Below are 139874 nucleotides of genomic sequence, written 5' to 3'. Positions count from 1 at the left end.
GAAGATTTTTTTAGCCATGTTTACCATAGACTGACCTGGCACTGACACCCTGGCATTGGCATTGTGAGACACTATATGAGGTGTGGAACCAGGCAGAAAGGGGTAAATGGCAATGCATTGGTCATCGGGCAAATGTTGGAAATGACAGTATGATGGGCACCACACGCCAGTGCTGCTGTCGGTTTAATATCCACCTCAGAGCCTCAGATGAGACCTCGGACCACAGACTCCAGTCTGATAGTGCCAATGTGGTGCCTTTACAAGTTTGGTCCGAGTTAAAGATTTTGAGCTCCCAACCCCTCTGGGTGGCACTGCACTCCACCTAAATGTCACCTCACAGGCTGACCATCAGCTGCGATAAGCCATGTGAAGTGTTAGCTGCCTGACACTGCCTGCGCTTATAGCGCCTTGTAGTAACAGAGCCAAGGGCAGTCGTGTAGTGACCGGGCTGCCACGGTGGCCGAAGTGTAGGGTACCCACCATCTCGGTGAGACTCTCGTTTGGTGATGTGGAGGGGCTGCCCGACTTAAAGCGCCATCAACCAAAGCTGTCGTTTTACCCTGAGGTGGTTTTTGGGGTGTTTTGGGGGTCACGCTGGGCTCGAGATCAAGTTCAAGTCAGGAGGCACCCACCTGGAAATGGAACCCGAGTCCAAGCCCAACGTAACTAAATCTCAAGCGGCAGCTTCCCTAATCCTGTGCCACCGTGTCCAGTGGGCAGGCATGGTGGGCAGGCAGCCAGTAGACCAGTGCCCACCTTGCATCACTCTGGTGTGTGTGTAGCAGAGTCTTCGTGGCGTCTTTTAATCAGCTAATTGCAACAATTCTAATTATTGAACTGATGAGCGCCAGTGGAGTGTAAATGATTCAAAGCGCGAAAGTAAAAATGCCAAGTGAACTGGCACCCGCCCGCCTAAGCACAAGGAGTCACTGCAGAAAGAGATGCCACCAGGTGGCAACAGCTCACATGAATGACCTCTGGCTTCTGAGTGTACTCAGTCTGTTAGGTGGCAAGCCTGGCACAGCTGGCATATGCCCTTAGAGATGGACAAGGAAACCAAAAGGGACCTGCAGGATCATTAAAATAAAAGTGGCATTGGGTGGGCTGGCATGTCCCATTTGGACTGGATTGATGATTGGCCAAAGACCCCAGGAATACTGCCCACACCACCCTGAGCCTAGGATGGCCCTGTGTGCACTGACTGGCACAGCATGCCAGGTCACTCTCAAGCCTCTTTGGTCCTTCACCTCACTTAGTCCAACTGTGCCAGGGGCCCATGCCACGTCTGACTGACCTCCCGCTCGTACCGTGTGGACCCCCAGGAGACCTGGCTCTTTGTGCCGCTGCTGTCGACTGATGCCTACTCACCCAGAGACTGGCAGCTGTTTCTATATTTAAAACATTTTCTTTAACTGATTTAGCGGCACTTTTCTTTCTTTTTTTTCCAGGCTGCCTATCACATCACCATCTGGAGGACGCCGAGGCGTCTCACTTGACAGTTTTGCTTCTGTGCTTCTCACACAAAGTTAGAGGCTCGTTAAGTCGCTCATCATTGCCAACGTGAAGCCCCCGCCACATGACAGGGGCCCAGACCCCCAGGAGCCCACCACGGTGGGCTGGGTGTCACACCTGCCGGACGTCTCCATAATAAGGTGGGACATCGATGGACGCTGGCCTGCTGCGAGTCGGAGCAACACGAGTGACGGTAGGCTGGTGGTGAGGCGGCCTGCCTGGCATGTGCCACCAGTGCAGTTGGGCCTCCATTATGATGAATGTCACAGCAGGGTGTGCTCAGAAGAAGTGGACCTGCCCAAAATCTCCGCCATGATGCTTAGGTAGGCTGGACATGCAGGTAGACCCATCTCTGCATATTGTGGGCTTGCAGTTAAACTTCAAGTGGGCATCAGAGAGGGTCACATGGTCATTTGTAGAGGTGGTCCCAATGTGATCCAACAGATGGTGGCACAACTCACAGGCAGGTAGCCTTTCTCCTGGGGCTCAGGCGGACCCCAGTGGATGCGGACTTGCAGAAGGCCTCTTGAGAGTGTGCAGACAAAGACGTTGTACCCCTTGGCACCATCTTAATCAGCCTGGCATCCCGCAGCCAGGAGCGGGGTCCAGTCAAAGCACGCAGTGGGCGTGTCCCTGAATCCACAGGCCCGTGCACGCCCAGCTTGGCGCGTCATCGTGATGTCCGCGCTGACCCGAGGCGGTGACGCGCCTGTCTGTCCCTCTCCATCTGCCCCCCGACGTGCTGGCCGCCACCGGGACTTTATGAAACGGCCTGTCTAGCACATACGCAGCTCTGCCACGGGACCCCCGGGGGCTATCATGTGGCAGTGCCTGTAGGCCATGCGCGCGCAGCAGCCCCTCGAGGACAGGTGACCTTTGGCGCAGCTGCTTCCTAAAAATGGGCCCAGAATTTAGAGTACCAGTGGGAAGGCAGCAGACATCTCGGAAATGTCGGAAGGTCTGCGAAAGGTTTACTGATCCTCGGCCGGGGGGGGTCTACGCTCGAGACCGCCCCAGGAAGCTGCGGGATCCACTGGCCTCTACTCCTCGACTCCGGGGGAGATCGGCGTGGCCGGCTGTGCCAACTGTGCCCAGGGGTCCGGGTTCACTTGCTAACAATGGCAGACTGATATGCGAAGGCGCGGCACATGCAGCAGATGTCCCCCCCCACCACTACCACCACCCCAACACATCTGGACGGACCGTCGCGCCCGCAGCACAAATGACGAACATCTGCTTGGACTCAGCGGCTCTGTGCGCCTTCGCTTCTAAATTTAGCGCCGCTCTTCTCCGTCTTAATGTGGCAGAGGAGGAGCTGAGGCGGCACTGCAGCTGCACCCGGTAACGCGATGTGACCTCGGAAAGGGAGGACCCCCCTCACCCGCCACCGTCTCGGGGCAGGAGTCGCTGAGGTGCCGCCCCCGATTGGCCGCACGTGTGCCCACTGCTTTGTGAGGGCAGCGTCCTGATCCGTTTATTAGGCTTACCGCACCTTAGTCAATACCTGCCATAAAAGGGAGAGGAGCGTGGAGGGCATCAAGTGGCACACACGTCAGAGTCTTCTGTTACTCTGAACATGCCAAGGCAGCGCCAATACCCGGCAACAAGAAGTCAAAGTGTAGCACTTCTGAAAATAGCCCGCCATTCCAGCACATCTTAATCAGCCCGGAGCTTCTGAGACTCCCGCCTGTGCCCCTCAGGATTCAGCTCATGAAGAGCGGCCACCCGGGCCAACCCAACACCTGAAGAAGGAAAAAGACACGATGTGCTGGGGCACAGCCAAGATTTGGACCGAAGAGACCCCCGTATGCCCTCTGCCGACTGTGCCATGGATTCCTTCCGGTGGACCTTCTGCCATGCCTGTGAGTGTCTGTGCCACGCTTCCTTGGACCCTTGTGACGAAGTGAGACGCGGCCCCCTCCCTACTTCTTCCCTCTCGTCTCTTGCTCCTCGTGCCCCCCCCCCCCCCCCCCCCCCGACTGTGTGATTGTACTGAAGGGCGCTATACAATGGCTGCAGCCAGGCGTCGATGTCACGCAGGACGGCTGGCACGCCGTTCGTTAATCTTGATGCGACGTGGCGGCTGGGGACTCCTCGGCTGAGCGCCGCTCTCACTTGCTGTTATCGTCACTTCATTCCCACTGAAGCACACGGACACTTAAAGCTCAGGAATTCCCAGATCGCTTCAGCTCGCATTATTCTTTTTTAGAAATCCGTCTTCACAAAAGTGACATTTTTTGGGCACGCTGATTTTATTAATAACATGCGTCCATTGCTTTCTTTCGCTTTTCTTCTTCTCCAGAAGATAAGACGTTCACTCCTGCAGAACGATGGCAGCTTTACTTCTAATAAGTGACACGATGCGTGACACACTTCTGCTCGAGCACTTCTGGAATGTTGCAGAAGCAGCGGGCACTTCAAGGGGCTACTGGGGCACATGTTTAGGGGGGGCAGAGTGGTAGAGGGCATTCAGGAAGAGGTGAAGGTGGCACTCCGGGGCAGAAATGCCAACCTGTAGTTAAATGGAAAAGATGTCTGCACTTTACATCACCTACCATAGCCGCATAAAGCAAACTGAAGAGAGAGAGTGCCATACCAGGTGCCAGTGCTGTGGGCGCTTCTCTGCCCATTCTCACTCCCTCCACCTCCAGTGTCATTTCTAGGGTCAGACACACTCTAGTGTCCCCTCGTCACACCTCCTACAGACCCCCAGAGCAGCAAAAATGAAGACACAACTGTTGAAGTAGTGAATGAAATGCCCGCTTCCCTTCACATGGCATGGGCACTAAGGTGGCACACATACATTATGCAGACATGCACATACACACACACACTGTGCCAAGGCCAAGGACCTCACCACACCCATCATGAGGCTCACTGCCATGTGTTCAGATCCATTGCATGACAGTGGCACAACACCAATTTGACCCCTGAGCCTGTGGTTCTGCAGCTGGCAGGAGCATGGCATGGACAGCCAGGGGGAGGGGTTCCAATTCCACTCGCACACCGAGTCGGGTTCTGCTGGGCATAGGATACTCTTGTCAACACTTCCTCCTGTTCACTTCAGTGTGCCAACAACACTCTAATGCCAAGATGACATGACTCAAAACGCCGGTGGGCACAGGATGCACCCATTAGTTACTTGATGAATCATAGCGGTGCCCCCTAGTGAGTGGCAGAACTTCAAGGTCTCTGAGATAGAGGGAGGAGCATTTCACTGAAATATTTGCCTTCCAGTGTCCAGCTGCTCCTGCCCGCTGCTGAAGGCTGGCAGGACCTCAGTGCCACACCCTGGAACAACAAGGAAGCAAGAAGCACAACAGCAGCCGCTGGTGGACGTGGGACGTTATATTTGTGTGTTATGGATACAAACCCCCCCTTCCAACCTGTGTCAAAACCAAGTGCATCAGGGGGCATCCCTCGTGGGAACGAGGGGGTGGGGGCAGGAAGTGCTGTCCATCTGGGGGCGCCCCTGCCTGGGCAGCGCCTGTGCCAGCAACTTCACACACCGCCTCAACTGCTACAAAGTCCTTTGCTGGGGTCTGCGCCAGTCCACTTCTTCTGGCAACCCGTGGGTAAGGGAGGAGGGTGAGAGACAGATGAAAAATGAGAGATCCTCTGCCCCCCACCCAGCTGCCCGCTCACCCCTCAGTCTGCATAAATGATGAACCCTGAGAAGGTGCTGTACTTGTTGTTGTTCCCGCCATGCGCCTTCCCACCGTCCAGTTTGATGAAGACCTCGTCACCAGCGTCCAGATGAAGGATGACGCTGTTACTGGCGTAGTCATAGTTCTGATCGGCGTCCTGGGCGATGGCACTGGCACGCACCTGTGAAGACACAAGCCGGGTACATGCCATGAGCTTCACATGAAGACAGGGGGCAGGGTACAAACTGCATGAACCCCGAGGCGGGCACCATCACACCCTTGTGCCCCCCTGAAGACCACCACACATACATGTTAGAATATAAGGTCATAACAGGTAAGTCACCGGTAAAGGTGCCAATGTGTGACCTGCGGCTGGCATCATCTATAAGAGCCACTGGTCTGCTTGAAAGGCGCTATATCAAATAAACCTGCAGCTTCAGAAAGGAGGGGCACACGTTTGATTAGGCTACCCACCTAAACACGGGTCCTGCCAGGCTTCTCAAGCAATATCCTCGACATTCCACTACTTTTGATGATGCCCATTTTGATACCACCACCACTTCACCACCTTAATGGCTCCCTAATGTCCGAGTTCTAAGCCTCCTCCATCCATCCACCCATCTCCTCGTCCTGGTGACAGACCCCGACTTCCTGCTGGCCAGTGGTGACTTTGAGGTGCCTACCGAGCCCACCACCAGGTGGTGCTTCATCCACTCACGCCAATTGGCCAAATAGCCGAACTGCAGCCCCTGTCACGAGTCGTGAGTAGTCGACTGGAGCCCCCCAGGTGACATATATGTGTGACTCTCCAAACGCGGGGGGGGTGCAGCCGGGATTTAGCGGTAACACCGAGCTGCGTTTTGGTGTCACTGACGGTTTTTAAAGTGACCTCTGACCTCTGATGTTCGGACCGCCACATGACGCAACACGACACCGCTTGACCTCCCCCAGTTGAGGGTCCCAACTTGAAAGCCGGGCAATGCGCCCACCCTGATGGGTCTTCACTTTGTCATGAAGGCGAAGCCCCCGATTTTATCAAGTGCAGGTCTGGAGGTCCTGAAGATGGCAAGAATGTCAAAGCGAGTGAATCAAGCTGAGGGTCACTTTAGGGGTCCGGCCTGCGTTGTGAACCTTGAACTGCTTTGACCCCAAGCCATGGACGCTCCTTCCTGGATGCCCGTTGGAATGGCAGACTTCTGTAAGCACAAGAAACGTTTATAATTACACCGTTGGGGGGCGGCAGGACCCTCGAAGGCCATTCAGGAGGCGGCATTTCTCATGGGCTGCAAGTTCAGAAGGAAAAAGGCGCTATATGAAATCAAGTCGGGGAGATGCAGTACAGCTGCTGCCACCTCTGCCACCTTCAAGAACCCCACGTGCGGTCAGGAGGGGCGCCGGTCACTCAAGTTACCAGAAGTCAAATCCACAAGGGTCCTACGTGCGAGCTGGCATGTTAAAAAGGGACACGAGTGACAAGACGTGGCTGCATGGGAGACGTCACCCTGCATCGTCGGTGGATCGTCTTCGGGTTTAGCGGCTCGTCGGGGGTCGGTTGCCCACCCTAACATGGCCGCCCGTTCACTTCCTTTGCTCTTCACACTCGGATTTGGATTTTAGTGTCACAGTCGCGGTGCTGGCAGACGAACCCCGCCATTGAAGTCACACTGGACTGACTTCGGTTTGTACAAATCAGATGAGATTAAAACGCCAAAGCATCCACAAGGCCACCCAGAGGGACTCGGCGAGCCCGTAAGCGACACGAGCTGGCGGGGGGCGTCCCATGGGCTCAAACGCATCAAGCAGCCGTGTATAGCGCCTTTCACTGTACGGGGGTCCGCGCTGAGTACAACTGACAACTGGAAAAATGGAAGAAAGTGACAAAGGGGGGCAACAGTGTGGCTTGTGGGGTCCTGAAACTGCTGCCCCCGGCGTTCAGTGGTGCCTGTTACGTTATTCTGTTTCAGTTCAATCAAACAGCCATGTGTGCCCATTATATACCCACATTTGAACCTCACACCATGTCAGTGTGCCCCCCCGACCGGCTCCTCCAGGGCGTACGGCCGCGGCGACAGACCCGGAATATTAAATTGTAACAAAGGACCAGCAGACTGAGGCGTGAATTCATCTGCAGATCGCCGTCCCGGAGAGTCGACTCGTGCGTTCTGCGCGAACGCGACCCCCGCTGCCTGCCGTCTCAATGCGTTTTTATCTCTTTGTGTAATCAAACAACGTGAGACCACCGCAGAAATGCACACAAAGTCACAACGCCAAGGACAGTCGGGCCACCGCAGTGCGCACGGGTTGCCACCACCGACCGCTACCTGCCTGCCTGCCCGCTTTATGTCACGCGGCCGCCTCGGTTTATGCCTCCCGCACACGTCCCGCTATCAGTTTAAGGAAATGCAAATAACTGAAGGAGACGGTGACAGTTAGTGACTTGAAGAAAGGAACAAGGACAGAAACGTCATGGAGAGGGTTAGCGGTGTGGACCTGCAAAATGGAGGGCCGCTGCAGAAGATGGCATGAGGTCGAGCGGCGTCGCCCCACTTGTGGACCCTTCAGCGGTGGAACTCCACTTCGAAAATGTCACCCGTCGGACTGACCCTCGGGCTAAATGAATGCATGCACTCGGCTCAGGGGGTCCCCGTGGGGTCCTGCATGTCCTGCATGACCAGCTGAACCAGTGATCTGTCTGAGGTGGCCATGGAAAAAAAAAAAAAAAGAAAGTGTACCCAGCTTGCCATGTTTGCTGGTGACAGTGAAGGGTGACTTTAAAACGTCTTCTGCCTCACGTTGTCCATTTTGTAAACCAGCAACTTCTGAAGATTCAAGAGCACCGGAGTCCATTCTGGCCCAAGTGAAGAATCAAGAAAGGAGTGGGTGCCAACCCACCGCTTGGCACACTTGTGCCCACACCCACTCGTCAATTCAATCCGACATGGCAGCCATTTATCATAAATAAATGAATGCCTGCAAACACACAGGGGGGCCCGATTGTGTTGTGGGGTGTGTAGAGCTGCATCAGCGATGGGTGGAATATAGCGCCTTTCAGAACAAGCTGCCCACTAGACGTTGTGAAGTTTGAGACGTGGAGCTGAGGGCGAATCCAGACAGCAGCCATAAAAGTGAGGTGCTCTCATGTGGTCCTGGGGACCCCTCTGTCTTTATTGCCCAGTTTGATTCTTGTCTGATTTAGAAGAGACAAACAGCGTCTTCTGTGAGGTGGGCCTTACGCTTGTGTCCCATTGTTCACTTTCACGCCTGTATCCACCATTTGAGACGCAGACAGGTGAAGTGTGGGATTTGAACCCACAACCTCGGAGTTTGGAGTCCACAGCCTGCCATTAATTCACACCTTCAACTTTATCCTAACAATGAATGACGCTGACATGGGGACAAATGACAGCAAATGACGGCAGAAACTTCCACACAGGGATTGCTACATTTTGTTGGAATGCAGCAGGAATGTTTGTGTGCCCCATGCAGATGACTTTGGTGTTCTCTTCGGCGTCATTGTGACTCTTATGGGTGGCCCCACTCCTGGGCCTGACACCAAGGTGACTGCCACTTTCGTCCATTCAGTGTCACTTGTGTCTGCTCCGCTCATTGTTAACCACCAGATTACAGGCTTTAATTTTAATTTCAGATTTTCCGAGTTTCTCCTCTAAAATTCCTTAAGGAGGACATCCTGGTGAACGCTGATTCCAGTTGACGTGTTTAACACACAAGCCGCTCCGCTCTGCCGCTCCTCGATTTCACTTTTGTGGTTTGCTTCCCCGCCTTACATGCAGACAGAGCTGAACGGTGGACACAGAGGTGGAAAAATACAAAGCACATTTGATGTTAGGGCTCACTGGACACGCCATTAAACCAGCATGTGACCGGGAGAAGGCAATGACGGCCACCTGTCCCCCGTGTGAAGCAGTTGACAGCCTTCAGAAAGGGCCTGGACAGCTGAGCTGTTAGCAGAACGGACGAGTGCGAAGCCCACTCTCTGAGTTTCACTCTCGGATGTCCAGCATTGTGAGGCGCCCACCCAGTTGAAGGTCACGGAGAGCTGAACTGCCTCAGGATTTGATCTTTAAACACGTCTTCCCTCGCGACCTGGCGACACGATTCCTCACCTTTTAACGTCTTTTTAAAGCGCATGCGCCGCGCTTTGCATACGCCATCCAAAGAGAAGAAGCTCCCCGTCCTCAAATGCGGGGGTCGACGGGCGTGCACCTCTTACGACGATCCTTTAAATTCTTCAGAACTGAAATGTTTGGTAAAAAGGAAGCCAAAGCCAAACTGTGAATTTCCCTTTCTGACATTTTGGTTTTAGATGTTTGATCCCAAAGTTCGTTCCGCTACTTCCCGCCTTCACGCCCGAGCCTCACGCCTGCTATCCTCAAAGTCCCGCCCCCTAGTCGTCCCGCCTTGTCAATCAAGTACATCCATCCATTCAGCACGAAGACGTCTTCCTTTCTTTCGCGATGCCGCTTGATTGACACGTGCATCCTCCAATGGATGTTGGAGTCTGGATTGCGCGCGCTGTGGGTGAGCGTTCTCCAGTGCCGGGCGGCTACGAGGTTTGGGATTTAAATGATTGGATTCTCGAAGTGTGGGCGTTGCGGTTTGCTTTCTTACTCGGGGGGTCCCTCTCGTGAAGAGTCGGGGGCCCGCACTGTCTGATAGCTCCGTGACCCCAAAATCGGAGCGCCGCCGAGACGCAACTGCAAACCGCACCACCGCCGCCCACGGGCACCCGAGCGGCCACCAGCCGGACACAGGCGGGGGAGTGTTGACATTCATTTGAGCAAAGCTGTCGCCTCGGCGGGGACGCTTTAAAAGCAAATTAGACCTGGCAGAAGGGAGGCAGAGAAGAAAACGAGAAGACGAGCTTAAGAGGAGCTTCTGGACTGGAGATGCAGGAGGAGGTGAGGAGCGTCCGGGGCGCAGAGGGAGGAACGAACGAATGAAGGGAGAAAGAAAGAAAGAAAGAAAGAAAGAAAGAAAGAAAGAAAGAAAGAAAGAAAGAAAGAAAACTCCAGTTTATACTCTTCAAAGTATAGAAATGAAGCAGCGGAGGTGACAGACACGGAGAGTTCGAAGGGCTAGGACAGCCGAGAGTACGCGGAGGTCTTCAGACCCAAGGCCGGCTCTCTGGTTTTAGTGCTTAGCAGCCGCACACTTCATTTTGTTCATTTTGTTCTTTGTGATGTTTATTGCAAACCAAAGACACGTTTTCCTTTAACACTTTCACGATGGGGTGGCACGGTGGCGCAGTGGGTAGCGCTGCTGCCTCGCAGTAAGGAGACCTGGGTTCGCTTACTGGGTCCTCCCTGTGTGGAGTTTGCATGTTCTCCCCGTGTCTGCCTTGGTTTCCTCCCACCGTCCAAAGACATGCAAGGATAGATAGATAGATGTGAAAGGCGCTATATAATAGATAGATAGATAGATGTGAAAGGCGCTATATGATAGATAGATAGATAGATAGATAGATAGATAGATAGATAGATAGATAGATAGAAATTCACATTAGTGTTAGGGTTAATTAATTAGGTGGATTGGCCACCCTAAATTGTGCTTGGTGTGTGTGAGTGTGTCCTGCGGTGCCTTGTGCCCTGTGTTGGCTGGGATTGGCTCCCGCAGACCCTCGTGACCCTGTGTTTGGATTTAGTGGGTTGGAAAATGGCTGGATGGAAGAAAGGGAAACGTGATGTCTGCGTCGTGGAAGGGTCTGAGCGGCACCCCGTTGCCTTCCATCAGTTCTCCAGCAGTGAATCGCTCTGACAACGGGGGCACATTGCGTGGACAGGAGCCCCAGGGTCAAGTGTGCCTGTTTCTGATTTTGAGGCACATCCATGAAAACAAAGAATTGAAGGGCATTCAGTTTGGATGTCCCAGTGGGCACCGTTTGCTCGCGTCCCCCCTCAGAAGGAGACTTGAGACCGAGGAGGCCAGCAGAGCACTTGAGTGGAGCTCCAGGAGCGGAGGCGCACCAGTCAAGCACACAATAAAGACCATTACACAAAGAGGACCCTGGGAAGGCCCAGCGTAGGGGGGCGGGTTGTGATCAGATGGGACACAATGTCCACCCCTGTCACATCAACAGACCCACAGTGAAGGAAGGTGCTGGGGGGCGTCAGGTTAGAACAGAATAAAGAACTGCTGTCAAAAATGACAAATCAATACTGAGAGAGCACCTGTCCAATGATCATGGGGTGGAGAGGGCAATGACCCCACTGACCAGGCCAGCGTAGGCTTCACGTGGCAGAAAGTTGAAAATGGCCTGTCAAAACCTCGCCGTGAAGCCTGCACTGCCCGGTAGCTCTGGGCGCTGCCAACACAGACCCCTTTAAAGCCCCAATCTCCTTCTGACTGAGCACCCGTGTCACTCTTTCATACACAGGGACAACCGCAACATCTGGGCAAAGGTGGAACACACCTCAGGGGTGTCAGACGCTCAGGTCCTGGCACTGGTAACCAGTTCTTAATGTCAATAGAACGTTCTTTGTTGCCTTGTATTTTAATGGGGGATGTGCAGTGAGCCCACTGGTGACCAGACCGCCTCGGTCCCGTTTGTGCCAGTGTGTGTGTGCGTCACGCAGAATCAACTTAAATAAGTGTGTTTTACATTCTGATTACATTTTCATTAAATAAATATGCAAAAACAGACAAATTACAGCACCAGTACATATGAGTGGGTGAGGAGACTCCCCCCGCGGTGCCCACTCACCACCCACCCCACGGCCCCAAGTAGAACGGCCTGAGAAGATTCAAAGTAAAAACTTGGGAAATACGGAGGTGCTGAGGCGCTCACAAGCATCGCAAGGCCAACTCTGAAGTGGAAGAAGGAGAGCAACAAGAGTGAGTTGTGCCACCTTAACAGCTGCGGGCACTTGGGGTGGTGGCCCAGCTGAGCTCTTAGAGACCCCCGAGTTGGCTGCTTTATATCTTCTAAGGCTTGGCAGCTGGTTAAAAAAAAAAATGAAGGGTCCGAATCTCGGAAATGAAGGCAAAGAAAATGGAGACGAAGGAAGTGATTTTAAATAAGTGGCTGAGATGGACAGCTGCCGCCGCTGCAGCCCACCAGGATGAGAGCCGGACACCCCTGCTGCACACGTGTTAAAGGGTCCGGCTGGAAACCCCAGGCGAAGTGTCATGTCTTTGGAACTGGTCATCTTTCAAAGGTGATTTTGAGTGTCAGTGCTTCGAGGCGTTAGTCAGGGGGTCTGAAAACCTCGAGCACATTTGAGGGTCTTTTCTGCGTATGGGCGACCTTCCCAAAGACTCACAAATATATAAACAGGTGACCGGGCCCACCCGAGGCCCACCCGGGGCCCATCCAGAACCCACAGGACAGTCGACACGTATAACGGGAAGCTCAATTACTGAGCGGCACACGCCAAGTGCGGGCGTATTGGCAAACAGCATGGGCTCAGGCGGGCAGACTGTGTTAAACTAATATGCTGAGATTCTGCGAGGAATCGACAAAACGTTTGATCGGGGGGTCCGCGCCATATTACTGCTATTGATTTTCACAAAGCTTTTGATAGGGAAACTCACAAGAGGCCTGTGCTCAAACTAGAAGAAGTGGGCGTTGAGACGGGGGCAAAACTGCAGAAAGCAGCAGGGTGAGACGCCAGGGACGCTGGGGGGTGGGCACCGTTCTTTTAAATTTGTATCAGTGGTCTAGATAATAATGCAACTCATAAGCGATGTGTGTCTGCAGGTGACACTAAACTAGGCTGATTGGCGGACCCCCAGGAGTCTGCGAAATGAATGATGAATGCTGCATGTAAAAGCAAGCCGGCCAGCCAGGTGGTGTCACATACGTGGGGCGCTTTGTCCTGCGTTTCCGCGGAGGGCCCACCGGGAACTTAGACACGTACAACAATAAAAGCTGCCTCTCTCTTCCTGACTAGAAATCCCGCAAGAAGTGCAGCAGCGGAAGGCGAGACTGTAAAGCAAATTAGCGGGACGCAGACGGTCCAAAGACGAACAAAAGGGGACACCAAAGTGGGACACCGTTTTACAAAAGTAGAGAAGCGCCCGTTAGGGACGTCCCCGAGTCGAGCAGTTGGCATTTTGTTTGACTTCAGCCATCCTGACCCTGCTCGCCCTGCCATACTGTCCCCTCACACCTGTCACCTCCCTAAGCCCTGCGTCACTTTAGGATTGTGGCAGACAATGCCAGGCCCACATTGTTGTTCGGTTTTTATTCGTCCTTGGGGATGGAATTGGAAAATCAGGGCACCCAGACTGGCAGCTCCTCCTTTGATGTAAAGGGTGTGGTGCCCAGGACGACCCCAATCTTCAGACACACACAGCAGCAGGGGGACAGGATGAGTAAAGTCTACAGCCGCCCCGGGCCAGCGGCTCAGCTGGTGCTTCCGACAGTCTGGGCAAGGGGCTGCCAGAGAAGCCTGCGAGTGCCCTGCCTTGGCTGCCATGGACACACAGTGGGCAGCAGCTGAGTGACGGAGCCAAGGGATTTGAAGAGCAGCCTGTGTGTGTGTGTGACTGGGAGGGACATCGTGCCCACTCTGATTTTTCTCTCTCTCATCCCCGTGGGCATCACGACCGGTGCCAGTCTCTCTAATTAAGTTTGAAAGGCCTTTATGATTAATATCTCCTTGCACAAACATCTTCTGGACTTGATTCAAGTTCCACTTTGCACAACAAGACGCGCCTCGCCTGACCACCGTCGCCCATCCCCTTTCTAATGCTACCTCAGCTCTGTTCACAGGTGCCAGCTAGTAATCAGAGGAAGGAGGTGCCAAAGCCTGCCACCTGGAGTGGCACAGATGTGACAAGACCACTGTCATGTGACCTTTGCTGTCTCCTGCCAAGTCCCCGCCAGGCTCCTTCCCTTCTCCACACATTCGGCAGCCGTCCCGCGAACAGTCAGTGCCGCCGTGGATGCCCAAGCAATGCTTGGCAATGAGAAGAAGCGGATGTTTTGGGCACAACAGAGCCAATGCAGACCCCGGCCCTTCTCTGCTGTGACCCGCCGCCTGTCTTCAGCTACGAGAAGATGCCTGTGATCCACTCAGTCCACCAGCAGATGAGGGGGCCGAGTCCTTCGGTAATCCCGATGCCTTCTCCATGAAGGTTGGCACTCATCACAGATTCCCAGTAATTTTCTGTTATGCAAAGAAATCAATTGTTGCCGGGAAGAGGAGCTGCCAGAGCCTGGGATGCAGTAATCCACCATGGAGAACAATGGCAGTGAGGCCAAATCCCAGGGATTACACCTCCAGAGCTCGGCCACAAAGCCCCCCACTAGACGCTTCGCTTTTTGTTTTGAGAAGCAGCTTTGAATGTGCGCTTCATTCAGTATAGCGCCATGCCGAAGACTCGGAGGGCTGTGCAGCTACAGATAAGCTGTCAGGGAGACTGGGGGGCTTCGTGCGTGAAATCGGAGCCGATGCCAGGTGTTCCGAGGAGTGGCAGCTTTGTGCGATGGGTTTGAAGAAGCCCATGGGAATGGGAGCTGTCAGAGGGGCACCACAGTGAGAAGACAAAGTCTGGGAACACGTGGCCCTCCAGAGCTGTCTGGGTAGACCCCCAAGGAGCCCCCGCCTCGCTCTCTGACAGCCGCTTCTTCGTGCAGCCTCTTTAATTGCTGTCATGTTTGTAACTAATTTAAACGGCAAGAGCGTTACTGTCCAATTACACGGGGGCCATTTCCCATTCTGCATAATGAGATTTCACGATGGCCGAATGGGTCGCCCTCTGCCACGCGCCGTACCCGGCGGTCTCGTTGATTCTAGTTTATATAGCGCCTTTCACCCCACCGAGTGGTTAGACGAGGCTGTGGTGCACTTTGGCCTGCTGTACCTCTCCTTGGCTGTGGCTTGGACAAAGTCACTGGGGGGTCAAAATATTGAGATGTAGCGGACTGTGGGGGCAACTTGTAAGCAAGCCCCCCGAACTGGGAGTCAGTATAGGGGGGGTACATCTGTGAACTACGAAGTGACAGACACACTGTGGGTCAGCACGCTAGAAACCCCCCCCCCCCCCCCCCCAAAGCAAGCCTGCAGGGCACGGGGGTCTATGAATTAGAAATGCCACGTCTTGTCCTTTCTCTGCGCTCCTTACGGACTCACAGTAATGGCTCACATTGGCTGCACTTTCGCGCGACATTTCAGACCAAACGCAATTATCTGTCGCTAATGCTGCTGGCTGCCAGCAATCCGTCTGAAGGATGAGGCCATAAAGGCAAAAAAAAAACCTTCGAAAGCCTCAAGAACTTGAAATCCCACCGAAGCCCCCCTTGTGTCGGAGAGCCGCCAATCGGACTGCGCTGAGGGTCCCCGCCGGTCCCCGCAACGTCCTAAACGGCCTCTCAAATCCCCGCACATCTGGGAGCGAGCAGACGGATCAGCGGCCGGGGGCTTCGTGTTTTATGTCGAGGAGACCCCGCGATCTGCGCCTAAGCCACGAAGAGCCCCTCCACGCCCACAATGTGGCACTTGGCAAACGGGGGCCACTTATGTGCCAAGTAAATCGAGCGGCTCGGCGTTCACACAGCGTTAATCGGGCCGTTTAGCGGCCGCGGATGGGGGGCGAAAGCGACTGAAAGTGAGGAGGAGATGGCAGCGCTGATGTTTCGTTTAAATTGGGGTCGTTGATCTTTATATCGGTGGGTTATACAGCGCCTTTCACGTCTATCTATCTATCTATCTATCTATCTATCTATCTATCTATCTATCTATCTATCTATCTATCTATCTATTATACAGCGCCTTGCACAGCTAGTCATCTGTCACCCTCATGTGTCTCTACCCAGTATATTTATATGGCGCCTTACACGTCTAAGCGCTGCACACTTTCCTCCTCTGCCCCGCCCAGCCCTGCCCACCTTTAAACCAGACGGGTCTTTTCACCCCCCAGACAGAAGTCCTTGACTCAACTTTTTCTTTTGTTTTGATTTTTGTTTTTTTTTTTTTTCATGCCTCTCCATGCCCATGCACGCCCACCACGGGGGGGTCACACCTAATTTTGAGTCCTCGCTCATAGCGACCCCGCAGGCTGAGTGGTTACTAACCTGGCCATTCTTGCAGAGGTCGGCCCACATGCTTGTCCCATCTCCGCCTCTCATCAGGACGTGGTAGGTGAAGAAGTAAGTGCCAGGGACGTTGCACATGAACTTGCCAGTGGTGCCATCGTAGTTGTTGCCCAAGTTGGTGACTACATCGTCAAATTTGAGGATCTCGTAGCCCTCGTGAGGATTCTTGAGTCCTGCGTAAAATGCCACCCGTGGTATGGTGGTGTAGGTAGCAGTGCTGATAGCTCCATTACCTCCTAGCCCCAGGATGCCAGTTTTGCCAGGATCCCCCCTTTCTCCTGGGGGACCCATTGGCCCAGGGGGCCCAGGTTCTCCAGGTGGCCCGGGAGGTCCAGGTTTGCCAGGCTTGCCCGGTTTGCCCTGTGGTCCCTGAACGAGGGTTGATGGTGGAGGTAAGATGCTGTGGTCGCTGAGAGCTTCTGCTTCCGCCCGGATGCTGGCACTGGTGGTGGTACCCTTGGACAGGTAGGGGTCGCAGACCATGCGGCAGGTGCCCAGCATCTCATAGTGGCCCCCATCTGTACCTACAGAACTGACCAGCACCGGGATGAGGATGACCAGGACCAGAACCATCATGACTCCAACGGCCGCCGCCACCAGGGTCTTCCTCCCGATGCTGAATCGGGGAAGAGGCTGAGCTGCCAGCGCTGGTCTCCCTGTTGAAGAAATGGTGCCGGATGGGTGGGGGGTCCTATCTCCGGTGAAGGGGGTAAGACGATCAAACGGGAGGTGTGGGCAGCAGAAGAAGGGGGTAAATCTGGAGCCCCCGAGATGAGAGAGAGAGACAGAGAGAGTGCTGCGTCGCTGAAGCCGAGATTCCAGAAATGTGTGTGCGAAGTGATGCGCTGGGTGGCTTTTATAGAAGCAGCTGCGGTGCCCCCCAGGGCTGTGTGCCTCATCGAAATGATGAGGGCCGGCGCCTTCCCCTCTGACAGAAGCAGAATAAGAAGGAGGTCCCTCATCACATTTCATTAGAGCCGATCATCCACTTGCTTCTCGGGCGTCCGCAGCACATGCAGCCACGCGCGCGCGCACACACACACACGCACACACACACTCACGCACACACACACACACACACACACACGCACACTCACACACACACGCACACACACACACCGCCTTCTATTTAATCCCATTGTTGATTTTATCTGTGAAGCAAGAAAAGATCCTTCAGTAAGGTGGGAGGCAGAGGTGCGATTTGCTGTGGCTTCTGTTTTTCGACTGTGAAGAGCTGCCAGGCTTTCAGCGCCAGCGCACACACACACACACACACACACAGTAATAGAGATGTGCAGGGACTCAAGGCGGGCACACGCCAAGTGCACACCACTGCCCAAACGCGCTCGGGGAGGCAGAGAGACACGAATGTGCACTTGCAGAGTGGCGAGACCCCCGCCTGCACTTTTACACGCCGCTGTGGGGATACAGTGGCTGGCCACGGCCCCCTCCCCCTTAACAATCCCTCCTTGGGTCTCCTTGTGCCCGTCAGTACATTCACAGTGGCCCAGGGACCAGCCTCGGTCACCAGAGATCACCCTCACCCGGACTGGGCCAATGGAAAGAGAAAACTGCAAAACCTGGAAAGAAGATGCAAAGTGCAGGCCAGCAGAGCTCAGAGTTGTGCCACCATGCTGCCCGTCACGCCATCCTCTCATCTGTGTCTCCTGCCCTGTCCTGACTGATCCTCACGGCGCCTTGCTGTCATCTCAAAGTGCCGTCCCGCTTCCATGTGCCCTTCTAAGTTTGTCGCTGAGCCGTCAGACCACCTCGGGGTGCCTCCTGCTGCAGCAGCACACGTTCAGGGCCCGGGGGTTCAGCTGTGGGCAGGTGGCATGTTCTCCCCGTGTTCTTATGTCCTTTCCTCCATTTCAATCCTGGTCTCTAGGTGGACTTTGCGTGTTCTCCCTGTGCTCCTCCGCTGCTCTTTTGCCCCAAGTTCACATGTGAAGCCCAGCGCCACACTGTCTGTCTGTGTTGAATTCGAGCGTCCTTGTGTGACCTTCTGGGCTGGCCTGGGCATCGTCCCCATTTAGCTCCTGTGCTCTTTGTCAGCTCTGGTGGGTTTTGTGTTGCAGTCGTGGCCATGTGGAGTTTTCACGTCCTCCCCGAGTCGACATTTGATCCCTGCTCCCAAGTTTTGTCTTTGTAGAATTTCCGGTTGTTTGGTGTCTTGGTGACTTTTTGCCCAAGAGAAGCCACTAAGGAGGCTGAGAGAGTGTCAGGTTATATAGCGCCTTGACAGGGAAAGTCCAGAAAAGAGAGACGAGCAAAGGGACATGGAGATGAGACCTGAGTGATGTGACAAAGGGAGTTAGTGTGGTGACAGGGACACAAACATTATGGGGAGACACGTGGAATACGTCACCTCATACAGTAGTGGTGTGGGCAGCAGGACTTTAGGGACCCTCAGAACTCGACTTGGCCGATGGGACTTTGGAAGGATTAAGTGGACAGGACTGCAGAGCTTTGGTGGGCCGAGTGGTCTTGGCCTGCGACGTTGCTTACGTGGTCTTTGTATGTCGTCCCTACGTTTTAGGGGGCTTTGCTTCAGAGGCCAAGGTTTGAACCCTGGTGCAAGTGAGGGCAGGCTAAGTGGGCACCATTGTGCTTCCTGGACCAGAGTCCTGTGCTCCGTGAGTGATGAATGACGACAAGGGTCTCCCGGTGCCACTCTTGAGTCCTTTGGCCCTCTGCTGTGACAGGCGAGTGACACCAATGTGACTCTCTGACGCTAATTAGATGGTGGTCACAGTCTACTCAGGTCACTCCTGCCACAGCCAGCCGGGCATCACTGGGGCTCCACTCAGCTCTGACGCTGGCACTGCTTGTTTAAATTGTCTTCTTAGAGGAAACTGGTGACCTGTGACCCAGCTGGCGAGTCTGCAAGCAGAACAGCAAACCTGTGTCCAAGTTGGCGGTGGCTCTTTCTGTGGGCCTGCCAGTGGGCACAGCCTCCAGGTTGGTGTCTACCCAGGTGATGCCCACATCCCGGCCCTGCACTGAGCCTCGTTGCTGACCGTGGCTAGTATCTGGAGCCATATAGCGCCCTTCATGGTAAACGCCCACTCACAGCATGGGTTCAACAAGCTGGTACTGAGACGCACAGAGGTGGGCACACTCAGCCAGGAGTCTCATCTTAATTGTTTCTACCCTGCTGGATTAGCCAGGTTTCGTGCCCACCAGTAACAAGTCATGCCACCCCTCAGCCTGGCACTTGGAGTGCATGTTAGCAGCTGGCTCAGAGGTTGACTAAAGGTGCCATCTACAGTAGTAGTGCCAGGCCCGTGAGCGTCACTACTTGTGGCAGCCCGGGCACCGTGATTAATGGCACAGCTCCAGAGCACACAAGATGAGGTTTTCGCTCAGGTTTACACCGACCCTTTTCCTTGCGGTGTCCGAGGAAAAATCGATTGGAATTGCATATTCGGAATGAGGCCGGGCACTGGGAGCACGGTGGGAATTCGTGTAGAGAGGATAACGAGATTGGGGGAAAATCAATGCGCCTCCTTGTTACGCGCTTATTGTCATCGATTTGCTAGCAAAGGCAATGCATTTCTGCAGCGATGATGAGCACTTTGGAGGTAACTATCACTAAATGCCGAACTGGCGCTTGTGCCGCGTGGCTCCGCTCAAATGAAAAGCGAAGCGCAGACGGGCGCTCAGCCGCTGCCCGCGCCTCCATTGATCGCTTAACCACTCTATTATCAGCGCTCTGCCAATTGCACTAATTAGCTCCTCATAACAGCACACTGGGCCCAAGTGCCGCCGCGGCGCCCCCTCCTGGAGGCCATGTGGGCACACAGAGTGGCGAGGAAAAGGAGGTGGGCTTGGAGATGGACACAAGTGGCAGCCTACCTCGGTGTCGCTTTATATATTGAGATTGTGATTTTTATGGAAAAAACTTTATGGACTCGGAAGACGACAGAATGTAAGGCTGGCATCATCGGACATAGGGTCACAGGGGTCATGGGGGGCTGCTGCTAGCGGCGATGACACTTGGGCACACTACATTTATTTTATTTAAACCCCAGTGAAAGGGTTGAGTTGAGTTATTGGGGGTAAAGGGAGAGAAGTGGCAGAGTCTCGGGTTCAAGTCCCAGCCTGGTCGCCTTTCTGCTCGAGTTCCCCTCCCTCAGGTGTGCTTGTCAGCTTGATTGACGACAGACAGTGAGGGCGGGTGGGCATCACGATGGACTGGCACCTTCTTCAGGACTGTTTCCAGTGATACCAGGATAAGCACACCAGCCCCCAATGAGGGTTTGGATGGTACATGTGTCACAAGTGCCAGGTGGGTCTGACCTTCTGTCTCAGGGAAACGGGCTGCCATTCTACCCCTGGAGAAGAAGTTGAGTCTGCCCATCCCATGGTACTTGGCATGTGATCTCTCCAGAATGGCGCTTGTGCCCAGTGCTTGTTGTGCTAGTGTCTGGTAAATAGCGCCAACACCATGGTGTGTAGCTGTCCTTTCAGAAAGAGTACAAAATCTCTGGCACCATACATCTGGAAATTCTGTGTCGTAGCACCACATAAGCAGGGTGGCACAGTTGAGTGATGCCCAGTGTTGGCTCACCTCCTTGAGTGTCTGGGCTTGGACTCTCTAACTGTACCACTCTGCTTGTTAACCCTCCACAAGTGGCACTGTGTACATTGAAACTCATGGGCACAGGGGCATGACTTGGTGTAATGGGCACTCTGTAGGAAGAGCGTGCCAGAGCTCATGAGATGCGTTGAGAATGTCTTTAAAAGTACAAGGTTTAGTTAGTGACTTCAATGGGCACAAGATGCCAGTGTTTGACTGGCACACGTTTCGAGGCTCTCTGTGACTTGGAGTGTTGCTGCATTTCCAGTTTTGCCCGCCTTTGTAGTAAATGAGCCCACTGTGCCCATCAGACTGTGAGGCGAGGAGCGGAGAAACGATAAACGGAAGGACGGCGGAAACACTGGGCATGGCAGCCGAATGCCATCATTGTGAAGGGTTGGCCTGGCCTGGTGTCATGCTCAAGCCCACCCTGTTACTTTGACACAACAGCTGCCTGAGTGAAGTGACAAGTCCGTGTCATGCCACCAGTGATGGGGGCTCAACACCTCGAAGGTGCCATTCCACCTCAGTGCCAGCTAATCATTAGCACCTTGTAAGTCTGATTTGTGACAGGCCTCTTTGTCATGGCACTCACTGCTCCAGGTCCTCGGTGTCGCTCCTCCCCTTGGCAGTGGCACAGTCTGATTATGCAGTGGGCACACTTGGCATGGGCTCTTGGGTGGGTTAAAGAGGTTTTCAGAGTTCAATACATCACAAATTGAAATAAATTGTTTGTAGACTGGGCACCATGACTACAAGCACCTGCTGGCAATGCGGACAGTCATGCCAAGGGACCCATAGGGCAACTTCTAGCCATGGGCAGTGTGTTTGTACTCACTGGTGCCATGGAGTCTGCACCCAGTGCCCACCATGGGACTGCCACTCTTGTAATGGGTAGAACTGTCTTTGTGAGGTGCTGAATGGCACAATGGGCAATAACTGGGCAGCAGGGTGAAATAAGGTGCTCAACCCTTGGCACAAACATCTGTCACTTGCAAGTGTCACACACAATATGAACCTTCTCGTCACCTCAGTGCATTCTGGCTGGGCGGTGACTTTAGGTCAGTCGAGAGTGACCCGCTGCTGCCCACTACTGGCACTGTGAAGGCCATGCCCTGACCAGCTGTGATCCTCTCCATATCTTTATCTCTGTGGCCCTTGATGCCTGGTCAGGTTCAGAGTGACTCAGAATGCCAGGTGCTGGCATCTGGGCAAATCAAGGTAGTGCCAATACCCCTTCCCCCACTCAAACCTGCTGTCACCTGCTGGGGTCTTTAACCTCAGTGACAGAGTCGAGTCAGGGGATCTGCGGGCAACTGGGTAAATCAAGGAGTAAAGGGCGAGGTGGCACAGTGGTACAGTTGCTGGTGCTGCCTCATAGATCAGGGTCCCAGGTTCAAATGCCATGACCTGTTGTGGTCATTCTGCTCGTCTTCTACTTGGATTTTCTTCCCAAGCCCCTCAGATGTGCCAGTGAAGCCTGGCACTGTGTGACTGTGAGTATGGGTGGGTATCACAATGGACTGGCACCTACTTCAGCCTTGGTTCCTACTCTGTGCCAAAGTCTTCCAGGATAAGCTCCACCCTCCCCAAGCTGACGTGGGCTTAAGAGGGTCCCGTAGGGTGTGTGTGTGTGTCACAAGCCTCAGGTGGGTCTGCCATTCTGTCTCAGGGAGGAGTAAAGGGGACAGGCTGTCTATCTGACCACCAGAGGAGAGTTCACTTGGTGTCTGTGTCACTTGTGCCCAGTCTCTGCTGCACCTTGCCCACCATTTGTTCACCTGACCTGCTGTGTGAATGGTGTGCCAAATGAATGAATTGCATCTGGTGTGAGGGCAGAAAGCTGGCACTTGCTATTAGGGCATGATGGCCTGGCATGTGGGTGACTCGTCTGCCCTCGGGCCCGCCTGGCATCAGATGGTACTGATATTGGGCCTGTCTGGAGAGCAGCAATCCATGAGGTCTGCCGCTCCTCTTCGCCGCCGTTCTCATAACACTCGCTCATGAAATATTCATTTTAATATGAGGGTCTTTATAATTTATAATCTCATAAGGAGGCCGAGCCCCCCCACTTCAAAGCGCTTCAGGTGACTACAGACAGAGTGTCTCACCCGCTCAGTGGGCACCACGTGTCACCCAGTCACACAAACCCGACACAGAGAGCCACGGTACTGGGCACAGTGCGCCATCCTACCTGACCACCCCATACCCACACACCAGTGCCACCAGACTCCCAGTAGTCGGCACCTGCTGGCACACTGAGGGAGCCCATCGATTGGCTGTGGCAGTCAATAGGCCAGTCTGGGTGTGCCGCCCACCTAAGGGTGAACTCCGGACAGAAGTTCTAGAAGTTCCAGACAGATGTGGCACAATTCCGCAGTGCGCCACTGGACTCCCCATGGCAGCTCCTCCTGCATGGTGCCCGGCCTCAGTTGGCTCTTAGTGCCTGCCTTGCTGGCTCTCCCACTTCGCTGGCACAGCTCAACCAGCTGATGCCGCCAGCAGTCCAGACTCACACAGAGCTGAGTGATGAGAGCTGACACCCACAGCCCCCCCCACAGCCCCCCGCACGCGTCTTGTCACTGTCGGTTTGGTGAGCTGGCGCACAGGAGCCCCAGCAGTGATGACAGGGACAGCAGAAAAATGCTGAAGGGACGCAGAACGCCATCCCCGCCATGGCCACAAACACTGGCCATCAGGGTGGACGAGATGAGTGGCGACGTGTAGCCAGAGTGGCACTGCGCCCAGCAATTGTCACTGCACTGTCTGTGCCAGGCAAGTGGGTCAGAGAAGCATCAGCTAAAGGAGGAAATCCCAGGAGTATTGTTCATGGTGCTATATGAGGACCAGCCGGGGGTCACGTGGGGGGCGAGTCACGTGGCGCTGTGCTGCACAGCATTGATGTGCCTGCCAGCCTCCTGGCACACGTGTTTTAAGTTTTAATTAAGAACTGATGGATTGGAGTGAATTGCAGTTTGAAACCTTCTGTCCACGACTGGCAGTTAATTATGAGGCGCCATCCATGTTACGAAGATGGCATGTCAGCACTTAAGGCATCCATATCAACTGCTGGCACTTGGGATATGCCAGTGTGGCTCTCTCAGTGCTTCCCGGAGTTGGCGCTTGCATTTCTGTGGAGCATGTAAAAATGGAAATGTGGGTGCCACCCTGGAGAAACTAGAGGACCCCTGGGGGCAGAAACTGGGCACACTGCTGGGAAAAGCATGGAGACGAGCTGAAATGCAAAGGCCATGAATGCCAAGTGTGTCTCTGCCTGGGTGAGCTGCCACCTGCCAGCAGGTAGATGGCCTTCAGAGCCTGGCTGCCTGCCTACCAGCCACTCCGTGTGCCAGGCCTTATCTGTGCCCATCAGTCCTTCCCACTGTATCCATGCTGTGTGCCCTGTGCCAGCCTCTCTAGCCGTGCCCACTTTTGAAGGCAGACAGACTTGTTGATATCAAACAAGAAGGCGCAATGACAGGAAGATGCCTGATGGGTGAGCAGTATGCCCAGTTAAGACTAATGACACTTCATTACGAGCTGTCTGCCCAGCCAACTCCCCAGAGGTGGGCACTCGCTCGCACGTTCGCTCGTCATGTGCGCCACTCTTCTGCCTCGCCTTCCTCTTTTTATTCATTCTGTCACTCCGCTGACTTGATGCTCACGATGATCCTAGCGTGATGAAAAAGTGAGATTGTGAAGTAAATGAGTTGAGCCGACGTCGGGCACACAGCGGCGTCGGCACCAAGGCAGCCCTGCGCTTTAATTAAGCAGCTTCGCCACAGTTTGAGTTTCCACGGCGGCTTTTTAATAATCGAGGCGAGCGCGTGTTTATTTAAAGCTTTAAACAGCAGCCCACAAATAGACGTGTATCTAACCGCCTCTGTCACCAAGGCGGGCTGTGATTACATGCCACCAGGCAGGGAGCGGGCACACGGGTGGTGTGGGGCATCACTCAGTAATCCTGAGGGCCTCACCTGGCTCCACCATGTGACCTGACTGGCCAAAACAGTTCCAGCCCCGCCTCCAATAGTTAATTATCCACACACAGCCAGCCTTTATTCCAGTAGCTTGACTAGCCACGCCCCTCAACATCCATTGCTAACTGTAGCCCCGCCCCAAGTGGCCTACTCCAATGAATACCTTCAATTGCCCCCAAGTAGTCTGACTTGCCCCACCCATATAGACTGTCAAACCACACCCATACTGCAATCTATAGCACCTCCTTCTGGGGCCTAAACAGCCACACCCACATTTACTGTATTAGCTAATCACACCCCGTTACTAAATGTAGCCCTCCGCATGAAGCCAGACTAACCCCACCCACATGACCTGACTTGACAAATCACATTAGCAGCTGTAGCCCCACCTCTCTTTGCCCCACCTTTACAGTGGTCACCATTAACATGGCTAGATGGACTGCTTGTGTCCAATGGTTTGACAGGCCACTCCCAGCCACATCTTCAGCCTTGCCTCCTGCACTCCATTAGCAACTGAAGCCCCACCCAAGTGACCCAGTGGCCCGGCTCCTAATTTCCATACACATTTGTATCTTCATCCTGGCCTCCTGTGGTCTCCCCTCCATAACCAGCATGAGTGGTCTACACCAATACACACCTTTAATTGTTCCCAAGTCGCCCAGCTAGCCCCACCCATATAGTCTGTCAAGCCACACCCATGATTAACTAACCATTACTCCCATGGTCTCATTAGCCACACCCCTCCACATCTTCAGGGGTGTCTCTTATTACCTGACTAGTCCCGCTTACATGGCCTGCTAAGCTCCACCCCATTGCTATCTACAGCTTTCATATTAACCACATCCCATTGCCAATCCAAACCCCGCCCAGAATAGACCCATCCCATTATAAGTTGTAGCAACACCCACATTCCTTATAAAGCCATGTCCCATCAGCAGCTGAAGCCCTGCCCATATGAGCCATGTAGACCCACCCAGTTAGTATGTGAAGTCCCACCCAGGTTAGCCCATTACATGTTGTAACCCCGCCCTTGTGACCCACCCAGACTCAGCTCATTACCAACTGAAGCTCCACCCCCAGTAGTGTGACTTCTCTCCAGCCAATGGCCTTCTTCAGTCCTGTTAATTGGGTGGCACCTTGTGATGTTCTGGGAATTCTTGTCAAGGCAATGGGCATCATCAAGAAACACCATTGATGTGTCTGCCCTCCTCTCAGCTCAGGTGGCAGTGCCAGCTTCACTGTTCCCTGGTTCTCCAGGCTGAGTCTGGAATTCAGATCAATTTTTTCCCATTCTCAATTCTCTGGCCCCATGCTGTACTGGAAGCAGGTGCCGCAGAAGCAGTGGCACCCATCAATGCCACCAATCCATGCGCAGCTTCAAAGTTGACTAACTCTTATAGACATGGACGACTGGCAGCATGTCGGGTGAAGGCCAGTGCCCATTTTAAAATGGAGGGTGTGTTTCACACAACTGCTAGAATGGCAGTGGTGGAGCTCAGATTGGCATCTTTGTGTTGATGGCAGTGTGATTAACAATGATAGGTGCAGGTGGCATCTTGGCACTAATGTCATCATCCTTATGCCAGGCATTTTCAACCCCATTTTAATCCCCTGGTAGAACCTTGAAGCTGAGATGCCCACTTGCCTTTATGTCTTTTGGATGATTACCACTTGAGAGCTGGCAGCTGGACTGGCATTGGGCATGTGAGTTCCATAATTTTGTGTCTTTAAGACCACCGTTCCAATTGCCAGCTCCACACCGGATCCCAGCAGCCTCTCTGCTTTTCATTTTTGACAAAGACAAACAATCCAAAGGAAACTCCGGCTAATGGGAAAGCCCACTGGCACTGCCCACGACGACTCTACCAGCCATGCACGCTTCCTGCTTCACCATTTTGGGAATCCACTTGGTGCCACGACGCCTTGATTAAGGGAACTTCATTAGCCCACTGCTGACAGGTGCCACCAGGTGACAGGTGAGCTAGGCCAGTCCACGGAGCCTCTGTGGCGCCCCTGCCCAGTTAATTGGGTGTCTCAGTGCAGTGATCAGAGCCGCACACCGTGAGGCGCTCTTCTTTGAACTCTGCAGCTTGTCAGCACACGAGCCCAGGAATAACGGCGCCTGTCACAGACGGGGGGGACAGTAGGCGCCTTCGCTGGTAGAATGCGGGCCCTGCGCAAATATAATACGCCAAAAGAGATCTGTGATGCCAAGGGCCTCATTAGGCGCAGGATCGACTCCATCGTGAGGAAATCGCACCCGGCAGAGTGGCACGACGGATGAGCAGCACAAAGTGCACCCTACTCGCCATCTCAGGGATGCTAGCTCAGACTTCCATACTTTCCTTAGGGCATTGCCCATATGTTCACCTTTTTCCAGGTTGGGCATTGTCCCAGGTGGGCACCTAGAGATTTTGTAAGAGCAGATGAATTGCTGACAGAATGGCACTGTGAGGTGCTTGAAGAAATACGCACTTCATTTTAGAAGGGGCACCTGCATCTGTCATTGGCCTTCACCCGACGTACTGCCAGCCGAGTGAGCAAACCTCGAGTTGCACGTCAAAGTTACACATCTGCACATGGGTGGCACATCTCTCAGAATCTATGGACTCTGGTCCCGGACTTTCTACCAGTGTGCCACCCCTTACCAGCTTAAGGAGGAACTTGTGCTCAGCGCTAGTGGTGACCAACTGGGCTTTGTACCCTGGGTCATCAGAATCAAGGGGTTTATGAAGATGCCAGTGAAGAAGAAGATCACATCTGGTGGTGTCCTGCCCTGAAACTTGAGCATTGGCTTGGAGCGCAGATGCCCCTAAAGCCCCATCATTGTGCCACACCACCCTGGACAGTCACCCACACCCACATCAGCTTTATGGAAATCACATCCCCTAAACCCTGAGCTGCACCAAGGTCCTGCCGACTACGCTCTCTGCTGGGGTATCCATTCACTCCTACCCTCACCTGGGCATTTTGACCACAGGGCTGCCAGTGCTGGTTGCCATTTGCTTTTCAAACCTCTTCCTTCAGATCTTCAGACCACCAGAGGTGACTTTTGGTGGGCCTCTTCTATGTGATGGACCTCTTTGCATTCCTTTGAGAGTCGTTTATCTTGTCACTTGAGAATTTTTATGGTTACAACATTCCAGTGCCATTTTCTGTAGCGATGCCCACCATTTAATGGTTGCGTTTCACGTCGCTTATAGCAGCCGCCCATGGTGCTTGTCACGTGACCAGGAGTGCACATGCCGTTTGAGTTCATCATACTGTAGTGCCCGGGGTTGGTGCAGGATTTGTAACATGTTGGCATCAGGACATTTCTTCAACTTATTTGTCCCTTCAACTTTGGTTTGGTGCTTCTGGCGTGATGACTGAGGTTGCCATCTGATCCTCTTTTGCCTCTAAATGTTTTGGTCATGTCCTCCAAAACTGTGGGCACCCTTTCCTGACCAGGTGCCCACGATATCCTTGTGGCAGAGCCCAAGCAAGGAAAGGCTGAACATCAGAGAAAAGTGACAAAAGACCTGAAAAAGTCCAAAGGCCTGGTGATGTCCCCGAGCACCATGTGACCAACAGGGATTCCAAAGGGCGGAGGGGTGGGGCATGGTGGGTATGACTGGTCACAATGGGTGGGGAAAGGTGGGCGAGACATCCTGAGTGTGCTGGGGTATGGCAGGTGTGACTGGACATAATGGATGGGGTGTGGTGGGTGTGGCTGGACACAGTGGGCGAGGTGGACTGGGTGGGTGGAGCCTTTCATCAGTTCATCCTCCAGCTCCTCAGTGTGGATGTGCACTCGGCCCTAAGCTTCGGCCAGTTTTGCCATCCTCAGCAGGTCCACCAGCTGGAACTCCTCTCTAATGGACTCGATGTTTTTGTGTGCCGCTGTGCAGGAAAGGCGCTATAAACCTGAAGAGATGAATGAGGAGACATCCCATGGCTGGCCTTGGTGCTGTAAGGTGTTTGTTGATGATCCCAGTTCATGGGGTGATGCCACTCCAGGTGCCCGTCTCTTCTTCTTTAACTTTTATGATGGTCACCCCCTTCGAGGGCCGTTGTTGAAGCCCACAGAGGGTGCCTGGGATGTTTATCTGCTGGTGTGGCAGTCAAGTGCCAGTCTGAACACAGCACTTGCCACCGCTCAGCATCTGCCTTCCTTATATATCATGGGCTGTCAGTACCCACCGACAATGTGGTCACAAAGGCCCCCCTAATTGGCAAGACACACCACCAAAGTTTCCAGGAGATTTTAAACCATCGATTCTTTTTTCTTGGCTGGCGCAATTGAAGCCCAGCAATAAATGAAGAGCAGGTGAGCCACCTCTGCCCCCCTTCTCCAGCGGGCACACAGACGTCTCCCTGGTCAGCCTGGCACATTATGCATCTGCTGTCTGGCACCACAGCCCCAAAGTTGTAACCACTTGAGCGTGGCACTGTGTAATGCCCACCTGCCCATGATGGTGGGTGTGACGCTCATTCCTCTTGTAGCGATGATCGATGGATCAGCTGACAGCGGCGCTTTATTAGCGGAAGCCCTAAGTGGCCGAGGCGATCGACCCGCCGGCGAGTATCAGCGAGGATTAATGGACAGCCTCGTCCTTGGCTGGCGCTAATGAGGGAGCGCCATTGTTTCCATGTCCTGCCCAAAAGTATGATGGAGAGTTCGGGGTTCCTGTCATCCACAGTTTGGGCCGCTATTGGGATGCCCACCATACCCATCAGACCAGGCTGTGACAGGTGACATGGAGATAAGGTTACTGGAAAAAGTGAACAAGACGAGAAACAAACTGCAAGGCAGTGCCCATGGCAGTGTAGTACCAGCTAGCACTGGCACTCTGGCATGGATATGCCAGGGCGCTGTGCCAGCGTGCCGCCTGCCGGAGGTCGGTGTCCCTCTTTTGCACTGCGGGCCGTGTGACCCTCCCTTCCCGCTGCTCCAGCTCTCCATCTGTTCTGTTGCCGGAGCCGAGGCTTAAAATAGCGGTCAAGTGACAAAGCAGACAGCTCCACCCGCCTGGCACACAACGCGTGCTTCCTCCCGCCGGAGGTGTGAAGTGACACCGTTCCAGCCGTCCATCAGAGCAGCCGACGGCGGAGACCACCGCGAGTGCCAAGCTACGCCGGATAGGTGTTGATTGCTGCTCAGCTATTTATTTTTTTTTTGTACAGCTGTAACTGGCAGCTTGACACCAGCCGGGGGGCCTTCTGGCCTGCCCAGGCACCTCTGAGACCACTGGCGGGCAGCATTGGGAGGAGATGCCAGATGCTTCAAGACGGCTGCCATGATATAACCCAGGGACTCATTGTGGCCTTGGGGGGCACCTCGGTGGTAGACGCTCGTATCCATCAGTGGAGCATGTGGCTCATGAGACCTTCAGTATGTGCCAGGGGCTCGCTGGCATCTGAAAACTGACTTGCTGAAGTGTGCCCCAGAGGTGGCCCTGCACAGGACACTCCTGAATGTCACATGCGCAGTATCCTCGGTGTCATGGAGGGCACAGACCATTTATGCCACTCGTTCCAAAAGGGGCTGCCGGGACAGTTGCCCATTTGGTGGGCAGAGGGGCTGAAATGTGGAGTGGTTTGTGGTCCCTGCCTTTCCAAGTCTCTGTGTCACCCGTCACCACTCAACTGAGAGGAAGCAATGTGGTGGTGGTGGTGGTGACATTTGGCATGAAGCTCAAGAAGAGAGCCCTCTGGCGTCACCCTGCATGGCAGCGCTGGCTGTGTGGATAACTGCCCGGGTTCAAACAATGAGCCAAGCGACATGCCAAGTAGGAAGACTGAGAAATGTCCGAGAGGTCAAAGTTCAGGCCGTCAATGGCCTGGGGTTGCTGGTGTAGTCGGCAGGATTCCTGCAACTCAGGAGTGACCAGCAGGTGGAGTCAGGGGGCACAGATCTGGTGGTCATCAGGTGAAGAGCTGAAGTTGGTCCACCACACACATGTTTTAAAGGAGGATGCCAACCCCCTTGGGCACAGTCCGCAACATGAAATGTCACCAGATGGTGGGCTGGCTGAAAACTGGACTGAACTGGGAGATTTGGAATGGGACTGGGGCAGCAGGTCTGCTGTGCTTATGGTGGACATTGTCTTGGGTGCCGCTGGAGTGGAGGAGGTCCGGAATAATGGAAGGTGGCAGGAAAGAGCAGAAGGACCACCAACCTTCAGAATGTGCGAAATGGAACAAACGCTGTGGGTGCCTCCAGTGAACCTCAGGACATGCAGGAGGCTTCAATGTCTGCTCATAAAGCGCCTTTCACCGGACTCTGGGGGCCTTCAGATGGGTCATTGGCTTAATTATATAGCGTCATGCCAGCAACCTCCGCCTATCACTGCGCCCTGTGGGCACAACCAAGGGCTGCTGGGACAAAGGAGGCAGGAAATCCTCCAGAAGAAGAAGGGTGAGTGAGAGCCCACCAGTGCCAACGAGCTTTAAGGGGCAAGGACTGGCGAGACATGCCAGCGCCAAAGAGCGTGGGATGGGCAGTCACTCATAGTGCCATCAGTTTGTTTAGTGGGCTGGCACTCCAAAGCGCCAGATGTTGGCATCGTCAGTTTGGTGCATGGGCAGGCGCCAGGTGGCACTGTGGCTTTGGCACCGTGCCGCCAGTGAAGGTGATTTTTTTTTTGCAGTGCAGTTTAAATTAATTTTTTCCTTCTTACCTGCCAGCACCTGCTTCAGAATGTTATGAAAAAATGTCACTTTAATGAGCTGCCCGCCGTCCGCGTGGAGTTTACTGCCTTAATTAAGTCACAGGGAGCAGAGCTGGGCAGCCATGCCAAGTGGCGTGTCAGAACAGGGCATCAGACAGGCTGCTCTGATGGGCACAAGAGGGCACCACTGCTCTCCAGTGAGTCAGAGCTGCCTATGCCCAGCAAATAAAGAGTGCCGCCTGCATGGTGCCAGGCAGCTGGTGCTTCACTGGTGAGTGGGTATGCTTGAGCTCGCCATATTTACTGGCATGTGTGCCCACCTGTGTTCACTCATTTGAGTTTCTGTGCCCACGTTTACCCGTGTTCCTGGCTATGTGTGCCCAGTCCATTTGTTGAACACCCATAAGCATCAGGTGGCACACAACAGCCTTGGCACACCGGCGCCAGTCAGTCTTAAGGGGCAAAGAGGCGTGTAGACGGCGGCGTGCACAGAAGGGGGCGCTGTGGCGCCGCTAATTGGCCGCTCTGCTGGGGGGCGCGTTTTACCTTCCGCCCGAGTGCCCAGCAGACGGCGTGACACCAAAGTGCTGAGCAGCAAAGCAGAAGGCGCGATGAGCAAAATCACGAGGCCGCATCTGTCACGGCGGCTCCGGATCACTGGGCGGCCGCTAATTAGCGCGGCATTCGCCTGACCCCGCTGATTGGGCGCCCCGGTGCTGCTGCTCGCTGGCCGGCATCCTGCGCAGACCATCGCCGAAAGGAGGGGTCCGTCAGCCAGCCCGGGCGCCCACATCCAGCCAGACCCCCATCTCCAGGGTGCTGATGTGGCCCGCTGCCCGCGACGTCGGCTTTTGTCTTCGGTGGCTTGATGAGCTGCTCACTGATTGGCCGACAGCTCTGCTACCCCCGCCCCCCCTGTTAGATGACTGGTCGGCTGGGCCCCTGCTCTCATATGGCGCTGAGTGTGGACGGCCGCCTCATCCTGGCAGCCGGCGCTGTGTGGCAGTCGCTTCGCCTTCTGGATGCCAGGATGAATATTCATCTGCGATGGCACCCGCTTCCAGTGCTAATTACGCCCCAGCGAGCGCTCCACTTAGTGTGAAAATGAGTTTGAGCGCCTCGGCGCGGGCAGAGGACCACCACTTACCAGGTGAACCCACCGCCCCGGGCGCCGGCGCTAAAAGCAATCGTGGAACGTGGCGTCATTAACAGCTAATTAAAGCGCTCGGAATTGTTGATTTAAAGTGAACCGTGAAAACCGGTGAGAGAGGAAGGGGGGGGGGCGTGGTCAACAAGTTAACGAGTAGGGGGAGCCGGGGAGGGTCCATGGGGGGGAATGGGAGAGTCATCTGAAGGGCGCGGGCACACGGGCACCCCGAGACTGTGCTGTGCCCTTTATTTCCTCCTCCTCCTCCACGCCGATGTTTTAATCGACAGACGTTAATTACATTTGCGCTTCAAATGAAAATCAATTCCTGCTTTGTAGACTTTGGCTCCCTGCATCCCGGAGTGATTAAAATCCGCTTCTCTGGGGAAATAAGAAGAAGAGGAAGAGGAGGAAGAGGAAGAAGGACAGCAACGCTCGTCTAATCGGCCACTCCCTGTGGGGGTGCAGCGCCCCTGAGCATCAGCAGGAGACCACCGACCGATCACTGACCTCCCGTTGGACTTCACCTCGACACCGTCATGCCCCCCCCCCCCATCTCAGTGCCTCTGGCTAGCCCCCCCCCCCCCCGGTGGTCATCGTGATTTCAGCAGTTGCCCTTTGACCTCCCGGGCCCTTCATTATTGGAGCCTCGTGCTGCGCTCGTCCCACCGTCCCGCTGGAGGTGTCTTGTCGCATTAATGAGGACGAATGTCCGCCCGCAGCGCGCTCTGCAGCACAAGTTTAAATCCTAATTTGAAATCGATACGGTAAACATGGCTGGGGTGGGCTGGTGGCGGCACATGTGACGAGGGGCCGCTCGATGCCACTTGTCTGCTTTATTGGGCTCTGATTGATGCTCTTCTCTTGTAATTAGTGTTCTCGGCCAAGGCTGATGTATGACCCCCCCCGGCCCCTCTGCACGCTAACTGCTCCGGAGGTCCCAGGGGGGCTGCCGCTGCTTCTATTCAGCCTAATTGAAGACTTTCCAGTGGATGCTCCTCTGTGAGCCCCGCTTAGGTGACCCTCCTGTGCTGAAGCCCCCAGGTGTTGACGGCAGGAAATGCAGGCTGGTGATGGCTACTGAGGGGTAATGGTGAAAGGCGCTATATAAGACAACTGAAATGGCCACAGACCAGAAGCAGTGGCCCATGGGAGGATTTCCTGGTCGTCATTGGCCGCACACACACACACTCATGACCCGACTGACAAGTCAGCACCTCGGTGCCCACCCTCCCACAAAAGACACAGGACACCAGCTTGGCTTCATTAATTTGCTCTTGGCTTTATTGAAGTTGAGGGGCACGCAGCCTGGCACTGATCACTTAACGCTTGCCCTGCACCACGTGAGATGAGCTGGAGGACGAGGAGCTCACCACCTTGCCATCCACCATCTCCTGGACCACGGTCACCACCTTCTTGGTTGTTGTGCTTGATGCCTCACCTGAAGGGAAGGAAGAGAGTGGCATTAAGTGGAAAGCCGGGCACAGATATCAGACATCTGCCTCCTCAAGCTTTGAACTCAGGCTGGCAGAGACGGATGGGGTGTGTCAAGAGTGCCCCTTGTGACGGCACCAGGCGCTCATTTGGCAGGACGGACACTCACCTGTGCCCGCACTGAAGGACAACTCTGCGCTGCTTCTAGAAGAGAGAGCCAGATAGGCAGAGGTTAACAAGGCACTTCACACCCACGATGCCCGGCTCCCCAGCCAGGTGCCATACTCACCGCCCATCCTCGCCATCCAGCAGGCGCCGGTACTCTGCAATCTCGAGCTCCAGGCGGGTCTTGATGTCCAGCAAGATGCGGTAGTCCTCTGCATTGCGCTCCATGTCTGCTCTCATCTGTGCCAGCTGGGCCTCGAGACTGTCCACCACGCCCTGCAGGTGTGCCAGCTGAGCAGCGTAGCGGGCCTTGGTCTCCTCCAGACTGGCCTCCAGGGACTGCTTCTGCAAGGGAAGAGCATGCAGAGGGTCAGAAGATGGGCACAGGGCAGACGGGCAGCTCGCGGGCAGCGGGGCGGGCACTCACGGTGCTGAGCAGCGACTGCAGCTCGATCTCCAGGCTCTGCATGGTGTGCTTGTGCTCCTTGATCTCCATCTTGCTCGTCTCCAGCGTCTCGTTGCTCTCTGTCACCTGCTTCTGGATGGCCTCGGCCTGTGGACAGAGGGGGGCTCTGCAGTGACTTCCACTTGTGGGCCCACCACCTCCCCCCGGCCTGACGTGGCACCCCAACCCGCTTACCTTGCTCTGGAACCAGACCTCGGCGTCACGGCGGTTCTTGGCAGCGAGGGCCTCATACTGCTCTCGGATCTCCTCGATGACCTTGTTGAGGTCCACGCTGGGTGCTGCATCCACCTCCACCTGCACCTGGCCACTCAGCTGAGAGCGGTAGGAGGTCATCTCCTGCAAGAGGGATAGCGGGTAAGGTGGGCATTCAGGGCACAGCGGGAAGAGGCTGGTGCCCTGCATTGGCAGTCCTCACCTCCTCGTGGTTCTTCTTCAGGAAGAGCAGCTCGTCCTTGACACTCTCAATCTGCATCTCCAGGTCCGAGCGGCCGAGTGTCAGGTCACTGAGGAGCTTCTTCAGGCCGGCGATGTCGAACTCCACAGACTGCCGCATGGCCAACTCGTTCTCGTACCTGCGGTGTGGGTGGAGTGGGGGTCTCGTTAACAGTGCGGTCGCTCTGAAGCCCCTAACTCCACCGACGGCCCCAGACGCTGAAAGACTGCACTATTGTGGTGGTCTGCTGCCACCCTGTGGCCACCTGGGATTTTGCAGGCCAGCTGGCCTGGTTTTACTGACGGCTCATTTTCTGTGCTCTTCTGCTCCTGAGCCCGACGGGGGCGCCAGTGGACTGGCCTCAGAATCGCTTTGGGACCCTTCTCGACATGCCCACTCATCACAATCGTTATGGCATTCTCAGACCTTCAGGGGCACAGCCTAACCCAGCCGAGCTGGGCACAGGGCAGAAACCAACCTTGGGTGGGTTGCCATCTGAAATCGACCAAACTAAAGGAAGCAGCGATGACAAATGACACAAAGCCAGGCACTCGGGAAAGTCAGGGAGCCTTCATTTCATGTAGCGCCTTTCATAGTCAAACCTGACCATTGCCTGTGACAGTATGGGGGGCACAGCAGGTTAGAACCTGGGCCTGGGTGCCACGAACCTGCAGGGCCTGCTCTGGCACCAATTCTGTTACACAAAGTGTCACAGGACTCGCCATTGTCTTTGTGCCCAAATCCCCAGACCCCCGGGCAGTGGTCACTTACTTGACTCTGAAGTCATCGGCGGCCAGCTTGGCATTGTCGATCTGCAGGAGGAGACCTGAGTTGACAGCAGAAGCAGCCAGAATCTGTAAAAAGGACAGAGACAGGCAGAGATGAACGCCAGGGCTGCGGGCAGTGACGCTGAGCCCACTGTGCCCACACACACCACCCTACCTACCTGAGCACGCAGGTCCTCGATGCTTGAGTCAAAGCTGGTCACGTCCCGGGTCACCACAGTGTGGCTCTCCCCCCACTCCCGGATCTGCTTCTCCAGCTTGGCGTTGGCCTCCTCCAGGGAGCGCACCTTCTCCAGGTAGGAGGCCAGTCGGTCGTTCAGGTTCTGCATGGTCTCCTTGCCGCTGGCGTTGATGGCCGCGCTGCCACTCTCCAGGTTCAAAGCCCCAAAGCTGAGGCTGCCGGCACTCGAGCCAAAGGCCCCAGAAGCTGAACTGAAGCCCCCAGCAGAGGACCTCACGCCAGACACAGAGGCAGAGGAGATGCGGGCACCCCTGCCGCTGGTACCCCCATATAAGCTGTGGGATCTCTGGCCACCCAGGGCACCTGCACCGCTGCGGAGAGAGAGAGAAGAGGAGGCACCATACACCAGGGGCATCGTGGAGCGGGCACTTGAGCCGTAGTTGAAAGAGGCACCGGACATCATGTTGGCAGGCTGGATGTGCAGGATTCACTGAAGCAGGACCCTTGGAGGATACAGAGGGCTTGGTGGCCGGTGCCATACTTATACCCTGGCCGTGGGGGCGTGGCCAGCAGGGCGGTGCGCTCTCATTGGCCGGCGCCTCCGTGGAAACAATGCAATACCAATCTGCCCAAGAATGTGCTCGGGGGTCCTGCCGCCCAGGGGGGACAATTCTGCTCAGACTTGCTCTGCACCTCGTCCTGCCCAGGGGTCCGTTGATCACACGCAGATGGCTCCTCGGGCTGCTGAGCTGCACTGTACAGTATATACAGTAGCGCCATTGTGGCTTAGTCGCTGCAGACGGGCTCAGGGGTCCGAGCTCAACTCGGCTGTCATTGTGTTCAGGCTGCGGTGACAGCACACCTCATATAGCGCCTTTGAAGTGGTCATTTACCCCCCAGTATAGCGTATATAGTGCCTCTGAAGTGGTCATGTACCACCAGTATGGTGTATATAGCGCCTTTGAAGTGGTTGTGTACCCCCCACTATGGCGTATATAGTGCCTTTGAAGTGGTCGTGTACCCCAGTATGGCATATATAGCGCCTTTGAAGTGGTTGTGTACCCCAGTATGGTGTATATAGCGCCTTTGAAGTGGTCGTGTACCCCCCAGTATGGCGTATATAGTGCCTTTGAAGTGGTCGTGTACCCCAGTATGGTGTATATAGCACCTTTGAAGTGGTTGTGTACCCCAGTATGGTGTATATAGCGCCTTTGTGCCCGTATGCTCTACCATGACTCCGCTGTATGCAGAGGTTACTGTTTATAGCGCCTTTCACTTGTGCAGATCTGCAGTTATAACCCCAAAGTGCACGACGTTTACACACAGACAGTCAGCGGCTGGACGACATGGCAACCACTGACCTCATGGAGATGTGGACAGCTGACTGTGGAGGACAGGAAAGTGTCAGAGCGTAGTGTGCTGTTTATAGCGCCTTTCCCTGCACACTCGACTTCGACATTACGTTGTGTGCCCCCCTTGCTGACCTCACACCCTCTACACTCCTGGTCACTCCATGAAAGTTTTACAGACCCCAGTCTCCAGTATGTAACCCCTCTGTATATAGCGCCTTTCACACAGAAGTGTCATGCTGGCATGTGCCCACCCTAGATAGACCCTCAGCCTCTCTTGCTGGGTGTGTTGCATTAGAGCTGCCTAGAGTGTCTTGTGCTCTGCTGGCAGATTTTATGGCACAATGCCAGCTACTACACACGACACCTCGATGTGGTCTGCTGACTTATGGCGCCTTGCACTCTCCCTCTCACTCCCACTCTGCTCACTCCCTGCACACCTGTGTGCTGACTTTGTGTTCGGCCCCAGCGGGCATTTCACCTTAGTGCCAGCGATCACTCAAACTGACAGGCTGTGATTAAGACCCCCCGCCCCCCAGCCCCCCACTCTACGTCACTCTGGCATTTCACCTTCAGGCTTCTCCAAGTTTCCCCACCACAAGCACAAAGAGTCCCATGGCTGCTTAACAGCAGGCGCAGTGCCAGGAAGTGCCAGCCACTGCAGAGGGTGGCCTGTCACAGTCTGATGCCAGGGTCACTCTGCACCCTCACTCGTCTTCCAGCCCACATGCCAGGTTCAGGTTGGTGAGCCTGTGAAAGGCGCTGTATAGCACATAGTGGGATCAAAATGTGAGAGCAGCCTGCCAGAGGGCAACTGGCACACAGTGACCAGCCTTCCGGTGACCAGTCCACTTGTGCCAGCCACTTAACACTGAATTTCTGGTGCAAATTGCTCAGGTTGAAGATGTAGCTGGTGGTGGGCACACGGGTGGACCAGGCCAGTCAAGGGTCTCACTGGTCAGTGCTACAGTCAGATGTCACAGGCATGTGACCTCACTCACCTGCATGCACAGGGGATTCTGGGAAATACCACACAAAGTGACTCGGGCCCCCCAGGGGTCACTCTTAGGATCACCAGTTCATGCAAGGCACTATAAAAGTGAGCAGAGTGCATATATAGCGCCCCACACCAGTGGACTAGGAGCACACAGAGGTGCGCGCCCACCCCTTGTATGAGCGCCTCAGTGGTCCACACACACACACACACACACTGGAGTGCTGAGGTACGGCTGAGTCTCCCAATCCCAGCCGCGGGCCTGGCAAGTCCTGCCTTGCAGTGAAAGTGGAGCAGGAGGGGGTCACGGTGGGGTCACATCAAGGTTGACAGCAGGTACGCATTCCACGCCACCAGCGCCGACCCCAGGGCACACCTGTCACTGCACTCGCCCGACGTGTCTGTCTGCTTCTCCCTCTGTGTCCGTAAACCAGTCGGTCCATCGTGCTGTGACCCCGTTGACGGTGGGCCTTATCTCCATGGCTGGGGTACCCGGCGCCTGCCATTACAAGTAGGAGTCTACAGATCTCCGAGCAGTTGGCACCTTCAGTGAGACATGTCACTTCACAAGCACGGGCATTTACAGTATCTGTGAAAGGCACCATGTAAATTGGGGTGGGTAGGAAGGCAGACTGGTGAAGTGCACTGGTCAGTGGAAATATGATGGGCATCTTTTATCTGTCACCATTCTATAGCTGCTTTCACCGCTCTGTCACTGAGCCCTCTGAATGTGACAATCAATACATTATATAGCGCCTTTCAGGGCTCAGTACGCCAGTAGCTCTACTCATAAAAATGGCCTCTTTTATGCCGACATCTTCATCACTTTTCATCAGCCAACACTTGGCATTGCCCGGCCTTTACTTTATATAGTGCCTTTCATTACAGTGCACTCATACGGTGGCTTTAGTCCTCCCTGCTCCATTCAATTCATTTCAGGGATTAGAGGGCATCAGGGCAACTTACAGTGCAAGGCAGGAATCAGTCATCCACCATAGGGTGGGCAGCCAACTGGCACACCTCTTTAGGGTGAGGGGGAAACTGGGAAAAAGAGTCGAGGGTGGGGGGCAGGATCTGAAGCAGTGCTCTGGCCACTTGTGTATAGCGCCTTTCATGGTGCAGTCTGTTTACATTGGGTGGGGTATTGATTCACTGATCTGTGAGACCCACTTGGTCAACACGCCAGCACTGGGACTCCACCATCAAGTGGTTTTAGGTTCAAAGCTGAAGTCGATTCTCTCAACTCCCAGTGCTTAACTCAGCTTCATATAGCGCCGTTCATCACAGCTGGCACCACTGACTATTTGACATGCTGCAGGTGATCTGCCAGTCATTGTATTATATAGCGCCTCCTATCACTGTGACTCCACTCAGTGATTCACGTGCTGCCACTACTGCTAGAGCGCCCCCCTGTGGTCTGAGTTTGGATGGCTTTGTTGTCATAATCTATACAGCGCCTTTCATCAGACAGCATTTCATTGGCGACATGACGAAGGAGACTCAAATGTCTAGACCCCAGCATTGTCACTTGTCCCCTTTCGCTCGGCCACACCGTCCTCTCCAAGCCCGAGGATGTTGTTCTCCTTTTGTCCACACGGGGGCTCTCCGAGTTCGTTTTCACGTTCACGCCGCGAGTTCGGAGTCTCTCACATTCGCGATTCGGACTCGGGGGCTGCGCGCCACCAGCCTTCGATGACTGCAATGGGGGGAATCTCCCATTTCGGCTTACAGGATCACGGGCCAGAACACCGAGAGGTGGGCGTCCTTCATGCCAACCGAGCACCCGCACTCACCGATCTGCTTTTCGTCACCTCCCACGACAAGCCAGCTGTCACACAGCCCCGCGTGCAAGGCTCTGTCTCGGCCCTCTCTGGGCGACACCACCTCCGAGGGTGGGCGGGGGAGACCGGAGGAACCCGGATTCGTTAAAGTAGTCGGCGGCCGGCCAGCTGAAGAACACCCCGGGATGTCGAATCGCCACATTCCCACCCACTGTTATACCAAGGCATCAAAGCCACTCGGCACGGCGCGCTCGCGATGCCCACTGATTGGCACACCCCACGCCATGTGCCTTCATCTCCGAACCCACTCAAAGTCCTTGGCGCCGCGCGGTTTGTGCCAGTGCTCATGAGTGGCATAGCTCGACAGGGGGCTGATGGCAAAGAGCGCCCTGCTGCTACTGCTGGCGCTGCTGCCAAGTGCCATCCATGCCGCCAAATGCCCCCTCTTTTGCACTTGCGCGGAGCGGCTCCTGAGGTGCAATGGGACGCAGCACCGGCGTGTGACGGTGCCAGCCTTGACGGCCGACCTGGGCTTCACGGATCTGTAAGTACACTGTGGGGTGATATTTATGGGGGAGTGCCAGGCTCAGAGTGCGCTTGAATATTGAGGAGGTGCCCTCTTCGCCCTCACAGGGATCTCCACGGAAACGCCATCTCGTCCGTCGGTAAGAAGACGTGGAAGTTCTACAGTTCGGTGGTGTTCCTGTAAGTCCATTCTGCCGACCACCCGCGGTCTCCCCCCCCCATTCGAGTTTTCATCTTCTTTTCTCTGCAGGACCCTGGCGGACAACTCTCTGGTGGAGCTCACTGACGACTCGCTGGGCGACCTGGGGCGGCTCCGGTTCCTGTAAGTGGCCGACCCGGCGGGTGGTCTGGGACGACGGTTGGGGGGTCACGTAAATGGAGAGAGCACGTGCTGCATTATATAGCGCCTCGCCCGTCTCTCTGCCTCCCTCAGGGATGTTTCGGGCAACAGGATCAGGAAGATCTCGGGCTCGGCCTTCGACCAGCTGCCCTTCCTCATGTCCATGTGAGTCCGCCGCCCGTCGTCTGAGTCTTCACCTGTCCCCTCCTCCCCGGTCCTCTGACCCCTCACCTGTCCTCTCCTGTCGTCCTTCTGCCCTGCAGCCTCCTGGCCGATAACAAACTGCAGCTGCTGCCCGACCGAGCGCTGCGCCCCCCGCACGGCTTGCACTTTCTCAAGTGGCTGTGAGTACATCGGAGGGGATGGGGCGCCACCTGCTGGGGTCGACGGGAAGAGCAGCCGCCTGTGTCGCTTCCTGTTGAAATGTGGGGCTTTGGACGAATCCGCCCGGGGGGAGTGTGTATGTATAGCGCCTTTCACGGGTGAGTCAGTGTGCTCTCTTTCTCCTCAGGAGCCTCCGGGACAATCCGTTACGGGTTCTGGAATCTTCTTCATTGGCAGCCCTGCCCGCCCTGCAGATTCTGTAAGTACATTTGGCAGTCTGATTGGCACGAGAGCCCTGGTGCCCCCAGTGCTGCCCTACTCTGTCTGCTTTACAGGGACTTGCGAGGGACTCCACTGTCCTTCTCGGCATTGCAGCCCCTCCTTCAACTGGCACCGCCAATCCCACACCTGTAAGTGGCCCCTAGTGCAGAGGTACCCGGGCACAGTGCACATTTTCAGGGTGACACACCAATGCTAACCGATTGTTCCCACAGGCTCTTACCCATCAGTGTCAAGTGCTGCATATGCAAGACCCAGATGGCAGCTGCTACCACCGCTGCGACTGTGCCAGCCAGATGTGCCCTCCTGTGTGAACCTATGAAGCCATCCTGCGGTGGGTACTCAACATTGGGGACAGAGACCTGGACCCAGCTTTGGTTTGCTAATGTGGCACATGCCTGGTGGAGACCGAACACCCAGAGACCAGGCGCTATATAGGCCCCTATGCCCCAGTGCCCACATCTCCTTTACTCATTTTTTTTTTTACCTAGTGGTCACAAATGCCCCCGAAGGCCCAGTGACACCCCCCAAGCTGAGGCCCCCCTCAGGTCTGCCCATTCCCACCAACAGTGAGAAGTTCGACTTGTCCCACCTCAGGTGGCTCATCCAAGAGCGGCCGGTGAGCCTGAAAAACGCCGGCGACCTGCTGAGCTTCCTCACGGTGCTCGACATGGTGCAGGACATGAAGCCCAACAGGACGGCGCTGGGGTCCTTCGCACAGCTCATCGAGGACCACTGCTTGAACCCGGACTACGAGGACGTGTGCGTCAGGACCATGACCGACGTCATTGTGCAGATCGAGCGGCACCTGGGCGAGGGCATCATTGGGCAGCTCGAGACGCTGGCGGGCGCACTTCGGGAGGAATCGGTGGTCCAGGAGACACCACCGGGGGTATGTGCTGACGTGGCGCGGCCTGGCCACTCAAGCCTCGCCAACAGACGGGCCGCTGACTCGTCGTCTCTCTTTGCAGGTCTCCAAGAAGACCTCCCTGGACAGCCAGACAATCATCATACTGGCCGCCATCTCCGCTTCCGCTGTCATCGTTGCAGCCGAGTGTGTGTCAGAGGTGCGAGGAGGGGGAGGTGGGCAGGTGGCGGGCATCTTCAGGTGGACAGTGGGCAGAGAAACTAACAAGCCACTTGTGGTTGCAGATCATCCGTCAAAGAAAACTCCACCACCCACTGGGCCACGAAGAGGACACATCAGAGGCCAGCGGGGACACCATGTGACCAGTGGTCACCAGGGCCGAGGACAAATAAAGCTCTCATTGTCACTCACTGTGTCTGCCCGTTACTTTGTTCCCCTTGCCTCGGGGTCACTTTAGTTGCTAGGCAACATCTCCCTGCCATGAAAATTCTTGAAATGGGGGAGGGTGGGCATCGGGTGCAAGGCAGGAACCAACCCTGCAGGGGGCGCCAGTTCATCATAGCCACAGCAGAGTGGCACACAGGGAGAACACTCCAAGACACTGGTCCTGTGAAGCAGCAGCACCAACTGCTGTGCCACTCTGTGTGACAACCCAAGTAACAGGAATCTGGTGGGCAAGGACAGCACTTGGACTGGCACCCCGTCTCATTCCTGGGTGTCCACGTTTCCTTTCATACCCTGCTCACTAGTTTCTTGAATTCTTTAGAATCGTGGAGCGGAGAGAGATGAGCAGGGCACGGGGGGCTCTAGACGCACAGATCGCTGAGTTGGGTGTGAGGCGGGGGTCCTAACTGCACAGGCACTGTCTGGCTTTTCAAACGCAGGCCGTGCCCATCCTGCAGAAATGGCACAGGATGCCCGACAGGCTCTTCACACTAAGACTTGTGGGTCACTTTGGATGACTTTGCCAGTCGCCCCCTGGTTCTGTGTTTACATCCATGGGGGGTGCTGACCGATGGCCTCTTCAGCTGTGGCTACTGACCAGTGCTGGCTGTGCCATCCAGGGTACAAATGGGGTCGCAACTCACCACAAGTTGAAATTCATATGAACATCAAATGGGGGAGCTGAACATTTTGCACCTGAGAATCGAGAGTGGCACACTGGCACCAGCAGCGGGCAGCAGTGCACTGCCATGTACTCGACTTTGGGTTCAAAAATTCTTGAGAGCTGTAAAGTGTGATGAATGACAATGACATCAAGACTAGGCCACCGACTCACAGGGCAGGTGCCAGTCCATCAGGAGGCCCACCTACACCCGCCCGGCCCGTTTAGAGATGCCAGTCAGCATGTCTCTGGGATGTGACAAAAGGACACCGGATGTGTGAGGCAGCCACCCAAGCACCATACGGGCCACCAGTCCACTTGTGTCTTTATGTCTGCTCAGTCCATTTCCAGCTCTTGGGGGTCCGGAGCTCCTCCAGTATGCCCACATCAGTGGACATGTGGCAGAGGATAAGTGTCTAAAAGAGGACCTCCAAAGACCTGATGTGGTGCCACCCGGTGACATCTGCCAGTGTGTTTGTTTGTAGGTCCGCACAGACCCATCATGGCCCCTTCATTGTCTCCCATCCTGAACTTCTTCAGGTTTGGCTCCTGCGCTGGTCATTCTGGTCAGCCATAACTCCCCCAAGTTGGACTGTGAGTGGCGAGACTGTGGCCACCTCTTGTCCCAGAGATCACTGCAGTGGTCCTACCGTCTTACCTCACACCTGATGACCTTGTAGTGACCCTAACGTCACCAGCCAATCACAGGCCTAGCCCATTATGAAGTGGGCGTCACTTCAGGTGCATCGAGTCCACTAAATGAGACCCCCGAGCGCCTCCACTGGACGTCATGAAGTCACCGTTGGGATGGGCGGCTGACCAGTGCTGACTGTGCCCGCATGTCACACCCACCGTGCCTCTTCAGGCTGCCTTATTAGTGTTAACGTGTTGGTATTTTGAATGGTGCCTGCCACACACCCTGGCATAAAGCACTGATGGGGCACCCTGAACCCAAAGCTCAGAGAAATGAAAATGTTAAAAACAAAATGCACATTTAGTGTCCACGTGTCCATCTAGCAGACAACTCCGTGCTTCATGCTGTTCAAAGCCCCACCTGGGCTGCTGCTGCTCTCTCCCCTCATGGCTTCAGCCTGTGCCAGGCAGGGTAACTGGTTACTCTGAGCTGCCCTATGGAATACCCACTAATACCAGGTGGGCCAATGCTGTTTGACACCTCTTGTCGATGAGCTTGATTTATTTAGCACCTTGCACATAAAGATGCTTAAGACGGACTTCCACCTCCAGGAAGTCAAGGCCACGCCATGCTGTAGTAAAAACAGTGCCAGCTGGCAATCCTCGACTGGCAGTGCCACTTGTCCACGTGTGTCCATTGACAAGCAGACTAAAAGGGCAGTCAGAAGTCACCCCAAGACACGGGACAAGTGACACCGGCCGGCAGACTGAGGACTTGACTGTCACCGTCTTCATTGAGGTGTCACAAATGTAAAAGGACACGTGATGCTGCAGCAGGGCTCCAATCACAGGGACTGCGGGACTTTTATTTTGACAAAGTTATCGGGCGTCTTCGGCGAAGGAAAATGGCGACATATTGGGGTGAAGATAACAGGCGCTCCATTGTGTGTGTCATGTAAAACAAAAGGTACGGGGGTTTGTGTTAAGATATTTACGTGCTTTCTATTTTAAACGTTGCCCTTATAGCTCTGACGGTGTGTTTATAAGTCAGGGTCACGGAAACGGTAATAAACCGTCAGTCTGAGAGATGACCCAGCCGGAGTCGCCACGACTGGACCTGGAAAGCCCCGACCTCCCACAGCGAGCGCTCCAGAGAGCCGAGTTCAACGCCACCATCACTGCCTCACTCTCGTTGTAATGTCACCTCCCCCCCCCTCTCAATTTAATGTCATCAAAAGCTGTCACCTTAGGGGCTTTCTTGCTTGTTTTCGATTGGGTTGCTTTGTCACTCGAGGGTCCCACACGTGTTTGTTTTCTCTTCCAAGTCACATTCGTTGTTTGCTCTTCCTCCTCCTGTGGATGCCCACGATGTGCTCCGCCTTCCTCCTCCTCCTCTTCTTCTTCTTCGTCTTGTGTTTCCTACCGTCCGCTCCGGTGGCTTAGCGCTCAGGGGGTCGCTAAACCCCGGGACAGCCGCCAACATTTGGCCAGGCCGACTGATTCAGATGTTGTCTTCAGTCCTTCTGCGCTTCACGTTATGACGACATTCCGGTCTTCGCCAGTGCTGCCCCGCCCCCTGCCCACGCGTGGATTCCTCACTCAGCGCGCGCGTTTCTCCCGCCTTTGTTTTATCCAATCGGCTTGCGCGGACGCGGGCGCCACACGGTTGCTTGTAGGCGCTCGCTGATGGCAGCTCGGCAGTGACGTTCGGTTCAATCAAGGTGGCGAAATAGCGGGGGCCCGGAGGCACTCAAATAACCACACGGACCCCGAAAAGCCCGAGTATCAAAACTCTGGAGGCCCCAGAAAGTCACGCCTGGGTACATCTGGGTTCAGCTGTAGTGTTAACTCCCTGGGATGGTTCAGGTCGGGCAGATCTACTCACTCATCATGGCGTCATGTTGCCGGATGATGAGCATCTGCTGGACTCTGTCCACATGACAGTAATGACCTCAAAGGCTGTGGGGTCTACAAGAAAGCACCTTAGCTCGCCACAGACCGGACGGGGAGAAATGCCTGAGACGAAGGAGTGCACATCGTTTAAACGAAGATAGAAATGGGCAAACAAAAAAACTGGCGCCTCGTGGTTCACCTCAGTGAAGTGTGACAGTGCTCGGGGTCGGCAGGGAGCCGCGTCTCGGTCCCAACTCAATTCACGTTCGTCACCCTCCTCTTAAAAAGCTGACAGTGAAGCCATCGGTCTCGTTGGTCTTTTTAGTGGGCGGCGCTGCTGTTGACTGTAGTCAGTTCTCAGGCCGCGAACTTAAGGCCGCACTGCCGAGGGGACTTCATCTCCCAGCAGCCAGCAGGAGCGCGCAGGGGCTGACGGGAGGACGCTTTGATTGGCGCGCCCTTTTTAAGCAGTCAGTGGCGTTTCTGAGGGAATATTCGGAGCGGAGATGCGGTGACAAGGAGCGCCTCTGTGCGAGTGTGTCACAATAAGTGGCCGTCGTGTGTAATGGCAGTCACGGCTCTGAGGTGACGCGCTTCTTTAACCTAAACTAGACATTTCTCCTTGGCTCATTTACTGTCCGTCCCACAGTGACGACTTGAGTGTGCCCTTAATGTTGGAAGTGACATTCTTCACATCATCTACAACTCTGTGGTGGCCAGTGTGGTACTGGGCTGGTAACATCACTTGAAGAGAGGCCCACCAAAAAAACAAGCCACTTAAAGGGGGGCAGACTCAGTTGTGTCATCTGGAGCACCGGAGGTCGCAGCGAAGATGACAATTAAGTGCCATTATGAACAATGCTGGACATCCTCTCTGTGACACAACAACATGGAGGGCTTTCAGCCAATGAATTACTCAGCAGAAGTGTGTCAAGATATGTGATGTTGGGGGGGGGGGGGGTTTGGGGGGTCCTTAATGCCAACAGCAGTATGGCTGCCTAGCGCCTCACTGGGACTGGGACTGACATGTCAGAAGTTTTCTTTCTTTTAGTCATTTTAGTGATCCAACTCGCAGGACCCTAATAGTCGAGGACCCGAGTGGCTGGACCAGGCCAAGGAGACGCCCACGTAACACCTGGCAGCGGCAGATAGATGGAGAGTGGGACTGGACTGTGTGTCTGCCTGAGGGTTGCCAACTGGGATCCTGAGCTGTTCTGTCATGTGGTGGGAGTACCAGTGCATGCGCCACAACCTGACCTGGCCTGACTGGTAAAAGGTCAAGTCTCCCCAATCTATACTAACAGGACCCCCACTTACCAGGTGAGGGGGTGAGACTAAAGGGCACTCATTCAGAAGCCTGAGGGTCTCCTTATATTCTGGACAGCCCCATTCAAGCTGCACTGCTGACCAGAAGGGCACCGCATTGTCCATTTGCAACCAGCTTGTGCCCTCATGCCAATTTAAATGGGTAATGCCACTTGTTTGTTTTGTCCCACAATTTTTCTCCTCCCCTTTCCCTGATCAAGTATTTGTTATTTTTGTTCCCTTTACTGGTATCCCAGACAAGCACATGCCAGGCTAACTACCCATTTCAACTGTCCCAGTGTGGGGGAGTGTGCCATGTGAGGGGCTGGCAGGCCACCCAGTGGCACTGGCATTAGAACATGGATGGCTGTTTTTTTCCTGCATGTGCCCACTTTTAAACCCGAGTTAGTGAGAGAGCCACACAGACGTGTGAAAGTCAACTCTTTATTGACAAGATGGAGGTGCCCAGGACCTCATCAAAAGCGGGCCCCGCTGCCCTCACATGAAGCAGAACGTGAAGAGTGCAGCCCACCTGCAGGTCAGGACCTGAGGGCTCATGGAGGGGCAAGGCAGAGTGGCACCACCTCGTGGATCCACAGCAGCAAATTCTTCACTTGTCTCCGCTGCTTGGGGGGCTTTCCACGTAAGCAACCCGCTGTTCAGCTGCACCCCTGAGCACAGCACTACCACAGACAGGAGGTACAGGTGCCCGTCGGGGCTGACACCCCTCTGAGAATGCTGTCCGAGATGGACCTGAAGATGGTGTAGTGAAGGTGCAGGTTTGGGGGTGACTGGCCGAGTGACTCCCTGAGGTGGCCTTGTCCCCACTGCTATGCCTCTGCTCAGTTCGGCTGTTTAGCACCCTCTGCTGGGGGGCATCTGCACTGCTGATTGTGAAATGTAAGGGCACCCTGAGGTAATGCTTGACCCCAGCTTGGGGGGACAGTCCACGCTACGAGATTTAAGGGGACGGCCACATGAGGTCCGCCTAAGGCACTGTAGAACTGCAGCTAGAAGCGGCTCTTGGCGAGGCTGGCACTCCTGCATCCTGAAAATGACAAAAAAAAATCTAAAAAAAAATTTCAAAAGTTTAAATATCGAGGTCTCCTTCCAAGTCCCTTGTGCCAGGCCACCTCGTGATCGGCCGCTGGCCTGCAGCCTCCTCCCCAGCACGAATGGGCCGGCTTGGCTCACGTCCTAAATCCAGACCGAGGGCTTGCCCGACACTGACCGGCTGCTACTGCTGCTGCTGCCCCCACCCGTGTGACCTGGCACCGGGCGTGTGCCACCCCGCTCCTTCTTGCCATCTCTTTGGCCGCGTGGCTGCAGGTTCTCGTGACCATAGGCCTGGATGGCAGCCTCCAGCCGCTCCTGAGCCACACGGATGTCCTTCTGCAGGGCGTCGCGCATGTCCGCCATCGGTAAGTTGTCCTCGTTGCTGCTGTACTGCTGCTGCTGCTGCTCTTCCTGGGCGATGTTGGCCTTGTTCTGCTTGCAGGCCATCTTGGCGTTGCTCAGGTCGGTATACGGGATTTGCTCGGGCTTGACCACGATGTTGTAGCCTGGCGGCGCCGAAGGGGCATTCCATGTGAAGGGGTAGGTGTAGGTGGCAGTGTCCCCCGCAGGAGGGTGCAGGTACTGCTCTTCGGTGGGGCACTGCCTGCTCCGCAGCACGTCCCCAATGGTCCCGAAGCCCAGATGAAGCATCTCACAGACGTTCAGCACGAGGCAGAGGGTGCTGACGGCGTACATGATCAGAAGGAAGATGGTCTTCTCGGTGGGCCTGGACACGAAGCAGTCCACTGTGTGAGGGCAGGGCACACGCTCACACATGTACGAGGGCGGCACCCTAAAGCCGTACAGGGCATACTGGCCCACCAGGAAGCCCAGCTCGAAGGTGGCACGGCTCAGCAGCTGGGCCACGTAGATCTTCATCAGGCCGTCCTTCTTGATGCGCCGCCGGCCGTCGTGCCGGACCTTGTCGTGCGGCCTTCCCGGCGCCGGACTCTCGGCCGTCACGGCGTTTGTGTCACTGCGGCTCTCCACCTCCGCCTCCTGGTAGATCATGGGGTCTTCCTCATGCTCATCTTCTGCCTCCTGGATGCCTCGGTGCTGATTCCTCCGGCTGAAGAACTTGCCCTTGTGTTTTCTGCCCGCCCCAAAGCCGGTGCCCACCTTTCCGCCCGCCTCTTCTTCCATGCGGGCAATCTTGTGGGCGGCGTAGCCCAGGTACATGACGGACGGCGCCGAGATGAGGATGATCTGGAAAACCCAGAAGCGCACATGCGACAGGGGGGCAAAGGCGTCATAGCAGACGTTCTCGCAGCCCGGCTGGGCCGTGTTGCACACAAACTTGCTCTGCTCGTCGTAGTAAATGGACTCGCCGCCGACGACCGTCAGAACGATGCGGAAGATGATGAGGACGGTGAACCACAGCTTGCCCACAAAGGTCGAGTGGTTATGGATCTCCTCAAGTAGCCGCGTCAGGAAACTCCAGCTCATGGTGAAGGGCGGCGGGCAGGAGGAGGAGGAGGAGGAGGAGGAGATGCGCTGTCAGTGACCCTAAAGACAAAGAGAGAAAGCAGACGGTGAGAATGGCGCCCCCACAGGGCAGCAGGTGGAAATACAACAAATACAAGAAGGAGAACAAGCTGCAAACCGAGAGCAATACAAGGGGGGCGCCACACACAGGGTGGGACACGGACACCCCAGCTCTGCGGCTGCATGTGGCTTTGTGCTTCTTTATGGTGGCTCTTGGATTAGGCCAAGCATGTGACCGTCGGACCATCCCCAAGGACTGCAAAGGCGGTCAGTCGATCTGCTGTGCCACAAGTGGCCTGGCACCCCCCCCCCCCCACTGCCCCTCCTGTGATACAGAGGTGGACTCTGCTCTGTTAGGTCCAAGTGGAAATTTCCACGTCCAGAAGATTTTGCCCCTTACTAAGGCTGGCACCACTCCATTCTCAACAGCAGGGGGCACATTTTCTTTGCCTAGTGGAAGCCCCGTACAGGCTGGGACTCGGCCAGCTATTTCAGGCCCCCCTTCCAAACATCAGCTGTGCCCTCCACTTGCCGTCAAAGGCGCTATATATTTAGCTGAGGTTTACTTTCAGCAGAACAAGAGCTTCGTCCAAGTGAGTAAAACGTCACCGGGAGCACAACGCTTAGGATGGCAGATCAATAAAAAATCAAACCAATGCCAGGACTGCTGCCCACGACTCAAGCCTGTGGATGTTTGGTAAATTATGTTGAAGGGGGTCTTGAACCTGTGAGTTGAGGGCAGCCACTGGACTTGTGAATGTGCCATCGGAGAGGAGACCCCCAGCTTTGTAAAACAAGCCCATCACATGTGACAAATCTGTTTTATGAACTCGGTAGCTGGCCCGGCACACCGGACATCATGCCCAGGGATGGGGTCTCGGGGTAGGAGTCACACTGCAGTCCTCCATGCCTATCACGCCACAGGGGGACACACTCGCTCATATGCCGTTTTCATTCCAACAGATGGCGCACACAACCGACTCTACAACCTAATAAAGGAAACGCAGCTGGACAACAATGATAGGAAATAAAAGCAAATGACAGAGGGAGTGCTAAAGCCACCAGAGCCATGAACTGTCACAATGGGGCGGGGCGGGGTCAGGGAGACTGCGTCAGTGGTGGGTAACGACTTAAAGTGGAGCTGTTGCTCATACCCAGGACTGCCAATGGGAGGCGTCACTTTTGTAATGGACAGAAATTAAACATAAAAATTGAAGTTGGGGCTTTTTACAGTTTGTGAAACGCGACTCCTAACAGTTCAGGGAGAACTGTGGCCACACCGTGTGCCAGAGCTCTGGTGGGTATAAGCGGGCATCGTGTACCACGGCGGGAGCAGCAGGCAGGTGTGGCGAAGGGCGTCGTCCTCTGTGCGAGTCTCGGCCTTTAGGCTCAGATGAGCTCACCTGGTGGGAAACGGGGGGCTTTTGAGTAACCTCAAAGTAACTCGATGGACACGCAGCCAGAGCACGGGGGGCTTCTCAGGTGTGTGAGGAGTCAGGTGACGTAGCCGGCCTGAAGACCACCATCGCACCGGACAGATGTGAAGATGCAATGAAGCCACATGAGGTCACAGGGCGAGAGTACGGCGTCACCTACAAGTGTGGCAATGGACCTGACCAGCCTCAACGAGGAGAAGAAGAGGAAGAGGAAGAACAAACTCCTGGCGGTCCACGGACCCCTGGTGTGGATTTAATGAAGCACACTGGAATCATTCAGGCTGGTCGTTGTCTCTGATTTCGTCTGCCTGCCCTCTTGTCATTTGGGGGGCTGTGCTCGGTCAGGTGAGCCCTTCCAGAGGTGGTGGCCCAGGAGCTGAAGGGTTAAGGTACCCTGGCAGGGTGCTGCTCGTCTGATCCGCTAGCAGACTGGCACATCTGTGCATCTCCTGCAGGAGCTCCAGGCCTTTGCTAACCCGAACATCAGCACTTGCGGTGGGCGACGCGGAGGTAGGCAGCCATTGGGCGCCAGCGTTCAGGTCCTGCAGAGCAAATGTCAACGCGAGACCGAGAAGGCAGCCCACCTGCCAGCCCTCCCTTACTAAGGACACAAGTGACGAGGGCTTTGATGAACTGAAGTCTTACTGAGAGACTTGGGCCAAGTATCCAAGAAGTCTGTGCTCAGTCAACCCCACACCCCTTTTAGTGGTCCGTCACGCACACCTGTGGGTTAGGGTGATAGGAGCATGTACTCATGGATGGCCACCCGTGCCACTCTCAGAGTCACCGTCACTTGAGCTTGGGGTCCGAGCCTCACCCACCAGTTTCACACTTGGGGGTTTCTCTCTGCTACCCTGAGGTTGGCGTGTGTTTGTTCCACAAGGGTCCACATGTCAAGTCCCACGTGCACTTTACAGTCCTGGCGCTGCCCGTTTTCAACATACCTTACTGGACATCAGACGGTGGGCGAACGCTGCACCGGCCACCACGTTTCTCCAGTAGCCCACCCTGAAGCGACTCCTTACTGGTCATGTTTTGAATTTGTGCTCCCAGTAAAACACTGCTCTGCTGTGAAAGGCGCTATATTAAAAGCTCACACGTGGTCCTCGTCCCTGGACGTCACTGTCATTGGTGAGGCCATCGCGGCCTCTCGCCTGCCGACTCCCCCTCCTCCACTGGTGCCCCCAGCGTCTCTCGCGATGTCCTTCTGTTGATTTCTTCTGGCTGGAGAAGCTCAGCAGGAGGCTGGCAGCACACTGGCATCGGGGCTCGCCAGAAAGCCTGAACTGGACACGGTGCCCGGGAGGGGAAGCTGCACGACACGCTCATCGTCGCCGGATACAAAGGAAGGTCATCCTCGGCGACTCTAATGTCGCGCATGGCGAGGAAACAAAGGAAAGGCAATCAGCTGTGCTTTGACTCATATAGCGCCTTTCACAACAACGCCAGTGCAGACAGCAAAGACCAGTGGGCCGAGGGGGTCTTTGTCACAAGGGAGGCCTGCAACCGCCACCTGAAGACAAAACACCCCAGCAGCACGAAAGGCGCTACATGGACCAGACAACAGCCCCTCCCCCGCCGTCGGAGCAGACGCACCACAGGCTGCTGCACAATTGGGTCACTTCAAGGCCCTGGGGGGGGGGTGAATGGGGGCACCAACTTCTAGTGCACCCAGCAGAGACCCACAGCGCCGAGTGCGCCAACTGTGCCTCCACATTTCAGGAGCTGGCATGGACTTCCTCAGGTCGGCCGGCCACTGGCACAGAGCCCCCCGTCTCTCCAAGTCCTCGTCATTTTTCCAGGCCTCATCCAATTCCATAATAGGAGACGCAGTGAGGGGCGAAAGAATTCCAAAAATCAACACACCTCCCTGTTTGGCCGACTGAGCACCGACAAGACAAAAGTAGCAAAGAAAGGGTCCGCTTGGAAATCGTGCAGGAGCGGGCACACATGCCCAAAGGCCCGCCACAAAGCGGTGACCACTCAACACAACTCTTGGCACTTCCTAAGACAGGCCGCCCCATCTGGCACAGGTGCGGCTCTTCTCTGTGCCCCCGGCAAACTCTGCCAGCCCTGATGGACATGCCTGTGAAAACGCGGCAGGCGCTGCACTGTGCCAACCCCAGACGGGAAGCGGCTCCTTGGCAGCAGCAGACAAGTCCTACAAACACAACACAACTATCAATGTAGTGGTCCGTGTGACGGGCACTCTGCGGGGCACAGGCATGCCTGCCTGCTTGTAAGAGCAGAGGTAGAGGTGCCCCAGGACCAAGACTGGGCACACCCGGCTGTCTCATGGGTGCAGACAAGCCAAAGTCCACTTCTGCCAGTCCATACAAACACCAAAGAGAAAAAAAAATAATAGAGAGGAAGAACCAGCGGGCATGATTATGAAAGGCACAAGCCTGCCAATTTCTAGAGGGTGGCAGAGTCAAATCTCAGAAGTAGATGATGTTCACCGACTAACTTTGACAGGCATCACTCACAGCTGCCCACTGTGCCAGTCATGTCTCTCTCTTTCTCTCTAGGGCAATCCACCGGTCAGCTCAGTGCCACTGACCCAAGGTTGTGCCCCTAGTCAGTGAGAATGACTGGCACCGGGGCGTATCAAATGTCTGCCTGCCCGCCACTGAGACACAGGCTGAGCCCTGCACATGCCACCTCACTCACCCTGTGAATGACAACAACAACACGAGGCCAGTGTTGGGGTCACCGCACACTGTCCTCTTGGCAGTCGCATCGGGTACCACAGCAGTGCCAGGGCTGTGTTGAGCAGCTGACCTGATCGACTGTTAGGTGAGCCCAGTGCCCCTTTCAGACAGGGCAGGCCAGTCCAGCAACACACCGGACAAGGACAGAACCAACTTGGGCACAGAGAGAGGCTACTGGCTGAACGTCGGGCAAAGATCACCCTACACTGGGCAGGAGTGCCAGTGTGTGCTGGCAGAGTGATTGCCTACTTGGCTCAGCAGTTCAGGCGGAAGAGGGTGGGGGAACCTCAGAGTGACCTGAGAGAGCCATCAGTCTTCTCAGTTTAGGACTTGGTGCCACCCTCTGTGTCTGGCATGTGAAGACTGCCCCTCAACATGGGAACTCCACCCGGTAACATGCTGGGACCCCTGACAGGTCTCTGTGGTCAAAGGCAGTGCCATCACGGGCTGGATTACCAACAACAATGGGGTGGTGCCAGGATACCCATCTGACCCTTAATGTCAGCCAAACCAAGGATCTGGGCAGAGACTTGAGGAAGCAGAAGGCAGAGCAGACTGGCACCAAGTTTGGAGGGGAGTGTGGTGCGGATTTTAGATTTCTTGGACTGACCACCGGTGCCAGACTGAAGTGGGCACACAAGAAGGCTCACCAGTGTGTTGACTTCCTCAGAGGGCAGCTCACATTTCTCCACCCGTACTACGACAGGTGCTCAGTGGTGCCCATCATCAGCTGCGGCATCACATCCTGACAGGGGACCCGCTCAGCCCAGGGTGGCAAGGCACTACAGAGGCTGGTGAAGGGTACGCATAACAGGCCTTCTGGCCAGGACAGGCATGAGACACAATGCCTTAAAAAAGGCTAACAGGGTCATTTAAGGCCTCGGCCATCCTGCGCTGCCCTCTTGCCACTCCTCACCCTGGCACCAGTCCATTCCATGGTCTCTGCGCCATGCGTGAGGTTACCAAACAGCTGGGTGACGCTTGCCAGATGTGTATTCTCTATGTTCCGCTCTATGGCAGTCTGCCCCTTTGGTGCCCTTTATTGTCAAAATTACAAGGAACCACCCAGCGTGCCACTTAAGTAACAGGCTTGGGGTGGTGCCCAACAGCAGCGTTTCCCACCCCCAGCCCTGGCGACCCCTGTGGCCACAGGTCCTCGCCCGTCTTTGTCTTCTTCCCTTGGTAAAGACTGGCGTTCACCAGAAGGGTTGGATGTTTTCAATCCTGGACGCCCGTTTCCCATTTTAATTCTGTGCACTTCTTCCCTGTCAGGTAATGACGAGAAGGGCGAGCGGCGGGTAGGTGGCACAGTGGGCACACGGCTTGGCTACACTTTACCGGAGTGTTGGCAGCCCTGGCGTGTCACTTGGACGCACAGCATGCAGTTTGGTGTCCTTCTCTTCATTTTACCAAACCAGTGAGGCCTCACCGGGTGTCCTGGTCCTTTAAACTGTCACTTCCTAATGATCGTGCCAGCGTGCCCGCTCCGCTTGTCGGTACAATGAAAAAGGCGGTTTAACGGGAAAACAACACAAGAGAACGTGAAACGGCAGCAAATCCAAACTGTGAACGTCTCACCCGCTGGCTCCTTCAAAACGAGGTGCTCCGGGAGACGGAAATGTGGCGGGCAGACTGTGAAACTGGAGGGCACAGCCTTGGGGACTGCCAGGGAGAGAGAGAGCAGGGCACATGGTGCACCTGAGAGCATATGAGGGTACAGCCTCGCGGCTCAGCGTCACCGAGTGTCCCCATGCAGACCCCCGAGGCCGGCACTCTGCACCATTCAGCTGTTTCACTATAACGATCCACGGCCTGGCTGGGAACGGCTCTGGTGGGCTCGCAGCCCCTTGAAGAAAGCCAGAGTCGCCCACCTCGGCTCAGCTGCACATAAACACCCCTCCATCTGTGCCACGGGGCGCTTTGTGAACGTCCACCCTCAGAAACAGGGAGGCTCAGCAGGAAGCCCTGTTAACGAGCCCCTGGCTACCACTCTAATTTAGGGCCTCCAATGTGCCAACGCCCAGGTGGCCGAGCCCAAGTTGTGGCCACTCTTCCTGTGTCGTCAATTTCCTGACTGGGCTTTCAGTGCCCAACCTACACTGATGGGCCAGAGTGCTCAGCAGGCGATTTGTTTTGGGTGCCACTGCTGGCACCTCGGGGTCATCTCGGCTGACCTGAATGGGCAACTGTGCCCACCAACGTGTGTCATGTGGCGCGTTTTACCTTAATGATGTAGTGCAGGACCCCAAAGAGATGAGCACAGACATGGAATGGGGGCCACTAAAGGACGTGAAGCTTTGTTGGGGGTCCTCCGTGAGGCTGACAGTCTAAGAACGGGTCACATCAAAGTGTAAATAAATTTAAGGAAGTGGCAAACCTCAACTATGTGCACAGGGCAGCTCACAGTGTGCCAAGGGCAGAGATGGCTTACCCTTCATCACATCAATACCTCGGTCATCTGCCAGCCCCTCAGCACCACACAGCTTGTGGCATTCCAGTCAACTGTGCCAGAGAGAATGGCACGGGAATGGCGACTTTCAGAGCCTGTGAGGGCGATGCTGATGATGATGATGTGTGCCATTCTGAACAAGAGTCTTTAGTTACAAAATGCCCATCACCCCCCCAAAACAGGCTCTGCCGGCACTTCAAGGGAAAACGGCGCATTCCTTCCATGCACGGCTGCGGAAATAAGTTGCAGGGCGCCTGCTGAGAGCAGAGCAGCAGTCCAAAAGATGAGAGTCGGGCCGCGGTGGTCAGCACACAGGCGCCAGCGCCACATGGCACCTTCTAGAAACTTGTAGAAAAGCAAAAGGCAGGCAGAACGTGGCATCAGGCTTGAGCGCTTGGCACCCGAGGTGCCCCCTTTTCTTACTACCTGGAGCTCCCCAGAGTGTGTGTGTGTGCGTTCACACGCCTCCACCCGTCACACGACTGCCGCCCAAACAGAGCCACACTCACCACTAAAAATGACGGATTTAACCTTTCCTGTCACACAGCCGGACTGTTTCCAGCTTCAGCTCAAAACAACTGGAAAATTCCAGGGCTGTCATTTTTAGCAGCAGCTGTGTGAAGTTTCAACAGAGAAAAGAGGCCAAAAAAAAAAAAAGGGTCAACCAGGGCACGGTGGGCACAAAGTGCGTCAGGCCAACATGCAGCACACATGTGCTCAGCTACTGGCGGAGGCCACAAGAGATGACGCGCTCTACTTGGAGTGGCGTCCGGTTGTCAACTCACAGACAAACACTTCACCAGCTGGGCACTACACACGGGCAGACATCGGTGCTCAAATCTGCTCTAAGTCTGGAAGTCCCGAAGCCAACCAGGTGACATGCCAGGGCCACATGAGCCAGTGGTTGGCAGGCAAGACCTCGTGATGATGGCCTTCACACGATACTGGGACGCCATGAGGCCGCTGCCCCCTAAAATGGGCTTTGTACAATCTGACCACCTTGGGGCTGCCCTGCCAAGTCTGTGGTCATTTGGGCTTTGTTTGAGGTTGGCATCCCATCAGCCTGTGTTGTCCTGTTAACGACTCATGTGTGCCACCCTGAATAGACAGGCCGACGTGGAGCCTTCGAATATGAATGTGCCCGCACACAGTAAGATGAATGCTCAACACCCCGCTATGGACCACTGCTGCCCACCAGGCCGTACTCTGATGATGATCAGCGGGCGTATCACAGCACTGGTGGTCCGGCGTCCGGCCCCCTTCTCTTCACACTTAACTGACCGCCACATTCTGCTAACCCGGCCTTCTTTGCCTTCAGTTCCCACATTTTAGAACTTTTTTTCCCTCTGGAAACGGCGGTCGTTTCGCCTCCCCCTGAAAGAGGTAACTGGCCGAGGCGCTGCCCCCAATGTGGCCTCTCAGCGAGTGGGCCATCTGGAAGGAGATGCGGAGATGTTCATTTGTTTATTACTGCCCTGAAAACTCCCAGCTACAGCCTGAAGTCTGCTAACGAAGCCAAGCGTGAACAGAGCTCGGCGAATTACGGGGCGGCCAGTGCAGTGCCCGGGTACAAGTCACAGGGCACAATGAGGCCATCCGCCAAGGTGTTGGCACCACTGGAGCAGAAGTCCCACACAAGAACAAATGCCCCGTAAAGGTGACCTGCCTGCGCAGTCCTCGGTGAACAGACTTCTCATCTTTGTTACGTCTCGGGACGCCCTGTGGTGGCCATGGCACTCGACTCCAAACCCCGGGGTCACGGCTTGGCCTCCCACTCTAAACTCTGGTAACGTGTGCCACGGTCAGACCCCTAAAGCACTCCCCGTACACATTAGGAGTGGTCCTCACCGTCTGCTGTCACCAAGTGCCGGCCGGGTTCAAATTTAAACACAGGAAACCAGCGGGGCTCTGCCTAAAAATACAAAGCAGGATGATTTCCTGAGGGACACCGACTGGCCTTTATTGTCCTTCTCTGAAACACACACACACACCGCTGGCTTCCTCCGCACAGCCTGGGCCCTCATTGTCATTTCTGGAAACAGGATTGGGACTTGTGACGTGAATGGACGCACCACACACCTCTTCAGTGGGTGAAAGGAAGCGGGATGTCCCTGAACAAACGAGTCAGTCCGAAGTGTGCCCAGAGTCGTGCGGCGTCTTTCACGCTGCCAGAAGTACCGAATGATGGACTGAGCACCGCCGAGGCCCAAAGTGCCCTTCCTCGGGAGGAGGCGCTCCAGCGGGGCCTTACAAGGGCGATTTAGAGGAGCAGGAGAACAAAGGTGGAAGCGATCAGCTGGCACCTCCACACAATGGCGCCTTATACCCGGCAGACACGCCGGCCGGGAAGTTGCTCGAGTTGTGTTTGCGGGCGTCCCTGTCATCAGCAATCAGGCTGGCGTTTGGTGAAAGCCAACGAGGGGCTCACACACACACACACACACACACACACACACGGCACGTTAGAGTGCGAGCTGACGAATATCACGGCACAACAAGAGACGAGCGGTCAGGTCAGTCTGCTTTCAATTACTCGGGGCTCTTCTCGGCGGATCCACGGCAGGACCTTCAAGAGGCACAAAGCCACAGACCCCGTCGTCGTGCGTGTCCTGCAGGGTGGCGTTACCCGGGCAGTAATTAAACGGACTAACCGATGAGACGCGTGATGTCGCATTTCTTCCGCTCCCTCAGTCCGGTGTCAGCCCGATCCAAAGAGAGCAGCCCGCCGAGTCGCACGCAACGAGCCGACAAACACAAAGACGCAAGGGGTCGCCGACAGGAATGTCTGCCTTTCGACCAAAGTTGCCCACTGCCAGTCCTGTCACTGCCTTTGAGTTCCCCGAGTGATGTGCCATACCTTAAACGCGGTGCCGTGCCGGCTGGCCATCTGCTAATCGTCTTCTTGAAGCTCATCTCAAACCGAGAGGCTCCACCAAACCTACAGATTTCTTTTTGTTTTTTTCTTTTTTCCTGCTGCTGGGAAGGGGAAGGGCACAGGGAGAGGGGGGGAAGGCGCTCTTGAAATTTGAAAGTGCAGCGGGGCAAAGTGACTGGCACCTCTCGGCGGCGCGGCCAGCGATGCCGCCTCAGGTGTGCCTCGGCACCGAGAGGGCACACGACGGCGGCGTGAATGTCACTACACACTCGAGCCAATCGCTCCACGCATTCTGAATAAATCAGCGTCTGCTTGGCAGACATGGGGTCGTGACAGCCACCGCAGCAAACATTAAAGGGTCGGGGGGTATGCATCCCATTTGGGAACGGCAAACAGTTTGCGTCTGCCCCCGAGTCTCATTAATTCACTAAGAGATAAACTGGAGGTCAGGCGAAGGGGCTGTAAAAATGAAAAGCGCTGCCATGAAAGTCACTCTCTGGCAATGGCACTCGGAGAAAAGAAAAACTGGGCTTCCAATAAGAAAGAGGGCACAGCTGGCAGAGCCCAACGTGACAGGCGGGGGATCCCCGAAGCCCAGCCACCCTTCTTCTGCTTCATAAAGCGCCTTCCACGTCAACTCGCCCAGCCAGCCAGCCATCCATCCTCCGACGACTGCTGCCACGGCTCCCCCAGACAAGCCGTCACGATGAGACGGTGGACCGCCCCACATTCCCGCACACAAAGGGATGGGGTGCCGCTGCCGGACTGCCCCAGCCCTCGAGCCCAGCGGCCGCGCCCTCGCATCTTACCGTTTATTTCCCCAAACTTTGCTGCTGCTTCTCCCAAGTTGGCCGCTTACAGCCTGTCGTCGAGCGGAGGTCCAGTCCCGCCCTGGGCTCTTCGCTAACTCGCGGCCTCCAGGGACCCCAGTGTGTCGTCGTCGTCGCTCCCGCCGCTCTCCATCACCCCTGGGCCGCGCCGTCTGGAGGGGCAGCCCCCACTAAGTGGGGGGACGCGCCGCTGGCGCCGGCAGCAACCTGGGAACGCGAGCGTCTGTGTGAGTTTGCGCGCGCGTTCGTGGAGCGCGGGCTTCCAGGAGTTTTCCCGCCCACTTGAGCGAGTTGTTCAAAGTCTCCGTTAGGCCGCCGACCCGCCCGCTGCTTTGTCTTCTGCTCCCGTTGCGTGTCCGGAGGTCTTCGCTCTACGGCTAAGGTAGCTGAAGGAGGTAAAGTCGCCCGTTTATGTTAAAAGCTAAACTCTCTCTGCAAACGCGAGCGTCTCAGTTGAAACAAACTGTCCGTAGAGTCGCCTCTTCGTGAAGCACCGCCCATTTATGCAAACGTGATGCAATTTGGCATTAGGTCACGCCCCATTTGGCGCGCCAGACACACGGCGCAGCCACGAAGAAGCGCGCCTCGCGGGTCGGGGAACTGGAAGAGACGAGCGGCGCAGCGTGTAGCTGGAGGGTCGACTCAGCCTGCCAGGGTAGAGCTGTGGGGCCGCGAGTTAAACCTTCAAATTGTGTTTGACAATTCACGGGGCTCCCCTCAAACTCGGTGTCAGAAAAGTGGCAAGGAAACTGACCATGATGGGCAACAGAGCCACACCCTGGTGCATTAAGCAGGCCATACTGCCATTCTGAGCCCTAAAACGGGTGAAAGGAAAGGGTGTTGGTAAGAAGTAAGAAAATCAAGTCAAGCCAGTCCCGCACACACCCCAGTCCAAGGGACGAGAGCAGAACCAAAGAGAAGCTGAGACGTGTCAACTGGCCTTTAACAAGACAGGGAAGTTGGGTTGGTTTGAGGTACCCAGCATGTCACGGGGCAGGAGTGGTGACCAAGTAGGTCTGCATGGTGTCCCCAACTTAGACAAACCTAACACGGTGGCCGGACCAGTGCTGGACCCACAATGACCACCCAGCAGTTGTTTGTTTTTGTTTTTTTTATTAAACATATAGTTTATTTAAATACCTGAAATCTTTCCCTGCGCTGTATATGGTGACATCCGGCGCCGCCGAGAGTGGCAGCCTTTTCAGCAGCTCCGTGTATGACTGTATGTGTATGTGTATTTTTCTACTTTTATTTTTCTATTTTTATTTATTGATCACTCCTACCACTTTATTTTATGTGGATTCGTTCCCTGGACACACTTACTTTTACAACGTGGGCATGGATTTTTACACGCCGAGACTCGCCTATTCAAGTACTCAACTTCGGGCGCTGAGAACAAATGCCAGTGCCGGTGTGGTTCCCTATTTACCCGACGAGGTAAGAAGGCGGTATCGTGGCAGCAGAGCCGGCACTAAGCTAAAAATGAAGCGGCTTGCGAGAAAGTGGCGTTTTAAGCCTTCGGTGCCTTCTGTGATTCTGGGGAATGTGAACTCAATCTCAAATAAGATCGACGAACTGGCTGCGCTGGTGAAAAATGTCAGAACTTACAGAGAATGCAGTTTGTTGTGTTTCTGCGAAACGTGGCTAACTAACACCATCCCAGATGCCAACGTGGAGCTACCCGGGTTTAGCACAGTTAGAGCGGACAGAGACGCAAGTACCTGTGGGAAGCACAAAGGAGGAGGACTCGCTTTCTATGTTAATACACGGTGGTGTCACTCTGGACATGTTAACGTCAAAATCTCCACTTGCTGCAGGGACATCGAACTGTTGGCCATAAGTCTGCGTCCCCATTACTTGCCCAGAGAGTTTGGACATGTCATTGTTGTTATTGTATACATTCCTCCTCGGGCAGACGTGGAGTCAGCGAGTGACATCATCCATTCCGCTGTTGCTAAGTTACAAACGCAGCACCCTGAGGCGCTTGTGCTAATCGCTGGAGACTTTAACTATGTGACGCTGGACAAAACATTACCTGCATTCTCCCAGTATGTGCACTGTAACACCCGGGGAAATAAGACTATTGATTTACTGTATGCAAACGTTAAAGACGCATACAGCGCCACCCCGCTGCCTGCGCTTGGGAAAGGAGATCATAACCTGGTTCTGCTTCAGCCTCACTACAAACCAAAAGTGAGAGTCATACCTGTAACCACACGATCATTCAGGAAGTGGACCCCGGAGGCTGAGAATACTCTGAGACAATGTTTTAGAACTACAGACTGGGATATCCTGCAGGGATCTCATAATGAGAACATTGAGGAGGTTGTTGACTGCACTACTGACTACATCAACTTCTGTATGGACACTTTAGTTCCAGTAAGAACTGTACGCTGCTATGCTAACAACAAGCCATGGATTACAAGTGACATCAAGGGCCTTTTGAACCAGAAGAAAAGGGCCTTTAAAGACGGTGATCAGCATGAGCTCAAACGCGTGCAGAAGGAACTCCGAGTCCAGCTCAGGGCGGCGAAGGAGCAGTACAGGAGAAAGCTGGAGCAGAAGTTGCAGAACAACAGCATGAAGGAAGTGTGGGATGGGATGAAGATCATTCACTGGCTGCAGCTCGAAGCAGGGTGCCACCATCGAGAGAGACGTGAAGAGAGCAAACGAAATGAACATCTTCTTTAACAGGTTTGACCACCCTAACCCACTCTCTACACATCCTTCTGCTGATACCAGCATAGGAGAGACATCCCCACCCATAATTACAACAGCGCAAGTGAGCAGAGAGCTGAGGAGACTTCGTGCCAGCAAAGCAGCGGGTCCAGATGGAGTATCGCCACGACTGCTGAAGGTCTGTGCATCAGAGCTGGGGGGTCCTCTACAGCGCATCTTCAAACTGAGCCTGGAACAGGGGAAAGTCCCAAGGCTTTGGAAAACATCTTGCATCACCCCAGTCCCAAAGGTATCACATCCTGGTGAGCTGAATGACTTCCGGCCTGTCGCTCTAACATCACATGTGATGAAGACCATGGAGCGGCTGCTGCTTCACCACCTGAGGCCACAGGTCCAACACGCCCTCGACCCTCTGCAGTTCGCATACCAGGAGAAGGTGGGAGCGGAAGATGCCATCATCTATATGCTACATCGATCCCTCTCCCACTTGGACAGAGGCAGTGGTGCTGTAAGAATTATGTTTCTAGACTTCTCTAGCGCCTTCAACACCATCCAACCTCTGCTCCTTAGGGACAAGCTGACAGAGATGGGAGTAGAGTCATACCTGGTGGCATGGATCGTGGACTATCTTACAGACAGACCTCAGTATGTGCGTCTCGGGAATTGCAGATCTGACATTGTGGTCAGCAACACAGGAGCGCCACAGGGGACTGTACTTTCTCCGGTCCGGTTCAGCCTATATACATCGGACTTCCAATATAACTCAGAGTCCTGCCACGTGCAAAAGTTTGCTGACGACACTGCTATCGTGGGCTGCATCAGGAGTGGGCAGGAGAAGGAGTATAGAAACCTCATCAAAGACTTTGTTAAATGGTGCGACTTAAACCACCTACAACTGAACACCAGAAAAACCAAGGAACTGGTGGTGGATTTTAGGAGACCCAGGCCCCTCATGGACCCCGTGATCATCAGAGGTGACTGTGTGCAGAGGGTGCAGACCTATAAATACCTAGGAGTGCAGCTGGACGATAAATTAGACTGGACTGCCAATACTGATTCTCTGTGCAAGAAAGGACAGAGCCGCCTGTACTTCCTTAGAAGACTGGCATCCTTCAACATCTGCAGTAAGATGCTGCAGATGTTCTATCAGATGGTTGTGGCGAGTGCCCTCTTCTACGCAGTGGTGTGCTGGGGAGGCAGCATTAAGAAGAAGGACGCCTCACGCCTGGACAAACTGGTGAGGAAGGCAGGCTCTATTGTAGGCATAGAGCTGGACGGTCGGACATCCGTAGCAGAGCAACGGGCACTCAGCAGGCTCCTATCAATTATGGAGAATCCACTACATCCATTAAACAGTGTCATCTCCAGACAGAGGAGCAGTTTCAGTGACAGACTGCTGTCACTGTCCTGCTCCACTGACAGACTGAGAAGATCATTCCTCCCCCAAACTATGCGACTCTTCAATTCCACCAGAGGGGGTAAACGTTGAACATTATTCAAGTTATTGTCTGTTTTTTTTATCTGCATTTTTTATTACTCTTTAATTTAATATTTTTGCTGCTGGAATATGTGAATTTCCCCCTGGGATTAATAAAGTATCTATCTATCTATCTATCTATCTATATATACTGTGGGTATAGAAAAGAACCCCCCCTTCGAAATATTCCCATTTTTTTTTTGCTTTACAGCCTTAAATGAAAACACACTAATATTTTTTCCAGCTTTACTTACTCCATGCCATCTCTAACATCCAAGTGAAAGAAATCACAGCTACAGTTTAGAAGAAATTAAAAAAAATCAAAAACATAACCTACTGAGATGAATAAAGGACCCCCCCCCCCCCCCAAACTCAATCAGGTGTCAGTGCCCACCATGCGGTTACTGGCTTCCTCCCACCTGTGATCAGTTGAAATGAGTGTGATTAGTGAAGCTGTTCCTGGCTCATTCATTCCCTTGCTTGGCAGTGCCACTGACAGCACACAACTGACTATGGGTGGCAACTCACTTTCAAAAGATCTCAGGAACAGAGTTGTGGACAGACATAAGGCAGGAGATGGAGACCAAACATCTCAAAGGCTTTATCAACCCCAAGGAGCCCAGTAAAGTCCATCATAAAGAAGTGTTTGGTACTACTAGGACCTTCCAAACTGGATGGAAGGAGGAAACTGCTAAGAGAGGCCACCACGAGACCAATGGCCACTTTGAAGGAGTTACAGGATTTGATGACAAAGAGTGGTCATTAATGGTGTGCATGTGACAACAATTTGACAAGTGCTCCACATCAGTGGCTTGTTCAGGAGGGTCACAACTTCTCAAGAAAGGCCACATTAAGGCTCGTTTGAGCTTTCCCAGAATGCACCTTGAAGATTCTGATGCCAAGTGGAAAAAGGTCTTATGGTCAGATGAGACCAAAATCAAACTATCTGGCCTCAATACCAAACGGTATACCAATGCAGCTCACCATCCACAACACACCATACCTACAGTAAAGCAAGGAGGGGGCAGCATCCGGTTGTGGGGGGCCTGGGGCTCTCGTTAGGGGAGAAGGAAAGATGGATGGGGCAAATTCTTGAGGAAAACCTGCTACCCTCTGCCAGAAAGGTGAAGATAGGCAGAATGTTCACCTGTCAACACGACGACGACGACCCGAAGCACACAGCAAAATGGACTACACAGGGGCTGAAGGAGAAAAAAAGTGAGTGTCCTGGTGTGGCCAATCAGAGCCCAGAGCTAAAGCCCACTGACAATCTGTGGAAAGATCTGAAGACAGCAGACCACCAACGCTCACCATCCAATGTGACTGAACTTGAACAGTTAAAGTGTAAAGAAGATGGGGGGGGGGGGGGGGGGTTGGGGCAAATATTACACAATCTAGGTGTGCAAAGCTGATAGAGATAGAATCCCACCAGACATTAACGGAAAAGGGGGTCAACAAAATGACATGGGGGGGGGGGGGGTGATCCTTTAGTCATCGCAGTAGGTCTTGGTTTTGATTTTTTTAAATCTTCTATACTGTAGCTGTGATGTCTTTCATTTGGATGTTAGAGATGGCATTGAGTAAGTAAAGCTGGTTTGTGTGTAAAGCAAAAACAATGGGAATATTTCAAAGGGGGGGGGGATTCTTTTCTATATCCACTGTGTGTGTGTGTGTGTGTGTGTGTGTGTGTACAGACGAGGACACATGTATTGGTCCCCTTAGAGCTCCCTGATAAAGTGCTGCTTACCGCCTAACGACTTGCAGAGTAATTGTCCCTGCCTGCCTTTGCTATGTCATCGAGTAAAGCCAAGCAAGTGTGACAAGAGATCGAGTGCTGCTTCTTCTACAAAGATCTTCTAAAATGGCCTGGACACCTTCGTTGGGACCCCTAGGAAAGATCCAGAAGAACTGGACACTGGTGATTCTTCAAACTTGTGGTTTTCTTGAATTTGTATCACACACACATCTCCAGTTGTGTCACTTGGCCGATTTAACTGAAGGACAGTCGTCACTCTGCTATTTGGTGTCACCGTGGTTTCCAAAAGGCTGAACATGGACCAGAGGAGGCAAACTAGAGACTTGTCTGAGGAGACCAGAAGGCAAATGACAGACAAGCATGTGAAAGGCCAAGACTACAAGACCACCCTCTCGCACCAGCCTGATGTTCCTGTGACAACACTTGCAAATGTTATGAGGAAGCTGAAGGTCTATGGGACTGCAGCCAACCTCTAAAGAGGAAAATCACCCCCAGAATGGGCAGAAGGACAGTGAGAATGGTGGACAAAAAGCTAAGGACAACTTCCAAAGACACATGAGTTGAACCCCAAGATCAGGGTCCATCAGCGTCTCATCGCACCATGCGTCACTTTTTGAGTGACAGTGGAATCAATGGAAGAAGACGCAGCAGGACCTCACTGTAGAAAGACAAACATAAAGCCAAAGTGGAATTTGCTCAAAAGCATATTGACCAAGGGAGACCAAGCTGGAGCCTCCTAGCAAGTCACATCTGCTCTATGTCCACAGATGACAAAATGAAGCTCTCAATGACAAGAACACCGGAGCTGCTGTGACATGTGCAGGAGGCTCGCTTATGTTTGGAGGCACCTGGCATGTGGGGCTTTGAGTCTGTGCAGGGAACAATGAAACCTCAAGACTAACAAGACATTGTGGAGCTAAAGGTCCTACCCAGCATCAGGGCGCTCCATCTTAGTCACAAGTCATGGACCCTCCACCAGGATAAGGAGCCAAAACACAAAGCGTGGTGAAGAACGTGATAAGAAAACACACGAATGTCATTAAATGTCACCCATGTAAAGCCACTGATTACCATGCGGCAACCAGAGCACCTGAGCTTCAGATCAAGTCATCCACCTCCAGCTAAGCACATGCAGGCCCCACTCGTACTGGGATGGAGACATCTTGGCGAAGTGTCAGTTACTGGGGCCAACAGGGGGAGCTCATCCAAAAGGCCCAATGCAGTAAAAATGGCGTCGTCCTTCAGATGAGACATCAAACTGAGCACCTGATTCTCTATGGATCACTGGGCCTCCTTCATGTACCCCGATGTCCTGGTCATTCTGGCCACCTAATTGTCCCCTGTCCCTGACTGTCTATATGTCTCACCCCTTCACCGCCTAATAGCTGGGAGGCCACTCTATCAGCCAATGACGTTCTGCAGCATCAGGACTGCATATCTGCATATGTATGAGGCTGATTAGCATATTCCATATATGGATGTTTGTGGGCGGCGTTGGTGGTCGTGATTTCTAGCTGAGATGTGTGCGCTAAGGTTTTACAAATCGGACTTTTCTTAAACGTTTGCATATTTTCACACTCAAATCCATTTAGCTTAGTAAATGAGACCCCAGGACTTTTGGGGACTTCAAAAGTGGACTTGATGCCATTTTAGGGAATCTGGTGAACAGGACCAGCAGTCTTGGTGGGCCAAAGGGCCTGCTCTCACAACAAACGTTACATTGTTCAGTACCACTCTCCACATGTGCCCCCCCTCCCCCGTCTTATTTTAACACTTGTGTCGGGCCACCATCCTAGCTCCTTCCTCATCCCTCACACTCCTCAAATATGTCCAGCCACTCTTCTCTGGACACGGCCTCACAAACGGACAGGACGCTATATAATCCAACCTGTGCCATCCACAGCTCTTCTTATAGGGTCACATTGACCTGCTAGACACCCATTTTATTAAATTAGGATATAGTCAGACTTTCATTCTCATTCCCCTTCAGCCTCCTAATTCTGTCCTATTCCAGCTGCAGCAACTCCACCAACTCGAGGGTCTCCTACTCGCTCAGCCTTATGAAGGTCGTTTACGACCCCCAGCCCCCACTCATGTGGCTCTTCTGGAAAGCCCCGATAAAACCACATGGCCTGAGCCCCCCCAGTGATATTAGTCAGGCCCACCTAACCCATGGTGACCGGTCAGTGACACACTCGGGTCCACCTAACCCATGGTGACCGGTCAGTGACACACTCAGACCCGATCCTAATAATTACTTTCGTTAATTTACTTGTGAGAAGTCAGGCTTTGCTATCCTGTGACCGTGACGGTCGGCCCCCTCAGCTCTTCTATGGCACAATGCCATCGGCTCAATTCCAATCACAATATGCACAATTATGTAAGGGGGTTATGGACACTGGATGCCCACTTTATTAGGTCCACCCATGCGAGTCTCTGTAGCGCCCCTTTATTCCCAGGCAGAACAAATTCATTAGTGGATTCAACAGCATCACGTAACTCCTGCCACAATGGTCTCATATTGGACCGGGTCCTGGGGGCCATGCAGACCACTGAAGTTACGGTCCCGTTCAGGCCGAGATGTGGCACACTGTCCTGGGGCCATAAAGAGGTAGTCGGCCAAGACATGGGCACACTGTGGCACTGAAATGGCAGTCAGATGTTATGAGGCCTACCATTAGACTGCCAACTGCAGCCTGTGCCAAAGACACAAGGCAGGACAGGTCCAAGGCCTTGTGGCATCTGTAGGTCTCAGAGGTGTCCACTGTGCACATGGCACTTGTGACTGGGCTAAGTGTGTCTCCTCTGTCCCATCATTCACCCCTGGATGTTATCCAATTCGTCACCCCTCATCGATTAGCTCTGGAGAACGAAGTTCATCAAAATCCCTAAAGTGCAGCAGGGCACCACCTGTCACTCCAGGGACAGAGCAGCTTTGATCCCAAGTCTCGCCCACCCTAATATGACATGAAGCTGAGAGGAGAGTGAGAGCCACCAGGCGGCCCTAACAACGAGGCCACTCAGTGTCCCTGCTGCTCCCTGGCAGTCCCCACACCCTGACACACATCCCACTTCTGCTTTTGGTGCTGCAGTGCTCAGTGGCGTCTGCCCTTTCTCGACTGCAGAAGGGGGCCAACGATGTCACCGTAGGTACCAAAGGTGCCCCCTTATGTTGTACCAAAGCATTGCCACTGCCCTGTTTGGTACCAAGTGCTTCGTAACACTCGCCCGTGTCTGAAGAAGCCCTGGCAACCCCTAATGAAGCGCTAGGACTCTGTGGACAGGTCTGCGTGGTCATCCCCAGCTCCTGGGCCTCAAGAAGGGTCAACCAAACCAGATACTCACACGGGGAGTCCTTAGCAAGCCCAAAGTCATTTCAGTGACACTGCTGTATAGTGCCTTTCAGTAGCACAGCCTGAATGAGACGAGAGATGGCTCATCAGAGGGCCGCACTGCCTGCGGCTCGTCACACGGCCCCCCACTCTCAGGCACACAGAGGTCAGCATTTTCCAAGCCCGGCTCGTTCCGTTGGGACTCCAAAAGATCCCAAACATCCTGTGAGGCGGGGAGAGCAGCGAGCGCGATGGCGTGAATGTGCCATCACTGCCTGATGAGTCGACAAGGGTTCAAAGTGCACAGTGTAGGAACACAAGCGGACACTCAGGGGAGAAGGCAAAGGAAGAAGCTCCTTCCAGCCCTGAGAACAGCTGCACACAGCTGGAGGAACGACGGGCAGCCTGGGAATGTCAGTGAGTCACACGAATGGAGACAGGAGTTTTCACAACACGGATTCATTTAATGACTAAGTGACAAGGCCACAAGCCTCTGCTTCCACTCCCCCCCCCCCATATAAAAATAGTCTCGTCTTCTTAAAAAAAACAAAACACCAAAGTCTTGTCGTCAGTCCTGAGGAAACAGGTGTGCCCAACCGGCACGAGTTCACAGGCCTCACCTGACCTTCAGGGTGTCCAGACACTGCCCCCTGGTGTTACGTTGTGAAGATTATCCTTCACATGCCATAAATGTCCCAATTCCAGGCCGCAGTTCAGGGCACATCACATGGGATAATTCAACACCACATCCTGCTTGGCCAGCTCCAGCAACATAGGATCATCGAAGAACTTGCTGATGCTCACATCCTCACTGAGACCCTGAGGCAAAAGAAAACCGAGCATGAGCGTCTGTGCTGGGCACCCTTGTGTTTAACCCAAGCATAGCAAGTCCTACTGCTGTCCTGTACCAAAATCCTCCCAGAATCCCACCGGCCTACAGCAGTGACCACCTGCCACCACCGCCAATGAGAAAACAACAAACGGACAAGAATACCAACCTTGCGGCGCCGCGTCTTGATCATAAACTCTCTGGCCAAATGGGGTGCTGGCTGAGGCTCAAGGGGACGAATTACAATGCTTTTATCTAGGGGGTCACCAGGAACAATCTAGAAAAAGAACACGAGAGTCAAAAGGTAAATGGTCCAAAAAGAATGAACACACAGTCCTGAGGGTCAATGGCAAGGTCAGTGATGAATTAAATAAGAAGACAGAAATGCCAGCTGCCACCTTCTAGATCCAAAAAAAAAAAAAAAGGCAATTGCTGGAGATGCAGCGGGTGAGCCACAAGAGGGCAGTGTTCCTCGGGAGCAGAAAGCACACTCCGCTGCCCAAGTGTGGTTTGCAGGCTGACCATTAGAAGTTTCCCCTGAGGGAGCTGACTAAGGGGCTCCCCCATCTGCTCAACTAGCTTGGCAACTCTCTAGCTCTGCAACTGACTCGCCAGCATCAGATGTGACCCAGCCACCCATGTTACACGCATGACATCCCAGCAATGAACAACTTCAGCGGAGAGGGAGAGACAGAGAGAGACATGAATTTGAACTTCTGCAATCCTTACCTGCCAGTGGTGGAAGACCGAGAGTGAGAAGGCCTGGCCCTGAGTATGCGTGCGCAGGTCAGTCTCGAACCCAAACGAGTCAATGGCCGGGATAAAGGCCTTGATGGTGTAGAGTGGGGAGCCGGGGATGGGGGCGTCTTGTGTGACATGGCCTCTGCAAACACACAAAGCTCTCAGTTACTTGTGCCAGGGCTACAACTCTTACTCTTACCCACCCAGCAAGGTTCTCTGTGAAGATTCAGCCAAGTCTGCCACTGTACCTTCGGCGGGCCAGCACGGTATACACAGCGGACACACAGTCCGCTGGTGCCTGCACTTCTACAAAGTAGTAAGGCTCCATCAGCCTGGGGGTGGCCTGTAGAGAAAGGCGAGCAGGGCCCACAGTCAGCACACGTCACAGGCCTCATCTAAACAAAGAGCACCGGACACAAACCCCCCCCCCAACACCACACCACCCTCACCATGAGGAACGCTGAGTAGACAACTCTCCTCGCTGTAGGGATGATCTGGCCGCCCCCCCTGTGCAGGGGCTCCTGAGCAATCACCGCATCCAGGATCTTGAATTTCACATTGCGGATGGCTGCGGGGAAAGATGACAGAGATGATGTGCAGACCAATCAGTTAGAGCTCAGTGCCCAGCACCCTCCATTAACTCTCTATGCACTGCTCGCGTCAAGGGCAGGACCGCACTACTCACGCTCATCGCAAAGGGGACCCTCCCTGGTACCCCACTGGAACCCCTGAACGATGCTCTCCTTCACGGACCCCAGCAGAGCCTTGTCCACCTGTAAGAGACAAACAGGGAGTGGTAAGGCAGCAGCGGTGGCACATTCCAATTACCAATGGGCACGGTCTGCCCTAGCCCACCTCAGAAGGCAGAGTGTCGTCCACCAAGATGTTAGGCCCAGTGGCGTCTGGTCCGAATGCCCAAATGGAACGGGCAGCCAGCAAATCCCAGTCGTATTTGGTCTGGAAGAACTCTCCCAGCTTCTTCCTGGACAATAACAGACAGGCCAATTTGGAAAAGAAGGACCAGACAGACAGAGACACAAACACAGAGCTCCACAGCAAGAAGCAAACGTTCACCTGTTCCACGAGATCTGCACCACCTCGTTCTCAATGTCCTCAGCCAAGCCCTTCTCCAAAGGCTCAGCAATCATGGTGATCTTGTTTCTAAATGAAGGGACAACAGAGTGGTCAGACGCACTGTGGTGCCAATGGTCAGACGGCACGGCATGGCATAAAAGCACTCACTTCTTGTTGGGCGTTTCTGCAAAGCACTTCAGGGAGGAGGTTTCAACAACCGTCTCACAGAAGGTCACCACTGGATCTGCAACCTACATAAACATGACATCAGGTCAACGCCGCCCCCGCTTAGACGTGCAGCGCCGCCTCCGACAAGACACTCACCTTGATGTCAATCTCCGAGTACATCTTGCGGAGGTCATGCATTACGCAGTCGAGGTACAGCTCTCCTGTCCCCAAGATGACATGCTCGCCGGACTCCTCGACCTGGAATGGGGACCAAGGTCATGCATGGGACACGGTTATACAACACAGACTGAAAGACTCGGGCAGAGCTTCATACATAAGACACACGGCCGCCACTGACCTTGGTGGTGAGGGATGGGTAGCTCTTGTTGACCTTCCGCAGGCCGTCCAGCATTTTGGGCAGCTCTGAAGGGTTGACGGGCTCGACTGCAATTTTAATCACAGAAGCCGTGTTGAACTTAAGAGGTCTGAAGATCTGAGCCTGAAAAAGAAGCATGGGAGCTGAACTTCTGCTTAGTGCCACTTTGATTCTACTAAACAATATGTCAGACTGCACAACTGGCTCATGCCACCTGTCATGCCCTACTGTTTCAGCCCCAGCTTGCCCATGGCCGCACTGTACAAATGTCATGGTGCCACTAAGCTGGGCAAACCTGACTGATGAAAGTCCCAAGTGGCGCACACGTAGCTCGGCACCTCACCTCCTCATTGCCTCGTGGCTCAGTGATTGTCGCCGTTTTCACAATTGGCTGGTCACAACCTTCGATTAAGACCCAGTTACCAGCGGGCACTCTGTTCACTTCAATCTGGTATCTATTGTCCAAGAAAACCGACACATCAGCCCTAAACATCTGTATGGCCCCCAATCAAGCCAGCTGTACAAGTGGCCCACCTTGAGTTCCACTTTGTATTCAACTGAACTGCTCACTTCCACTGGTGAATCATACCTGGCCATGGAGATCCACAGACGTCCTACAGTGCAGATTTGAGAGTCCTCCTCATCCTCAAGAGTGTAGTTCTCACCAAGCACCTTGACTGGCTGCCCAGCATGAATGGTCCCACTCAGGACCCTCCCAAAAGCATGGAACTGCACACCGTCTTCTGTACTGTACATCTTCGTAGTGTGGCACATTAGTGGCCCCTGTCCAGAGACAGATGTAAGTAAGTAAGGGGTCTCAGTAGACAGTGACAAATGACCCCTTGTCCATGACTAAGATTTCAGTAATTTGATTAAACAAACAAAAAAATTCAACATCAATCAGCAACATCCCTTATGGCTCTCAATGTAAGCAGAGTCCTAATCTGGACTCACAGAGACCCCTAGTGGCCGGCTGTACCAGTATAATTCCCAACAAAGCCAGGCCCTAGGATTTGGTACTCTTTATTCATCCCCGAGGGGAAATTGTCTTTTCACATTACCGTTATGGGCCACTGTATAGCACCCCTGGAGTGTCACCTTGCCTTAAAAATGGACTCCAAGGGGCACCTCTACGAAGATGGTCTCTCTGGTTCACCAGCGGGTCAGTGGTCAGAGGTGTAAGTTTTATAAATGTAAACCACCCATTCAACGCACTCTTACAGGATACTTCATCAAGTTTAGCCTCCAAGTATTCGCGCATATTAATAATCCTAATATGACAGCAGCAAAGCGCACCATCACACGCTACATGAGCCCCTGACGTCTCCCCAGAGCTTCAAAAAGCAGCCATCATCAATCACTTGCTTCATACGTTCACCAGGTCTGCTCACTTTGGTCCAAATGTTCATCAAACTAAAGCCAATCCAATGTCAGCACCAGCTGCAGGACTGAACTCCAAACTGAGCCTGTCAAGGGAACACCGCGGCTTCACTGCTGGGGATTTCCTGTACAGTGAGGGCACTGCAATTTAGGAGGAACAGCTCTCCTTTATATATATATCTCTCCTTTGCTGCTGTCATATTAGGGTTATTAATATGTGTGAATACTTGGAGGCTAAACTTGATGAAGTATCCTGTAAGAGTGCGTTGAATGGGTGGTTTACATTTATAAAACTTACACCTCTGACCACTGAACCGCTGGTGAACCAGAGAGACCATCTTGCCCTCACAGGTGGTGCAGTGGTAGTGCTGCTGCTTTGCAGTAAGGAGACTGTGGACGATTGTGGGTTCGCTTCCTGGTTCCTCCATGTGTGGATAGTGCTTTGAGTACTGAGAAAAGCGCTATATAAATGTAATGAATTATTATTATTATTATTATTATATACAGAACCTGTAGGTGTGTGTGTACGTGTTTTACTTTTTGACTTGTGTTTCGGGTGACACATTAAAAAGTGATGAGAACTCAAGTACTCTATTTATATTTAAGCAGCACAAGCAGTACTGGGGAGATCTGCTCAGAATCAACAGCACGGGCAGGCTGTGCCAAGCTGCAGCCGGATACAGTGATTGGCTTTCTGAGCTATCATGTCCACAGACATCCATCCTCACACAGAGATGGGCCAAAATAGAAAGTCCAAAAATGTGGCCAACTCCTATTCAGTGAGGGTGAACCTTGGAAACTTAACAAAAACCTGCTGACTCCACGACAGGACTTCCCCATCTAAATCCCTCCACTACAGTACATGTGGAGAACTTAAGAGACGCGCCAGGCCTCCGCACTCTTCTATTTTACAGGCATAACGGATCTGCAAACCACAACTCCAGCACAAGGAGCAACAGGTGGGTAAGCAGGTATGTCTGGATAAACGATGAAAACACTCAGTGTGTGTGGAGGCCCCCCCACCCCAGTGCTACACACACACACACACACACACTACACACAGTCCTGCACCCAACACAGCACGTGCACACTGGTAGGTCAGAGAAAGCCTCACATCAGGGTCACACTCGGACATGGCCTCTCCCAGGTCTGAATCCAGGCCTCCTGTATATGTGTGCTCAATCTTGTTTCTGGCGCCATCTTTGGGAGAAGGGATGTGCTGCACACACATGTCCACAAAGCCTGTGAAAAACAAAAGGGAACACAGAAATAAAGCAATGAAAAGCAGACAGGAGAGGGGAATAAACACACATACAAGATAAAGACCACCTCCGATGATTAGCCCGCATCAGGACCCCCACAAACAACAATGCAGTCAGGCAGTCACGGTGCCCACCATACTGAGCATGAAGGTTTTTTACTTTGCCGATTTGTTGAATGAGAGTTAAACCATAAGTGTAATAATAAGAAAATACACCAGACGATAACTGAAGGATTTCTTTCGTGATGAACAGTGATATTGAGAGGCCTTGTATCAACCAGAAACTGTAAAAGAGCAAAGTGGCTGTGATGTCCTCGCAGGTTAGAAAGCAACTGGAATCAAAACCACCAATTGCCCTCAGTGACTCCCTTCTCCATGCTGTCCCTAGCTAATTACAAATGGCACAGCATACACACAGATGAAGAGATGGAAGCGCCACCCTCGAGAGCCCCTCTCTCCCACAGACGGGACTATTCAAGGGCCGTGTGATAAAGCACATGATCATTCATGCACTTCTACTGCAGTTTCTAATGCCATGTCCTCTGTGGCTCTATTCTTGGTCCACGGTGACTTCTAATGGAGGTGGTGACCAGAGGTGTGTGAAGGACTGCTATGTGAGCTCCTGTCTGCTGAATACTTGAAGGCGAAAAGTGGAGTTGAAGACGACGATACTGAAAAGGATGGCAAACTGGAAGCCAATGGCCTACAGAGAAATGCAGTAAGGACCAAGGAGATGGGTGGAAGTGAGGAAGATGAGGGCACACAACCATGTGACATGTACAGTAGAGGTGCTGGGAGCCGGAGTTGACAGAAGTGGATGCATAAAATATGAAGTGGTGTGAAGGGCAGCCAGCAGGAGGCAAATGGGGTCTTTGTGTGGAGAAAGCGTACGAGGTGAGCAGAATGGAAATGTAGAAAGTACAAAGCTGTTTGGAAAAAAGTAGTGACGTTTGGTGCAGCAATGACAGCCAGGGTGACAGGGGCACCACTGTAACCTCTAAAGGAGTATCTCTAGCACTGAAGAGAAAGGCTTATGAAAACTGTGAAGTATGGCAGAGAGTTGAGGGGGATGAAGGAACATGAAGCAAAGCTGGAAAGAACAGACATGAGAATGACGTGGAGGATGTGTGGAGTGCCACGGAGCGAGAGAAAGATAAGGGTGGTGTGGAGACTTTGGGGTTAAGGTGACAGGTGCTGTGCCAAGGAGGTAAAGTGATAGGATTATGGAGTGAAGCCCAGAGGTAGACCCCAAAGATGATGAAGCAGAAGGGAGGGCCAGATTATATTAGAAGAATGGATCTGACCCCAGGAGGCCAACTGGCTAACCTAACAAACCCAGAAAATGGCTATTAAAACACTGGTGATGAATATCATTTCATCTTTGGTTTAAAGTCTGCCTCCTGCTCACCTGAAAAATCACCAAAGAACTTGCTACAGACCAGACGCAGGAGGGGCCGGATATTCAGCTTCAGCTCTTCTTTGGTCAGGTGAATGCCGAGCTCATCAAGAACTCGAGGTAGAGAGGTGTCCACATCGCCCACCACCTGAAGGGCAGAGACACCACAGGATAAGAAAACACACAGCCTCCCCTTTACAAGCACCTGACAACCCCAAGGATCCCACCTGTGACAGGATCTTGTAGAGCGGCTCCAGGACAAACTCCACAAAGCTACGCTGAGAGTTGCTGCTGGGTGCTTTCTTGGTGAATTTCCTCCTGTAGGATACACAATACGTCAACTCGAAGGAAAGTGGGGCCTGCCACCAAGCAACAATCCCAGAAGTGGGCATCAATGAGATTTGACACGAGGTGGCTGGCACAAGGACTGTGTTGGGTCAAGTTTAAGGCCGAGAACATGTACCAAGTATTCACCACAGGAACAAAAAGAAAGTGAGACGCTTAAGACGGCAACACGTGTGGGGTGTGTGTGTGTGTGCGCGCGTGTGTGTTCCAGGGTGGGCCTGTCCCGCTTACGTTTTAGGATTGAAGTAGATGTCTCCCCAGAGTCTCTTTGAAAACTCCATGTAGTTGATGTCACCTGAAAAAGCATACAAGGAGCAGATGTAAGGAAAGGATCCCGTCAGTCACAATGAGCTTCGTTTTTCACACAAACATCTCACCATAAGTGTCCGAGTAAATCTTGGCAAAGGAGCCGAGAGTGAAGCAGATTCTGTACTGAGAGCTGGCGAAGCACACATTCCCCAGCAGTGGAGACACAATCAGGTTCTCATCAGTGGTGTACATGCTGCCAAAGGAAAGAGGAGGGCGTCAGGGGAGCCAGCCCAGTGCCACACAGGAGAAGCTCTGTTGGTGGCACGCTCACTCACACACTCGCACGCTCACTCACCTCAGCAGGCCGTTGACTTCATCCACAATGTGCCGCAGCTTGTAGTAAGCATCTGTTGGGGGCAACTTTAGCTCTAGGATAAGTCGGTCGATCTTATTGATGCAGATAGTGACCGCCAGTTTCTCTTGAACCGCATGCTTGATCAAGCGCTCGGTGTTCAACATGACCTGCCGGGTGAAAGGAGCATGGAGTGAGTGACCAAAGTGTCACACAGAAATACAGACAACTTTTGAACTCCTCACTTCTCTCACACCGCTAGACTTTTTGGTTCATAAGTGCAGTAGGGCCTGCAGACTGCTGCCCTTGTCCACTTTTTGGAGGACGTCAGCGCTTGGGTTTACTTTTTTCCCCCCTAATTTTCAGTCAGTAGAATGTCCAAACACATCACCTGTTTGTGCATCTAAAAGGATCCTGCAGTCATACAGGACCGCTTCCCAAATTAGTGACGATTAGAGAAAACACTCAATGTGGTCCCGGCCATCTGGCAAATACTTCACACAACGTTCACAAAGAACAGGTACATTTCCAGACACTGAAACGAAGCTCTGACGATGCTGCAGCAGAGGTCCACTACAACAATCGTCCAATGCGGCTTCACGCAAAGGGTGGAGTGGTGGCTCTGAGGCTAAGGATCTGTGCTGGTATCCAGAAGGTTGCCGGTTCGAATCCCCGTCACTGCCAAAAGAGATCCTACTCTGCTGGGCCCTTGAGCAAGGCCCTTAACCTTCTACTGCGCCAATGGCTGACCCTGCGCTCTGACCCCAAGGGGTATGCGAAAACTGACAAACTCCTAATACAAGAAATTGTGTAAGGCGAAATAAAAAAATAAATACTCTGCATTCTTGAACTGTAATTTTGAGTGGCGAGGAAATGAGGTGGGCCTTCAAACTGCAACATTCTTGTGGAATTTTTAGTGCTTTAGTAGCGCAAATCAACACAAACATTCAATTTCAAAATGAAAATTTTCCAGTAGAAATAACCAAGACTTTATAAAGATAACTGGGCTCTAAACATCTACAGGTCCAGACGGCCGAGATGCAGCATATTTCACACACTAGAGAACTACTGTGCATTAAAAATTACGTAAAAGAGAACAAAACCGATCTCCTCAGGGGCCGAGTAACGCGATAGAAGAGTAACGGGGGGATTGGGAAAGACGAGGGAGCAGCTCCTTTACAGCCGCAAGAAAACGGATGTCAGCTTCTGGGAATACGTGAGAGTAAAGGGAAACAAGAAATGACACCAAAGTACTGCTAGACTGGACAACATGGAACTCTGTGACTGACCACTGAGAGAATGAAGAGTGAGGAGCTGAGGTATACGAGGAAGAGCAGGAGAGAACAATAATGAATAGAGAGATAAAAAACACTCTGCACTAACCTCTTTCTACCTGTCAGGGTGTGAATGACAAGCCAGGGACAAAACAGGATATTAATAACGTACTCAATTATAAAAAGATTATCGAAAATTAAGTGCTGCTAGGATTTAAAAAAAAAAAAAGTAAAACAGCAGATGACCAGAAGTGGACCAAATTCCTTTCTATGTTTACCTGTAGAGGACAGAGGTATATAATATCCTTAAATATGTGCATATAGCAGTTTCGACACACAGTACACATAATCTCTTTAAATAAAAAGTGTAAATTGAGAAAAACCTGTTACAATACGGGCACAGGGCCATCAAAGGGCTGAACACGTGTGACCAATAGGAGCTGCGATATGCTAATAAGGCAGACCCCTGTAGAGCCCACCTGCCAATCACAACACAGCAGCTGAGCTCCTCCTACTGGCCATTCCTTTGCTGTCGGTGTCCTTTTGCCCGACTGTAGGGGGCAGGCTGTCGAAGATCTTTAACTCGGCCCTTCGTCCATTCAGACGGATAAAAGCACACAAGCAGCTGCGACAGAGATGACACAACACGCTGTAATGTACTGAGCAGAGGACACATTTACTAAAAGAAAAGCAACAACGACCGGTTTCCTTCAAAAGCCAAACGTCCTACTTTGCTGTTAACGGCCATCAAAAACACCCCGTAAATCACTGAACACCAGCCAGCTCCACACGGTGCCGCCGCCCTCCATCACAGCACACTGCCTGGGTCTGCGTTTGTCCTTCTCAATGCAACTCGGTTTATATGATTCCCCCCCCCCCTGAGATGGGGGGGGGTCCTATTTACCCTAACTCTCAAAGTCTTATGGAAGGAATGGAGGGCGTCCCTGTCACTCAAGCCGTTACCCCAACCGATCTGGAGAGCTGTCTGTCTGCTGCTATGATAGGACTCGGTGACAACGTGGAGACGGTCAGCACTGGAATCTGCTAACAGAAATCCACCACCTCTGTAGTGACGGCCAAGAAGGAAATTCTCATTTTTTCATGCAGAATCGAGATAACAAGAGTTTCCGATATAAGTGACCAATATAAAAATGCCCATTAAAAAAAAAAAAAAAAAAATCTGACATAACTGGTGCAAAATCCAAATGTCAAGACATCTGGTCGTCTGCTCACAATGTCCCAAACACATTTAATTTACTAAAAAAAATTTTAAATCAGTTACTTCCGGACAACGCTCTCGTAAACAAAACCAGAATGCACCTGGACACAAGTGAGCACTCAAACTCCTCGTTCATCGGCCACAAGTCAGTCCCAGGAAGAGCCGGGCACTGCCCTGCACGTGACAGCAACAGTGTGAAGTTCATGGAGAGGCGTGAACGACTAAAGCTTAAGAGCTAAAGGAACGTGAGTGAACAACGTTACGAGGAAGGGAACTCGCCTCGGACTCGTGCACATCGAGACGCTTCAACAAGCACAGGCCTGCTGCTAGCTAATCCCGAGGTGCTCCGGCAGTGGCTATGGGAGGCTCTGCAATTCAAACGCTCGTTCACACTTGAGCTCGCCTCCATTCTAGATTTATTTAACAATATCTTAGTAAAAATTCATGTGTCCGGGAAATTGTAAGCATGGACTGGATGACTTTGCTCATGGATTATGTGACACGAGGAACGTCACACTGTTTCGTGGATGTTTTGATATCGTTTGCTGTTGTATCAAACTTTTCTCTCTGTTCTGCATGAAAACATGAGCATGGGAAAGCGTTATATTAATAAAATGAATAATTATTATTATTAAAGATGAGATTAAAAAATGTTCTTGGCCATCACACCAAACGTCAACAGGTAAGATATAAAAAGCACATTTGTGGGTGGACTATCCCTTTATCAATCATCTTCTAATCCACAGCAATGAAGAAGCTCTTCTGCCCACTTGGTTCCTCCCAATTCTTTTCCAGTAAAAGTTTATTCTGCACGGGTCCCATCACCACAAAGCTAATGGTGGCCTCTTAATGGAAACTCCCACCTGTCTCTCAACTTCTGGAGATCATCTTTTAGTAGAAGTGACAAGCTTTTCGAGGTGGGGGTCCGTGATGTGCTGCCAGGCTCAATCCCTAGTGCTTCTCCGTCTGCTTTTGGGCTCGTAGGGTCTACGTTGGCATCAGTGACGTTCAGTCCTTTAGGTGACCCCCGTTTGACAAAGTGTGTGGTTGGTGCTCACTGTCACTGCTGCTTTTTCTTACAGATGTCAAATTATTATTTAACAATTATTCCTTCTATCCTTGCCAACTCTTAACATCAATTTCACATTGGACTCTTTACTATGTTGATCACTAACCGCAATTCTTTTTTCGTTGCACTCCCAGTAAAACAGTAATTAGGAGCACAGCCTGTAAGCTCCAGGACATTGTCTTCCACTAACACTCGTTTTAAAGACAGCAAGACTCTTGTAGGAAACGCACAATAAGCAGGCATCAGACTTCCATCTTTCAGGTCACACGTCTCTTTTACAAAACCATTCATAGTTTCTTCAGTGACAATGGAACTCCAATTCTGAAATCCTCAAGTTAAGCTTACAGCCATTTTGAAACCCTCCATCTCAGACACAGAGCTGCTACCCCACATTCCACTCCACAGCATATGTGGCGGTAATCTCAAGATCTACTGATTCTAAAAACTGGTGGAGGAGGCCGAGCTTTCAGCCATACAGTTTCCTGCCGCTGGCCTCCAAGTTTCAATTGCTGCCTGGGTCGGCCTTGGGGTGCACACTCCGTCACATCTCAGACACCTTCTCACTTTTCATCTTTTGCCTGTACAGTTACAATCTTGATCTGACCGCCCCCTGAGCAACACGTGAATTCCTGTATAGGAAACCAAAGTGTGTGTTTGAATAAACTGCACAGTCAGCACTTCATCTCCCCCACATGAGAGGGTGGGCATCAAACTAAAAGAAGGGTCAGTTCAGGGTGTAGAGGGGTGCAGAATTGGCTCAGACAAGGAAGCAGAGGGTGATGGGGTGAGGAACCTCATCAGAACTGGCCAATGTTATGAGTGCTGACCAGCAGGGGGCAGTGTGGGGGCTGCTGCTATTTTTAATATCTATAAATGATTTAGATAGGAATATAAAGAACAAGCTGGTTACGTCTACTGAGGATACCAAGATAGGGGGATTGGCAGATAATTGACAATCCATTATATCATCACAGCAGGACTTGGACAGCAGACAGGCCTGGGCAGATTTGTGGACGATGAAATTTAATGTCAGTAAATGTAAAGAATGACAAATAGGAAGGAAAAATGTGAGGTTTGAAAATACAATGGGGGTCTGAAAATCAAGAGTCCACCTTATGAGAAAGATTTAGGAGTCGTAGTGGACTCTAAGCTATCGACTTACTGATACTGATGTCCAGAAGACATTAAGAAGACTAATAGAATGTCAGGTTATATAGCACCTTGATGTGTGGAGTACAAGTCACAGGAGGTGACGCTCAAGTCCTTATAACACACTGGTGAGGCCTCATCTGGAGTCCTGGGGGCAGTTTGGGTCTCCATAAAGACATAGCAGCTCAAGAGAAGGTCCAGAGAAGAGCAACTAGGCTGATAATGGGGGACTACAGGGGATGAGTGATGAGGAAAGATTAAAAGAGCTGAGCCTGAAGGAGATGAAGAGGAGACCTGAGTGAAGTACAGTGGACCCTTGACTTACGAACTCAATTCGTTCGCGAGGGCTGGTTGTAACTCACGACTATTTTTCCCATAAGAAATAATGGAAATACCCATAATGCGTTCCTGAATCTCCCACTGCAACACTTACTTAACCTTTTCATAATAAAAAAGGGTTGTATAATGTGCATAATTTACCAAAAACACCAATAATGTTTCTAATGTACTAACCAAAAAGTTATAAAAAGTGCCTAGCCTACTTCTGAGCAGGGCGGCGCGTATGGTCACAGCGGCTCAGGGCTCTCCTTTTCAGTGCACTTTTTTTGTTGTTTTTGTACTTTTTTTCTTGCTTGTTTGTGTACGATTGGTTCAGCGAACATCCGCTACACCCGTCAGAACCTTATAGACATTGGTGTCCAGAGCCAGACATCTGTTTCGAGTGTTTTTCATCACACGCACAACATCCCAGACAACATTGTCGGGTCTGGGAGATGACGCAGACGGAGGAGGGAAAGGAAGCAGAAGCGGGGCTGCAGATCCGGCGTTATGCTAAGGCTAAAGAAACAACCATACAAGCCTTATGCAGAACTTTTTTTTTCCCAACTTCATTGCATCTTTTCGAAAACCATTTGTTTATTTACTTGTTGTGTTCTACACATATGTCTGCACTGAAGGAGCTGCTTTTAATCTCATTGTACATGTGTATAGTGACAATAAAAGGCATTCTATTCTATTCTAGAAACAACAATTTCATACTGTACTCAACATTTAATTTGACATCTTTGGGCTGCAGGAAAGGAGGAGGAGGAGAATGAAACGGAAGGTCGTTGTTTAGAAGGAGCCTTCTTATGCAAATCTTTTCTTTGTAAAATTGTCGAGATGGTGGATTTCGACATGCTGTACATATTAGCGAGATCGGTCACACGAACAGCACTCTCATATTTCCACACAATTTCCTTCTTCGTTTTGATTGTATCGCTTTCTTTACCTTCTCTTCCTTCCTTAGCAATTATGTGTCTTGCTTGCATGGTCTTAGTGAATTATATATATAGGTAAATCACTGCAATGACCAAAATTACGTCCACAAACACATGTACCTGGGCTCAGCCTGACGCTTACTAACGCTCTCGGTTGTTTGTTTACAATCGCGCAAGTGGATACACGTGACCGCATTCAGGTCGTAACGCAAGATGTTGGTCGTAAATCAAGTTGTTTGCATGTCAGGCCGGTCGTATATCAAGGGTCGACTGTATTTAAAATGATGAAGGGAATTAGTCCAGTGGATCGAGACGGTGACTTTAAAATGAGTTCATCAAAAACACAGGGGGGGGACACAGCTGGAAACTTGTGAAGGGTGAATTTCGCACAAACATTAGGAAGTTCTTCTTTACACAAAGAACGACAGACACTTGGAATAAGCGACCAAGTCGTGTGGTAGACAGGAGGACTTGAGGGACTTTCAAAACTCGACTTGATGTTTTTTGTAAGAAATAAGTGGACAGGACTGGCGAGTTTTGTTGGGCTGAACAGCTTGCTCTCGTCCAGAGTGCTCAGATGTTCTCTCACTGAAATCACTTTGTTGTGTCAGAGAATGCTGCTTAGCCAGTATCAAAGGACCACCAGATCCTAAATTGTGTGTGTTAATAGTAAACCAGCAAGCCCGCGATTCTCGAAAGAATCGCAAATCCAAGAATGGCAATCAGTTTCTGTTCCCTCCGATACTAGGAGGGATGAAATATCATGGAGGGTGAGTGCGTCCTGGGAAAGTTCATTTAATTAAATAAACATATTTGTACTAAAGCGGCTTCTTTTTGGAGCTGTGACTCATCTGGTTCTGGTGATTCAGAAGCGTGTTGTAGGCGCCTTCGTTTATTGTTTTTATCCATGCAGTCTCTTTTTTGTTTTTCTATGGATGTGTCGTCAGCGAGAAGTCGTTTGCTGATGGCAGCAGATTCGCGTGCTGAAGTGACCATGGCGGCAGATCCGGTGCAGTGGTGTGGGCGGTCGCGTTCGGGCAGCTGTACAACCTGGCGTGCACGCATTACCTCAGGTTTAGTTCACAGGTCGTAGCCATGGTAAAGTTTTCATTTAATTAAATAAACATATTTGTACTAAAGCGGTTTCTTTGTGTGGGCGCCTTCGTTCATTGTTTTTATCCATACGGGCTCGTGTTTGTATTACTAATCGTTGAGCTCCTTCCATCTGGAGCCGTGACTCCTAGCCTCCGTGTATTGTTTTTATCCATGCAGTCTCGTCTTTGTTATTCTTTGGCTGTGTCGTTAGATAGAAGTCGTTTACTGTTAGGAAGCATACTCCAACTTACACACACTGACCGTGGGAACTACGGGCTCGGTTTTGTATTACAAATCGTTGAGCTCCTTTCATTTGGAGCCGTGACTCCTTTGCCTCTGCTGGAACAGTGGATTAGAGCAAATTTAGTTTACAGGTTGTGTTGTTTGGGTGCCACCTACTGACTCTGGGGCGCTGCGGCGCAGTGCGCATGTGCTTCGGTGCGTCCACCGTGCATAAATTAAACTGTCGTTTAGTAATATAGATGAATCACCACAGCGGCACTGACAGCTGGGACCAGCTCCTTCCAATCACAACTAACAGCAGCCCCATAGACACCATGGTGAAATGGCCGTCCGACTATTGTGAAAGGCACTACTGTATAGGCCACTGATTCTGTACGTTTACCATTTCTACAGCTGGACTCTTATAGTGTACAACAAAAAGCAGATGGAGAGTGGCATACAGAGATAGCCCACCAACACCACTACCAGGACCCTGTGCCATCACAGACGTGTAATACTCACCCCCTCCGCTGCATCAATGAACAGCACAACGCCATCAGAGATCCGAATTCCAGCTGTCACCTCATCGGAGAAGTTCACGTGACCTGAAAGCAACAAGATCAAAGGGCTCACGCTCAGCTCTCTTCCCATAATGCACCTTTCAACATCTGTTCAAAAGCAGACAAGCGTGGATACCTGGCGTGTCCATGATGTTGAAGAGGTAGGATTTGGCTCGGGAGTCCGGCAAGACCATAGTCACTGGGGTACTTTTGATTCCAACGCCTCTCTAGGAAGAGGGGAGTCGATGGAAGCCATTTGTTAAAGAGTGAAGGAAACACAGCAGCCTTCCTACGTTCACAGATACCACGGTCTTAATGTGGACTCCAGCATTACATGTCCTGGACGTGAACGCTGACCTCTGCTGGCCATCGACTGGCTTTTAAACATAGCAGCACATGGGCCAAGCAGACGTCTAGGATAGGTAAGCCATCAGTACTCACCTCCTGCTCTGTAAAAAGGATGTCCGTGTACCGCAGCTGTAATTAAGACAAGACACAAGTTAGACATTCTGCTGTTGCTCCAAATTCTGACAAACAAAACAAACTAAACCAGCAGAGAAAAAACTGAAGAAGAACTTTATGGGGTAAATAAATGGGACAGAAAGCATCAGGGTTTTTAAAAAAAAAAAAAAAAAAAAAAAAAAAAAAAAAAAAAAAAAAAAAAAAAAGAGGTCTGCAAGACCCCATCACCTCCTTTAAAGAATCCCCATTGTCTTCCAGGGCAGATACTCACATCTTGATCGGCTCGTTTCCTGATTTCAGGGTGCGTCTGCTCAATCAGGCAATCCACAAAACAAGTCTAATGGAAAAAACAAAGAGCTCAGCATGTTGAGCGACACAAGCCAAGTGTAGGAGTAGGGGTCTCACGAAAGAGGACATGGCCCACTGTCTCCCACACACGCACACTTTTATCAGAAAGCACTTCCTGCTCCTTGAAGCCCGCCATTCACAAATACCAAAACAAGATCTCCTCCCTAAGGAGTTCAGCTGAGAAGTCTGGATGGTTGTAATAAATAAAGGAGGCCCACTAAAACAGATCTTATTAGACCCCCATACCCTAACAGCAGTTACTCTAGGCATGTGGTGCGTTTCTAAAACCCGGAGGAGCGTCAACAAGTTAAAGTAAAATGAACAATTTGTTACTACTGGCCTGGGACTGCGTTTGGAAACCTAGCAGCTAGAAGGTGGCCCAGGGGTCCTCATGGATCAGTAGAAGGTGAGACCCCAGTGAAGACAAATCCCAAGACACCTCTGAACTAAAGAGCTTGTGTGCTTTGTAGAATGAGGGTGAGCAGGACTGGCGTGGCTGCTGGGCAGAATGGTCTGTTCTCATTGGCATCGTACCAATGTGCGCAGACAGTGTACGGGGTGTTTGAAAGTTAGTGAGCCCTTCAGAATTACTCGTGGTCCTACATAAATGTCCTAAAACTTCATCAGATTGTTCACACAAGTCCTAAAAGTAGATATGGAGAGCCCAGCTAAAAGTACCACACTTGGTCATTTACTCACCCAGTAAGACAGAACTGTGAGTGGCAAACGTATCTGAAGGTGACATCAGAGCCGCGTGCTGTCAATCAGGTGTGAATGGGCCCCCCGTTTATATTAAAAGCACAGGCCTCTGTCAAGGGGCTTCATCTTCAAACACATTTGTGCAGTACCAGTGTATCCTGCCATGGACAAAGGATGCACTGAGGACCTCAGAAAAGTGCTGGGAAAGGCGAGAAAACCATCACCAAAGAGTGAGGACTGTGCCACTGCACTGCCAGGCAGGCTGAGTAGAAATGGAGGAAGTTTAAGATTACACTCCAAGGGCAGGCTGTGCGATTGTCTGCGAGGTCACGTCAAAGTAACCAAACACCTCTCTCACATTGGTTAACGTTTAAGAGTCCACTGAACAAGAGTGGCGTGCATGGCAGGGTGGCAAGGAGGAAGCCACTGCTTTCCAAAAAACAAACAAAAAAAAAAACATTGTTTCCCGTCTAGTGTGCTGAAGGGCATGTGGACAAGCCTGAAATTACTGGAGTCCTGTTTTAAGACAGATGACATCAAAATAGAACTTCTTGGCTCAAAAGTTCAAAAGAAAGAACAACACTGTGCTCCAGCCTGAGACCCTCATCCCATCTGTGAAACGTGGTGGCAGTAGGATATCACGCTTTGGGCCTGTGTTGCTGCAATCTGGGCCAGGGCAGCTGGACACTGCAGACAGGAAGACAAATTCCAAAAGTACTAAAAGAAAATGTCAGGCCAACTGTGCGTGGACTAGAGCTCAGGAGAACGAATGAAATAAGGGTTGTGGGAATGGCCAAGCCAAAGTCCTGACCTGCTGTGGAAGGTCCTGAAGCGTGCAGATCATTGGAGAAAACCCAGCAACTTCGTGGAGTTGAGGCCATTCAGTATGGAGGTCTGAGCTAAAACTCCACCTGCGGTTACTAAAAGCAAAGGCTCACAAATGTTTGCCACTCACAGATGTGTCATACTGGGTGACTCTCCTCCTCAATAACTAAATGACCAAGTGTGACACTTCTGTCTCCTTTGTTTAGCTGTGTTCTCCAGATCTACTTTTAGGACTTGTGTGAAGTGAAACTGATGAAGTGTTAAGTCATATTCACTGTATGCAGGAATATGGGAAATTCTGAAGGGTTCACTAACTTTCAAGCACCACTGCCAAGTGAGACCACCTAGCCGTGGTACAGCAAACCTCGAGGGCCACACACTTTTCATACTGTGGTGTGACATGCAGCCCTGCCCTTCTCTCTAAACGTTCACTGATAAAGATGGCATTTGTGAAGGTGGGCATGTCACACCCTGCCTGATACTTAGCCCTCACCTTGTCTCTTTGAAATCCCCTACCGTGGTACAGGATGCTCTCTTTCCCCAACAATGGCAGTGCAGTGCCAAGTCCTACACTGTTAACACTCACTTTGCCATGGTGCAGATGTCCACAGAGGGTGATGTTTCTGATTAGCTCAGGACTGTCCATCAGATCAGCCAGAAACCTAGAAAAGTAAAGACACCAACGTAAGGAAACCCACCGTGCCTCAGGTCAAGTGCTGCCAGCTCTCCAAGTACAGACCGAGGGCCATGAGCTGCCTCACATCTAATTCACACCCAACCGCCAACTCAAGTATGGCAAGGAAGAGAGCGAACGCAGCTGAGCCGACAGCTTTCACACTCACTCCATTTCATAAACCGTGGCAGGCAGCTCCTGCTCCATCAGCGTGAACTTCTTTGTCCTGACAGGCTTGATGATGGGTTCTGTGAATAACAGAAAAATAAAATGACAGGGGGCCGCAGTGGACAACCCCTCCCCAGGTCTCTAAGACATCCGCCGCTGCACAAACTTCACGCCCCACCTACCTGTGAGTGGCTGAGTATCCTCCTCCTGCACGATGGTCTCCACTTCTGGCCCGTACACCTCTTCTGCAGTGGGATAGTACTTCTTATCTTCGTGAAGGACAACCTCCATTCCTGGGTGGTCATCATCTTGATCAGCTGGTTCATCTTCATCATCGTCATCATCCATCTGTGAGAGTTAATGCCAGCGCAATTAAACAACGCTGCTTATTTAGCCCAGGGCTCACGTTTACACTTGACCAATTTAGTTGGCATCAGGTGCCAAGCTCCCACGCCAATGTTGCACTTGTTATTTCTGGTGGCGATTTCTTTTATCGGATACGTGCTGAGTGTTTATATCATACTGTTGTGCGTTTCCTGCTCCTGATGACTGTAATTTGTGTCACTGCACTGTCACTTTCTACACAGGGTATAAAGAAAAAAAACTAACCAAAAACTGCACATCGGTAATCGAGCAACCAAATACTGAAATGAACCCATAACTCCCAAATTAAAATTAAGATGCAATACTCAAACACGTGGAGGCCATTCTGTTATCTGAGATTAACCTACAGCCAAAGCCTCACCACGTGCTGCCAGCTTCTCCACTTCAATGCCCTGACCTGGAACTTCACTCCTGATTGCAGCCACCCAACAGCAAGGAAGTCCTTCCCAAATTCCTCCTTAAATGTCCCAGCAGTGACACTGCAGCATCACAAGTTCCTGCTGCCACATGTCTGGACTAATCAGGTCACTTGTTGTTTTTTTTTTTTTGTCTTTAATTTTAATAAACTCGTCGGGTTCAGGTCACTTGTTGTTTTTTTTTTTTTGTCTTTAATTTTAATAAACTCGTCGGGTTTTCATATTTCATTAAGTGAAGTACCAGTGACCTCTCAGCATGACATGCTGCCCACCTGCTGAACGGGACCAGGCCGGGCTCTAAAGCCAGGAGCTTCACGTGTCTCTCCAGAGCTTTGACATTCATTTGCCGCTCGGGCTGCACTGACTTTGTCTTTTGGGTCAGTTGGGTCAGCTTTTACTTCCTGAAGGCAACGGGTCATCCAGTTATCTGTTCTGGAAAAGTCACATCAATCTACTGATGCTCAGATCTCCGATGGATTTTTAGTTTCTAACCAATCAACAGTACGTCAGTTTATCCAAACAAAAACAATTCTGAACAACACACCTGGGGCCTCATGTATAAACGGTGCGTACGCACAGAAATGTTGCGTACGAACCTTTCCACGCTCAAATCGCGATGTATAAAACCTAAACTTGGCGTAAAGCCACGCACATTTCCACGGTAACTCATTCCTTGGCGTACGCAATTTATCCGCCCGGTTTTGCAGACTGGCGGCACCCAGTGTCAAAGCAGTGCTACTGTTCCTGTGTGATCACCCTTTCTCTCTTAAATCCACATTCCTGGCGCGGCTTTATAAATACACTGAAATTAACTGCATATTGTTTATTAGTGTAATGCATCTGATTGTAATTAACCTGTAGCAATATAATGGTCCAGGGAATAGCCATAGTATTCCAAATACTATAACTGCTTTAGCGTTGTAACTCTCACTGCATCTTCTTTCAGCTGATCCCATTAAGGGTTGCCACAGCAGATCATCTTTTTCCATATTACTCTCACTGCACCACTCGGAGTATTTATATCACTGTATCTGAGTGGGAAATCACAGCAACAGCTGATTGGAAAGAGAATTATCGGTACACAGCATGAAGCAGATGCTGCCTGAGCCACAGCAAACGCTTTAGTCCCTGTACGGACTTCGCGGTTTAGAAACAGTTTCATCCCAAGAACTCTAAACGCACTAAATCAGTCCATCAAGTGCTCCTTGTAGAAATGTTTGGACTTATAAGTACAATCACCTCACTGTAAACTTGCACTACAGTTATAATATTGCACAACAAGCGCCACTTTATAAAGCGCGTATTTACATGTGATGACGGTATTCATTTCGAAGACGAAATGCAGCAAAACATGTTGATTATATTATACAGATAAAACTTCAACTTCATTTAAATAATCTGTATTGTTAATAATTAAACATGTGAGGACACGGTGCCGCAGCGCTAGCTAGTTCAGTAATTGTTCCTGCCTTGCGCTGTATTATTGCTGGTGCTGACGCGACACTGGAAAGATAGACGGATATAATAATTAAACACGTACTACTAAGATATTTCAGTGTTCCTTAAAAGTTTTGAAGAATCGAAGTTCTAAGATTACAGATGGCTTCACGTCTATTACATAGCTTATTGTGTGGCGATTGAGTTTTTGGAGAAAGAAAAGTAAGGACAGGAATTGGAGGTTAGTACGTTTGAAAGAGACAGTAGTGCTGTGATAAATTATTTCATTGAAGGTTGCGCATGGCGCAGCAAGCCTCTTGCGTGAGACATGAACAAGCACTGCGCCACCGTGTTCCCATGTTTAATAACATGCTTTCATTCCTATCATCATGAAAAAGATATCACGTATACATCTCAGTATTTTAATTATTCAGAGAGCTGTAATATCAAGAATGTAATGGATTATGTGTCCTGTCAGAGAAAGAGAAAGCCCGTTTAAGAAGCAGGTAGTGATTCATACACACAGAGCACATAGAAGATCAAATACAGAACAAAGCATTTAACATGCCACTTTAGTTACAATGGGATTTGAGAAACTAGTAAATTAAACGATTTTAAGATGAAGTTTGTCTGTACCCTAATAAGCTTTCATATGACACTCAGACGGTGGGCTACGACTCGCTTTTTCATGGCGACTTTGATATGTGATTTCTTTTTTATTTCGGGCACTGTGCGACTTTGTGAAGTTGAGCCTTCGAGTTTCTCCGACACTCTGTCACTCGATCAACTTCCTTTTGTTGATTATACCACTGTTTAAACCAACAAATATTACGTTTTTCCTTTGCCTCCACTTGGTATTCGCTGAAATTCTTATATTTTCTCCCGTGCTTTTCCCATTGTCTTTTCACAGACGGCTATTTATATTGATTTGCATATTCAAAGAGGCGTAATTCTGGGAGGAGTTGGGGCGGGACAGAAGGCGCGTGCACGTGCGTTACTTTTCACGCAAATCGGGATTTATGTAGTAGAAGAACGTGAAAGTATGCGTGCGCACAGATTCCTGCATCTGGATTTTTCTGTGCGTACGCACAATCCCGCTTTTGTGCTTACGCCATGTTATAGTGTGAGTTCTACGCACGGCGTTATACATGAGGCCCCTGGTGAGGGAAAAAATACTTTTGAAGACCAAGAGTTCCAGAGGCAGCTCTTCCTGGTCCTCTGCCCCCCAGCCGAACAGGCAGGTAGGTAGGTGGATGCCAGCAAAGAAGGGCGAGGCACTTAGAAGCGATGTGGGCACATACCCCGACACATAAAGCTACAATGCTGCACGCTTACTTTGAACACTTCAAGCAGGACCACTGCGGTTCATCTCACCAGTGGGGTCTCAGCCAGACCACTGTGGACAGTTTTGGTGTCCATATTACCAAAAAGACAAAGCAGCACTTGAGTAAGAACAATGAGGTGGATTCAGGACCAAGGGGAGCAGCTAATCGGCAGGCGACATTAGTGAAGTCCTCACAGTTAAACAGTGCATCCCATCTGTTAAATCAACAAGAACACGGGGACTTGGACACAAACTCGTCAAGGGCACTTTCTACACAAGCGTTAAGAAAGATTTTCTTCACAAAAAGAGCCACAGATGCCTGAAATAAGTGACGGAGCAGACAGTGGGACTTTGGGGACCATCAAAACTCGACCTCATGCTCTTATTCAGGACCTAAGAGAACACGTCTGGCGAGCCGAGTGGCCTCAGATGTGACAATAAGAAGTATTGTGAAAAGCCCTGCAGTTTCCTGACGCGATTGACAATCCAAGTCTGATCGGTGCAATGACAGGACAACTCACACTGACTGATAGGCAGGTGGGCTGTTCCTTTGCCTTTAGAAATGGAAAAAAAGATAATTAGCAATGAAATCATTGTTGGGGGGCATCACATACACCCACCAAAGTGGTCGAGAGCCCACAGTCGTAGTTCACACTAAGCCACAGGTGTCAAACTCCGGTCCTGGTGGGCCGCAGTGCCTGCAGGTTTTCATTCTAACCATCTTCTTCATCAGTGACCCGTCATTGCTGCTCGTTATTTTCTTTTGCCGTAGTTTTAATTCACTTGACTCCGCCTCCCATAGTCGTCTCTTTTTAATTAGCAGCCAAACAATAATGAGACACAAAACAAGGCGCCACCTGACCAGCTCACCTGTGCCCATCACACAAAATCTGAATATAAAGAAAGGTGAGGGTCTCGGTCAGGCTGATCTCTCAGGCCGCCTAAACATTGTGACGGTGGTCTTAGAAAATCAACAGTTTTGGAAATGTCTGCCGTGTCTGAATGAGAGCAGCGACAAGCCGTGGAATTAAATAATTAACAGTGAGAATCGGCTTCTCATTAAGAACCTGCTTGGAGTTCGACGCTGCGGTTTAGCTGGTCACCTGTCGGCTCGTTTCACGTCTCATTTCTATTTAATGAAGAAACAAATCAACTCAGAGGACTGAATCCTTAAAAACAGGGCAATGAAAAAGGAAGGGAAAAGGAGTTAATGAGCAGTGAAACCTCATTAGGAAAAGGGTGAGCCACTGCGGCCCACCAGGACTGGCGATGGACACCCCTGCACTAAGCTCTGTCAACTGATGGAAACAGCGAAGAGTTTATTCGATTGGCATTTGGCACAAGGGGTTCTGTCAAGAACTACAGAGTGGACTTCTCACCTCCGAAAGCTTTGAAGCGACTGGTAAATGAATCGGGCATTTTAGTAATAGCTGCCAGAAAGAACTTGCCATCAGTGACGCTCCCAGGAGTTTCCAGATGGTTCTGAAATGAAACAGAGTTCCACTTTTCAAGTCTTCTGCAAACAAAAGTAGTTTTAATTGAAGAGGGTTACAAAGCCTTTGGATTTACCCGTCACTACTGGGCGCTCCATCTGTAGCGACAGATACCAATTTATGGAAGTCAATTTCCCTAACAGCTGAAAACTCCAAAATTGCTGCAGAGAGATATCTTCACCTCCAGTTTGTCCTTTACGTGGAATCAAAGGCAGTAAAATCTTCATTTGTGCGATTTCCTTCAAATCACAATACATGCCAAAGAAAATACAGACGCCAACGTGGTATCATTAATCTGTTCATCTGTCGCATTCTTACCCGTCTCAATGATTCTGTCGTGAACGGTGTCTTCTAGATAACGGAGTGGCTTCAATCTTCTAATAATATCTTCTTTATTTGTGAAGACGAGAGATGATTGGCCAAATTTAAAAAGCACTCTTTTACAAAATTCTCCATCTGTGAAAGGATTTGTATGCTTTGCAATCTAACGAGAAACTGCTAAACTCGCTGATTGTTTCATATTTTGTTTTAATTCTGTCACCGCCGTTTTTCTTCCTTCTCTGAATGTTTTCTTTTGTAAATGCGTCGCGCTTTGTGAAAAAGTGACTTTCGAGATTTGAGTTTTGTTATTGAATATTAGACATGTTAGGAGACCCGTAGAGCTCTGCGTCTCACTTTTAAATCACTCAAAGGTGACTGGCATCACAACACTGTTTAGTTCTGTAGTGGTGGTCTTCACCCTCACAAACCCCCCGCCCCCCCTTCTTGAGTAAAATTCGTTCAGCTCGGCCGTCGTCTGTGACGAGTGCAAAATGTACTCACCAGTCCGAACTCAGCCGGCTACAACTTGTGAATGGGAGAAAACAGAATCCTGGGAAGGCTTGGTGACGATTAACCACAAAAAGTACAGTCATCTGAAAAGGTTTGGGACCCCCTCTCAGCCTGCGTAATAATTGACTCGACTCTCAACACAAAGATAACGTTGGTATGTCTGTCATTTCCTAGGAGTACTGCGGTGTTTTCCAAACAAAGATTTTTAGTGCTGCAGTATTTAGTTGTATGAAATTAAATCAAATGTGAAAAACTGGCTGTGCGCAAATGTGGGTCCCCTTGTCATTGTGCTGATTTGAATGCCTGTCACTGCTCAATGCTGATTGGTTGGTTGGATGAGCTCGTTAAGCCTTCATAGACAGGTGTGTCCAATCAGGAGATATAAAGGGATTTAAGGCGGTCAATTACAAGTTGTGCTTCCTTCCCTTTGACTCTCCTCTGAAGAGTGACAGACAGCATGGGATCCTCAAAGCAACTCTCCAAAGAACTGAAAACAAAGATTGTTGAGTCTCCTGGTTTAGGGGAAGGCTACAAAAAGCCATCTCAGAGGTCTAAACTGTCAGTTTCAACTGTAAGGAATGGAATCAGGAAATGGAAGGCCACAGGCACAGTTGCTGTTAAACCAGCAGGTCTGGCAGGCCAAGAAAAATACAGGAGTGGCATATGAGCAGGATTGTGAGAATGGTGACAGACAACACACAGATCACCTCCAAAGACCTGCAAGAACATCTGGCTGGAGATGGTGTATCTGTACATCGTTCTACAATTCAAACATCTGTATGGCAGGGTGATGAGAAAGAAGCCCTTTCTGCACTCAAGCCACAAACAGAGTCGCTTGTTGTGTGCCAATGCTCACTTAGACAAGTCAGATTCATTTTAGAACAAAGTGCTTTGGACTGAGGAGACAAAACTGTTTGGTCAGAACAAAAAGATCTTTATGTGGCAGAACAACACCGCAGTCCAAGAAAATACCTGCTACCTACTGTCACATTTGGTGGAGGTCCCATAATGCTGTTGGGCTGTGTGGCTAGTTCAAGGACTGGGGCCCTTGTTAAAGTCGAGGGTCAGATGAATTCAACCCAATATCAACCAGTTCTTCAGGATAATGTTCAAGCATCAGTCACAAAGTTGAAGTTACGCAGAGATTGGATATTCCAATAAGACAATGAGCCAAAACACAGCTGGAAATCTACAAAGGCATTCATGCAGAGGGAGAAGTAGAATGTTCTGGAATGGCCGTCACAGTCGCCTGACTTGAATATCATCGACAATCTATGGGCTGATATAGCTGTCCATCAAATTGAACTGAACTGGAGAGATTTGGTATGAAGAATGGTCAACAATACCTCCATCCAGAATCAGACACTCGTGAAAGGCTATAGGAGAACAGCGTCTAGAGGCCAAAAGGAGGCTCAACTAAGCATTGATGTCATATCTCTGTTGTGGTGCCCACATTTATGCTCCTGTCTAATTTTGTTATGATGCATATTGCATATTTTCTGTTAATCCAATAAGCTTAATGTCACTGCTGAAATCCTACTGAATACCGTAAGGCATGTCAGATATTAAAAGGACGTTGCTACTTTGAAAGCTCAGCCAATGAGAAACAAAAAGACAAAGAATTAAGAGGGGTCCCTAACTTTTTCATATGACTGTATATGAAAAAATTAGAACTCCCAATAAATGTTGAAGCGTACGTCCAATGTCAGGTACTGAAGAAAACTCTGGAGAGCATATGATCTGACCCAAGACGTAATCTCGTCAAACAGAATGACTTTGAGGAAGACGCAGATGATGTAGTTAAGAGGTGAAACACAACAGAGACACGCGACAGACCACCTGATTCACAAATAGCTAAAGGAATATCTAAATATTAACCCAGAAATAAAACATTTATCTTTACAAAAGGATTATCAAATAATATGTTAAGACATGAAAATGTGAATGCGTCTGTCGTTCTGGGAAGAGCTGCAGGTTGCCGACCCCTGGTCTAAATTATGGTTTTTCCAACTTAAAATGATGGAAAATGAAGATTTCTCCAAATATGCAGCATACTGACAAGTGAAATCACGCATTCACTTCTTGTATGATTGACTACTGTAATGCACTGCTCCCCTTTCTTTATGCAGCATTCAGTTTGTTCAAACGCTACTACAAGAACCAGAAAGTACAAACTCAAAACCTCCTTTCCCATATAAAGCTTGATAAGGCCGAGGCCCTGCTTACATATCTGAACTCATCACTCCTTACAAACCAGAGCGCACATTAAGACCTCAACACGCCGGCCTTCTCCAGATTAACAAAATAACAAGGGCAGGTCATGCTTTTAGTTACGGGGCCCTTAACTTTCAATGTTTGGATCACAGATGAGCCTTCGGTGTGACGATTTCAGTTTGGCACACTCTGATTAGCCGGGTGTACTGCATCTCTCTTTGTTAGACATCTGTATAAAAATACAAGCCAAGCCTCCACTATTCTGTTTTTTCACTTATTGTTAATTCAATGTGGCACTTATGGCCACTGCTCTACTGCCCGTGGAAAACGAATCTCAGACACTGGGAGTGCTGGAGTCATTGTACTGAACGGCTAGCACAGTCTCCACCACAGAATGCCCAGTAGACGATGGGTAGCCAGCTAGTTGGCCAAGGTCTCCAGGACTCTTACTATGCCTGACTTTGTCTCTCTCTGTCTTACAGTGGGCTGTGGACCATCAGGGGTCCATCTTCTCTGTTCGTGCTGCTGGCTGAGCTTTTCAGCTGCCAAATGGTCAGAGTTTAACAATTCATTAATAAACTGACAGCGCAGGTTTTGGTCCCCCTCACAGTCCAAAGACACGCAGGTTATGTGGGTTGACGATGCTAAACTGGCCTCTGGTGTGTGTTTACCCTGCGATGGCCCGGCGTCCTGACCAGGTATTGTTCCTGCCTTGCCCGATGCTTACGGAGGTGGGCACAAGCTACCCAGCAACCCTGTTTAGGATAAAGCAGGTTAGGACAATCGATGGCTATTAATGTTTTCCGTCTCTTTGTAAGTTTCAAGCCACTTTGTTTTCCTGTGCATTTAAACAAGTCGGGGTCTTTATGTGGACTCGTCGTAATTTATAAAACTTACTGGACCTGCGAACTTGACACAGCGCGGTGTTCGCACTCAGAGAAGGGCGCTATACACAAATAAACTGAATTTGAGTCTCGTCTCCCGAAATCGCTTTTCCTGGCGACGGTGGCGGTATTTCAGGTACATTAGAACTGAATTTATAATAATGTCCAACACGAGCACCTTAAAGGCGTCCAGCGGACACACATACCTCATCCGCGTCGCGGTCCTCCCGATCCAGGTCGTCATCCTCGTCCGAGTCGAGCTCCGGCCCGATGTAGTTGCCAAACTCGTCGTATAATTCCGTTTCCATGATGAGAAAGGTCTAAAATTGGAGAAGACAAAAGCTCACTTAGCACCGTTTGGAATTCACGGTTCCGTTTAATCGGGGGTAGGGGGTGCAGCCAAACGACCAAGCTTATGAGCCAAATGAAATCCGCACGTTCGAGCAGCGAGCCGCACCACGTCACCATTAAGGACTCATTTCTGAGCATTGATGCCAACCAACGAACGGTCGCACTCACTCACCTACTTCGCACACCGCCCGGTAAGCTCAACTCCTCGGGCTCTGCGCCGCGCCGACAACCACTGAGGACCCCACGAGCTCGAACGCGGCCTGAACGCTGAGGGCTGCCCGATTTCCGCCTGCCTACAAATACGCGACCTGACACAAACAAAAGTAAGACTACTGAAAGCAGTCCCGGCGAAGATGTTTTAAAGTTAGTTAATGTAATTTTAATTGGGTGAAATCTTTTACAACCAGTGGAAATTAAAAAAAAAGTTTTAGGCCCCATCTGGCTTACAATTGGATGTCTAAAGGTCCTCACAAGGAAGGACCCCCCCGTCACGTGACCGTGTGTTTGGAGGCGGGTAAAGCGGCTTGTCGGGTGAAGGAGGTGAACGGCGCTCAGACTGGTGAAGCTTTTTTTCCCCAGCAATATTTTTTATTAACTGCTTTGCATGTTCCAGGAATTTTAAACGCAGATATTCTTACATTGTTTATATACAAAATAAAGAAAAGGATAAGGAAGGAATCAGTACCACAATATTTAAATTAAATGGAACTGAAAAACCTTAACGGAGCAATCGCCTTATTTAGCTATTTGTTTTGTCGAGATCGCGAAAGTCTAAATTGTATAAATCAATAAATACAAATGATGGGTTCCTTCTGGGCAGCCTCATTTTGTTTATGTGTGTAAAATGCAGCGAGTGTACTAATTAAATGAATTAGATCAATAATAATCATCCGAGCTACTGGACTTTATCAAAACGTATGAAGATGTTGCGACTTTTCAGAGGCTTCTCTAACGATTCTGATCTTCAAGTCCAAGAAAAGATCAACCAAAGAGAGCTGACAAATACGCCATAAAAATACAAAAATAATAAGTAAATAAATCAAATTAGCGGGGCGCAATGCTGCCAAGAGCCGCCGTGTGAGCGCCTGATTGACGGAGGACTTGGGGCCACCGGGGCTTTAGGCAGAGAGACTTTGTGTGTCACCGAGGGGACATTAAAACTTTACAGAAGTTCAAGAAAAAAAATAAGACATAACAATCAAACAGCAGCCCCCCGAACACACATGAGAACTCCCAGCTTAAATACGAGAGTCGCTGCGGCCCATCACCAGCCTGTAGTGACGGTAAGACCCCCAGGCTCCGAGAGCCAAGGCCTGCGTGAAAACTCCAATGGCGGCAGCCCACCCCGTCCTAGTTGGACTGGTGACATTAGTGTAGCTGACCTAAGACCCCCATTCTATGTTTGAATGTCACTCGGAGGTCACAAACGGCCAGTCACGACACTCAAAGACCCCGTGGCTGCTCAGCTGTCTGTTCTTATGTTTCAGATTAGGAGAAGACCACCAGAGATCCGTCAGGATTCACCTCAGAGACGGCCCACCCAGACAGACGGTGGTCTTCATCATCTGCTGCCATAACTCGGGGTGCGGCCCTTCACTTCACGAGGGAGTGAGCAGTCAGTCAGCGCGGTGGCATCACATATATGAACGTGTGCTGAAGTCGAAGTGTTCTCGGGTGTAGCAGGAATGTGTCATTCGTCACCCTCTGACGGAGGGCCGTAGGGGGCTAGTGGAGGATCACACATCAGAAAGCACCTCAGATTCATCATCGGTGACCTTCAAATACCCTGAAATGACAGGCCACATGTGTGACTTTGAAATTTGTCATTTGGAACCTTCTGGCGGTGACCCTTAGAGGACTCGGACCACCGGTAAGGAATCAAATATCCAAATCACATTCACGATCAGCAACCTTCCAAATGCAGACAACGACCCTCCGCATTTCCTCGACTCCCGACCTTTATTTGGTGCAAAGCGCCGTAGCTTTGACCCCTCGTGTCCCCTTGGGGGGTCGGCTGGTGCACAACATCAAGACCTTCTGGTCGTTTTCGCAGAGGACACCTACTGGTTTACTGTAACAAAGTGTGGTCCAATGCTGGCCTAAAAGTGAGAGTTTTGGGGGTCTAGTGGGCCAAACGTAGGAGGGAACCCTAAAAGGGTGGGTGACTTGTGTGACTAAACAGGTGACGAGCCCGACGCTGCGTCATACGTGGGGTTGTGTCACACCGGTGAGTCAGGAGGCACTGGACATACATAACAGGTGGGATTTCAGGCGTCTGGAGGTCTCCAAACGAGCACATCGGTGGAGCAGGTGGTCTCCAGGGGGCTTGAGCCAAATCCACAGGAAAGGCCTCCACGCTAGCAGGGGGGCAGCAGCCCAGTGTCCACACTGGTGTCCCCGGCAGAGACCCACTTAGTCCGGCCACGTCCCACATCTCACCTGCTGGCTTCAGGGGGAGCAGCCCCCAAAAAGGGAGACTGGCCTCACCAGTATAAGTGAGAACATACTGGAACAGAGGGAGAGGCGAACCGTAAACCTCTGGCTGTACAGTACCAGCCAGACAGAGATTTAATATCTCAAGAAGCTCTGAAATGCAGCGGTGGTCCGAGGAGCCCAGAAGACACCAGTGGAGACCCCCAAAGGGCAACCCGCCGAGCGAGCAAAGAAAACAAATGACAAGCAAAAAAGTCGAAATCCTGGCCTCGATAAACAAAGCGAATGAACGCGCAGCACAAGCGAGAACTCGGGAGAGCAAATGATGCAACGATGAAGGCTGGGCGGGGCCTTAATATTCAAATAGGCAGCTGGCCCCGCCCACTAGTCACCCGTGAGCGCACCCGTGGAAATCTAACTGCGCCACACGGGGCCTAAAGAGACCCAAACACCCGGAGCGGTGGGCACAACAAATCATAAAATCAAAGCCTCCCCTCGGTCACTCTGACCACCGGGCCGGGAAGACGTTTGTATGAATCGGGGGGTCTGACGCCACCACGGGTGTGACACAAATCTTGGGCTGAATGGCACGGGAGAAGGCACAGTGGTCACATGTGTCATGCCAGCCTGGCTTCTCTGCACAGATGGGGACTTTGGGCACAGCCATGTCTGAGTGGGTCGTGATGGGTGTCTGGTAATGAAAGATCCGACATTACTGGAGAGGAGGCACCCAGCAGGATGCCAGTGGGTAAGCGAAGGTGGAGGGCAGCCTGGTATGCCCGCACTCATTTTAGGGCACAAACACAACTCTGGAGGGGATGGCTCAGGCCTGGCATGCAAGTCTAAAGCCAGGTTTGAGGAGAGCACAGGTGATGCCACAAAGAGTGCCTGGCAGAAGAGAGGAGGTGGTTTGGGCAAATAATGGGCAGCACCAGAGTGAGCAGCCAGGGGAAGAAGGAGTGTGCCAGTTTTCAATGAAGACAAGGCTGGGCGCTTCAGTGTAGTTGCTGGTGGTCCTGCACCTTAATGTCAGGTCTGAGCCCCCTAAAGCCCACCCAATGAAGCTTAACACGGAGGCCCAACTGAGGAGAGCCATTGGCCATCTTCTAGCAGGGCTAGTGTTTGTGCCCGCTTCAAGACCAAACCAACACGGGTGCCACTCCTGTGAGGCCAACAGTGGCAGTGGCATCCAGGGACGGCGTCGAGGTGGCCTTTGTGTTCACCTGTCACGTCTGACGGAGCTCGTCTTATGGGCACTGCGTGCGTGACGCCCTCGCCAGCTTTGGGATTTCATTCTCTTTAATGAGATGACCGTGTTAGGACACCTGCCATTAAATCAACCAAAGCCCCCCAAAGCCATTGAGGTGCAAGCTGAGGTGACATTCCTGGGGCTGAGATTAGACCAAAGGGGGCCATCAGCGGGCATTTTAAATGGCACTGGAGGAGCTCCACCCCCACACCGAGAGCATTGCAGACATCCAAGGTCAGATTGTAAATTTGGTGCCACCTCACCCGACGACCTTGGCAGCCTTGCCCCCCCCCCCCCACTCCTCGGTCGGACTGGGCTAATCAGATGTCCTGGACCTTGAAACGAGGACACTTTGGACTGCTCGGCGTTCAGAAGGAGATTTGTGTGTCAGTGCAGCTCTGCGGTGACGCCAAGCACATGAACTCGGCAAAGGGATTTGCTATTGATTGATTGATTGATTGATTGATTGGCTCACTGACTGAAGGAATGATCAATTGATTGACTGATTGATTTTAACCTTTGATTGATTGATGGATTTCTGTATTGTAGCTATGCCAAATCCAAGTTGCAGTTGGCACTTCTCACCACAAGAGGGCAATAGAGGCTTTGTTGTGCCCGATCGCTGCGTTTTTTTACCTTCTCTTTATTTTTCAATGGTGATTTTAATCCCTCATAATTTTTTAATTTTGATTTTATTTTTTATTCTACGAAGAATTTACAAATATGCACCATAAACACACGGCTGGCATTTTTTTATTTCCCACAACGAGCGCCTTCGTCTTTTCCCTTTGCCTTTGTGGCCTGTCGTAACCTTCCCAAACTGTCCGCTAGAGGGCAATGCGGAGCCTTCGCCAAATTCAAATGCCTGTAACTTTATTGATGCGGCGAAGGCTCCAGTGTGTCCGCCGGCTGTTGCATCAGCGTCTCCATCCTCTGACTGGACTGTCCAGCATGGCGGAGAGGTGGGGGGTTATTGGTTTGAGAGACGTGCCCTTTGGCCAGAAGTTATTATCATCACCTTTTAGTGTTCATTTTATATAGCGTCTTTCACGCTCAAAGACAGAAATCGAGCATTGCTTGTTTTATTTGCCATCTTTTTATAGCGCCTTTCATACTGAGCACCCTCACAGACACAATTAACAATCGAAGAGCCTTTATTGAAGATATTGCCTCCCACAGGCAGCACAATCACCACCCATATTGCATGTCAGTCAGTCTTTGTGTTTTTATAGCGTCTTTCAGCGTTAGCACCATCAGAGACACAGTAACAGATCAGTTTGTATTGCATATAGCGCCTTTCTCCGAGAGCGCCATCATCAGCCCATGCACACTCTATATAGTGCCTTTCATAGTCATCCCTGACAAATATCCTAAATGGGGGGTCACCTTCAGCCTGTAGTGTTTATAGCGCCTTTCACTGCGAGTCTCTTGGTTGGGGTGGGCAGGACACGGGTTCAAATCCCACCTCTTTGAGTTAATTCCAAGCCCTCAGAGACAGCACAGAGCTGAAAGGTGCTAAATAAGGCCAGGGTCCTCTTTTCCTTTCAGGTGTCCCCCACCTGGGATGAGATCCCCCATAATGCCCAGAAGGTCACCCCCATACAGGTAGATCATGAAAGGCACTATATGAACTCATCACATGTCTAAAACCAACCTTCTTATTGGAAGTCATGAGAGTCTGAAGAAGAGGAAGCCCCCTGGAGAAGCCATGAGAGGGGAGCACAGCAAGGGACACCCCATTGACCAGCGCCCCCTGCGGGACGGACTCCTTTGACCTGGCAGGCTTGCGCCACAAGTGGGTCATTCAAGGAACATGGGGGGGGGGGGGGGGGGGGGGGGGCTTGAACCTGAGGAAAGGTGAACAGTTTGAGGGGCGGGGCCTATTGGAGGGCGGACTTTAGGTGGAGTAGGGGAGGAGCTACCTGTCCAGGAACGTCTTCAGGTAGGTGGCGATCACCTCGCCACTCTGCCAGGGCACCACGGTGGCCTTGAAGCTGCCCGGCTGGCTCTGCTGCATCTCCTTGATCAGCTTGTGCATCGGGTAGTCATGGCGGGGGAAGACGGTGTCGGCGGGCCCAAAAATGACAGACGGGCAGAAATCGTTGGCACCATCACCCACGTAGAAAAGCTTGTCAAAGGGCCGGCCGGCACGCTCCTCCTGGCGCTGCCTCAGGTACTCGCTGACGATCTTCTGCTTGCACATGTTGGCCGGGCACCTCTGGCACGCGTGTGTGTGGTACGGCTTGAGGACCAGGTACCCGCGTGCGTCGAAGCTGGCCGGATTGGTCAGGATGCAGCGGAAGAGCTGACGAAGGCCGGCCGCCTGCAGCCAGGTCTCGATGACATACATGTTGGAGTCAGAGATGAGGACCACCTCAAAGAGGTCGTGGTGGGCCCTGAGGAGGCTGAAGATGCTGGGCACCCCCGGGGAGACGGGGATCTTCTCGATGATGGTCCGCAAGCCCTCCTCACGGACCCCCTGGTCACCCATGTAGCTCAGCACGCGCCCCATGTACTCGTTGTAGTGGCCCTCCCGGTAGGTGTCACGCAGCCAGGCGGGCAGCTTCTGGCCAGGCGCTGCCCGCACCACCGAGTTGTCGCTGTTCTCGTTTATGATGGTCTCATCAAAGTCGAAGAAGATGAGGAACTTCTTGTGGTTGGCCGCCATGTCTCCCCCATGCTCCTCTTCTCCTGGAGGAGGACGAGGGACAAAACAGCATTTAAATAGGACGTCCCTCATGGTCACCTCGTGGGTCACTGCCGTCACCCGCTGGACCTGTCTGCTGGACAAAAGGAGCCAGAAAAAGGCGAGAGACACAAAGGCCGAAAGACAGAGGGACAAAGAGAACGAGAGAGAGTTAGTAAGCCACCAGCCAATATAGCGCCTTGCGCCTCCCGCTCCCCTGCCATCACACGGCCTGGCAACTCGACAGCCACAGCAGCAGCAGCATGAAGTCTGTGCCCACCGCCTCTCATTCCTGCGTCACCTGGCAACTCAGGACTGCTGCGTGGCGCGTAATTACAAGATGTCATCGACAGTGTCACCGCCGCGGCAGCGGCCTGCTTGTGCAATGCAAGGACAATCGGCAACCCACACCGAGCTGGGAGGGGGGGGGGGTATGGGGGTCAAGGGGTCAGCCGTCCTGGAAGCCACCACTTGTTATTCCAAGTCAATGCCGTGGCTTGGGCAGAGGCTGGCTGGCACAGAATCCCCCCTCACAGGTCTGTCCCCTGAAGGAGACTGGGCAGCCAGTCTGGGGTGACCACCGGCCAGTCTGGCATTGCTGCCCCCCACCACATATAAGACAGCTCAGCGGTACATGAGGTGACCCCTGAAGTCCCACGGCCCGGCACACGCCAAGCGGCATCGTGCCCACGGGACACTGGGCATTGCCATCCAGCGAGACGAGCGCTCGCTCACGGGGACCCCCCGCATTGCGCTTGGCGCTCCGCACACGTGCCCTACGGGGACGCACCCGATCGCCCCGCACTCACCTCGCGATTTGCACCCCGACCCGTGCGGCCCTCCGTCCGGCTGCCTGCTGCTCTGTCCGCGGAGTGCCCGGCGAAGCCTTAGTGGCCATTTAAAGAGGCCGCGTGGAGCCCCGCCCACCCGGCGCTGAGCCCGCCTCTCTGCGGCTCGCCTGTTAAAGGAGCCCCGCGCGCGTGAGCCGGCAGAGGATTAGGGGAGGAGTTTAGTGGTGAGGACCACCGAGCGACAGACCCCAAGGAGGGGGACCGGCGGCCGTGACATCGGAAAATAAAAAGATAAACTCGATATAAAAAAATAGAAAGAGGGAAAGTCACCGACGGGCGCGTGTGTGTCTGTCATTCAGTGTGCGCGTGTGTGTGCGCGTGTGTGTCACTCAGTGTGTGTGTGTGCGCGTGTGTGTCTGTCACTCAGTGTGTGTGCGCGCGTGTGTGTCACTCAGTGTGTGTGTGTGTGTCACTCAGTGTGTGTGTGTGTGTGTCACTCAGTGTGTGTGTGCGCGTGTGTGTGTGTCACTCAGTGTGTGTGCGCGTGTGTGTCTGTCACTCAGTGTGTGTGTGTGTGTGTGTGTGCGCGTACACCCACCCAGTTCCCGAATCAGCGTATTCGCTAAGCCACCTCAAAGCGCCTGGCCACTAATTAGAGGGTCCGCTCCCCGCCGCTGCTCCACCCTGCCCGGTTGCGCCCTGCCCTTTGAAGCCCTGGGTGCGTCCGTGGCGGTGCGGTGGTCCAAAAACGGAGCCTTAAGTACAGGTTTGCGTGGGCCGCGCCCGGCGGTGTGGGCAGCAGGCCCGCTCGTCCGCTTTTCTTTTTATGCGAGTGACCGGTGTGCCCGCTGTAGGTCCCATTGGTGCCCGGGATAAAGCAGGCACGGACACTGGATGAAGGCGCGACAGCTGGCAGAGGGGAGAGACGAAGCCTGGTAATCGGCCCGCCAGATGGGCACCGCGTGTCACAGTCGCCGTGGGCATTAAAACCTCCAGGCTGAAATTGTACCTGCGGACTCGGCAGCTGCGTTTTAAGGGCTACTTCGGCACTTCAAGGGTCCATTTAACACGGCGTCGCCCGCACGGGGCACCACAGCTGCCCTGGTCGGGATGCCAGTCCACATCGCGGCGCTCAGACCCAGAGACCAGGGCTGGAGTCCACATGTCGGCGGACGTCCTGATCTTTCTGTAAGGGGCGGGTGGGCTTTGGACAGTTCCTGGCAGAACGGGGGTCTTTCACCGGGCACCTGCCTCGGTGTTGATAGCCTTTGGGCTTTTGCTTCGTTTCTGTTCCGCTGCTTTCCACCTTAAAGCGCCTTGTTGTGGCAGACGCCATGAAAGGCGCTTTATGTAAAACAAACCCGTCTTGTTTTTAATGAGACCCTGTGGACACACGCAGTCCGCCAGACGGGACGAGCTGGTCAGCAGACCCCGACCCTCGAAGAGCCCCCCGAGTGACAAAGATGACGGCGATAAAGTGCCGCTTGGAACACAAAGTCGCAGTCCATGGCAACGGGAGACGGACGAGGAAGCGCCAAAAGGGGCGAAGGGGGCACTGGCCGTGTGGGCACAAATCGTCCCTCCTTACCTTACTTAGCGCCGCCAGGCCAGTCCACCAGGCACGTGACACATACCCGTGCACCAGAACGACCTCCAGTCACGTGATTCACACAGGGCCTTTGAGCCAACAGAAAGTCCCCCAAGTCACGTGAGGCATATAGCGCCCTTCTGCTGACACTCTCTGCCAACCCCGTGACTCAGCAGGCGACCCACCTAAGAGAGGCTCTCCTCGTCACGTGACTGCCTTTCGGCAGGCGGCCCTCCCCCCGTCCTAGGCAGTGGTCTTCTTACGCCGCTGACCAGTCCATGAGGGTCTGAGGAGGTGGACCCCATTCCAACCTTTGGATTTATTAACACCTTGCCAAGCCTGAGCTGCTCGTCCATTTAAGACGATGGACCACCTTTGCCTCTGCCCACCCCAATTCCAGTTCTGCTGCCCCCCAAATTCCAGAGACCAGAGACTTCTGAAATTCACAGCCACTGGTGATGCCCACAGACACTCGGCCATCATCAACATCAAGGGCAGTGAGTGGCCCAAGCTATGCAAGGTGCCACTGTCATACTTGTTTAACAGGATGTACCCGCAGTGGTGGTGTACCCAGAGACTCGGTCCTCCACTACTTCTTACAGCGCCAGCTGACCGCTTTGAGGTGGGCCAGTCAGCAGTGAAGCACATCAGGCCACCTGCACCTGGGCAGCCCACCACTGCCCTTGGTCTTCATTTTCTTTCTGTTGTTGAGGAGTGGCAGAGTGCCAACACAGGCTAACCAGTCTGCCCCCCAATCTGGTGGACATCCCAAGCAGCTCACCAGGCTCCCTTCATTCTGGAAGTCACCCACATGCTCCTCACCCTGGCACAGGGCCCACCAGGCCCATTTAGGGGGGCTCACATCCTTGGTCCAGCACAAGGGGCACAAAGCTGTGGTGCCAACTCCCTGGTCACTCCTCACGTCCTCGATACCCCATTTGTACCTGAGGTGTGACCTCCTCTACATGGCACAACCGTTGAACCCTGCCATGTAGTGACTGGCAATGGGAGAGCAGCAGGACTCGGATTGTGATTCCAGTACCCACACCCTGAGGCTTAGACTTTGCTGGTGCCCGCCAGATAAGCGTCAGCTGAGCTCTCAGATACTCAAACTAAAAGAGGGTACGAGTGATTCACTTGGCAGAGCCCAACTAGACACTGACTGGCACTGGCTCCATAGGGTACATGGACATAATAAATGTTGAACAATCCACAGGGCACAACTAGGCAGGAGCTCTCAAATGTCTGGTCCACCACTGCCACTCGCCCTCATGCCAGGCTGAGGGCCCATTCCAGCACTGGACGACGGATCCCTCTGCCAGCCGGTCCTCAGGCCCCGGTGCCCACTGCTGTAGTCTTCCCACATAGGATGTCCTTAACGACTGCAGTGAGCTCAGCCACCTTGACGGGCAGTGCCAGCACCTCAGTTGGGCCCCATCCCACTTACCTACCTCTCTTTATTCCCAGGTTGCCCGCCCCCCCCAGCAGACGAGCAGCGAGGGGCAGCACTTCACTTTCTCAATCACATTTTATAAAAAGATTATAATTTTGTTTCAATCTATTATACAACATAGGGCCAGCTACACAAAAAGACATCGTCCGAGGAAATAAAATCTCACTTTGTTGTTTTTAGAAACATAGACTACTAAATATGTCTATACAAAACATCTAAAATAATAGTTTTGTAGATAAAAAATAAGAGTGCGTTAGATAGCTACGTAAAACAGACAGCTCGCCGCTGCCACCGCCGGGACAAGTGACAAGGGACAGTCGTCCAGGCCGCCGTGGATACACAGTGATACACGTAATGCTCCCCAGCAGGCGGCTGGCACATTCACGCTGGCCGTTAGCTTATACACCGTCTGTGTGCCCGTCCTCCTAGGAGTCCACTGATTGAGTACAAACCAAAGTCCGAGGGGCCGAGGCCGGACACGTGGGGGGGCTCCGAGTCCATGAAGCAGCTCGCCCAGCTTCTCCTCTCCTCCTTCAGGGGGGGCAGGTGTGAGGATGAGGGGACGCCACCCGTGTGTGCCCGCGTGCGTAGTGCGTCTGGTGCTATAAAAAAAAAAAACACACCCCCCCTCCTCCTCCCCACCCCCACCCTCGAGCGCGGGCACACGTCCCACCTAATGGTGCTGCGGTGCCCCCACGTTCTTGTCCGTTAGATGCCTCAGGTAGCTGTCCTCGCCGTGCCCTCTATGGTTCAAGGGCTCGCTTTTGAAAAGTGCTGGGGGGGGCGGCAGGTGCGACACGGGGGGCACCGCCAGGTGGTGGGAATGGTGGTGGTGGTGCGGGTGCAGGTGGAGGTGCGAGAAGGGGTGCGGGATGGGCCGCGGCGGTAAGGAGCCGATGGGGTTGAGGCCGAGGGGAGGGGCGGCCACCACAGGGGACGGGACGGCGGGCGTGGGAGAGGAGGGGGGTGGCACGGGGCCCGTCGTGGTCAGCGGAAGGACCGGGGGCAGGTTGACGGGGCTGGTGACCCGGAAGCACTTCTCCTTGTGGGCCTTGAGCATGTTCGAGAAGCGGAAGCGCTGGCCGCACACGTCGCACGGGTACGGCTTCTCTCCGGTGTGAGTCCGGCGGTGCCGCTTCATGTTGGGCCGACTGGTGAAGCTTTTGCCGCAGATCTCGCAGATGAAGGGCTTCTCTCCTGCCGAGAGAAGACAAAAGAAATGCGTCACGCGTGGGCAGGGGTTCAAGAGAGAGACCATCTAAACACCCAGACCAGTCAGACCGTGCCACTCGACCTCCGACCCCGGCTTGTGCCCACGGCTCACCTGTGTGAGTCTTCATGTGCTCGTCGAAGTACTGCTTCATGTTGAAGTCCTTGCCACACCACTGGCACATGAACTGCTTGTGCCCGATGTGGATGCTCATGTGGGAGCGCAGCTGGTACTTGTACTGGAAACGCTCATCACAGTTCTGAAAAGAGAAGAAGACGATGAGACAGGCGAGAAGGGCAAAAGGAGGGCATCCAGCAGTGGGCACACGTGGACAAGAAACGTGGATGAGGAGCAGACAGCAGGTACAAAATATGGGTGACAAACGGAGGAGAAGGGACATAGACATGCAAAATGATGGCATCCAACACTGGACAAGGGCCACACGTGGCATTATGTGCAAATATGGACAAAGGGCCAGGAACAATAAAATGCCAACTAAGAAGGACATCAAACAGTGGACAAGGGGGGGGGCACATACCCAAAAGGAGGACAAGTGACACATGCAAAACGAGGTCACCAGCGAGAAGGGGGGGGGGCTCACTGGCAAAGTGCGTCGAGAACCAGGGGGCACCAAAATGACCCGCTGAAAGGGGATGCGAGCCCAGCGACGGCCCCTAGACAACAGCCAGCACCACCACAAGGTGTCCAGCTTGTCCACAGTGATGAAGACCACCGACTCGGCTGTGTTGTGGGTCTCGTGGTGACCCCCCCCCCCCATAAGTGCATTTTTTCCGCTCCCCAGTCCAACGAGCCCTAAAGCGGCCGCCAGTCCACTGCTGGGAGTCCAAGTGAGTGACACTGAGGAGGATGTGGCGATGGTGGGCAAGCCCCCAATGTTGACTGAAAGCACCCAAGCTTTCCCTGGCGTCCCTGCTCCCCGCCAAGGCCCTCAGACTTACCCGAGTGATTTATAATACACCCGGCGCCCTGCCACTCACACCCAGTCTGGCCATGGGACCCCCGAAGAGTCGGCTGGCTTGTGATTGGCCCCCACACTCACCCTGGCAGGACACGAGGTGGACACTCGCTCTGCTATTTCACTTCACTAACCAAAGCCGCGTCCCAGAGGTCTCAAATTGTCCTCCTCCTCCCCGTTCCTAAAGCCTGGCACACACTGGCGCACACTGGGCACTGACCTCACAGCGGAAGGGCTTCTCGCCGGAGTGCTGCAGCGAGTGCACCTTGAGCGACATGCTCCTCTTGAACGACTTGCCGCAGGTCTCGCAGGTGAAGGGCATGTCCTTGGTGTGTGCTGCGGAGAGAAAGGGGACAAGACCCAGTTAGGCGAGGCGGGCACAAACATAAAGCTAGTGGGGTTAAGTCAGCATGCGCTTTGGACAGGAAGGTGGGGTCACCCAGTGGAGGGTCCGCATCCACGGCCAATGACGCTCCACCAAATGCCAGCACATTCGGCCCTGCCCAGCTCCATACGTGGCTGGCACGATGTGCCAATGGGAATCTGCTTACGGGGTCACATTCAGTCGGAGCTGGCAGGGTGTCCCAAAGGGGCAATGCTGGGGAGCCCAGAGGTGTCAATGACAAGAAAAACAACAACTGTGCAGATCCCACCCGCAGGGTCCGCCACCACTTTAGCGATGCTTTGACCCCCCGCGCCCAAGTCCACTTACCCACCATGTGCTTGCGTACGTGTGCCATGGTGTAAAACTTCTTCTCGCAGATCTCGCAGGCAAACTTCTTCTCGGCGTAGCCGTGGACGATCTTGATGTGCTCGTGCAGGGACCAGAGCTTCTTAAAGGACTTGTTACACGACACACACTGGGGGGGCAAAAGCAGAGGCACACGGTCAGACAGCGAGAAGGGAGGACCCCCGCCCAAATGTCACGCTGGGGTCTCATGGAGTCCAAACGAGCGAGCCTGAGCAGAGAGGGTCCGGCTAAAGAGGGGCTTTTCATGATCTCCCTGTGTCCAGGTGGCCAAGTTACCCCCCATGTGCTTATGCGTGTGGGTGTGTGCAAGCGGGCACAGCCATGACCGGGTGGCCTGCCCGTGCCCGATGTACCCTAAACTGCACTCTTCTGCTCTCCTCCAGCCATTCAGGTTTTAGCCCCCTGAAGGAGTGGCGGTGGCCACGACCCGTGACACTTCCACAGTCAGACAAAGCACAAATGACAGGGACGCCACCTACAGGTGGGAGTCATTAGTGCGGAGCGGAGGATCAGCGGCTGACGCACAATAATCACACTACACTGTGTCCATGGCAACAACACAACAAAGGGGGGGGGGGGGTGGATTTGTAAAATCCAAGTTTACCTCCGCGGTGTTGACCCCGAGCCGTTTAGGGGTGTGCCTGGGGGGCCGCAGTGGCTGCAGGTTTTCATCCTCACCCTCCTCCTAATCAGTTTCCCTGCTCATTAACTTCTACTCCCTTCATTTTCAGAGCCCCCCGTTTTTCAGGATTCGGCCCTCTGAGTTGATTCTTTTTCTTCATCAGACGGCAGCCAAACAGAACGGCGATGTGAGCCGAGGTGACGGATGAGCAGCTAAACTCCGCCCAGTTTCTTCATCAGAGGCAGACTGTGGTGTTGCTAATTGAACTCGCTCTTTAATTCCACGGCTTGTTGCTGATCTCATTCTGCCACAGCAGACTTTTCCAGAACTGCTGATTTTTCTAAGACCACCGTCACCATGGACCCGAGAGATCAGCCTTACTGAGACCACCTCCACCTTTCATTGTTTTCAGGTGAGCTGGTCATGTGACGGCTCGTTGTGTCTCATCATTGTTTGGCTGCTAATTAAGGAAAGAGAAAAACTAAAGGGGCGGAGCCAAGTGAATGAAAACTAAAACAAAAGAAGTGAATTAGCAGCCAAACCCGGTCACAAATGAGCAAGATGGTTAGAATGAAAACCGGCTGGCACTGCGGCCCCCCAGGCCTGGAGTTTGACACCCCTGCTTTACAGTGTTGAGCCTGAGGATCACTCGGGACGGCGTTCTGCTGCCATCTAGTGGATGAAGTGACAATTTGCTGCAAAAGAAATCCCCAACATGCTTACCACTCAAAGGTAGCTCATCAATATTCATGAGTGGGGCGGAGCCTCCAACAAAAACACACAAAGGCAAACAAAGCGCCATGAGGCCTGGTGCCCCCAAAACACAAAGATCAATCTGAAAGCACTGCTCAAACTAAGTGACCACCTCAACAGACGCTGGCAAAGAAAGTGACCGTGATGCAAGTACGCGTCACCAAACTGCCCGGATATGCCCATGATGCTTCACCTTGGTGTGACAGGAGCTGTGTGACAAAAAGGAGGCAGAACAAGTGCAAGGACAAGCAAGATGTTTGCCCCCTGAGCAGTGTTCACAATGCAACAACTGTCAACGTGTATGTCAGAGGAAATGTGGACGTCACTGAGCCCCTGTGCTGTGTCGGACCACCATAATACAAAGGGCACGGCAATCATGTGGGGGGGAAAAAAAACAGAAGAGTGACAAAGAATCTGCTGTCCGGATTGTGACATCGGCCTGTGCAGTGGTGACAGTCTCAAAAGGTGAAGGATGTGCATTGGGACAGCGGTGGACCCTCGACAGGCCTTTCCTACTGGACCTCGGGGGGCCCTTAGGGATTTACACTTGTCTAGAATGACATTTCTTTTTTGTTCCATGTTTGTGGCTCGTTACCTGACAGGCCGACAAGGGTCTCAGGGGAGCTGGAGCCCACCCCAACAATCGTCAGGCCCGGGGTGCCACTAAACGCTCCTCACCCTGGCATGTCACGGCAGCAAACGTGCACTACAATACCCACAATGCTTTGGGGCTCACGACTTCACACGCCCCTAGGGTATTCAGGATTAGCTTTCAGCCGTCTTCATTTATTAGACAGAAACTGCAGCCGTGCAACGACGAGATACACCAGGGGGCCCACGGCAACCACGGCTCAGAATGCCCACTCTGTGCCAGTGGCCCCATGGAGGACTGGCAGCCACCATGGATGCTTCCCTCCCACAAGCCCCTCAATCAGCAGCCATTCTTGTCTGTACAGCACAACACCGCCATCTGGTGGAGGCCCGGAGCAATGGCCACCCCCGTCATATTCAGGCTCTCATGAGACCCCCCCCAGAGATATTAAAACTGCGGGCAGATACAAGAAAAGCTGGAAGAACAGCTGCCAACATGTCAAAAAAAAAAAAAACAAGACAAAAGTCAAAATAAAAAGAGCACTGTGCCAAGGTGCCCCCTCAGACCCAATTTCAACATCACACAAGAACCAAGGCAGCCACCTCGTGTTCCACTCACCCATTCAAGACTCAAAAAGCAAACCATCTCTCCGGCTCTCAGAAGAGCACAACACCAGAATGATCTTTGTGGGCACCACAGTGGGAGGCACATGAATGGCAGCAACACCGCAAGTCACAAGTAGGCACATTCAGTGCCAACCTAGTAAGGCAAAGGACACATGAGAAGCCCAGAGCCAGGCTGCTGTGGTCAAGTGTGTCCTGAGTCCAGTCTGACCAGTAAGAACATTCCCAGATCAGTTCTGGCAAAGGCAACTGTGCCAGAATGTAGCCAATGAAAATACAAAAAAAAAATGGCCCGGGCAAAGCACAACGGTTGCCAACAAGCCACCGACCCAGATTGTGGCACACAGGGTGAAAAAGCAGGGGAGGGGACCAACCGACCTCAGCCTCTGGAGTCCCCAGTCACTTCTAGAACTGTGGCCTCATGGGTACACTGGCGGGCATGGTGCCATACCTGCGCTAACCACTTGGCAGGTCACATTATTTACTTAAGACTACAGGATGAGCAGTGTGATTCCACAAGGCACTGCCATGGCGGGGACATCAAACACTACCACACCCTGGCATTCCATGACTGGCATTGCCCAGGTAGTTCAGATGGCAGACAATCTTTAATCTCATGCTCTCCTACCACTTGTTCAGATCTGGGGCCTCATGCATAACGGCGTGCGTAGAATTCACACTATAACATGACGTAAGCACAAAAGCCAAAATGTGTGTACGCACAGAAAAATCCAGATGCAGGAATCTGTGCGCACGCCAACTTCCATGTTCTTCTGCTCCATAAATCCAAATCAGCGTGAAAAGTAACGCACGCGCCTTCTGTCCCGCCCCAACTCCTCCTAGAATCTTTGAATATGCAAATCAATATAAATAGCCTTCTGTGAAAAGACAATGGGAAAAGTACGAGGAAAAATAGAAGAATTTCAGCGAATACCAAATGGAGGCAAAGAAAAACGTAATATTTGTGGGTTTAAACAGTGGGATAAACAACAAAAGGAAGTTGATCGAGTGACAAAGCGTGTCGGAGAAACTCGAAAGCTCGCACAGTGCCCGAAAGAAAAAAAGAAATTGTCAGATATCAAAGTTGCCGTGAAAAGGGGAGTCGTAGCCCACCTGAGTGTCACATGAAGGCTTATTAGGGTACAGAGAAAGAAAAATAGGCACACAAGTGGGAAAAAAAGCACGAAATGTCAACTTTAATCACGTAGTTTATTTTGTCATTAAAGTAGAACATCATAAACTTCATCTTAAAATCATTTAATTTGCTAGATTCTCAAATCCCATCGTAACTAAAGTGGCACATTAAATGCTTTGTTGTGTGTTTGATCTTCTGTGTGCACTGTGTGTGAATCACGACGTGCTCTTCCTCCGACAGGACACAGAATCCATGACATTCGTGATATTACAGCTCTCTGAGTAATTCAAATACTGAGATGTATACGTGATATCATTTTCATGATGATGAGTTAAAGCGTGTTATTAAACATGGGCACACGGTGGCGCAGTGATTGGTCGTGTCTCACACAAGAGGCTTGCTGCGCCATACGTGACCTTCGATGAAATAATTTATCACAGCAGTCCTGTCTCTTTCAAACATACGAACCTCCAATTCCTGTCCTTCCTTTTCTTTCTCCAAATACCCAATCGCCACACAATCAGCTCTGTAATAGACGTGAAGCCATCTGTAAGCTTAGAACGCCGATTCTTCAAAACTTTTAAGGAACATTGAAATATCTTCGTAATACGTGTTTAATTATTCTATCCGTCTATCCTTCCAGCATACAGCAATCAATCAGGATCAATCCGTTAACTAGCTATACGCTGCGGCACCGTGTCCTCACATGTTTAATTATTAATAATACAGATTATTTAAATGAAGTTAGTTTTATCTGTATAATATAATCAACATATTTTGCTGCATTTCATCTTAAAAATGATATCGTCATCATGTCAATACGCGCTTTATAAAGTGGCGCAGGTTGTGTGATATTATAACTGGATCCCCAGTTTCCAGTGAGGTGATTGGACTTCGAAGTCCAGACAGTTCTACCAGGAGCACTTGATGGACTGATGGAGTGCGTTTAGAGTTCTTGGGATGAAACTGTTTGTGAACCGCGAGGTGATATAAACACTCCGAGTGGTGCAGTGAGACTAACATGGAAACAGATGATCCGCTGTGGCAACACCTAACGGGAGCAGCTGACAGAAGAAGAAGGTGCAGTGAGAGTCACAACGCTAAAGCAGTTCTGGTATTTACAGTACTCTGACCATTCTGTGGACCATTGGTATATTGTTACTGGTTAATTACAATCAGATGCATTACATTTATAAACGATATGCGATTTATTTCAGTGTATTTCTAAAGCCGCGTCAGGGATGTGGATCTGAAAAAGAAAGATAAACCACACAGGAACAGTGGCACAGCTTTGACGCTGGGTGCCACCAGTCTGCAAAACCCAGTGGAGAACTTGCATACGTCAGGGTATGAGGTACCGTGGAAAAGTGCGTGGCTTTACACCAAGTGTAGGTTTTATACATCACGACTTGAATGTGGAAACATTCTTACGCAACTTTTTTGTGCATACGCACCGTTTATACATGAGGCCCCCGGTCTCCAGAGGGGGCACTGTGGGACTGGGCCTCTGATTCCCAGCCTGGCATCACCAGCTCTGCCATTTTCTCTTGAGCTCTTTCAGTGAAACATTTACAGAGAACTGGCAGCGAGTGGGCCCCCTCTGTCCGGTCCAAGCTGGCATTAAGCACTTTGGGTGTCCAGATGTGGCTGTGCTTTGGCTTCTTCGACTCGATGAGATGACCCGTCGAGAGGTCAGTGGGCTCCGTCTGCACTTCAAAGGCAGGAAGACAAGCCAACATGACAGCCACCCAAAGACGCTCGTGACACAGTGCTCAGGGGTCAACCCCTCCTCTGGTCACACGGCCAAGAAGTGTGCCAGCTTACTGGGGGGGGGGTTAAGAGGGTGCTCCGCCCTACTGTCATGTGACCAAGCGCCTCATTCACTGCACTGTGGGTCCCAGCCGGGAGGTGGGCGGGGGGGTAGACAGGACAGAAAGACGGGGGGCTGCAGGTCTGATTTTTGTAAGTAGGGTAAGTTCAGCTTGTGAGGCGCTACATGCCACCGATTATGGGCTGCAACCCGTCAGCCTTGCAAATATTTGGAAATGTTCTCCTTGATTTGCCCACTGGCACAGCTGATCTTGACCCCCAGGGTGAGGGCACCAATTGCCAGAGACTTCTCAACACATCACATTATGGTGACTGACATCCCGTCTATGATGGGCTGCTGCCTGACCCTGCCTCGGCCTAAGCAGTACCCATCATAGAGTGTACTCACACTGGCATTTCATTTTGTGCCCGAGCATGTTTGTCCGCATGTGACCCCCACACCCCCCCCCCCCAAGTGAAGTAGTTTGACAGGTGTGATCGCTCCGTGCCCTGGCCCGCTTGGAGGAGGTGTGCCTGGGCAGAGTTCAGTAGGATTCAGGAACAGTGTGATCGCTAAATGTGCCCAAGCATGGAAAACAGACGTGACGCCAGCGAGGTGACAAGTCAGGTGGTGCAACTCTCACTTCATTTGACACCATTTGAGCTATAACGGGTTTGTATTGTCACCTTACAGATGGACGTGCAGCGTAGTTGGCAAGAAAAGCTGCAGATTCCTCCCTTAACACCATTTGTCACCCGCTCAGTAAATCTGTAGGAAGGCACAGTGCCACCCTGCCCTGCACGACTCCAAGGACAAAACACTTTGGCACGCACAACATCACGCCGTGTTCACATCTTGTTTTGGTTTTACACAAAGTCACCCGGTTACGATGAAAGTGTGCCCGGACCACTGACATTAAGGGCAGTGTGAGTGCAGGCCAGCGGGGGCCTAGTGGGAGTCCACACGTAGTCTAAATGGCACACAGGGTGCCGCTAAATTGATTGGCCGACACTGGGCACCTAATGTCACCGCAGTCCACGTTACTACAGCGCCTTTGCAGACTGTCACCCAGTGTCCTTTGGTCATTGCTGATCTTATTCAACTCCAGCATGCACAGGGGGCAACAGCAGAGGTTGGCAGGACTGGGTATAAGGTGGGAACCAAGCGTGGATGGGGCAGCAGCCTCACAGTGGGTGACAGACAGCTACCGGCCCCAGCATATGAACTCAAGGCAATGGAGCAGCAGTCGTGAGTGTTTAAGGTGCCCCCCGGTCTACAGGATCAAGACCCCCTGTATTAGCACACTGAGGGCACCAGGAAGGGATTGGGCAGCAAGGTCACCACACCTGGCACAACTGCAGTGTCACAAAGCAGCAGCTGGGCACCCAAGGAACTGGCGACTGACTTCTATGGTCCACTTCTACAAGTACTTGGGGGTCCACATCAGTGGCAGGCTGGACCGGTCTCAAAACGCAGAGTTGACCATACAAGAAAAGGCAGAGCCACCTCAGCTTTGGGACACAAGCTGGACCCCCTGGACGACGCAGAGTGCCATTACGGCCAACGCTACACTTCCAGACTACGAATCGTTAGGCACAAGTGTGCCAAGACCCCTCGCGACACCAACAGCAGTAGGCCTGTACGGCGCCTCACTGGGACGGGGGCGGCAGGAGTGTGTGTGTGTGTGTGTGTGTGTGTGTGTGCGTGCGCACGTCTTTATTTATTTAAAGAAAGCCAAATTTCCCCCTGGGGACAAAGTTCTACCTGGCTGTGGAATATAAGGTGGCACTCTGGTCTGGCACACACCACCCTCAAATGATACCCACTTTTCTGGCTCACAGTCACAATGCCAAAACACATGGCAGGAATCAGCCCGGGTGGCACACCTGTTCAGCCCCATGTCCTCACGCTGGGCCATCGGCTACCCCAAATCTACACGGAGAAACCACTGAAATACCACACGGCATTTGAAACCAGGATGCATTACCAGAGCCATTAATTAAGGTGACAGACATGTGCAAGTGGCCCCATGAAGACTCGTCCATGCCATTCAGTGCCTGAGGTGGTAAGAGGGCAGAGCTGTGCCACATGCTCCTACAACCTGTCCATGTGAAGTGGAGGTGTGTGGTTGGTTGAATGTAAAGCATGAGCACCTGCCATGTCACTAGCTAACACTGGCATGACCTGGCGTGTGATCAGCTACAGCGCCATCCCTGAAGCTGACAGAGATGGCGTCTGCTTTATGCAAGACAAGAGGACATCAAGATGTGCTGTTGCTAAGGCACAGCAGATGCCCCACGCCAGCCCAGAGGGGACACTTTAACTTCACTACATGCCCCCACATAAAAACCAAACAGCAGTCTTGCGTTTCATGCTATGCCACCCCCTTAGTGCCTCATGCCACCCCACGTCCTACCTGGATGTTCTTCTCACAGTCCGTCTGCTGGTGCAGTGCCAGCTCGCTCTCCAGAACGAACTTCTTGCCGCACTTGTCGCAGATCTGCATGCGCCGGTGGGTGACGTTCATGTGCTTCTCCAGATACCAGCGGGTATTGAAGACCCGTGGGCACTTCTCACACGTTAGCATCTCCTTCTCCTCCCCGCCATTTTTGCCCTTCTGGGAGGCAGCAGCAGCTGCCGGAGAGGTGCCCGAGGAGGCCTTAGCTTCGCGTGCAGCCCGCCGCTTCCTCTTGGGCGGCTCCGCACTCTTCCTGCGCCCCCTGGTAACGCATGATGTCACGGCACTCGCCGCTGCCATGGCGGCTTTCCTCGTCTTGCGAGGTGGGCTGGCAGGGGCCCGCTTGGTCTTCTTGGCTTTCTCCTTCTCCCTCTCGTCCTCACTCTCATTGGAGCCTTCCTCCTCCTCCTCCTCGTTGTCCTCTTCTTCCTCCTCCTCGCTACTCGACTTGATGACGGGTGGGTCCTTGGACTGCGAGGGGACGCCCTTCTCGCTCTTAGAGACGTTGAGCGTCTGATTGTTGAGGTTCACCTCCACGATGATCTGCTCTCTCTTGTAGGCCTCTTCCTCGTCGTCCTCATCCTCTTCCTCGTCGTCCTCGTCCGTTTCCTCCGAGCCGTCCCCGGCCTGGCCACTCCCCTCTTGCCCCGTCTTGCCCCCCTCTCTGTAGTAGGGCTGCTGCTGAGGCGGCTGGTCGCCAGGCTCTGCCAGGTGGCCTTTGCTCAGCTTGTTGTCCACTAGCACCGAGTAGGGCTTCCCACCTCCGTCCCGCTTGTACAGCTTGGTGGACAGGTCCAGCTCCTGATTGGCACCGTGGTAGAAGGACGGTGGCACTTGAGTGCGACGACTCTCATCCTGGGCCATGCCCACCGTGCCCTGGGTGGCGTGCGTCTCCTTCGACTTTTGGCAAGATTTCATTGGTCGAGAGGACCGGGAGGTGGGCGACGCGATGCCAGTTTATTGTCGTACCTCGGAAAAGTCCGGAAAAGAGCTCACATGGGGCCTCGGCTCCGACGGCCTGGCCGCTCTATCTCGGCATCAAGGCAACTGAAGCCGTCAATCCTGTGGTGCCCTTACTGTGCCCTCGGTCCACAGTACATCGCCCGCCCGCCCGCCCGCCGCGTCTTCCGTTTTCTGCTTAGCTTTCTTGTTTTTGTTTTTTCCACTCTTAGCTTATTTTCTGGATGGGTTTTGAGAAAGCAGTCCTCGCTGTGTGAGCAGCCATGAGCAAATCTCGAGAGTCATCATCTAAAAAGAGAACAAGAGAGAGACAATGAATGACGAGCTGGCACACGTGAGCGACAGGACTGGCGAGGGCATGGCACCAGAGGGTCATCTCTTACAGTCAGCCTCTCCTCTGAAAGGCCTCAAAAGTCACACTGGCACCCAAAGAAAATCACAAACCAACTGAGCAAAGGAATCCAACACTGGCATCACAGAGTACCAAGCTGAGCTGTACCACCACCAGGCACTTGTTCATTCTGCCTCGTTTACCAATTACAGCACATCAAATCTGCAATGTGGGGGGGGGGGGCTCACTACTGGAACAAAGGGTGCCAGGACAACATGATGCCACCTGAAGGGTTCTTGTGTGCCCACCTGTGTAAAAAGAACCAAAACAGCATCTAATGTGAGGTCCTCAACAGACTGGCATTGTCTACAGGGAACTGTATCCCACGTGGGTGGCAATAATCAAACTGGAGAGGAATGTGATGGCAGTGGCACCGATGCCCCTCTGGCCTCCTCCACACTTTCACTTTTTTGTTTGGCAGGCCCTCATGGGCTCACGTTAAATTCCCCCCAGTGCCCCCTTTACTCCCAAACCCGAGATGTACTCCTTCTATATTCCACTTTTAATTTACTGCCTCGCTCACTTTCGGATTTACCTTGGGTAGCAGTACCCTCACGGACCAGCAGGGGCCGCCATCATCACAGCAGCTTACTGCAGTAATAAAGAGCGCACTGCTTGTTACGTTTGAGGCTCTCTGGGCCACTAGAGGTCAGTGTGCTGCAGCCTCACCAGGGCACAGCCCATCTGAAGATCCTGCAGGGCCACCTGGTACCAACAGCGGACGGGTGGGCAGGGGGAACACCAGGGACTGAGGAGTTATCCGATTATAGAAATAGTCTGGCAGTCCACTTGTAAAGGGTGTGGTGGAGGGAGGAAGGAGAACAGGGAGAGGAAGAGGAGCAGGAGTGCCGGGGGTCTCAAGGGGAGAGGTGTCGCTTATTTTCCCTTCTGCTCAAAGTTTGTAGTATTTTGGGTTTTTTTTTTTGTAATTACAGTGTACTTGTGTATTGGCATTTTGGGTTTGTGGACAGCTCAAGAGCGCCCCCTATAGCTCATGCTTTTTACACTCAAGGTTAGACTGTCTGCCCTCTAAAGCACCTTGTGATAGCAAAGACCACTTGAGGACCACAGCAAGTGCCCTGCCACCACATACCAAAATGAGTGCATATCAACACTAACCAACGGGCTGGCAGCTCGTCACAAATGCCACCATTCCGACTGTGCACTGGTGGCACCCACACAGATGTGCCAGATATAACGCAGATTGGTTTGGCCTTCTAGCCATCCGTCCTTAACCCAAGGCTAAGCAGCAGCGCTCCCATGAGGGGTGCAGGGTGTGTATGATACCACCTTTACATGCCCACAAAGACTCGGATCACAAGTTGGGCACCGAGGTTGGCTACAACTGATAGGCCTCTGACTGGCGTTACTGCGAGCCGGAGCCTTTACCCTTTCAAACCGAAATCATACTGCATGCTGACAGCCAACGTCCCTCATTTGGTCTCCTCAGTCCTGCCAAATACTTCTTGACCACCCAGAGGGCTCTTCGGTCACCGTCCCCCTGTCAAACAGTGTCATGTCCCTAAAGAACCGGGCATCGAAGACATGGTGGCCACACAGGTGACCATTTGAACTTCCCGGGAAGTGCAGCTCTACAGTGCCACCTAGGGGGCCATCTCTCTCCACTGTCCCCTCTGAGCCTCACTCGGTCACCTTTAACTGCCACGTCAGGGTCACTGGCTTTAATCGCAGGAACGAGGGGCACACGAGAATGAAGCCCTCCAGGCTGCCCCACTACACTTTGGCTACAGAGCTCAGCGGGGGCTCGTAGGCACCAGTCACCCAGCGTGTCTGCTTGATGACAGAGATGCCCTACCACCTGCTGCCACACTGCAACCCTTGGGCCAAGGCATCAGACTCAACTGGCACACAAGAACCGAGGACGTGACGGAAGGTCCTAAAATGACCGGCCCCTGGTGACCATTTGTGCTCTCTGCTGGCAAACAAGAGAGCATTGCCAGGCTTGGCATCTCCAATGAGGTGGCCTTGCACAAGTCCACTCCATGCCATCCATCATCTGCCACACAAACCCCTTCAATGGACATGAAAAACGCCCAGAAGCCCCTCACTGCCCGTCCACCCTAGGTTTATTTCTATCTTTCAGTCTGGCACTGGTTTGGGGGGATTAACAGCTCTAAGGCCCAGGTGCATTATGGGAACTCACATATCAACTTCCTGAATGCAGCGGAGGCCCCGCTGACCAATAAACAGCACCAGTGGACACCACGTGATCACCTAAGGCCGTGCGCTACGTGGGGTCAGTGCAGCCAGTCGTGTGGCACAAATGACACTCTCACACACACTGCGGGCTGCTGATGAAAAAATCAAAAGGTTGGCACAACACGCCTTTCATGTGATGGGTGGCACATGTGGCACAGAGGACCAGAAAAGGCAGCTCAGGCAAAGGCCACCTCGAGATGAGTGGTCAGCCTGTGGTGACATAAAGCCCTCATGCTGACCACCAGAGTCACCATACTGCCGGACACCTCGAGGACTGGCAGACTGGGGACCCCCCAACGCTCCGAGTTTCACACTGAAGGACGTCACCAGGGCCCTCGCTCGGCCGTTCACAGACTGACCTCATTTTAATAGTGTCAGCCGTGGTCTTCCTCCCTGCTACCCTGGCACTGCCAAGTGCCAGTCAGCAGTGGGCCGAGGGCAAATTAAAAGCACAGCCCACCAGTAGCATCACACTTGACGATTTCACTTCATTTTAACTCCGCTATGCAAATCGTCTTCTGTGTGGACTCTGCATGGTCATCTGGTGCCCACGTGGCTGAAAGTCTGCCAGCTTGGCACTGGCCCCACGTGGGCGTCTCAGCGAGTCCCATCTGGGGTGTGTGCTGCTGGGAGAGCCTCTGGTCCTCCACTCCCTGCCCTGCTTTGTAATGCGGATAAGGCGCTATAAAAGGAGTGACATGGGTGGGTGGCACTACCCCTGAAAGCAAGAACTAAGGCGTGACGGCAACTTCATTTCCACTAGTATTCAAAACTGGCAACAGTGCCCGTATATAAGACACACAAACCCCAAACGTGAACACACTGGTGGGTGAGTGCCCAACAAATGAAGACAGAGGTGTGGGCACTGAGCTGCCAGAGGAGTGCGTCTTGGCACACACATGAAACGTGACTCTGGCAGACTTTACATTTAGTGTGATAAAACAAAATCTGCACCAAAAGGCCAAGCTACATGCAGCCGAGTGGTGTGTGTGCCCGTCTGTGCCCACCGCGCATCAGATTTCACACAACGGCAGGCCCACTCAAGCTGCTCCTCACCACATCACTCGTGTTTACTGTCTCAGTAAGAAACCTCGAGAGCGCCGCGCCGCCTCACACACTCAAAGTGAAACTCCAACTACTCAGCAGGCACGCTCAGGCACTTTGGGGCTCGCAGGTCCATCTGCCCCCTGCCCGCCGACGTTTTAATAAAAACTGCCGCACCACACCTGGCAAGACACGGACGGATCACTGAAAGGAGGAGCACAGGGGGAAAACCTCCAGTGGCTCAGATAGAATCGAGCAGGAAGGGGACATCTGGTGTGCCATGGAGACGTCCCGCTCAGACGCTGGAGCCTGAGACCCGCTAAAGTGCCTCCCTGGGCGCTCACTTCGGTGTAACGACAAATCAAGTGCAGAACTGAAACTGGCGACGCCCAGCGCATCCACAACACTTTCAACTGTGTGCGCCAACAAGAAAACCTGCAGCAGCAGCCGCCCGCCAAACCTTCACTTCAGCATGGCGACTGTCACTTGTGCACCTTCCGGGCATCCGAGGCTGAAGCACAAGAACGGCACAGAGGGCTGGACAATGGGCACAAGTGCCGCTTTACAGGACTGTGCCCCCATCTGCCTTTCTATACAGCACCCTTATCTGTCCGCATGGCCCGACGCACAGTCACACAAATCTGTGCTTGTGACGTTGACAGTGCAGTGCAGTCTGTGCTGATCATGGAGTCATCTTCACAGCTCTATATACCACTTTGGGACAGGCCGAGCAGGTGACAGCCCTCCTTTACCTAAAGTGTGACCAGCCAACACACAAGATACCCAAAGACAGAAGGCACCACAGACACACCACCCTGTCCAAAAGTTCACTGCCCCCTGAAATACAAGATGCTCTATAAAAGCTCACCACCTGACCCGAAGGATTCACAGCGCTGGCCACAGCCACTGACGCCCCTCTGTCATGGGAGCCACTCGACCCTCACCTCCACCTAACCAGAAACCTGTGCCCAATGCCCAGTGAGTCCTGCAGTGACAGGTGGCATTCTGACTGAGCAAGGGCACGAATGGCACAATTCTTGGGCAATGCGAGAGGCTGCTGAAAGGTGCTGCCCAGAGACCCCCAGTGGTCATCCAGTCCGCTGGTTTTTCCAACTCACTTGGCCATTTTTTCTTCAATTAGCTTTTCCTTCTTTTTTTAAATGGAATGTTTGAAATTGGCTCTTTACTCCCCTAATTTCACCCAAACCTTGACAAGGCAGTGCAGCGGTAACACAACATCTCATCGGTGTGGCGTGACACTCGAGTGCTGCACACACTTGAGGGCAACTTTAGCGAATGACACACACAAGACAGAAAGAGTGACAGGACTGAAGGTGACAAGCCCAGAGCAGGAAGAGGCGACACACGAGGGGCTGCCACAACAGAACTCAAGAATCGCGGACTTCAGACAGAGTGCTGCCCACCCTGTCCATCAATGGAGCAATGGCGGCGCCCTGCTGAAACACACAGTGGCCCACAAACCCGTCCGAAAAACGGAAAAACCTGGAGCGAAACAAGCGGCTTGCACTCTTTGTTCGGTGGTCTCGTCTCGAGCGAGGAGCGGCGGATTAGCAACAAGAATACGCGTTGAAAATTAGCGAAGAAACAGCGGCGGCGGCGGCGACACAAACGAAGCGTACGGGATCCTACAGAACAAGGGTGATGGGGTCGCGAGATGCGAGACAGGCACCGAGCCGAGACAGGCCGCCGCCGCCGACACGCGAGCACTGGGGACGACGGAGGAAAGCGGAATAGAAAGGCCACGCGCGGACCATTCAATACAAACACACATCGATAAAGGAATGCAAACACAACCTTGGGCCAGCGCACACACTGCTTCATCGTGGCTTTATTTTTATCTGCGCTCCTTGCGGCATTCTGCGTTGCGGTTTTCGTTTGTAGCTTTGCCTTTTTACACTTCAAAGCCTCCTCTGCATTGTCTGACAACACGACGGGCGCGCAGAGGCGCACATCGAAAGCGAAAGCCGCATTTTACTTTTCTAAGGGCTCAACCTCACGTCAGTCACCGGGAGGGGCGGGTCACGACACGCGATTGGCCGAGTGCTCAACGCTGTCCTCTGCGCTGGCCAACCAGCAACTCGGAAGGCCGCAGCACATCCAACCCACCACAATTGTAGAGGAGCGATCGCGATAACCGAAAAACCAAAGGATTTTGATGTCAATCTCGGGCCGCTTTTGAACAAACCGCACGGCGTGCATTCTGTTGTGATTCGTTTTAGAAGGCGATCGGCAAGTTACGTTTAGAAATCACTGCCCTAAACGCCGAGCGGCTCAGCAGGACACTTGGCTGAAGATGTCAGGCGCGGGTGGCCGAGGCCGATAAACCGAGGGTCCGGCTGGGTTCGGGGTGCTCGCTGAGCGTCGCTTCAAAAAATGCGGGGTCTGTGGGGTTAGGAAATTGAGTGGCTTCCCAAGTTCTAACTGCGGTACAGACCCACGTCCACACGATCCGCTCGTTCTTTGAACTGGCAGTAAACGGGCGATGACGGTAGAGAGCCGGGTGGCGCAGTGGTTAACGGAATTGCCTCACAGCTGGGCACCCGCGTTCAAAACACACTCAATATGGAGTCTGCACAATCCTTACGGCCAGCGGAGTTTTCCTCCATTCTCTGCCACACTCCAAAGCCCTTGACCAGGAACGCATCTGATATCACCGGGAAAGCGAGCACGGCCAGGGAAGAACGTGAATGAAGGATAATGGTACTGGCATTAATGGGGTCGCCCTAATTAGGGTCTTTAGTCAAGTTGCTAACTGAGAGTCACACAGGACTTTGTTTGGCTGTTTACAGAAGCTCCATAAATAAATATTTACTGTATTCTAATTACAAACATCAAACTCCTCCCACCTCCAACAGCAGAACGACTAAGAGGAAAGAAAACGTCCGACTGGACAGTCCCTGTGAGGCGCTATACCGGCGTGCTGCGGTCGGTATGGAGGACCCCCAGTCGCATTTCTGGAGACACTTGTGCTGAATGACACGTCAGCAGAGAACTCTCAGTGTTAGTGTTTGAAAAATGAGTCCGTTTTAGTCTATTAAATATGAATTATGCAAAAAAACCAAAATCACAACACCCACGCAAAATCGTCCACTTAAAATATTTCACCACAAGCCGTGAAGTGACGTGAGAACAAATGACACACAGCTTCAGTTCAGGATGAGGACCCGCTGGCCGAGCAGACAGGCACTGGGCAGAAAGTACCACGACTGTAACGTGAGCGGGGTCGCCTCACATGGTGGGCACTGCCCCTAACACGACACTGGCCTCGGTTTTCAGTTGTCCGTATCAGCGACTCTGAATGACCCAAATGCCAAGTGTGACGCCTCACTCCACGTCACGCAGGGGTGTTGATTCCACATAGCCGGGGCACCGATCAACTGTGCCAAACGGAATTTGGATTTAAAAACGCTTTGCTTCTCACCAAAGTGCTGCCACATCCACCCTGGGCATCGCACAGAGGCTCCCCATCCTCAAGAGGGTCCTCTGTGCCCGACGTGGTGGGACTGGATGTCCGAGTGTTCCCATATAAGAGTAGGCGTCAGCTGACAGACGCGAGATGTCAGCATATGACAAGACCCCCCCACCACCACTGTGCAACATAAGGGGAATAAAGAAAGAATATCTAACTAACTAATAAATAAATACAACTCTCCTTATATGGCAACACTCGGACAACCAAGCCCACCCCACCCAAACTGCAGTGAGGGTACTTGTGCCATCCTCCTCACCCACTCCACTGTGCCATCGAGTTGTTCTTAACTAAGGCCACTAAGACTTGAGGACCCCATGGAGAACACAGTCTTGTGACCAGTGGTACGAAGTGTGCGAGGGGCTTCCACAGTAAACATCGACACATGAAGCCCACCTGGGTCCAACCCACCATTACTACTGTCAGGTTTATTAGGGGCTTCTACAGGCCGGTCTCTATGGCTGAGTGAGCCCAGGTGCATTGTGGGCACTCGTCCTCTGAAACCCCTCAAAGTGACGCAGGACTCTGGGCGACACTCTGGTGGGCTCTTGTTTTCTAACATGTGGTGCTCTGCCGGGACTTTTCTATTTTTGTGTCCACTTTTTTTTTTTCTGGCTCACAGGACTTTCAGAGCCAAAGGGATGTGAGGGACCCCCGCGCTGTGACCGACTTCAGAGGGTTTGTCACAATAAAAAAAAAAAAAAAATCACAAAAGAAATAAAACATTAAGCAGAAAGTAAAAAGTGGTGATGACCGGGGGGGGAAATGAGAAAACCAAAGCACTTGACGCCGACGCCTTCATGTCTTCACTCGTGCAGAGGTTGCTCTGGGGGTCCCAGACTCCTTATTGTGACACAAACACACCCAGGCCATGTCTGATACTGAAAGTGACAACTTGGTCACAGAGATGTGACAGGGCCCTGGCCAGCGCTAGAGGGGACACATCAGGTGGCGAGTGACCACAGAACAAAGCCAAAGTGAACGAGGGCCCACAGGATCGTCGTCCAGCCTGATAACAAGAGCTGAGCAGTGACAAGTGTGTGACAAGCTGAGGACTCAGGGCCCGCGTGGCCTCTCTCCAACTTCACAGACACACAGCACAGGCCCTCTGTGCCAAGCGTCTCCATCCCATGGCACGAGTACTGAGCACGTGAAACCACCAGAGCTCGCCCACGACCACTGCCCCCCCCCCCCCCCCCATTTTAACACCTCCACAACCTGCGATGTGGTGAACTGGCACACACACCGCTGGCTCACTCTCAGGGCTTGTCTGTCGAGATCTGCACGTTCATAGAGGTCAGCCAAGTAGACCCCTGGTGCCAGCAAGGTCCGAGACACCCACCCAAAGTGGCGTACAGAGCCCCTCCACACCCAGGAAACGTGTAGGTGCACAGTCACTGCCAACCAGGACTTGAGCGGTGACAACTGTCAGTGCCCACCTGTCCTTGGCTGCAGGGTCTGTGATTCCAGAGTGTGCTGGGCTAGCAGAGAACTCCGCTTATGTGACAGTCACTCACAGCCCATTGGTGACAGAGTGACCTGGCAGGGAGCAAACCCCCCACACAAGCCACAATGCCACCAGCACCCAATGGGATTGATGTTGACATGGCACCGAGGGTTACAGAGCAGACGACACACAAACACGTCCAGGTCCGCAGGGCTCAACAGTGAGAGGACATCCTCTGGGCGCCAGTCCTGTCCCCGTGGCAAAGTGGTCCTGAGCCACACTGGCGCCATGTCTAGGGTGAGCTCCTGTTCTGGACCCCAACACTAAAACCCACCCAAGTAGGTCTGAAAACGAATGGGACACATTCCGGCCCTCCCCGTGAACACAGAAGGCGTCACACGAGGCCGGCTGCTCCAACTGCTTCTCTGCACCGACCGGCCCACCGGCCTGCACTCACGCGGGACGCGAATTTGACAAATGAAACGCAGAGGCAAAAGGCAGAATTTCAAAATGCCTACGATGAGCGCCTGGCTATGGGGCAGACAGGAGAGGCGCTATATAACTGCCACCTCCGCGTCTCCCGTCTGCGATGAGCAGCGCCGTTCCTGTCATTGAGACCACCAGGCAGAGATCTGCTGTCACATCAACATTGAAGGGTCTTCTTCTGTTGACTGGCGTCAGAAAAGACAAATGAAATCTACGTTACAGAAGCATGGGGGTGCATGCGTCCATTATATAGTGCCCTGTCTGTCTGCCTGTCTGTTATATAGCGCCTTTTCTATCCATCAGCCTACCTGCTCGTCTGCTGCAGACAGAAGTTTCAAGATGGCCTCACTCGACGCGCACTGAAGAATCCTGCAGGACCCCCGTAACCTGGACATGTAGCGCCCCCTTGAGGCACCGGCCTGCCTGTCTATTATATAGCGCCATGTCCTTTCTCTTTACTATTTGTCCCCAAGTGAATGTTGTCATTATAAAGTCACCTCCTCAACTGAAAGGAAAGAAAACTAAAAACAAAGACAATTCAGACTCGTCTGCAGGCACAAAGAGCAGCCGCCCCCCCGACTCCATACCCCCCCCCCCCGGCAAGGCACCATAAAGACCGTTCCACCTGTATCGCTCACCGATCAGAACGTCACTGTATGACAACAAGGATGGCAGCTTCTCCTACAACGACCAACAGGGCGCATGTCAGTTGGTCCACACTGGCATTTGCACTACAGACCCCACAAGGGATGCCACTAACGCTCTGAACCTGCTTACTGACCCCAGACTCAATGCCACCCACGGGGTCCGCTCACTTCTAACACGTCAGCACGCCACGACGGCAGTGACCGAGAGTCTGTCAAATGGCAGCAGACGTTCTCACCAATGTGCCAAGGCAGTGCCCAGGCCATGCCACCTAAACACAACAGACACTCTCACAGACGACGTGGTCACTCTGGGCTCATATTTATGTCCCCTTCAGGTGACTCGTCCACCTATCACTTTACATTCCGTTTGGGTGGACCAACCAGCCGACGGAGGTCATCGTCTCCTGCCCCCCCTAACCTCCATTCCATCACCTACCAATCACTGGGCGAGTGCGCGACCCTGAACAGTGACAAGGAAGAAGAAGAAGAAGAAACGACGCTCAACGTCCAGAACCTGCACTCAAAGCCTTCGGTGGCACAAGCACATCATGGGACTCTCTGGTGGTCAAGACATACGAGTGGGCACTTTGAACCCCGATGAGACCACACCACAGAATGGGGCAGCGGCACACTGAGCCACACCACATGGCAGTCTGAGGAACAGCAGTTCTTAGGCCCGTTTGAAGCTTTCAGGTGACACCTTTGGTGGGGGGTGGGCCAGTAAGTCAGTCCGTGTGACATGTCCAGCTGGCCTCCAGGCACAGGATGGTCCACACCAAAGACTTACAGGACAATCTCGATTTTATAAAGCGTCCTGCCAGTCGGTTGCTCTGTGCAGTGCTGGGACTGTGGACAGCAGAAGCCGTCACTCTAAGCAAGCAACCAACGACCCCATCTGAGGGTCAGCGGACCACCACAGCGCTGCACATACGAAGAAGCTCAACTCGACAGACCTTCAGCTTGTCTCAGTCCAAAGGCTTCGTGGCCGCCTCTCTCGGCGATAATCAAGTGCTGAGCAGGGCAGCGCGGTGGGAGACTCCGTGTAAAGGGACGGGGGTCCGATGTCACACACGCTCATGCGAGTCTAAACTCTAAATAAAAATCCAGCTTCTGCTTTACTTTGTGTCTTCACTTAGTTTGGTCACGTCTGACGTTGCTCAAGTGTTTGTAAGCCTTTAAACCCAACGTTAACAGCTCAGGGGGCTGAAAAGATGCCCGCTGTGTGATGCCAACCATGCCTGGTACGCTTCTAGTCAGCACCACCACCCTACAAAGAGTGGAGTCAAAGGCCCCGTGGAGCGACTCCACCGCCGTCCACGCCGCACCTCTCACTCGTCACCCTGCTGCTTCGGCTTTTCCTGAAATCTTCTGCTGCTGCAAGAACGTTCTAGAAATTGAGGTCTCCTTTTTACTTTTCTCGTATACGAAGTGTGGGGGATTTGATGAGTCTCAATGGTTTAGACATCCCGGAGTCCGAAAATACCATCTTTGGAATTGTGTGTGTGTGTGAGACGATCACTTGAGGACGCGCTCACTTCGCTCGACCACATCTTACACACAGGTATTCGGTAACAAGACGTAGACTTCAATCGACTTTTGGGCCATCTCCGTTAACCAGAAGTGGAACTGCAGCTGCAGCGTCCGATTGATTCGACTTATCGCTCAATGTATTATTCATTTGATTTGTTCTTGATGGTTCTTTAATGGACAGAATAGCGTCTTTGTCTTGTGGTTTACTCCTCAAATATCCATCCGCATATCTGAGTGTATCACAATGCCATGGTGACCAACAACCGGCCACTCAGTCCAACAAGGCCCATCTGTCCTGTCCACTTAACTCCCTAAAGTCCTGCTGCCCACCTGCTCACTCATTCCATGTGTCTGTGGTTCTGTTCCTAATGTTTGTGTGAAGTGTCCCCGTGTCCTTGATGAACTCTTTTTAAAGTCACCGTCTCGGCCCCCTGCGCGGCACGGATTCCCTTTACAGTCGGGTTGCCAGGGTTGCCCCCTCACCCCCTGATGTTCAGGCTCAGCTCTTTTCCTCTTTCCTCCTAATTCATAGCCCGGACTCAGCCCTGTTGCCCTTCTCTGGACCTTCTCTTGTGCTGCTGTGTCTTTATGGAGACCCAAACTGGCCCCAGTACTCCAGCTAAGGCCTCACCAGTGTGTTCTAAAGCTTCAGCAGACCCTCCTAGGACTTGTACTGCACACGTCAAGGCGCTATATAACCCGACACTCTGTCAGCCTTCTGTCTGGCAGTTGATCATATCGCGCTCACTACGACCCCCAAGTCCTTCTCTTAAGGGGGATTCTCCATTTTCAGACTCCCTACTGTGTACTCAAACCTCACCGTTTTCTTCCTACGTGTAATTCTTTATATTTAGTGACATTAATTGTCATCATCCACAAATCTGCCCAGGATACTTGATGATCTGCCAGTCTTGCCATCTTAGTGTCATTGGCAGACCTCACCAGCTGGTTCTTTCCCTCCCATCCAAATTATTATTATTATTATTTTAAATAGCAGCAGCCCCTGCCCTGCCCCCTGCTGGTCACCACTCTTAACATCGTCCAGTTCTCATGAGGTTCCTCACCCCTTCACCCTCTGCTTCCTGTGTCTCAGCCAATTCTGCCCCCGTCTGCACACCACACCCTGAACTGCCACTTCTTTTAGTTTGATGCCCATCCTCTTGTGTGGCACCTCATCAAATGCTTTCTGAAAGTCCAGATAAATGACCTCCTCTGCTCCACTTTGCTGCTCCCTCATGTCAGTAACACACAAGCCCCTCGTCTCAATCCGTCCACTGAACTCCTGCTCTTGTCGCATGCCGCTCCATCTTCTCCTTAGTAATTCCTTCTATTCGTTTACCACGTTTAGCACATTCGTAACTCTCCATATTGTTAGAACGAGTTCCCCTGAAGAATCCATAGAATCAATAACATTGCATCTTGTGAATAAAATTAGGGTCTCACAAAAGTCACGCGGCGGGCCGGATAACAAAGCGGTGCTCCTCCCCAACGCCTACTCACACAATGACAGCAAACGGAGGCGTCTCAAAAACCAACCTCAAGCATCGTTAAAGACACCAGCACAAGGCTGCCAGTCCATCCCAGGGCACCCTCACCCATACAGTGCCAGTTTAGAGTAACCCACTCACATACCAAGCGCATCTGAAACACTCAAACAAAGACACAACATCTTTGGGGGATTTGGGGCAACGCCACTGGCCTGGGAAGCACAAGCTCATGGGGGTCAATCCTGGCCTCTTCAGGGACAAAGGGCAGCAGTTCACTGCAGAAAGGCGCTATATAAAATGACGTGCAAGGCCACTCACTACAACAGATCTGCACCAAACACAATTCTTCCTATAAACTAAGCCCCAACTCGTCCCACATAAGGAATGTGACAAGTGACAGGCCACCATTGGCCAAGCGGTCCCAGTGGCCTCATCCAGAACCTTCTTAATGGCTGTCAAGGTTTCTGCTTCAGCGACCACGCCGGGGTAACAACATCACCAAAAGGCTCCGGCAGCAGGGCTCTCATACCGAGGGGCTTCATCACATCAGCCTGCTGGGGTTCCTAAACTCGTGGCCAGCGGCGGTGCCGCATCTCGGGTCCCGTCCAATGGCGCACGGCTGTCCCTACTTCACTGCACAGCGAGAGCACAACTGATGTGACAATCGTGCGGAGACCCCCTCACACTATCAGGCCAATAACAAAGAAAACTTTCTAGGAAATACTGCATCCCGCGGCGCCTTCACGATTAATGGGCGACACCGGGCGCTGGAAACCCGTGCCCTACAGAGTGGGGGGTGGGCCTTTGGATGACAGAGCCCCCGGGGCTGTCGTGCCCCCTTGTCAACGCTGCTCTTCGGGCTTTACCGAAGCCTTGGCCTTGAAGCAGCAGCGGCACCGCCACTGCGTATTTTAGTAGCCGCGAGAACAAACAATGGCTGTCCGGCAGCGTCTCGCCCACCCCTGCCAAGCAGGCAGCCTGTCGAAAGGATGGCCTCGTCCGGACTGACACGAGAACCGGAGGACGCGAGTCGGGTCGCGCCGTGGCCTAGCAGCTTTCGGCAGACATCCCGAACCCCGCTGCTACCAAAACTACCCCCCGCCCTCCAGCCACCCCCGCTTTCGCTGATCCGGTTATTATCAAGCGGAGAAAACGGAGGGAGCCACGAGGCCCGAGGTGAACCTTAATCGGCTTTACGACAACAATAAGGCGCCGCTCGGTTAAAGCAGGCCGCTTCGACACCCGCGCTCGGCCAGGCCACACGCCGCCCCGGCGGACTCGTCGTCCAGCCAGCCGCTTCGCTCCGCGGCGCACTTTCACTTTTCTCCCATCTCAGCTGGCAGCTTTTTAGGTGTGCCGCGGCGTAAGCACGGCTTTGCACGAAACGCCAACTTGGAAAGGACCGAGGCGCCGTCCGGGTTTTTCCCCCCGCTCCCGCTCTCGTTCCCCAGAGGAGCAGCGGCGACTGCGCTCAACAGGGGGGCCGCACGGCTGCCAAAGCCGCTGAAGTGACGCGGGCGTGGGAGCGCGCCAGCAGCAGAGGCCGCTCACACCTCCGCCTTCGTCGGCGCCTGCTTTCTTATTTTTTCTGCCATTTTTCTAAATTGAGAAATAAACTTGTGGCTTTTACTCACCCACGGCAATCCCGGCGAGGGCGCCCTCTGTCTCTCCATTCTCCTATTCCGACTGGATTGTGCAAGGAAGCGAAATGCGCACCAAGCCGCCGAGAGCGCACGGCCCGCTTTGTCTGGCGTTCGCGCGGAGCATTTGGGGACACTTTTTCAGTTTGCGTGTTTTTGTGACCCCGTGCAGTTCTTTTTCTTTTTGCCTTTTTTCTTTTTTCCAACAGCCCCCCCTCGTCTGTCTCTCTCTCTCGCTCGCTCTCTCTCCCTCCCTCCGGCTGCAGCAGCGCTACGTGGCCGGCCCGGTCTCGCGCACCGTGCCGCGCTCGTTCTCGTGGTCGGGCCTCCGGCCGTTTGGAGCGGCTCAATGGCGGCGCGCGCTCTGTGCGAGCGTGCCCGAGCTTGCACGGGTTGACTGGCACGCGGCTGTCTGTGCGGGGAACCGGCTTCCAGGGTGAGCTGGTACCGGTCCACCTCAGTCTGCGAGGCATTGGGCCTGGGGGAGTATTGGGCACAGGGTTGAAAAGGTCAGCTGGAACTCGGGTGCAATGGGTTGATGGGTAAGCTGGCACACTGTTGCAGCAGTGTCCAAGGCATGGGGGTCTGTGGTCCAAAAAAAAAAAAAAAGTTCTGGCAGATGGAGGTATGGGGTACTGGACTGGAGGGTGGCCTGCCGTACGGCCACAGTGGGCACTAGCAGAGCAGATGGGGCATTTTTTTGTATATCAGATATACAATAGAGTGCCCAGCGGGCACTGCTTACAGAACTCCAGAGGTTTCTTTCTGCATTTCCTACTGACCATCTGAGTATGATTTGTTTATTATTTTTCTTTGTTGGCACTTACTACCATTTGTAAAGCACCTTGGATTACACTTTGTATTGAAAGGCACTATATAAATTAATGTTGTACGTGCTGTTTGGGGCAAATGGGCTGCACTGGTCAGTGGACCATGGGGATGGCAATGGGCAGGGCTTCAGAGATGGAATGAGCCAGCATCCTGGGTGCAGTGGTGTCATATGACCTGGCATCTGTTACCCAAATTGCAGGGCATGAAGCCTGTGATGGACCGTGGGCACTGGCTTACAAGCAATGGGTACAAGCAGAGGGAAATCGCCACGGCCAAATTAACTCTTAAACTGCACTTATGGCAGCCTGCGACTTCATTTAGCACTGGGGAATTTGCTGCTACAAGTAGGCATCTGCCCGGCATTGGGTTTGAGAAAAGCTGGCACCCAGCAGGTTCACAGCTAAGTTGGCACATGGAGATGAGCCGGGCACTGGATTCGGACTGATTTTGTACAGGCAGCGCGTCAGATGAGGGCGGTGGGCTGCCAATCAGCAGGGGCTCAGTCGCCCGGCTCAGTGTTGTGGCCGCCACAGCGCTAATCCCAAGTGCCCTGCGTTAATCTCACCCACCTTTCCTTGCTGCAAATCTTGAATCTGAATCTCCCTGGCCGAGCGCACTTTCCTCTGTGCCTGCTTCATGGGGTCACGTGCCCTCAGTCTCCTGTTGTTACCCTAATGTGCCCCGGGGGGGTCATGCGGAGGTCACATTAAGATATGCACACACCCCCCCCCCGCCCCAAATGTCACACGGCATCTCACGTCACAGCTCCTGGGCATTAAACTTCTTGCTGGCATCGCCTCTCCTGACCCCATAGTCGCAATTTACTTGCAGCAGAGCACAGTGTGAAAGGCGCTATATAAAGGCTTCTGACTTCAGCCTCCTCTGCTCCTCACCTTGCCTTGCCCTCTCCTGTCGAGACTGGCATAGGCAGTCGACTGCTGTGGGTTTACCCGTCCTGGGGAAGGTGCTGCCCACTGGTGTCCAGTTTAGTGGGCACAACTCTAGTGATTAGGATCAGCAGCTCCATTTCATTGAGTTTCTTTGGTGTGACCCACGTGGCGTGGAGAGCTGGCAGCATGGACTAACAGCCAATGAAGTGCCACTCTGTCTCTCTCTCTTTCTTGGCACCAGGACAGGTCAAAACCCTGGCTTGGACCCTCTTTTTGGCACTAGGAGGGTGGCCAACCAGTCATCCTTCAAGCAAGTCAGTGATTGGCATCAGAATGTTGGTGTGCCAATCTGAGCAGACCACCTTACATGGTGGCCATCACTGTAAAGTGCAGGTTTCAAATGACACGGTGGCAGGAATGCCACACAATTTGCAGACATGCAGCTCTGGTGCCCCCTGACCGCGTGCTGCCTGTTTTGATGTTAACAAGTCTGAACAAACAGGATGTGGACTGGCCCACCCAGCCTGACACCTCCTCACATTGTCATCCACAGTGGACACGTCTCCAGGTGTAAGGTGTGCCCCAAAGTGCCACCGCACCACCTGTCGGAGGGCTTCAGCTGTCCGGAGCCCCCAAGAAATGGCATGTGAAGCTTACAACTAGGTGGGTTGCTCCTTTACGACATGGCATCCCATCAAGGACGTGCAGCCTCTGTGTTGATGAGGAGTGCCACCCCAGCAGGGTGGCATCGCTCCATGCAAACAAGTGGTAGTCTGCAAACTAAATATAACCCACGGGCAGTGGAGTGTGCCAGGCAGAGGCACACACACACGCACACACACCTGCTGCAGGAGTACGGAGCCGTGCGCGCCCATGGACGATGGTGGTAGACTCACCGACGCCCACGTTTCCTGTTTCCTCTCGGCAGCGCACGTTTGCCTGGAGGTTTTTCATAGAAATCTTATCGCAGCTGCCATCTCCTCACTGCGCCTCTCCTGCTGGCAGGCGGGTTAGACTGGGTCCTGCTACTCGGTGCCACACCAAAGGGGGCCTCTCCATTCTCAGGCTGTTGTGCTCCAGCTTAGAGTGATCACAGCCAGCAGGGGGCGCCTCTGAGCAATGCCAGCTCCCCTCTAGATCAGAGAGCCCGCAGGGGGTGGCATGCTACCAGCCTGCAGAAAGTTGCTGCCATTCCTCCTCAACAGAGATAATCAATCAGGACTGGCAGAACAGATAGATGTGGGCAGGGGTTAAGTGAAGGGGCAAAAGGCTGGAGGGCACAGAAATGAGTCAGATGGCAAGCATGCCATTTATCTCCGGAAAGTATGAAGCGTGTTTACCAGTCTGGGTGGTCCAAGCAGGGCAGACCTGGCATTTTCAGGTGGCCGCTTTAATAAAATAACATGAAACTGGCACAAACATACCAGGGAGCAGATGAAGAATTTGGAAAAGTCAGAGAGCAGATTTATAAATAAAAAGGAAAAATAGAATTAATGAAGTGGGACTAATCAGCTGAGCGGGTCTGACGTGGGTGACACATGTGACTCAGCTGGGGACACGGCCTCAAGAAGGGCAGACGTTACATGGGACAGGCCAGTGAGGCAGAGCAGCAGAGGCTACAAGAGACAGGGCTGTGAAAAAGTATCTGCCCCCCATGTTTTCATATTTGACCATATGAATATTAGAGGAGAGGAACTCGAGTGAACTCACAAAACAATCTCTACATCAGGACTTTACTCAAAGAGCAAAGTTAGCCAAAGACCGTGTGAAAAAGTAAGTGCCCCCCCAGCCCAGAAGCTCAGCACTAATAGCAACTGCTCGTCTTTGCCTAACAGCTTTAACTGCGACACATTGGTAGGTTTATGGGCATCTGCTGCCTGTTTCTGCACCTCCGTGCAGCTCAGCGTATTCAGTTCAACGTGCTGTGACTGCAGATCTTCACTTTAATCTGTTTAGTATTCGTATCTTTAAGAAGATCTGACTTCTTATTTTTGTCACTGCGTCACTTCAGTGTTGGGCCCTGTGGCTTTGAGCCCCCAGGGACGAGTCCAGCATTCAAATTCGTCCACCCGAAGCTTGCGTTTCATGCTCGTCCTGCGCTAAGTTCTTGGAGTGGCGCCCCCTATGGCAGCTCCAGGTGGTGCACTTCTCCACGCTGCTGCACCCACTCTGCTGTTACGGAGGACTTGGACCATCTTCAGACCCCCTCACTTTCTGCCCACTTCACCATGTTGCAGATGTCATTTTAAATGGGCATTGTGCCCGTCGGTCCACACGCAATAGCACAGCATGACAAAGTGCAAACACGTTTTCAGAGAAGTCTGTGAATTATTCAAACCTGTCATTCCTGCATGTACTCGTCCCCTTCATTCAGTACTCTGTAGAAGCCCCCTTAATGGTCTTCTCGCTAAGTCTCTGAATTTGGGCAGCTGATCCCATTCTTCCTGGCAGATCCAGTCAAGCTCCATTAGACTGAACGGGAAGGTCTGTGAACTGCCATCTCCAGGTCTCTCCATACATCGTCACTCCAGCGCCATCTTGGCCGGTGCCCTGGTCCGAGGTGCTGTGCCCCCAGGCGCGGGTTGTGTTCAAGGACCTCTCTGGATTTCATCACATTCATCCTTGGCTTCATTTTGACCAGTCCCCCAGTCCCCCTGCCCCCACCTTACTCCACTGTAGGGATGGCACTAGGCAGGTGACAGGCACTGCGGGGTCTTCTCCAGATGTTGAGCTTGCAGCCCTGACCAAAATGTTTAGCGTTTGTCTCATCAGAGTGAAGGGGGTCTTTGAGACGTGTTTGACGGAGGAGTGCCATCCGCCGTAAGCGCCTGATTGACGGAGTGCTGCTTCGGATGGGACATCTGAAGCTCCGTCAGCTTCTTTGTCACCTCCCTGACCGGCGGAGACCCGGTGGCTCCAAACTTCTGGAGGCCACTGTGCTCCTGGGGACACTCACAGCTTTACAAAATGACTTGAGCACAACTCAGTCACGTGGGGGGGGGGGGGGGTGAATCATAGGACCTTCTGAACACAGGGACACGTGTCCATTCAGTGGGCCACTCATGGTCACTCCAGTCAAGTCCACATTAGAGCAGGCAGGGAAGGCTCTGGTCACTCAGAGATTTCAGGTTTAGATTTTGAATAACTTTGTGCTTACTTACTGTGTGTAGAGTGCGGGGTGACAATGGCAGACGTGTCCATTTCAGTGACATCTGTGACACAATATGTGTGTGTGGCGAGGGGCTTGGAAGACGTCCTGAATGCACTGCCACTGAATTAGTTTGGGTGGTCTTTGGTGTTTATTGTCCTCCTTGTGATTTGGTCATTGTGCTTCACCGTATCAAACCCCTGCTCAGTTCTGCCAGTCGCGTTGTCCCCATCAGGTGATCAGACGGACAGAACTGGCGGCATTTTCTTCCCTTTTCTTTAATTAGTTTCGTGACTTTGCTGCTTTTGACAAAAACAGGGTGGGTGTGTCATGGAAACCCAGGGGGTCTCGGCCATACCAACCGCTCCACCTTCACCCACACCATTGCCATGAAGCACCAGCAGGGGGCTCCTGACAACAGACATGGAATGTCACGCTTGGGACAACAGCACCCTCTAGTGACAGCTCACCTGTAGCTTA

General features: G+C 52.7%; 7 protein-coding genes across 12 annotated transcripts; 1 reads left to right on the top strand and 6 right to left on the bottom strand.

Annotated features, from left to right (window-relative positions):
- Positions 1-4845: 4845 nt before the first annotated feature.
- On the bottom strand, positions 4846-17263 carry LOC114664495 (C1q-related factor). Its single transcript, XM_028818618.2, has 2 exons — positions 16198-17263; positions 4846-5340 (listed from the first exon to the last, which is right to left on the bottom strand). The coding sequence occupies exons 1-2, from the start codon at positions 17188-17190 to the stop codon at positions 5161-5163; spliced, it is 1173 nt and encodes a 390-aa protein (XP_028674451.2). The 5' UTR covers positions 17191-17263; the 3' UTR covers positions 4846-5160.
- A 16579-nt stretch (positions 17264-33842) lies between these two features.
- Positions 33843-36754, bottom strand: LOC114664493 (keratin, type I cytoskeletal 13-like). The gene is made up of 8 exons (XM_028818616.2): positions 36025-36754; positions 35850-35932; positions 35061-35217; positions 34820-34981; positions 34607-34732; positions 34304-34524; positions 34184-34218; positions 33843-34021 (listed from the first exon to the last, which is right to left on the bottom strand). The coding sequence occupies exons 1-8, from the start codon at positions 36505-36507 to the stop codon at positions 33903-33905; spliced, it is 1386 nt and encodes a 461-aa protein (XP_028674449.1). The 5' UTR covers positions 36508-36754; the 3' UTR covers positions 33843-33902.
- A 3479-nt stretch (positions 36755-40233) lies between these two features.
- On the top strand, positions 40234-42914 carry LOC127530133 (SLIT and NTRK-like protein 5). 2 transcript variants are annotated; one of them, XM_051936201.1, is made up of 11 exons: positions 40236-40712; positions 40802-40873; positions 40944-41015; positions 41127-41198; positions 41297-41377; positions 41545-41616; positions 41693-41767; positions 41852-41970; positions 42128-42528; positions 42608-42703; positions 42789-42914. In XM_051936201.1, the coding sequence occupies exons 1-11, from the start codon at positions 40543-40545 to the stop codon at positions 42864-42866; spliced, it is 1308 nt and encodes a 435-aa protein (XP_051792161.1). In that variant the 5' UTR covers positions 40236-40542; the 3' UTR covers positions 42867-42914. The 2 variants fall into 2 exon arrangements, with proteins under 2 accessions (XP_051792163.1, XP_051792161.1); XM_051936203.1 differs by lacking the exons at positions 41127-41198; positions 41297-41377 and having other exon boundaries at positions 40234-40712.
- A 5195-nt stretch (positions 42915-48109) lies between these two features.
- gjc1 (gap junction protein gamma 1) lies at positions 48110-60761 on the bottom strand. 2 transcript variants are annotated; one of them, XM_051936357.1, is made up of 2 exons: positions 59435-59545; positions 48110-50002 (listed from the first exon to the last, which is right to left on the bottom strand). In XM_051936357.1, exon 2 carries the CDS (start codon positions 49940-49942, stop codon positions 48638-48640), a length of 1305 nt encoding a protein of 434 aa, XP_051792317.1. In that variant the 5' UTR covers positions 49943-50002; positions 59435-59545; the 3' UTR covers positions 48110-48637. The 2 variants fall into 2 exon arrangements, with proteins under 2 accessions (XP_051792317.1, XP_028674450.2); XM_028818617.2 differs by lacking the exon at positions 59435-59545 and adding an exon at positions 60262-60761 and having other exon boundaries at positions 48111-50002.
- A 9207-nt stretch (positions 60762-69968) lies between these two features.
- eftud2 (elongation factor Tu GTP binding domain containing 2) lies at positions 69969-98337 on the bottom strand. 2 transcript variants are annotated; one of them, XM_051936268.1, is made up of 28 exons: positions 98226-98337; positions 97909-98022; positions 88902-89067; positions 88721-88799; positions 88465-88540; positions 86278-86343; positions 85986-86021; positions 85681-85771; positions 85507-85589; positions 77701-77867; positions 77474-77598; positions 77328-77391; positions 76979-77069; positions 76764-76899; positions 75209-75336; positions 73304-73497; positions 73058-73169; positions 72697-72837; positions 72495-72596; positions 72339-72421; positions 72171-72257; positions 71952-72078; positions 71782-71869; positions 71546-71664; positions 71345-71439; positions 71085-71238; positions 70525-70632; positions 69969-70345 (listed from the first exon to the last, which is right to left on the bottom strand). In XM_051936268.1, the coding sequence occupies exons 2-28, from the start codon at positions 98008-98010 to the stop codon at positions 70250-70252; spliced, it is 2916 nt and encodes a 971-aa protein (XP_051792228.1). In that variant the 5' UTR covers positions 98011-98022; positions 98226-98337; the 3' UTR covers positions 69969-70249. The 2 variants fall into 2 exon arrangements, with proteins under 2 accessions (XP_051792228.1, XP_051792229.1); XM_051936269.1 differs by having other exon boundaries at positions 98222-98335.
- A 5185-nt stretch (positions 98338-103522) lies between these two features.
- Positions 103523-105345, bottom strand: phospho1 (phosphoethanolamine/phosphocholine phosphatase 1). 2 transcript variants are annotated; one of them, XM_028818938.2, is made up of 2 exons: positions 105231-105345; positions 103523-104515 (listed from the first exon to the last, which is right to left on the bottom strand). In XM_028818938.2, the coding sequence occupies exons 1-2, from the start codon at positions 105317-105319 to the stop codon at positions 103654-103656; spliced, it is 951 nt and encodes a 316-aa protein (XP_028674771.1). In that variant the 5' UTR covers positions 105320-105345; the 3' UTR covers positions 103523-103653. The 2 variants fall into 2 exon arrangements, with proteins under 2 accessions (XP_028674771.1, XP_051774999.1); XM_051919039.1 differs by having other exon boundaries at positions 103523-104426; positions 105231-105319.
- A 3430-nt stretch (positions 105346-108775) lies between these two features.
- Positions 108776-134799, bottom strand: znf652 (zinc finger protein 652). Of its 2 annotated transcripts, none has more exons than XM_028819433.2 (6): positions 134520-134799; positions 119142-120431; positions 111152-111299; positions 110660-110775; positions 109578-109722; positions 108776-109450 (listed from the first exon to the last, which is right to left on the bottom strand). In XM_028819433.2, exons 2-6 carry the CDS (start codon positions 120099-120101, stop codon positions 108927-108929), a joined length of 1893 nt encoding a protein of 630 aa, XP_028675266.1. In that variant the 5' UTR covers positions 120102-120431; positions 134520-134799; the 3' UTR covers positions 108776-108926. The 2 variants fall into 2 exon arrangements, with proteins under 2 accessions (XP_028675266.1, XP_028675267.1); XM_028819434.2 differs by lacking the exon at positions 134520-134799 and adding an exon at positions 125614-125775.
- Positions 134800-139874: the final 5075 nt, after the last annotated feature.

This window comes from Erpetoichthys calabaricus, chromosome 14 (genome assembly GCF_900747795.2).
Source record: "Erpetoichthys calabaricus chromosome 14, fErpCal1.3, whole genome shotgun sequence".
NCBI lineage: Eukaryota > Metazoa > Chordata > Cladistia > Polypteriformes > Polypteridae > Erpetoichthys > Erpetoichthys calabaricus.
Note: the sequence above shows the minus strand (reverse complement) of the source record. Positions and strands in the feature narration are given on the sequence as shown.

What these genes read in the sequence shown, in the direction of transcription:
- phospho1 (XM_028818938.2), bottom strand. Translation starts at nt 105,319, where the DNA reads ATGGCCACTAAGGCTTCGCCGGGCACTCCGCGGACAGAGCAGCAGGCA. An exon ending in GTCGGGGTGCAAATCGCGAG is followed by an intron (nt 104,516 to 105,230) that starts GTGAGTGCGGGG and finishes TTTGTCCAGCAG; the next exon opens with ACAGGTCCAGCGGGTGACGG.
- LOC114664493 (XM_028818616.2), bottom strand. Translation starts at nt 36,507, where the DNA reads ATGATGTCCGGTGCCTCTTTCAACTACGGCTCAAGTGCCCGCTCCACG. An exon ending in TCGAGGACCTGCGTGCTCAG is followed by an intron (nt 35,933 to 36,024) that starts GTAGGTAGGGTG and finishes TCCTTTTTACAG; the next exon opens with ATTCTGGCTGCTTCTGCTGT. An exon ending in GCCGATGACTTCAGAGTCAA is followed by an intron (nt 35,218 to 35,849) that starts GTAAGTGACCAC and finishes CCCACACCGCAG; the next exon opens with GTACGAGAACGAGTTGGCCA.
- LOC127530133 (XM_051936201.1), top strand. Translation starts at nt 40,543, where the DNA reads ATGGCAAAGAGCGCCCTGCTGCTACTGCTGGCGCTGCTGCCAAGTGCC. An exon ending in GACCTGGGCTTCACGGATCT is followed by an intron (nt 40,713 to 40,801) that starts GTAAGTACACTG and finishes TCGCCCTCACAG; the next exon opens with GGATCTCCACGGAAACGCCA. An exon ending in TTGCACTTTCTCAAGTGGCT is followed by an intron (nt 41,378 to 41,544) that starts GTGAGTACATCG and finishes CTTTCTCCTCAG; the next exon opens with GAGCCTCCGGGACAATCCGT.
- gjc1 (XM_028818617.2), bottom strand. Translation starts at nt 49,942, where the DNA reads ATGAGCTGGAGTTTCCTGACGCGGCTACTTGAGGAGATCCATAACCAC.
- eftud2 (XM_051936268.1), bottom strand. Translation starts at nt 98,010, where the DNA reads ATGGAAACGGAATTATACGACGAGTTTGGCAACTACATCGGGCCGGAG. An exon ending in GACATCTGCACCATGGCAAA is followed by an intron (nt 86,344 to 88,464) that starts GTGAGTGTTAAC and finishes TTTTTCCATTAG; the next exon opens with ACTTGTTTTGTGGATTGCCT. An exon ending in TGTCCGAGTGTGACCCTGAT is followed by an intron (nt 73,498 to 75,208) that starts GTGAGGCTTTCT and finishes GTCTCTGGACAG; the next exon opens with GGGCCACTAATGTGCCACAC.
- znf652 (XM_028819433.2), bottom strand. Translation starts at nt 120,101, where the DNA reads ATGAAATCTTGCCAAAAGTCGAAGGAGACGCACGCCACCCAGGGCACG. An exon ending in ACTGTGAGAAGAACATCCAG is followed by an intron (nt 111,300 to 119,141) that starts GTAGGACGTGGG and finishes TTGCCCCCCCAG; the next exon opens with TGTGTGTCGTGTAACAAGTC. An exon ending in GCACATGAAGACTCACACAG is followed by an intron (nt 109,451 to 109,577) that starts GTGAGCCGTGGG and finishes TTCTCTCGGCAG; the next exon opens with GAGAGAAGCCCTTCATCTGC.
- LOC114664495 (XM_028818618.2), bottom strand. Translation starts at nt 17,190, where the DNA reads ATGAAATGTGATGAGGGACCTCCTTCTTATTCTGCTTCTGTCAGAGGG. An exon ending in ACCTCTGCAAGAATGGCCAG is followed by an intron (nt 5,341 to 16,197) that starts GTTAGTAACCAC and finishes GTGTCTTCACAG; the next exon opens with GTGCGTGCCAGTGCCATCGC.